This window comes from Pongo pygmaeus, chromosome 6 (assembly GCF_028885625.2).
Source record: "Pongo pygmaeus isolate AG05252 chromosome 6, NHGRI_mPonPyg2-v2.0_pri, whole genome shotgun sequence".
NCBI classification, from domain to species: Eukaryota; Metazoa; Chordata; class Mammalia; order Primates; family Hominidae; genus Pongo; species Pongo pygmaeus.
The window spans coordinates 142,060,758-142,202,461 of record NC_072379.2 but is presented as its reverse complement, the minus strand read 5'-3'; the positions used below and the strand labels follow the sequence as shown (position 1 = coordinate 142,202,461).

The window sequence follows — 141,704 nt, the reverse complement described above, 5'->3', positions numbered from 1 at the left end:
TCCGGCTTATTTTGGTTTTTAATGGATACATTTGCTTACTGAATCTTTACTGCTAGGTTGCTGTCTAATTTTAAATTTTTATTTACATTCTCTTAGTTGACCTCCTGGAGTACTTCTTTTTTAAATTTTACTTTAAGTTGTGTGAGACATGTCCAGAACGTGCAGGTTTGTTACATAGGTATACAATATGTGCCATGGTGGTTTGCTGCACCTATCAAACCATCATCTAGTTTTTAAGCCACACATGCATTAGGTATTTGTCCTAATGCTCTCCCTCCCCTTGCCCCCACCCCCGATAGGCTAGAGTGTATGATGTTCCCCTCCCTGTGTCCATGTGATCTCATTGTTCAACTCCCACTTATGAGTGAGAACATGCGATGTTTGGTTTTCTGTTCCTGTGTTAGTTTGCCAAGAATGATGGCTTCCAGCTTCATCCATGTCTCTACAAAGGACATGAACTCATTCTTTTCTATGGCTGCATAGTATTCCATGGTGTATATGTGCCACATTTTCTTTATCCAGTCTATCATTGATGGGCATTGGGATTGGTTCCAAGAATCCTTCCACATGCTCCTTTACCCTTGCAATGAATAACTATGCCAACTCAGATACGTGCTATTATAACATTCCTCCTCATTAATAACAATATCTTTGTACTGAATAATGTCACTAGCTCATCATTACAGGTGATTATTTTAGTCTTTATGTTAAACAATTGAAATTATTTTGATCAAAACATCTTTTTAAAGTGAGATTTAAGTTTTATTATTTATTTATTTTCCTTCCCACTTTTATTTTAGGTTCAGGGGGTACATGTGCAGGTTTTCTACATGAGTAAAATGCAGGTTATTTCACTACCCAAAACTGCAACTTTGAATTCTTGGTCAGAGAGCTCACATATTGCCATCTCATTAGGGTCAGTCACTGGATTTTTGTTTTGTTCTTTTAGGGAGGTCATGGTTCTCTGTTTGCAGTTGTTTCTTGTGGGTATATGTCTATATGTTTGCATTAAAGGATTGTTCATTTCTATCTTCTCTGTCCAGCTTGTTTTGGTATTTATTGGACATATGTGCTTAGTGAATCTTTACTGCTAGGTTGCTGCCCTTTTTTCAGCTCAAGATGGTGCCAGGTTCACCTCAGCTGTAGTAAATGATCAGAGCACTGCCTATCCTGAATGGGGGAGATCCCAAAGGGATTATCCAGGTGGTGTCAAGGCTGGCTAGGGCTTTGTGCTCAGGGGACCTGTGGAATGTACCTTCTAAAGCATGGTGCTGCTGAACAACCACTCTGATTTAGTGTCTTATTTGGCTAATAGATCAGTTTCCGTAGCTGTGGATGTTAGTCATGCCTACACACTTTGTCTCTGCCTCTCACTAGGGATATTTCTCCCTTTAGGCAGTCTTTATGCTTTCTCTGGGTTAAGGCAAGAAAAGATCTCCTGCCAGAGCACCCAAGATGATGGGGAAGCTGGTTAACTCCCTCAATCATATTTTTTCAAGTGTAGATTGTGTTGGGGGACGATTTTCCATGTACTTGGCGCTGGGCAGAATGGTGGGGGAGGAGCTTTGCAGATGTGTAAGTCTGATTCTCTTACCATCTGCTTAGTTTTTTTCACTTCTCTGTGGCCTTGGAAACTATTTCATTCTCGTATTTGACTTCTGGGTTGTTGCTGGTGAAAATTTTGGCACTGTATAACTGTTTTCAGTTTTTTTGCGGGGGAAAGTGAAACCATCTTGCTTCTATATTGCCATTTTGGAACTGGAAGTAAAAAATCTTTGTATTAGTTAACTTTGTAGAATTGAATTAAATAAAGCTATCTTCAACTCATTTTAGAACATGTAAATATTGTCTATGTATAAAAAGGCATAATTGTTAAAGCAGAACAGGATAAGAAGTATAGGAAGGGGACAAAACAATTTCGTTGAGTGGATTTCAACCATAATTACTATTTTGGAAAACAAAAACAAAAACAAAACCCATCTCTCAGAAAACTATCATTCTATATTGAAAAACAAAGTCAATTTATACAATTTTAAAAATTGAAGATGAGTTATGACATTTCAAATTAGAGGGAAATTATAAATAATATTCAAAATGGTAAAAATCATAGCGCGGCATAGTGGCTTAGGCCTGTAATCCCAGCACTGTGGGAGGCCAAGGTGGGCAGATTGGTTAAGACCAGGAGTTCGAGAACAGCCTGGCCAACATGGTGAAACCCCATCTCTACTAAAGAATTGTTTGAACCCGGGAGGTGGAGGTTGCAGTGAGCCAAGATTGTGCCACTGCACTCCAGCCTGGGTGACAGAGTGAGATTCTGTCTCAAAAAAAAAAAGTAGAAATCAATACATAAATTATTAAGCATAGTGGTAACTATATAATGTAATGAAAAGGCACAACAGAAAAGAACACTTAACAACTTTACATTCAATTAAACAATGTATCATTAAAACATTAATGCACAATTGTTTAACATGGAGGAGAATGTTGCAGCCATCAAAATTCTCTTTGCAAACCTCCAAGTATATGGAGCTAATTGAGGAGGGTTCCAGCTGCCAGCTTTGGAATCCATCCCTATGGGAGGCTATGCCACCTACATACTGCTCTCATGGGATTTAAGCCACAACCTATTCCTGGAGACAAGGATTATCTCTGACTGCAACTTTCGCTTGAGGACTCCCCATTAGTTTTCCCAACCTTCTTAGACAATGTGGATGTCTAGAAAGTTTCCACTCACCTTGTCTCTCTGCATCCTTCAGTCCAGGTCAGACTTGCTTTGTGGCTTGATGACTCTTCCCAATGTTCTCTGGTTCCTTCTCCATATTCCTTCACAGACATTTCCCCCTAATAAGCACCTGCATGGTTAATCTGGTTTTGACATCTGCTTCTCTGAGAACATGGAATAACACAAAAAGAATCACAAAATAATGCATTTGTGGAGAAGGATCTGAGTTGCACATCATTGAAGTTAGCAAGTTCAAGTAGCAGTCATACTAGAACCTCAATATTTCATGTGTGGCAGGAAAAGGAAGTCAGAATTGATCTTAGCAATATAATGACTTTCTAAGAGGGGTAGATACTAGTGGCAACGATTTCTTTTGGCAGAATTCAATGTTTTGAGAAGACCCCAAGTAGTAGTAAGTCTCTAGTGCAGGATGCATCAGCACCAGGAAGTAACTGAGAGTGCATAATTGTGGTTGACTCCTCTCTTCACCCAGCTACTGAGGGTTTAGGGAGCAAAATCAAGCTCCCCAGGGAACAACAATGGTCAAGGTGGAGCTGATATCCAGTCCTAGAGTTTTTACAACCAGAAATGGGGGCAGAATTTCTATTGCATCAGTCGATATATAGGTCATGGTAAGAAAACAATAACTCTGGAGGCTCACCCAGTCATCACAAATAACCTCTTAGGAAAAAGAGGACTCATCACAGACTCCTTGTGTGGGCCGTACTAATACCTTGTATGTAATTCTTCTTGGTCAGGATTATCTCAAAAAAGAATGGTGATTCTTAGGGATGGGAAAGGTAGGGACTGAAAATATCAAGATGATAAAACTAATTAATGAAAATATTGAATACTTGGTCAATCCAGTTACTCAGGCAACTTCAACCAATTGTAAACTTAGATGAGAAAATTAAAACTATATCGGTGTATAGCTGTTACCAAAAAAATCTTAAATAAGCCATAAGGATATATTTTAAAAAATTAACCACCAACCTCTTAATGGCAGAAATTCTGCCCAATACATGCTTTAACCATATTTTAAACAGAAGTAAATAACGAGAATATTAACAAATTGTTTAATTTTCTTAATATTAAAAATACTTTTTTGTAAGTAAAAATTGGCTTAGGAAACAAATTAAAAATGCAATAAAAATCTATTTTAAAGTAATAATAAACACAGCTCTGCATATTAAAATGTATTGGGATGTAGGCCAAAACAGTGTTTAGAAGAAAATGTACTCACTTAAAGGTCTTTAATAAGAAGAAATAAAAAAGAGATATTCATGGAAAAATGATTATACTGTAGAATTCTAGAACAGAATAAAGTATTAAAGCAAAATAGGGAAGCAATATAAAAGCATGAATTAATAACCTGGAAAATAACTGGCATAATTATATACAAAATTAAAAGCTAGTTATTTGATGAGAGGAAGAAAATTGATAAAACTGTGATAAAAAATAATTTTTAAAACAGAATAATTCTAGTGCATAAATATATCTGTATGGATACCCCAATGTGACATATCCAATTTTAAAACATCAGGCTGGGCGTGGTGGCTTACATCTGAAATCCCAGCACTTTGGGAGGCCGAGGTGGGTGGATCACTTGAGGTCCAGATTTGAGACCAACCTGGCCAACATGGTGAAGCCCGTCTATACTAAAAATACAAAAATTAGCTGGGCGTGGTGGTGCATGCCTGTAATCCCAGTTACTTGAGAGGCTGAGGCAGGAGAATTACTTGAACCTGGGAGGCAGAGGTTGCAGTGAGCAGAGATCGCCCCACTGCACTCCAGCCTGGGTGACAGAGGGAGACTCCATCTCAAAGAAAAATAATAAAAACATAAAAAATCAATATACACACCTAGAGGGAGAGAAAAAAAATCCTAACATTCCCTAAATTAATCTCCTTTCCTGGGCACCCTATTTGATAAATGGTGCTGTGAAAATTGGAGAGCCATATGCAGAAGAATGAAACTGGACCCCTACCTCTCACCACATACCAAAGTTAATTCAAGGTGGATGAAAGACTTAAATGTAAGACTTGAAGCTATAAAAATCCTAGAAGGAAATCTAGGAAAAATTCTTCTAGACATTGGCCTAGGCAAATAATTTATGATAAAGACCCCAAAAGCAAACACAACAAAATCAAAAATAGGCAAATTAGCTTCAACTAAACTAAAAGTCCTCTGCACAGCGAAAGAAATAATCAACAGAGTAAACAGAATCTATAAAAAACTCAACTAACTCAATTAGAAAAAAAAAAACCATTAAAAAGAGGGCAAAGGATATGAACAGACATTTCTCAAGAACACGTACAAGCAGCCAACCAACATAGGAAAAGAGGCTTAACACCACTAATCATCAGAGAAATGCAACTTAGAACCACAATGAGACACCATCTTACACCAGTCAGAATGGCTATTAATAAAAAGTCAAAAGACACCAGATGTTGGCAAAAGTGCAGAGAAACGGGAACACTTACATACTGTTGTTGGGAATGTAAACTAGTACAGCCTCCATGGAAAACAGTACGGAAATTTTTCAAAGAACTAAAAATAGAACTACTATTTGACCCAGCAATCCCATTACTGTGTATCTCCTTAGTGGTAAAGAAATTATTACATCAAAAAGACACCTGAACTTGTGTGTTTATTGCAGCATTATTCACAATAGCAATGATATGGAATCAACCCAAGTGTCTATCTACAGATGTTGGATAAAGAAAATGTGATATACACATTATATAAATATATGATGGAATACTATGCAGTCACTAAAAATAATGAAATTGTGTCTTTTGTAGCAACATACATGGAATTGGAGGCTATTATCCTAAGTGAAATAACTCAGAAATAGAAAATCAAATACCATGTGTTCTCACTTATAAGTGGAGGTAAACAATGAGTATACTTTGGACATAAAGATGGAAATAATAGACACTGAGGACTTCAAAGATGGGGAGAGTGTGACGGTTAAAAACTTATCTATTGGGTGCAATGATCACTATTTGGGTGATGGGTACACTTGAAGCCCAAATCTCACTATTACACAATATATCCATGTAACAAACCTGGACCCCCTGAATCTACAATAAACAAAGAAAATCTCCTTTCCTGGATTCTCTTTCTGTCTGTCCAATGTTAGAGAGGCCCATGCTCTGACTTCATCACTGGGTGATCTTCTATGGTCCCTTGGCTGTAATTATAATATATTTCAATTCAAACTTCCTAGTTGTTATCTCTGGCCTTGATTTCTCCCTTAAGCTCTAATCGCTGTTTAAAAATTTTTACTCAAAATCTCTTCTTCACAGTCTAATAAACATCCCTTAATTTAAACATCTAAAACCAGGCAAGCTCTCCACATGTACCCACTCACATATGGTTCCTTCGTCAATTGTCTTTCCCTCAGAAAATGGCGCCACCGTTCATCCAACTATTCAGGCATCAACCTCAGCATTATCATCTCACATGGAATTCATCAACTAGCCCTACTGGTGCTACCTTTGAGGAAAGTATGTATATATGTTGATTTCAGCTGCTTCTTGCCACCTTCATTCCTATCACTTTAATCCACGTCTTCATTTCTTGCCTGGATCTTGCAGTAATTCCATTTAACACCACCTCCCCCAGGAGCCTGGACAAGCCTTTAAAATCTGCCCAATGACATCCCACCACACATGAAGGAAAGTTTAACGTGTTCCTTCAGGCAACTCCTGAGTTCCCTCAGGCAACTCCAACATAGGCAACTCCTTTACTCCTTCTGCTCAAATGCTGGATCGCCTTATCAAAAATGACCTCATTACACCCTACCATTTCTCTCTGTCCCCTTTTTCTGCTTTATTTTTCTTCACAGCAGTTATCTTGACCTGAAATTATACTATTCATTTGTTTTCTTGTATGTTGTCTGCCTCTTTCTCCCTCTGGGTGTCAGAACACACATTCACCCTGGCCCTACCCAACTCCCAATACCTGTCTTTTTTCAGAAACAGCAACTCCCCAAACTCCCTAGGCCAGAAGACGAAGTGGAGACCTAGAGAAGGTAGTGCATTGCCTGAGGCAGTGGAACTCCCCCATCCCATGTTATGGTCAGAGACAGGTACAAAATACACAGAGGTTTTAAGACATACTAGAGATTAGAGTTTTCACACCCAATTGAGAAGAACTGACAACTGAGATGTCAGAAGTGAAGAGCCTGTCAGGAATGAAGACAAGACCTGCCATTTATAAATATGAGAATGGGAGTCAGTGGTCACTTTATACAGACTGTCTTTTGACCTACATAGAGGAACTAGAATGGATTATTTCCCCAAGTGAGTGAATCTCTAGGTATGAAGGAAGCATGCTAGCTTTGCCCCACCACTGCTCACAGAGGAGGATCTCAAATAAAATAAAGTATACAATATTACTGTAGGGCTTCTCACTACCCCAGGCACAGTGTGTTTGGAAATATTGAGAGAGAAGTTGTGGCGGAGGGTAAGGCGGGGTTCCTCATGACAGCCTGGAGACCCTCAAGGCAACTGGCTGTCCTCAGGTTTAGTCAGTGGAGGAACAACAGTTTTATGTGGGTTTCTGTAGGTTCCACAGTAGAAGCCAGGACAGGGTGCATGTCATGTAGCTTTAGACATTCACAGCCAGCCAGCTTCTGGGTCATCTCTTTTCTGAGTGAACAGAGTGTGCTTCTGACCCTTCTCAGAAGTTGTTAGGCATTCCAGGCTCAAGTAACCCACCAGTCTTTTAAATATAGATAGTACAAATCCAATAACACTCTTACATTTCAACATAGCATTGGCACCAAAACCCAGACTGCTGTAATAAAATCAAGTTACATCCGCCAGTTCTATATTTATGGACCACAGGCTTTAGAAAATTTAGAGGACAATCTGGAAAGCAAAGTAAGAAAATTTTATTTCAAAATAGGATTTGCTAGGGAGACTCCAGGTCCCCAAAAGAGAATTATTGTAGAGACCCCTTACCAAGACAGCCACACAAGTAGATCTAGAGTAGATTTAGAGCCAAAATATACATTTTGCTTTGTCAAATGATAAATCTGTATAAATCTTATCTTGTTCAACTAAGAAGTAAATGCAACAACCTGGGTCTAGACCTCTGAGATTATGATGCTAGAGAGTCTAATAATGGGATGAAGACATAGTTTCAGCCTATGGCTTCAATATGGTTTGTCTCTACCAAAACTCATGCCAAAATCTGATCCCCAATGTGGTGGTGTTGGGAGGCAGATCCTAATGAGAAGTGTGTGGGTCATGGGGATGGATTCCTCATTAATAACTTGGTGCTGTTCTCATGGTAGTGAGTGAGTTTTTGCTCTGCTGAGCATGGACTAGTTTTTTTGAGAATTGATTAGTTCCCTGAGAATGGGTTGTTACAAAGCCAGGGCTCTCCTTGATTTTGCTTCTTTGCACATATTTGCTTCCCTTTTGATTTTCCACCATGTTGTGAGGCAGCATGAAGACCTCACCAAAAGCAGAGTGGATAGCAGTGCCATGCCCCTTGAACTTCCTAGCCTGCAGAACTATGAGAAAAATAAATCTCTTTTCTTTATAAATTACCCAGTCTCAGATATTCTGTTACAGCAACACAACATGGACTAAGACAATTTTTTTTTAACTGCATCTCCTGAGTATAAGATGTATTTCCAGTTAGGTTTCGAGCAGCTCTGGAGCTACATGCTTTCTCCCTTGTGCTAGTCAGGCTTGGATGGTGGTCTTATCCTAACAAACATGTCTTGGGCTTCTTTAAAACTAGACCAACATAGGTCATGAGCCCACTCCTGAACCAATCACTATGACAAGGAGTGCCAGACACTGAATGGTTTAACTATGACTCTACCTGAACTAATCACATTGGACAGGGGAATAAAATCACTCTGGTTTGCTCAGATCAAATATGGTCCATCCCAGATATAATGGTAGAGTGAATCCCATCTAAACCTCATGTCTGTTTTACAATGGGGTATGGGTGGAGTGGATAATGGGGTGTTTATTACAGCTATTACTAGGTGTATTACAGCTATTTTTACTAAAATAAAAATGACTTTTTTCTTCTGTGTGCTTTTATTATTTTCAATTTTGCTATAATAAACATGTATTTTGTAATAAAAAGGAAATACAAAATAAAATAAAATTAGAAATAGGATATATAGCAATGGAGAACAATGTTAAAACTAAGAAGGGTTAGGCACAGTTATATGCTAATAAAATTAGAAAGATAAGTGAAATGTATGTGTTTCTATAAAAATACAATACATTAATATTGAATCAAGAAATAGAGAACACCAAGAACTGAAGAAGAAAGTGGGTAATTTACCAAAGAAATATACTCCCTTCTCCCTCCTACCTACTCTATCCAGCAGAACTTGAAAATTGTCTTCAGATCTTCAAAAAGCAAATATAGTCTCTTAGTTACAAAACATGGTATTCTATCTGTAGTGGACATTTGTTGTGTTTGTAACTCAAAAGTATCTTTTGAGTGTCTTTCTATGTTTGGAGAATTTCCCATATTATAAATCCCTCTTCTCCAAGACAGAAATCAGACCATGCTCTCCCAGACTCCCTTGCAGTCAGACACAGGCTTTTACCAGGGCTTTGCTAATGAGATGCATCTGCACCAGACTTCAATTGCCAAGTAAAAAATGGGAGAAAGAGTACATACTGTGGATCAGCTTTTGGCAAATATAGTGCCAGGGCCTCTGGCCACCTGATTTCACCACAGGCCTCTGGAACCTGGCAGGAGGAGACTCCTCAACCACCACGGACACTCGAGTTGGCACTGCTTAGAGAAGCGGTAGAGGCAGCAAGCCAGCTGACGTGGAGCCTGAGGGTTTGATGTGGGAGTGTCTGCAGCGGTGCACCTCCAGGGATGGCCATCCCCCAGGCCTGACTTGCTCCCATAGGAGACTTTAACCCTAGGGGAACTGTCGGACCTGATCTTTCAGGGTGGTCTTGCCCATCGGACCAGGCTGGTCCGACCTGAACACCCCTTGGTCTACTGGCCTCTCTTAGGGCCCTAGCCAGGCCACACCTGCTTGCAGGGCAATCTCCGGTGCCCTGGGTGCCCACCACGATAGCTTCTGTGCTGGTGGACTGTGCCTCATCAGTGGACAGCTCCAGCTGGGTGGCTCCATGGCCACACACCAGCCTACCATTCCCTCCCCATACTGAAGCTTCCTCCAGGCACATAGCAACTCCCCACATCACTTTGCTGGCACATGCCAACATGAGTGGGAGGGGTTTGCTTTCTTTGCCCTGTCAGTGGAGGGGAGTGCAGTCTGCTCCACTTCCCTTTGCAGGCTGCCATTGCAGATGGAACCTTGGTGGACACAGAGTCAGAAGCCCCACCCTTGCCAGTGCCTGGCCCTGAACTAACACTGTGCAGAGAACAGCACATCCTCCTCCACCCTGAACAATCACTCCTGCTTGTGGGGCATAGAGAAGGCACCCTGCACCAGCCAACACCCCACACCAGACCCAACACTACCTCCAGTGCAACCATACACAGTGTCCAGCATGGTGCCTCACCCCACTGTCCCCTACCCCAGCTGCATTGCCTCTGTCACTGTGGTGAACAACTGCAAGGAGGCAGGCACTTGGCACCCACTAGCACTCTGCCACAGCTGCTGCACCTCACTGCACTACCCCTACCACCAGCACACTGCATGCCATGCCTCAAAGAGCCAGAGAACAAAACTGGGGCCTAATGCAAGTCCTCCAGTTAGAGAACACAGTACAGGAGTTGGATCTAAGAATTGGCTTCCTAAAATCCTTCAGAAATGAAGCCAGTTCACTGAACCCACCTTATACCACAATCAAACCCTCAAGGTCATCAAATAGGTTTAAAAAAAAAAATCCAAAGGTCAACAACCTCAAAGATTGAAAGTAGATAAGCCCACAAAGATTAGAAAAAAAAAAAAACTAATGCAAGAACACTCAAAACTTGAATAAAAAGAAAAGAAAAACTGCAGTCCCTTCTTTCCTCCAAATGACCACATCACCTCTCCAGCAAGCATTCTGAACTGGGCTGCCATGGATGAAATGACAGAAATAGAATTCAGAATATGGATAGAAATGAAGATCATTGAGATACAGGAATATGTTGAAACCCAAAGCAAGAAAGCTGAAAATCATGATAAAACAATGCAGGAGCTGACAGACAAAATAGCCAGTATAGAAAAGAATATAACTAAGCTGATAGAGCTGAAAAACACACTATGAGAATTTCATAATGTAATCACAAGTATTAGTAGCAGAATAGACCATGTGGAAGAAAGAATCTCAGAGCTTGAAGACTGGCTTTCTGAAATAAGATAGTCAGACAAAAATGGAGAAAAAAGAATGAAAAGGAATGAACAAAACCTCTGAGAAATATAAGATTACGTAAAGAGACTGAGTCTTTAACTCATCATTGTCCCTGAAAGACACTGGGGAGAATGGAACCAACTTAGACAACATATTTCAGGATATAATCCATGAAAACTTCTCCAACCCAGCCAGAGAGGCCAACATTCAAATTCAGGAAATGCAGATAACCCCAGTAAGATACTATGCAAGAAGAACATCCCCAAGACACGTAATCATCAGATTCTCCAAGGTCAAAATGTTAAACGCAGCTATAGAGAAAGGTCAGGTCACCTACAAAGTGAATCCCATCAGACTAACAGTGGACCTCTTGGCTGGGTGCGGTGGCTCATGCCTGTAATCCCAGCACTTTGGGAGGCCGAGGCAGGTGGATTACCTGAGGTCCGGAGTTCAAGACCAGCCTGGCCAACATGGCAAAACCCCATCTCTACTAAAAATATAATATTTAGCTGGGCATGGTGGTGTGTGCCTGTAATCCTAGCTACTCAAGAGGCTGAGGCAGGAGAATCACTGGAACCTGGGGGGCAGAGGCTGCAGTGAGCCGAGATTGCACCACTGCACTCCAGCCTGGGCAACAGAGCAAGACTCCATCTCAAAAACAAAACAAAACAAAACAGTGAACCTCTCAGCAGAAACTCTACAAGCCAGAGGAGATTGGGGGCAAGAAATTCCAAACCAGAATGTTGTATCTGGCTAAACTAAGCTTCATAAGCAGAGAAATAAGATCCTTTTCAGACAAGCAAATGCTGAGGTAATTTGTTACCAACAGATGTGCCTTAGAAGAGCTCCTGAAGGAAGCACTAAATATGGAAAGGGAAGACTGTTGCCAGCCCCTGCAAAACACACTTAAGTACACAGACCAGTGACACTATAAAGCAACCACATAAACAAGTCTGCAAAATAATCAACTAACATCATGATGAAAGGATCAAATTCATACACATCAATATTAACATTAAAAGTAAATGGGCTAAATACCCTAGTTAAAAGACTGGATGCTGGATAAAAGAACTATGACCCATTGGTATGCTGTCTTCAAGAGACCCATTTTACATGCAATGACATACATAGGCTCAAAATAAAGGGATGGAGAAAAGTCTACCAAGACAATGGAAAACAGAAAATAACAGGGATTGCAATCCTTGTTTCTGACAAAACAGACTTTAAACCAACAAAGACAAAAAAAGACAAAGAAGGACATTATATAATGGTAAAGGGTTCAAGTCAACAGGAAAAGCTATCTATCTTAAATATATATGCACCCAATAAAGGAGCACCCACCTTCATAAAGCAAGTTCTTAGAGACCTACAAAGAGAGACTAAGACTCACACAATAGTAGAGGGAGATTTTAACACCCTGTTGTCTAACATATTGGCAATATCAGACAGATCATAGAGACAGAAAACTGACAAAGATTTTTAGGACCTGAACGCAGCACTGGATCAAATGGACCTGATAGGTATCTACAGAACTCTCCATCCAAAAGCAACACGATATATATTCTTCTCATAATCACCTGGCACATACTATAAAATTGATCACACAATTGGAAGTAAAACACTCCTCAGCAAATACTAAATAACTGAATTCATAAAAAACAATTTGTTTGACCACAGTGCAATCAAATTAGAAATCAAGACTAAGAAATTCCCTCAAAACCATACAATTACTTGGAAATTGAATAACTTGCTTCTGAATGACTTTTGGGTAAATAATGAAATTAAGGCAGAAATCAAGAAGTTCTCTGAAACTAATGAGAACAAAGATACAACATATCAGAATCTCTGAAACACAGCTAAGGAAGTGTTAAGAGGGAAATTTATAGCACTAAATGCCCACATCAAAAAGTTAGAAAGATTTCAAATTAACAACCTAACATCACAACTAAAAACACTAGAGAACTGAGAGCAAACAAATCTCAAAGCTACCAGAAGACAAGAAATAACCAAAATCAGAGCTGAACTGAAGGAGATTGACCAGGAGCTGTTTTTTTTGAAAAAATTAATAAAATAGACGACTAGCTAGACTAATAAGGAAGAAAAAAGAGAAGAGTCAAATAAACTCAATTAGAAATGACAAAGGGGATATTACACTGACCCCAGAGAAATACAAACACCATCAGAGAATATTATGAACACCATTATGCACATAAACTAGAAAATCTAGAAGAAATGGACAAATTCCTGGAGACATCCACCCTCCTAAGACTGAACCACGAAGAAATAGAATCCCTAAACAGACCAGTGATGAGCTCTGAAAATGAGTCAGTAATAAATAGCCTACTAACGAAACAAACAAACAAACAAAAAAGCCCAGGACCAGACAGATTCACAGCTGAATTCTACCAGATATACAAAAAAGAGCTGGTACCATTCTTGTTGAAACCATTTCAAAAAATTGAGAAGAAGGGACTCCTCCCTAACTCATCTACAAGGCTAGCATCATCCTGATACCAAAATCTAGAAGAGGCACAACCAAAAAAAGAAAACTTCAGGCCAATATTCTTGATGAACATCAATGCAAAAATCCTCAACAAAAAACTGGCAAACGAAACCCAGCAGCACATCAAAAAGCTTATTCACCATGATCAAATTGGCTTTATCCCTGGGATACAAGGTTGGTTCAACATATGCAAATCAATAAATGTGATTCATCACATAAACAGAACTAAAGACAAAAAACACATGATTATCTCAATAAAGGCAGAAAAGGCTTTTGATACAATTCAACATCCCTTCATGTTAGAAACTCTCAATAAAATAGACACTGAAGGAACATACTTCGAAATAATTAGAGTCATCTATGGAAAACCCACAGCCAACATCATACTGCATGGGCAAAAGCTGGAAGCAGTCCCCTTGAAAACCACCACAAGAAAAGGATGTCCTCTCTAACCACTCTTATTCAACATAGTATTGGATGTCCTGACCAGGAGAACAATCAGGCAAGAGAAAGAAGTGAAGAGCATCCAAATAGGAAGACAAGAAGTCAAACTATCTCTATTTGTAGATGACATGATCCTATATCCAGAAAAGCCTATAGTCCCAGTCCAAAAGCTTCTTAAGCTGATAAACAACTTCAGCAAAGCCTCAGGATGCAAAATCAATGTGCAAAAATCACTAACATTCCTTTCCACCAATAACAGTCAATCTGAGAGCCAAATCAGGAACACAATCCCATTTACAACTATCACAAAAAGAATAAAATACTTAGGACTACAGCTAACCAGGGAAGTGAAAGGTCTCTACAAGAAGAACTACAAAACACTGCTCAAAGAAGCCAGAGATGATACAAACAAATGAAAAATCATTCCATGCTCATGGATAGGAATAATCAATATCATGAAAATGGCCATACTGCCCAAAACAATTTATAGATTCAGTGCTATTCTTATTAAACTACCATTGAGATTCTTCACAAAACTGGAAAAACTATTTTAAAATTCATATGGAACCAAAAAAGAGATGAATCGCCAAGGCAATGCTAAACCAGCCAAAAGAGCAAAGCTGGAGGCATCATGCTACCTGACTTCAAACTATACTACGGGGCTACAATAACCAGAACAGCATGGCAATGGTACAAAAACGGACACATAGATCAACAGAACAGAATAGGGAGGCCAGAAATAAGGCTGCACACCTACAGCCATCTGATCTTCAACAAATATGACCATAACAAGCAATAGGGAAAGGATTCCCTATTCAATAAATGGTGCTGAGATAACTGGCTAGCAATATGCAGAAGATTGAAACTGAACCAGTTCCTTATGCCATATACAAAATTAACTCAAGATGGATTAAAGACATAAATGTAAAACTGAAAACTATAAAAACCCTGGAAGGCAACATAGACAATACCATTCAGGAGATATAAATGAGCAAAGATTTCATGTAAAAGACACCAAAAGCAATTGCAACAAAAGTAAAAATTGACAAATGGGATCTAATTAAACTAAAGAGCTTCTACACAGCAAAGGAAACTATCAACAGAGTGAACAGAGAACCCACAGAATGGGAGAAAGTTTTTGCAAACTATGCATCTGACAAAGGTCTAATATCTAGCATTTTCTATAGGAACTTGTAAACAAATTTACAAAAAAAACCAGCCCCATAAAAAAGTGGGCAAAGGACATGAACAGACATTTTTCAAAAGAAGACATACATGCGGCCAAGAATCAAATGACAAAAAGCTCAATATCACTGATCATTAGAGAAATGCAAATTAAAACCACAATGAGATAACATCTCACATCAGTCAGAATGGCTACTATTAAAAAGTCAAAAAATAACAGGCTGGCAAGGTTGCAGAGAAAAAGGAATGCTTATACATTGTTGGTGGGAGTGTAAATTAGTTCATCCATTATGGAAGACAGTAATTGGTAATTCCTTAAAGACCTAAGAACAGAAATGTCATTCACCAAGCAATCCCTTTCCTGATTACATACCCAAAGGAATATAAATCATTCTATTTTAAAGACACGTGCACACAAATGTTCATTGCAACACTATGTACAATAGCAAAGTCATGGAATCAAACTACATGCCAATCAATGATAGACTGGATACAGAAAATGTGGTACACAAACACCATGGAATACTATGCAGCCATGAAAAAGAATGATATCATGTCCTTTGCAGGAATATGTATGCAGCTGGTGGCTATTATCCTTAGCAAATTAATGCAGGAACAGAAAACCAAATAATGCACATTCTCACTTATAAGTGGTAGCTAAGTGATGAGAACACATGGACACATAGAGAGAACAACACACACTGGGGCCTATCAGAGGGTAGAGGGTGGGAGAAAGGAGAGGATTTGGAAAAATAACGAATGGGTACTAGGTTTAATACTTCAGTGATGAAATAATTTGTACAACACACCTTCATGACACAAGTTTACCTATATAACAAACCTGCACATATACTCCTGAACTTAAAATAAAAGTTTAAAAAAAGTTTACTCCTTTTTACTGCTGAGTAATAGTTCATGGTGTAAATTACTACAGTTTGTTTAACCATTCACTCATTGAAGGACATCAGAATGTGACCAGATTGTTTATTATGAATAAAGTTACCATAAACATTTGCATACAGATTTTATGTGAATATAACATTTTATGTCTCTACAAAACTATACCATTTTACTTACAGTTTCACCACCAATGTATGAGTGATCCAGTTTTTCCACATACTCTCTAGTATTTGGTTGTCATAATTTATTTTAGCCATTCTGATAGATATGCAGTGATATCTCACTGCCATTTAAATTGCATTTTCCTAATGGTTAATAATTTTAAACATTTTCAATGTGCTTACTTGTCATATTTATGTTATCTTTGATGAAATATCTCTTCATGTCTATTGCCCATTTCAAATTGAATTTTTTGTTTTTTTAATGTTGAATTGTGGAACGTTTTTACATATTCTAGATACCAGTCTTTTGTCAGATTCATGATTGCAAATATTTTCCCCCAGTCTGTAGTCTATCTTTTAATCCTCTTATTATGGTTGATTGCAGAGCAAAATTGCTAATTTTGATGAAGTCCTACTTATTCTTCTTTTTGTGGATTATGCTTTTGGTGTCAAGTCTCAGAAATCTTTGTCTAGCCCTGTGTTACAAAGATTTTCTCCTATGCTTTTTCCTGTCAATTTTATATTTTTATGTTTTACACTTAAGTCCATGATCTATTTGGGGTTATTTTCCGTGTAAGATGGGAGACTGAGGTCAAGGCTCATTTATTTGCCTATGAATGTCTAGTTGTTTTAGCAACATTTGTTGAAAAGGATTTCTTCCAATGAATTGCTTTTGCACTTCATCAAAAATCAGCTTGATATGTTTATGTGGGCCTATTTATGGGTTCTGTTTTCTGTTCTATTTCACTGATCTCTATGTCCCTCCAGCACTACCATTGTTAATTACTGTAACTATGTAATCACTGCTGATATCAGGTAAATGGATTTCTCCTACTTCATTCTTATTTTTCAAAATTGTTTTATATATTCTTTTTCCTTTTCATTTTCATATAAATTATAGAATAACTTTGTCTATACCAACAAATCTTACATACATGTACAGTCATGCACCATACAATGACGTTTTGGTCAATGACAGATCACATATATAACTGTGGTCTCATAAGATTATAATGGAGCTGAAAAAATCCTTTTCCATGTTTAGATATATATATACTTACCATTGTGTTACAACTGCCTACACCATTCAGTACAGTAAGATGCTGTACAGGTTTATAGCAGAGGAGCAATACACCATACCCCATAGCCTACGTGTATAGTAGGCTATAATATCTAGGTTTGTGTAAATGCATTCTATGATGTTCACATGATGAGATTGCATAGTCACATTTCTCAGCATATCCCCATTGTTAGGCCATGCATGACTATATATATACACATCCTGTTGGGTCTACTTCTTTGAAGAACCTTGACTGTTACACGCTTTGTTTGCTAAGTATTTTTTGAGTGACTGTAAACGTCATTATATTTTTAATTTGAATGTCTACGTGTTCATGGCTAGCAAATAAAAACACAACTGTTTTTTGTATGTTTATCTTGTATCCTGTGACCTTAATTAACTCACATTTGAGTTATAAAATTTTTTTCTATATTCTTTGGAATTTTCTATGTAGGCAATCATGTTATCTTCAAATAGAAACCATTTTAATTCTTTTTTTCTTATCTGTATTCCCTCTAGTTCTTTTTCTTACTTTGTTGTAGTTATTACAGCTTCTAGCACTACATTTAATAAGAGTGATTGGAGTGGATTAGGCATGCTTACCTTGTTCCTGATCTTATGGGGGAAACATTCAGTCCCTTATCACATATCATGTTAGCTATGGGATTTTTTTTTTTTTTTGAGACGGAGCCCAGGCTGGAGTTCAGTGGTGCGATCTTGGCTCACTGCAATCTCCACCTCCTGGGTTCAGTCAATTCTCCTGTCTCAGCCTCTTGAGTAGCCGGGACTACAGGCACATGCCACCACGCCAGGCTGATTTTTGTATTTTTAGTAGAGTTTTACCGTATTGGTCAGGCTGGTCTCAAACTCCTGACCTCAGGTGATCCACCTGCCTCAGCCTCCCAAAGTGCTGGGATTACATGCATGAGCCACTGTGCCTAGCCAGCTATGGGATTTTTGTAGGTGCACTGTGTCAAATCTATTCCTATTTTTCTGAGAGTTGTTATCATGGATAGGTGTTGAATTTTGACTAATGATTTTTTCTGAATTAACTGATATGATTATATGATTTTTCTTCTTTACCCCATTAATATGGTAGATTACATTGATTGATTTTCAAATGTTAAACCTATGTTGCATCCCTAGAATAAATCCTACTTGGCCATGGAGAATAATATTTACATATTACTGAATTCTATTTGATAATATTTTATTACAAAATTTTCAGCTATGTGAGGATTATTGGTCTGCAGAGTTTTTTGTGTGTTTTTTTGGTCTGGTTTTGGCATTAGGGTGAAAGTGGCTTCATGAAATGAATTGGAAAGTATTTCTTCCTCTCATATTTTCTGGAAGAGATTGTATATAGAATTGGTGTTAATTCTTCTGTAAATGTTTATTAGTTTTTCCCATAAAATCACTAGGGGCTGGCAATATCTCATTTGGGAGCTCTTAAATTACAAGTTAAATTTCCTTTTAAGGCTATTCAAATTATCTACTTTATCTTAAATACACTGTAAGAGTTTGTATTTTTTTAATAAATCATTTGATTTTTATCTAGGTTGTCAAATTATGCATGTAGAATTGTTCATGAAATTTTGATGTTTGCAGGGACTATAGTGTTATCCCCTGTTTCATTTCTGATATTGATGATGTGGTAATTTGTGTCTTCTCTTTCTCACTCTCATTTTGTCAGTCTTGCCAGAGATTTGTCAGTTTTAATCATTACCTTTTTAAAGATCCACCTCTTTTTCATTAGTTTTCTCTTCTGTTTTTTAATTGTATTGATTTCTATTCTTTATATTTATTATTTTCTTCTTTCTGATTGATTTGGGTTTATTTTATTCCTTTCTGGCTGGGTTCAGTTCTTTTTTCTTTTTTTTCCTTTGAGACAGAGTCTCGCTCTGTGGCCCAGGCTGGAGCACAGTGGCGTGATCTTGGCTCACGGGAACCTCCAATTCCTGGGTTCAAGTGATTCTCCTGCCTCAGCCTCCCAAGTAGCTAGGACTACAGGCATGTGCCACCTCACCCAACTAATTTTTCTATATTTTGTAGAGACAAGGTTTCGGCATGTTGGCCAGGCTGGTCTCAAACTCCTGACCTCGAGTGATCTGCCCACCTCAGCCCCATAAAGTACTGGGATTACAGGCGTGAGTCACTGCACCCAGCCTCTGACTTGGTTCTGAAAGTGGGAACTTACATTTTGTTGATCTGAGACTACTCTTCTTTTCTAATGTGTGCATTTGGCACTATAAGTTTCCCTCTCAATCCTTCTGTGTGGCACAAATTTTGATTGCTGTGTTTTCCTTTTCATTCAACTCACTGTATTGAAAAAAATCCCTTGAGACTTCCTTTTTGACCCACAGATTATTAAGAGGTCTGTTGCTTAGTTTACAAGTGTTCAGAAACTTTCCTGTTATCTTTCTGCTCTTTGATTTCCACTGACTGGAGAACACACTCTGTATGATTTCAATTCTCTTAAAATTTTTGAGCTTTAAAAAAAGATATCGTCTACTTTGGTACATGTTTCGTGGGCATGAAGAGAATGTCTACTCTGCTGTTAGGTGAAGAGTGCTATACGTGTTAATTAGAACATTGAGTTCTTTTATATCCTTGAGGATTTTTTGTCTACATAGTTTATAATACGTTGAGAAGGGGTGTTAAAATCTCCAACTGTAGGTGTGACTTTATCTATTTCTCCTCCCATTCTATCAGTTTTTGTTTCACATATTTTTCAGTTCTGTTGTTTGGTGCACACAATTTTAGGATTGCTATGTCTTTTCGGTGGATTAATCTTATATAATATCTCTGTCTTTGATGATTTTCTTTGCTGTGAAGTCTATTACATATGGTATTAATAAAACTACTCCTTTCTTTTTTTTTTTTTTTTTGAGACGGAGTCTTGCACTGTCACCCAGGCTGGAGTGCAGTGGCGCGATCTCGGCTCACTGCAAGCTCCGCCTCCCAGGTTCACGCCATTCTCCTGCCTCAGCCTCCCGAGTAGCTGGGACTACAGGCACCCGCCACCACGCCTGGCTAATTTTTATTGTATTTTTGGTAGAGATGGGGTTTCACCCTGTTAGCCAGGATGATCTCAATCTCCTGACCTCGTGATCTGCCTGCCTTGGCCTCCCAAAGTGCTGGGATTACAGGCGTCAGCCACCGTGCCTGGTCCCCTCCTTTCTTTTGATTAATGTTTGCTTGATATACCATTTTCCAATATTTTACTTTTAAGCTGTCTATATCATTATATTTTAAGTGAATTTTTTGTAGAGAGCATATAAGGGGGGGATGTAACCTACTCTGCCAGTCTCTCTGTCTTTAACTTGGTTTATCAGACTACTTACATTTAATGTAATTATTGGTGCATTAAAGTGTAACATTTATTTAATTTTTTGTTTTATGTTTATTCTGTCTTTTATTTCTGTATTTTTTTCATGGCTTTTTGTGGGCTACCTGAACATTTTTAAAACTATTTTGATTTATTTATAGTCTTTTTGGGTGTGTTTCTTGCATATATATATACACACATGCATATATACATATATATATATACACATGCATATATACATATATATATATACACATGCATATATACATATATATATATATTTTTTTTTTTTTTTTTGACACAGAGTCTTGCTGTGTCTCCCAGGCTGGAGTGTAGTGGCGTGATCTCAGCTCACTGCAACCTCTGCCTCCCGGGTTCATGCGATTCTCCTGCCTCAGCCTCCCAAGCAGCTGGAATTACAGGCACACACCACCACGCCTGGCTAATTTTGTATTTTTAGTAGAGGCAGGGTTTCACCATGTTGGCCAGGATGGACTCAAACTCCTGACCTCAAGTAATCCACCCACCTTGGCCTCTCAAAGTGCTGGGATTACAGGTGTGAGCCCCATGCCTGGCCCTTGCTCTAATAAATTTAGTGGTTGCTTTAATATTATGTTACATGCACATAATTAATCATAATCATCTTATTTTCTCCCATATTTATAATGTAATGGTCTTTCTCTACATTTATATCAGATACAGTATCATTTTTGCTTCAATCATCAAACACAATTTCAAAGTCTTCACAAAAAGGAAGGTCTATTGTATTTACCTATATACTGGTTTACTATGTTTTTTTCTGATGTTCCAAGTTTCCTTTCTTTTTTTTTTTGTCTTTTTTCCTTAAGATGGAGTTTCGCTCTTTTTGCCCAGGCTGGGGTACAATGACACAATCTCGGCTCACTGCAATCTCTGCCTCCTGGGTTCAAGCGATTCTCCTGCCTCAGCCTCCCGAGTAGCTGGGATTACAGGCATGCAACACCGCACCTGGCTAATTTTTGTATTTTTAGTAGATACGGAGTTTCACCACGTTGGCCAGGGTGGTCTTGAACTCCTGACCTCAGGTGATCTGCCCATCCCAGCCTCTTAGAGTGCTGGGATTACAGGCGTGAGCCACTGTGCCCAGCCCCAAATTTCCTTCTTTCTTTTGTAATTTCCTTCCTGTTTAGAGAACTTTCTTCAGTCATTCATTTAGGGTGGTTCTGCTAATGGTAACTTCTCTTAGTTTTCCCTCATCTGAGATGTCTTGACATCCTCTTCATTCCTGAAGTATGTTTTTTCTAAGTATAGGATTCTGGGCTGCAGTTGTCTTTTCTCAGCACTTGGAAAACATTATGTCACTTCCTTTTGGCCTCCATGGTTTCTGATGAGAAATCCACTGTCCTTTGAATTGTTTTTCCGATATAGACTTTATTTTTTTCTTGATGCTTTTAATATCTTTCTGTGTGTCTAGTTTTCAGAAGTTTAACTATGATGCGTCTCAGTGTGGATTTTTTTGGGTTGATCTTGTTTGGGATTTGCTCAGCTTCTTGAATCTGTAGGTGTTTCTCTCTTGCCAAATTTGGGAAGTTTTCAGTTATCGTTTATTTGAGCACATTTTTAGCCCTGCTTTTTCTGATGAAACGTACGTTAAATCTTTATTTATATATATTTTTTGAGACGGAGTCTCACTCTGTGGCCAGGATGGAGTGCAGTAGCCCAATCTTGGCTCACTGCAACCTCTGCTTCCCGGGTTCAAGCGATTCCCCTGCCTCAGCCTCCTGAGTAGCTGGGACTACAGGTGTGTGCCACCATATCCGGCTATTTTTTTTTTATTTTAGTAGAGATAGGGGTTTCACCATGTTGACCAGGATGGTCTCGATCTCCTGACCTCATGATCCACCCACCTCGGCCTCCCAAAGTGCTGGGATTACAGGTGTGAGCCACCGTGCCCAGTCTAGATCTTTTATTATAGTCTCACAGATCTCTGAGGCTCTGTTCAAATTTTTCCCAGTCCATTTTCTCTCTGTTATTCAGACTGGGTAATTTATGTTGTTTTATCTTCTAGTACATTGCTTTTTTCCCCCATCTGTTCCCTGTTGAGTCCATTCCCCGTTGAGTCCATCCACTGAGTTTTAAATTTGGGCTATTTCTTTATTTTGGGGTTCTAATTTTGCATTTTTGAGTTCCAAAATTTGTCTGTCTCTTCTTTACATCCTCTGTTTCTTTGCTGAAACTCCTTTTCTTTTATTTGTTGCAGCTCATTTAACCAATTGTATTATGATTGCTTTAAAATCATTATCACATAATTCTAACATTTCTATCATCCCTATGCTAATATATATATATATAATATATATATATATATATTTTTTGAGATGGAGTTTCTCTCTTGTTGCCCAGGCTGGAGTGCAATGGTGTGATCTCAGCTCACTGCAACCTCTACCTCCCAGGTTCAAGCGATTCTACTGCCTCCATCTCCCGAGTAGCTGGGATTACAGGTGCACACCACCAAGAGCGGCTAATTTTTATATTTTTAGTAGAGATGAAGTTTCACCATGTTGGCCAGGCTGGTCTCAAACTCCTGACCTCAGCTGATTCACCCACCTTGGCCTCCCAAAGTGCTGGGATTACAGGCGTGAGCCACCGTGCCTGGCCTCTATGCTAATATCTATTGATTATCTTTTTCTTTTTCTTTCAGTTTCAGATCTCCAGGGTTGTTGGTATAATGAGTGATTTTCATAGAAACCTGGGCATCTTTGTACTACGTTATGAGGACCTAGATCTTATTTAAACCTTCTATTTTCGCTGGCTTTTTCAGGCACTTCTCCAGCAGAGTGGTGGCAGTAACGAGCACCATTTTGGTGAGAGTAGAAATTTGGTTTCCTCAATTGACCTCTGTTGACAACCCAGTTTAAGACTCTTCATTATTGTTGGGCAAGGTTAGGATTTCAAGCCCTCATTTGGTGTCTATTGATACCTTTCTGTGTGAAGGGGTAGGACTTTCTGTCTGGAGGGATAGGAGCGACTCCCCACACGGCCTCCAGTGACACTATGGCTGGGGGGTGATTTGCTCTTCTTACTACTGACTGATGATGAAAGTCGTGACTCTCCCTCCACCAGCACCTCTGACAGGAGGGGATGGGGGCCTCTTTATTGTCCAGTGAGGATGAAATTTCTAGCTCCCTACTTGGCCTTCTCTGATACCACGTGTGTGTGTGTGTGTGCGTGCGTGTGTGTGTGTGTGTGTGTGTGTGTGTGGTGGGAGGTTGTTTGCATGCCTCACTATGCCTTTCAAAGGTGGAAATCTAGGCTTTCCTGTCAGCCTTTGCTGGCATGGATGGGAAAGGAGCCACCATTTTTTTCTGTGGTAATTGGCTCGAATAGAGTGACTATTGTAAGTTTTCTGTCTTGGTAGGCTGCCCTTTTCCTGCTTCTTTTGCTGGAGAGAGCAGGCTTTCCTTGGGGCTCTTATTGTCTGCATCCATTTCATTTCTGGGTTTCTGAATTATTCAGCTCCATGACTGGGATATATGAGGCTAAATGAAAACCCAGGGGAAGTCATCTCACTCTGCAAGTCACAAAGTCACTGCCTTCATAGCTCACCGCAGCCTTGAACTCTTGTGCCCAAGTTATCCTCTCACCTCAGCCTCAGCCTTTTGAGTAGCTAGGACTAATTTTTTAAATTTTTCATAGAGATGAGATCTCGTTATGTTGCCCAGGCTATAAAAATGACATTTTAAAAAGAAAAACCATAGACCAAGCTTGCTTATTAATACAGACTACACTCTTGAAGTAAATATTCATAGAATTCAAATGATGCCTGATCCATTCATCTGGGGATGCACATGACGTCATATGAACATCAGCAACTCAAATATCCTGTTCTTGCCTCTCCCAAAAAGTTCACTTCAAGTGTTTTTGGAATTCCCTGAGGGGTAGGTTTTCACAGGAAATAAATCATCCAGTCAGCTGTGGTTACTATGTAGCATCCACTGTGTTATTTTTCTTTTGCTCTTATTTCTCTGAGTTAATGTCTGTTATCTATAGAGGTATTTGAAGGAGGCTTACCTTTATTACTGCTGTTGCTGACTATCATAAGAATAGCAATGTCTATTTCAAGGATGCTGTTTCCAGATAATAAAAACATCTAATTTTCAAGATACTGAGGAGTTCTGCATAAAAGAAGCATTTTCTTTGAGCCACCCATGGTAACTTGGGCTATGAAGCAGTACTGCATGTTCCCAGTGCCTTTATGCACAAATCAAATACTCCTACAAATACTCTGTGCCAGTCATTTGCCTGTTTGCAGGTCAGTTTCCTGGCTTCCTCTGTCCTGCTCTGTATCACAAGGAATTATGTTTCCCAAGGCTCTTTTCTTTCTGACTTCTGCAAAGATTCAGCCAAGGGGAAGAGGGTGGAAGTAGAGATGAAACCAGGGTGTTTCTCCTTTTCTCTCTCTGCTTCAGGGGGCACCTCCAAGGGCAGGCATAAGTCCACAGTGGCTCCATCTCCCACCAAATAGTTCTTTCTTCTAAGGTCCCAGCTTGCTGAGAAGGTCCAGAATGGTCCATCTTCTGTAGGTGGTACAACTCCTGGACTCTGGTAATACCCCTTCTACTCTTTGTTACTCTAAACTAAAGATTTGTGGTAGTTTTCTTCTGTTGATAATTTTAGGACTGTCTCATTTTCCCTCCCCCACCCATTTAACTTCTCAATTCTTCTATTACCTATGTATCTAGTTAGATGTATTAAGTTTTCTCTGAAATACCTAGAGCTGTTTCTATTTTCTTGGGAGGATTCCAACTGTTATAGACTTCTAAAAGTGGCCAGGTTCAGGGGCTCATACCTGTAATCTCAGCAATTTGCGAAGCCTAGGTAGGTGGATCACTTGAGCCAAGGAGTTCAAGATCAGCCTGGGCAACATAGTGAGACCTCATCTCTACAAAGTAAACAAAAATTTAGCCGGGTGTGGTGGTATGTACCTGTAGTCTCAGCTGCTTGGTGGGTCTGAGGTGGAAGGATTGCTTGAGCCTGGGAGAGGATGCAGTGAGCTGTGATCATGCCACTGCACTGCAGCCTGAGTCACAGGGTGAGACCCCATCTCAAAAAGAGGTGTACAATTCAAGGTCATACAGCTGGGAGGTTGAGGCTGCAGTGAGTCAAGATTGCACCACTGCACTCCACCCTGAGTGACAGAGCGAGACCCTGTGTATAAAAGAAAGAAAAAAGAAAAAACACAAGTTGAACAACTTGAGCAAGAATATTGAGGTCTCTGAGTGAACCAACAAGAAGTATAGGAATAACACATATGTATGAGATGAACTTCCTCTTTCCACATCATACTAGTTGTTAGGTACAAGGTTGTTGTGTGGCTCAACCCTATAGAAAACCATGCACATTTTAGTTCATGTAATTGTCAATCCTTAAAATTGTGCAGTTCACAACATGGTCATCTGTATCTAACAACACTGAATAGGTAGACATTGTCAAACCTCATTTATCTTAGGTATTAATATTTATCTATTAGTAGGATTAAAGTTAGTCTTAAGTAATAGAAAGAAACTACGGTAGCCTAAAGAAAATAGTAATTTTCTCTCATGTAAAAGTTTGTAGAGATGCAGTCTAGAGCCGATATGGCCACTTTTCTCCACAACGTCCATAGCACCCAGATGCTGGGTTCCTTCTAGCTCAAGAGCTTAACAGTTCCCCCAAGTGTGAACCTCATTCCTGTCATCCTTATCTTCCTAGAAGGAAACATCTTCCTTCTAGGCAGCAGAATAGAAGAAGGGACAAACAAAACAGAACAACAACAACAACAAATCATGCCAAGGCAATGGAAAAATACCAAGTATCTCCTAAAGAAGAGTCCCAATAGCTGCTATATGACCCTCTACTTAATCTCCTTGGCCAGCACTTTCAGGACTGGGTTAGTGGGTTTAGATAGTTCCTTCTTTCATCTATGGTAATTTTTAAGGGGGAGAGAATCAGTTACCGTACATTGATCTAATGCTTTGACCTTAAACTTAAGAGACTTTAGAAGACTTGGGACCTTAAAGGCCCCCTCAAAAGAAATAGAGACCAGACTAGAAATCTAGAAACATAGGTTTTCAGTGCTAGATTTTATTGAGGTGAAAAAAAGTAGGTAAAAATTACCCAGCTACTTTAAAACTGATGTAGGACTGAAAACCAAGTTTTCCAACTCCCTGGTTCAGTGATCTCTTCATGATAGGTTGCTTCACAGGAAAACTGTGGCATATTAAACATGACTGCAAATTATTTGCAAATCCTCCCCTCAAGTGGTGGGGTTTATTTTAATCTCAGCTGGCGTTAGGACTTGAATTGACAAATAGAATATGACAGAAGTGATATTGTATAACTTCCAAGCCTAGGTCTCCAGAGCCTTGCAGCATTTACTCTTGCTGTCTTAGAATCTAGTTGCCATGGGAACTAGCCCAAGCTAGCCTGCTAGAGGGGCCTCATGGAGGAGATCTGAGGCACCTTGGCCAACAGCCCCAGCCAACCAAGAACCATGTGCATGAGACCATCCTGGACTAGGTAGCCCTGAAATGGCCTGCTACGTGAAACCAAAGATGCAAATGAGCACAGAGGATACTTCAGCTGTTCCTAATTTGCCAATCCATAGAATGGAGAGCCAATTATTTTTTTTAAGGCACCAAATAAGGGGTTGTTTATTATGGAGTAATAAGTAACTGGTACATTTGCTAAGAGGGAGCAAATGGGACAGCTTGTCCCATTCTTTTGTTTCTCATTGTTCCAAGTGATATTTAAACAAGAATAAATGCTTGCCGGGCGTGGTGGCTCACGCCTGTAATCCCAGCACTTTGGGAGGCCGAGGCGGGTGGATCACCTGAGGTCAGGAGTTCCAGACCAGCCTGACCAACATGGAGAAACCCCGTCTCTACTAAAAATACAAAATTAGCCAGGCACGGTGACACATGCCTGTAATCCCAGCTACTCGGGAGGCTGAGGCAGGAGAATCGCTTGAACCTGGGAGGCAGAGGTTGCAGTGAGCCGAGATTGTGCCATTGCATTCCAGCCTGGGCAACAACAGCAAATCTCCATCTCAAAAAAAAAAAAAAAAGAATAAATGCTTGTTCCTGTAACCACTGAGTTTCGGGTGGTTTGTAACAAAGCATTATTATGGTAGTAGTTGACTAAGACCTTGGTTTTAGCAAAAACTTATGTAAATTTTCTTGAGGAAACATATGTTGAATTGATACAACTTATTAGAGTCTCTGTGTTCAGAGTACTACCTTCAAAACCTGTTGGATTGGGAAGAAAAATGTGATGGCATCTAGAAAATACCAAAAAGAAAAGAAAAAAGGACAAAGATCCTCCTTTTGAGCTGTTTCTACCCGCACATGATTAAAACTCCATACTTCTGAGCATTTTCTTCAAGTTTTTGACATATTCAAGTACCAGTACAGCTATTATTTGTTTAATATATTTTAGTTGATTTAATAAAAATACAGAGGCTATGTATTTAGTCTTCTTAGAGTCATATATCTATAAAAGAAAAATGTATATAAAAATGAAAATATTGGGCCAGGTGCAGTGGCTCATGCCTGTAATCCCAGCACTTTGGGAGGCCGAGGCAGGTGTATCACAAGGTCAAGAGATCGAGACCATCCTAGCCAACATGGTGAAACCCTGTCTCTACTAAAAATACAAAAATTGGCTGGACATGGTGGCGTGCACCTGTAGTCCCAGCTACTTGGGAGGCTGAGGCAGGAGAACCGCTTGAACCCAGGAGGCGGAGGTTGCAGTGAGCTGAGATCACGCCACTGCACTCCAGCCTGCTGACAGGGTGAGACTCAGTCTCAAAAAATATATATGTAATATATATTATATATATATGTATACACACACATATTGAAAGAGGTCCATCTACTTATCACTTAAATTATTTCAAAAGCCACTTTGTGGTATACTGAACTTACAAGTTACTCTCTCCCAAAGGAGCTCCCCAATTCTCTAGTATTGCTTCCTTTGAAAGAGCAACCAGAACATCCCAAAACCTGCCCCCCATGATCTGTTTCTCCATCATCTTCTGGGCAAAGTCTGCAACGTTGCTTGTGACATCAAGGCTTACTTCGGTTCACTCAGAACTGGGTTTATTGTTCTTTAGGGAGTAGCTTCTTAGTTGCTATCACTGCAATCATGTGGTCTTAGAAGCAAGTTGCCAGTCATGTGCACACTTCAGAGTGTCACAATAGACAGATTAATGTCCTGTCCTTGATTTTGATACCATATCCACTGTAGACGGCAGCTGATTTTGGATAGAACATTGTGGCAAAGGCCATGATCTTAAGATGATGAAACTGGATGTTGGAGAGTTTGAGAATACCAGCCCCCAAAACTGTCACCTTCCAAGGCCAAGCAGTAAAACATAGTTTAAAAAGAAGAGTTTAGATAAAGGAAGATGTTTACTATGAAGACACTTCCAAAAAACAGAAACTTAGTGACTGAGAGGCTCAATGGTTAAGGCTTTGGTTCAATTCTCGGTTCTGATAATTATTAATTTTGTAACTTTGAGTAAGTTCACTGTACTTTCATATCTCTCTGGCCGCTCATCTATAAAATGGGGAAAATAAAAGCTGTTATTTCCCTCACAAAGTTGCTGTGAAGACTGAAGGAAAACATACAAGCAAAACATTTAGCACATTCCTAGCACAAAGAAGGTGCTCCGTAAAAAGTGGTTATTTTTATTATTACCAATATTTTATTTTGATTCTATTATGGCATCAAACAGAAGCTCCTGGAATTAGAATAAACAGATAGGACAATTAAGGCAAGCAGGAGGCAGCATCCGCAAAGATAAATGTGGTCCATGTGCCATAGCTGTTAACGCACCTCTTCTCGGGGCTTAGATCTGCTTAGATCTTCTCGGGGCTGCTGCACTCCCATGACTGGATATGGCTGTGCTGGTGATGACTCACCATGGAGTAGGATATGGGTGATAAGAGGAAGTCCTGCTCCTGAGACAGCTCCCAGGATGGAGGTTGCTTGGCCTTCAGGAGGCAGCTGAGTAGGAATGGTGGACCCGGCAGCTGTGCTGCCCTATCCCTGTGGCTGGCTCAGCTTCTCTGACAGGGAGAGAACCTAAGTCCAGGCTGTGGTGGCTGTCCATAGGGGAATGTCACAGAGCACTCTCCATCTTCAACTTTCTCTTATCTAATCTAAGTAGTTTCCATTATCATTTTCCTAGGGAAACATCAGCTCAGGGGCTTTGATTGATAGAAAAGGAGTGAGGAAGGGAATATGTGTGAAGGAAGCTAAAAGCCCATGGGGAGAGTATTGGACTTTCTGTGGAAGGGAAGTTTGAAGAGGAGGCACCATCAGGATGTACCCACACAGACCAAACACCTCTAGAATCCTGAGTCAGCTTTTCCCCCTCACTCTGATTCCTGCTCCCACCCTTAACCAAAATTCCATTGTTCGCTGGCATCACTATTCCCCTAGTCATGCAGAAATGCAACTTGGAGCTCCTCTGTGGCTCTATTATAAACCCTTCCTCCATTCAATCCATTACCATGACTTTATTCCATACAAGTTTTATTTCTATGCACTTCCCTCCCCTCTGCCATCCCCCTGGGCCGGGCCCTCCCTTCATCACTCCCGCAACACCAAACTAACCACTCTGTTTCTTGTCTTTTATCCAATCAGTCCAGATCCCCAATACCACAACGGCGTTTCTTAGATATTATTGTATCTTGCCACACCTTTCCTCAAAAGCCTTATTTTCCCCAATGCTTTCTTTTCTAATGTATGAAGTTCTGACTTTTCTTTATGACTTTCATGATACCCCACCAGCTGGCTCCAGGGGGCACAATGGCTTTACTCCACTTCTCCACACCCACCCTCATCCTGGCAAGTGCACCATGGCCCTAGCACAGTACTGATGGAATCTGGAAATATCGCCAGGGGATCATTTGCAAGACTAACCTAATAAATTACATTTTTTTTACCTGGGATGTGGAAACAAGGGACAGAGTTGAAACACCTTCCCCCAGAAATGTGCTTGCCTCACTCAGACCACAGGTAAGGGCTTAATATGATGTGAGAAAGAGGATTTCTGGCTTGGAATGCAATTCATTTCTATTAACATTTAGAAAGCATCTTGGGTGGGCAGGAATGAAAACCAGACACTGTACCTGCTATGACATAGTTTTCAATCAATAAGGAGATGAAGAGGCAAGCTATCAGTGTAACAGAAAGCAGAATGAAAGAAAGAGGGGCTCAGTAAAGCCTTATTCTTTCGTAGAAGGCATGAGATCCTATGAGGTAGGCATAGGCAAGTATTACCCTCATTTTCCAGATGACAAAACTTGCTTACCTGCCTCAGAGTTTAAGTAGCTTGTTTATTGTCACAGAGCTAATAATTAGCAGATTAGGGTCTCCTAGCTGGGTGATCTTTTGAATGCATGACTTTGCCAGCCGCCAGCAGAGCTATGAAACACCGAGAGAAACAATTAAGCATGCTTGGGAACAGTGTGAATGGGCATGGAGCTGGGAGGCCTCCTGGGAAAGGTGGCATTTGACCTGGGAATTGATGAATCCCAGAAAAGCCAATCAGAGAGGTGTGAAAACAAAATTAAAATGGAGACTGGGCCTGAAAAATTCCAAGGCAAACAAAGCCAAAGACCTTAAAAATAGCCATATTCTTGCTAAAACTACAAACATAAGTGAAACTTAACTTGGGTCAATTTCTGATAAATGCTTATGACAAATAAAACTTAACCCCAGCCAATGATAAGCAGCCAACTAACATATGATTATGTGACTAGGGACTTTCCAAAAAGTTACCTAAAAAAGGCAATTATGTAACTGCAAACTAAGCAAATAATGCTTTATTTTGCTTCTATAACTTCCCAATAAATGCTTGCCTCTGACATTTTGTCATTGCAACACTAAACCTTTGTCGGTCTGGTGCTCCCCAATTCATGAATTGCTTCTTACTTAAATAAACTCTTTAAAATTTTACTGGGCCTCGTATTTTTTTTTTATACCGAAGAAAGGAGAGAATGAAGAATATTTTAGAAATAAAGGAACTTCATGGGCAGAGTCACAGTACAAGACCAAAGGAGCAGACCAAGGGCAAGATTGCTTGGGGAGTGAAGACTCCCTCCCTCTTCTCCCCTGAGAAGCTGAGATAAAGGGGGAGGAGAAGGCTGGGTGCCCCCCACTGATAAGCAGGCTCCACCCAGAGGCCAGTCCTGTGTGTCTGGGGACAAGGGGAAAGAGCAGCAGAAGTGTCCCTTCTCCAGGATCAAGGAACTGGGACGGGTCAGAAGGGGGACCGTTTCCTGGACCCCAGTCCTCCGAATCAGCTCCTAGAGTGGAATCAGGAAGGATTCTGGAGCCACAGAGGATAGAAAGGTGGTAAGTCCCCTTTTGGAGTCAGAGGCCTAGGGTCGGGGGTGAGGGTGGCTGTGTGCAAATGTCCTGCCCTCACTGGAGGGGAGGAAATGTGAGGCTTACAGAGTAGAAAGTGGGGGAGAGAGGGAGGTAATGGGAGAGGGATTGAGAAATGGCACATTCAGGGGACGGGTTCATTCTGAAACCCATCTGGGAACACTGCTCCGAGATAAAAATATGTGTGTGGGGGCAGGGTAGGCAGCGAGGGTATCAAAATGGCCTGATAACACTCTCTTCAATGCACCATTTCCTGAACCAGCTTCTCTCTCCTCCTTCTCCCTCCACTCACTTCAGGAAGGTGGGAACCAAAGTGAGGAAGAGCCAGGGAACGCAGCCAGGCAGGTGGAATGGGAACTCTCTGGAGCCAAGAGGTAGGTGGCCTCCTCTCCTGGGGCTGGAATATACTGATGTTGTCACTCTGGGCTCTAAAATCCCACAAATACTCATCTCCTAACTGTCTGCTTCATCATCACCCAAAACAGTTGACATTCCTTGTTTTCTCATCTCCCGGGAGTTAAAGTAGGGCTGGGTTTAGGAAGAATTGGGATAATTATTTCTGTATAAAGGGACTGTAGCACTAACAGATTCATTCTCTCTCCCTTCTCCTCCTCTTCTTCCCAACCCTGTCTCTCAACACCCTCCACCTTGTATCTTTCACCTCTTGGTTCCTCCCACAGAGCACTCCAGAAGAGAGGCTGCCCGTGGAAGGGAGCAGGCCGTGGGCAGTGGCCAGGCGGGTGCTGACAGCTATCCTGATTTTGGGCCTACTCCTTTGTTTTTCTGTGCTTTTGTGCTACATCTTCCAGAGCTGTGGCCCTTGTAAGCAAGATCCCAGACCCCCTAACCTAGTCAGCCCTCCCCCAGCCCTGGGACCCGGGCCCAGTCCCTGCTCCTGGGGCTTCTGCCCACCCTGACCCTTGGGGTCCCCATGGTTCTTCCTCCTCCCTGCGTCCTAACCATTTCTTTTTCATCAGCTCCGCACTTAGTTACTCACCTGATGTTCTTTGCCTAGCCCCTTGGGGGAGCCCTGGTCTTTTTGCCTCTTCTTTCCCAGCTCTGAGCTTTTCCCCACAGGCCCCTGTGAGACATCTGTGTGTTTGGATCTCCGGGATCATTACCTGGCCTCTGGGAACACAAGTGTGGCCCCCTGCACCGACTTCTTCGGCTTTGCCTGTGGAAGGGCCAAAGAGACCAATAATTCTTTTCAGCAGCTTGCCACAAAGAACAAAAACCGACTTCGGAAAATATTGGGTGAGGAAAGCAGGGTGGAAGATGCTCTGTGCAAGTGGGTGACTCTGTGCCTAGAACGACCATGACTGCTCCAAACCTTGTGTAGTTGTGGAACAACTGGTTTGCGCTATCCCAGGTGGGATTATACGGATAGATGATTGGAGATGATGGGGGAGTAAAAGAGGCAGGATGGCGGGAGCTGCCTGGGTTTGCTCCTCTCTCACTGTTTCCTGTTGCCTTGCCTTGGGTACCCTTCTTCCATTTATCTTGGTCCCTTTCTGCATTTTTTTCTTTATCTAATTTCCATCTTCTTTGCTTCTCCATGTATCCATAATTACTCCATTCTCTCCAACTTGTCCCTTTTAGCAAGCTCCATCTTTGTTGCTTCCTCCAAATGTTCAGTTTCTATCCTATGCATGGTGTCTTCCTCCACAAGCATCTCCTCAGCACCTCCTGCATTTCAATTCTTTTGTCCGTCACTCTCATTCTCTGACCTCCAAAACCTCTAGTCTCCCAATGACTCCTTGTCAACATTACCCTCTCCCTCTCACCATGCTGGAGCTCCCCTCTCTCACAATGATCTCTTGCTTCTTGCTTCTCCATTGAAACCTTGGACCATGGCAAGCAAGTTGACCTGGAACAAGTGGGATGTTAGAGATGGATGATTGGAGATGATGGATGATGGTGGAATGAAAGGGGTAGGATGGTGGGGTGAGAAGTGAGAGAGGGCTTCATCACTGTGCATAAGAGAAAAACTGGGTAAGTACAAAGGATATGCTGGAAGAAGAGAAGAGCTGAGTTAATTGGCAGTGGAAGTAAAGTTCCTGCAGATGGAGGCTGGAGAGGAAAACTGCCAGGACTGAGAGGAAAACCAGAAGGATGAACTGAAACTGAGTAGGAGGTTGGAAGTGCGTCCCAGGAAGTTGGTGGATGGTGGTGAGGATTTGGGAATAAGAACATAAGATAGACATGCATTTCCAGTGCAAGGGAACCTAAAGAATGTGTTGACACTATCAATTAGAATCTGGGAAAAATAAATGCACCCCTCTGCCCTCCTTTTTTGATGGGGAAAGAGTGGAAGGGGGACTCTCTTTGGGTAAATGGATACTTTCAGTGAAGGCACAGAGGTAAAAAAGAAAAAATATGCTCAGGATAAATTATATTGCCTACAATGGGATGAATAGATATCAGGGGGACTGAGGGTGAAAAGAGTGTTAGATATTAGAGGGTGGATGATTCAGAGAGACTTGCATTTGATTATTGAAGTGTGTTTGTTTCCTGGGATCAATGGATGAGGAGTCTGGACTAGGAGAGTCCTCCCCTGTTTCTTCTCTTTGCTAAAACTTTCCTTATGAGTTTTCTTCTCTCCAAATCCTTTAAGTTCTCTAGTTCCCTGAATTTGTCTAATTTCTTCAATCATTTCTTTTGTCTTTCATTTCTCTTTTTTCTCCTTTGCCCATATCCCACTTATTGCTACCTTTCTCCTTTCTTCCCTGTCTTTTCCTTCTTGGTTTCTTCCCCACATTTCTTTTATTTTCCATATTGTCTTCTTCTCCTCATTCTCTTTCCCTGCTTTCATCATTTCATCAAGTAGATCCATTCCAAATTGGGCAGTCCTCTCATCTTTCTTATTTTCCTCATCTCTATTCCTCCCCCTCCTTCCATATTCTGTGGGAGTCTTTCTTTCCTGTAAGCTCCCTGTCTCCCACCCTCCCTCTTTGCCTCTATACCAGTTGCCACTCCTTTAATTCTCCTCCCGACAAAAAGAGTCAAACTCTGTAAAATATTTGAAAAGATTTATTTTGAGCCGAATATGAGTGACCATGGCCCATGATACAGCCCTCAGAAGATCCTGAGAACATGTGGCTGGGGCGCAGCTTGGTTTTATACATTTTAGAGAGTCATGAGACATCAATCAAATACATTTAAGAAATACATTGGTTTGGTCCAGAAAGGTGGAACAACTCAAAGGGACAGGGCTGGCTTCCAGGCTACAGGTGAATTTAAACATTTCCGGGTTGACAGTTGGTTGAGTTTGTCTAAAGATCTGGAATAGATAGAAAGGGAATGTTCAGGGTAAGATAAAGATTGTAGAGACCGAAGTCCTTTTGAAGTCTTATAGTGGCTGCCCTTAGAGACAATAGGTGACAAATGTTTCCTGTTTAGATCTTCATTAATCAAAAGATCTAGCTATGTTAATGGGATATGTTAATAGCTAATAGAGATTCTTTACAGATGCAAATTTTCCTCCACAAAGAAACAGCTTTGCAGGGCCATTTCAAAATATGGCAAAGAAACATGTTTTGGGGTAAAATATTTTTGTTTTCTTCTTTGTCTCATAATGTTATGCCAGAATCAGGTTAGAAAGTAAATCATGTTACATGGGTCAAATAAAACCCATCTGATGAGAACTTATGATATAGGGCATGACTCCCCAGACCCCTTTGATAGGAATTTGGGGCAAGATAAAAAAAATCAGAGTTTAGTCTTCACTCCCATTCTTCCTTCCTAGAGGCCCAGAATTTCTGGCACCCAGGCTCTGGGGAGGAGAAAGCCTTCCAGTTCTACAACTCCTGCATGGATACACGTGCCATTGAAGCTGCAGGGACTGGTCCCCTCAGACAAGTTATTGAGGAGGTGAGAAAAGTTGGGATATTAACTTTTCTGGATACATAACATATGGGACCAATGCATGCTTAGGGCTGCCATTTTTTTTTCTAGAGGGTGGGTCTTCTTCCTAGGGCCCCCCAGGTTCTAGGACGGAGATGGAGATGGAAATGGTTATGCCCTATGAAAGTATCAGGACCTTGGGAGAAGGCAGATAAAAAAGGATAGATGTGGCTCCCTAGAGGAATCGAAGGGCCCAGGGCAGAGGTCAGGCAATAGCAGCTGTGTAAGAGCCGATCCAGACAATGGGGGATGGGCTCCACAGATCCTTATGCTCAGCCCCCTCTCTCTCCTTTAAAGCTTGGAGGCTGGCGCATCTCTGGTAAATGGACTTCCTTAAACTTTAACCGAACGCTGAGACTTCTGATGAGTCAGTATGGCCATTTCCCTTTCTTCAGAGCCTACCTAGGACCTCATCCTGCCTCTCCACACACACCAGTCATCCAGGTGAGGGATGCACTGGCAAAGACACAGTTGGACCTGGCCTGCCTCCATCTCTAGCCAATCATCCCTTAGAGGAAGGTTGCAGGTTGGGAAGAGAGGACACCTGTGTGTTATAGGAAACAACCCTACCTTAAGGGAAAATTATTGATGTGAAAGTCAGGGACATTAGCTGGGGGTGGGAAATGGAGCAGCAGAGCCAGTGCTGGGAAGACAGAAGTAGGCCTGGTCTTTCTTACTGTTAATCTGTATTAGTCTCAGAGCCCCTTAACCAGTCCTCCTATCTCTAGGATTGCCCTCATTTTATTTACTGTTTATTTTTACTAGAGGGAACTTTTCTAAACCAAGGGCTAACTAACTATGCTACTGTCTGTATTTAAATGCTTGTCAGTGACCCAGTGGCTTGCCAGGTCATCAGAATCTAGTCCCTAATCTTTAGTAAAGCTTTGCAAGCACCTTGTGATCTGACCCCTACACACTTCTCCAGCCTTATCTCCTGTACATTCCTTCTCTCCCTTACCCCCAAGCCATGCTGACTCACTGCTGCTTCCAGGAATATTTCTCAGTTCTTTGCCTATGCTACTCCCTGTGCCTGCAACCATCCCCCACACTGAACCTGGAAAACTTACATGTTTTTCAAATGTTGGCTTTATTATCTCTTCCAGGAAGTCTTCACCGACACCCTAGTTATGAGTTAGGTGAAGCCCTTCTCTCCCTCCTTTCATTTCCTCATGCTCTCAGCATTTATCACTCTGTGTTGAAGATTGTGAGCCACTTAGAACAGGACCATGCTTTATTCACCTTTGTTTCTCAGGACCTATCACAGGGCCAGGTAGCTGGAGGTTTTGCTAGGTATTTGTTGAGTGAGTAACTAAATAAAAACACTGGAGCTATCACTATTGTGGTTAAACAATGTAATGCTATCTGCACATTTGGACCCTACTGTCAAAAGAGCCACAAAATTACCAGAGGATAAGTACAAAAGAAGAATTGATTATCATTATGAGGTGTTCTAAAATTTAGTTCTAAACAGTCTGCTCAGGAGTTTAACTGATGTGGCCTTTGGGGGCCAGTTAAGATCTGGTTAAGGAGAAGCTCAGAGAGGAGAGAATGAGAGAAGGTGAGCTAAGCCAGCCTTGAAACATGGTTAATTCACGCAAGTGGAGGTGAAGCTATGGGGCGTTGGAAATTCTGAGCCAGGGGGAGGACCTGGAATGGTGTGATTCCTCCGTGGAGTCAGTGAGGAGGCTGATCTATTTAGTTGAGGATTTGGGAGGCAAGGTGGGGTGCAGTGAGAGGTAAAAGTGAGACTGAAGACATAAGGTAGAGCCTGATTATTTCTAAGAAGCCAGGCAGAGGTGAAACATTTGACATAATAGAAAAAAAAAAAGAGCTACTGAGGCCATCCAACTGTTATGACAATTGTGTATAGAGCAAATATTTTGATGGTTGTGCATAGAGTCAGCAGTTTTGAAGGTCAGTCTGGGGGTGTTGAGGAAACTAAATGAGCATTTTTGAGGCCCTGAGATAGAGGTAGAAATGGAAAGAAAGAGCCAGGCACAAGGATTTAGGCAACTTCACCCTAGTGATGATAGTCCATGCTGTTTCTAGAGGATTTGGTGACTGATTGGATATAAAGAAAGAAAGTGGGGGATTGCACAGTGATCCCGTTGTTTTGATTTAGTGTGAATGGGAGGAGGGTGATTATCATCAGTGTGGGCCTGGATAGTCTCTTGGGTTAAAAGCAGATAGGAAGAATGGACTACAGAAGGAGAAGTCCAAAGACTGAGGGCAGAAGGGAGCCAGGGAAGAGTGAGTACTGTTGGAGAGATGGGAGCTAGACCAGTATGGTGGGCCACAAAGGAAAGAAAAGGAGCTTCAGGAAGGAGGGGTCAGCTCAGAGAAGAAGGAATGAGAAGACACCCTTGGATACCTAGAGATACTTTCCAAACAGTTATGGCAGTGGACACAGACTGTACGGAGCTTAGGAGGAAGATAAGAAAGTGCAAACAATGGGCATAGATGCTTTTTTGTTCTTTGAACTGTGGACATACAATGTAGCAAAAGGGTCAAGTGAAAGTTTTTTTCGAGACAGAAAGAAAAGTATATGGCTCAAGATAAGAGTGGGATATTGAAATTGGAGAAGAAAAGGGAAAGAGTAGAAGCAAAGATCTTCAGAATAGAATCAAGGGTTCATCAGGGCCAGACTAAGGTGAAATATACATGGTGCTTACCTGGGGTGCTAATTTAAGAAGGTCCCCAAAACTCAGTATCATGATAAATAGTATTTTAATAAATATTCCTAAAACATCAAAATCAATGCAACAATACATGATGAAACAAAATATCAAACTTTTCTTCATAATGAATTTTTTGAAATGAGATTATGCTTTTTTTCCCAAAAAATGGGACAAAATTCTATGTGAATCTTTTTGAAAATACTAATGATTTTTTTTTTTTCAAAATGAATCAAAAATACATTGAGGACTTTTCTTGAACACATCATGATTCTTTTCAAAATTGACTAAAAGTATGTTTTTTTGGGGAAAAAAAGTCCGTGACAAGCAAAGTTTTGAGATTTTATTTATCATACATTTTTGGTAGTAATTTTGATTTTTTAAAATGTTAATTATTGATCTTGATTACTGAGTTTTTTTAAAAAAGAGTTTATTTGAGCAAAGACTGATTTATGAATTGGGCAGCATCCTGAAGCAGTAGAGGTTCAGAGAGCTCCACCCAACAATGTAGGCAGGCAGTATTTACAGAAAGAGGAAGTGACACCCAGAAACAGCTTGATTGGTTACAGCTTAGCAATTGTCTTTAATGGGCATGGTCTGATCACTTGACAGCCTGTGGTTGCCTGAAGATCAGCTGGTATGGCTACTAAGTTAGGTTGCAGTTTGATTACTGAGTTTTTGGTACCTCTTAGATTTTGTACCTGGGACAGGTTCCTCACCTCACTCACTCTGGCCCTGTTCCTGAGACGAGGAATAACTCCTTTTAGGATGCTGATTATTATGCTTCTGCCTTGCTGGGCACACCCACACTGGTGTAATACTCACCATCTCTTCCCATTTTCACATCTAAACTCTTCTTCTCATGCCCCTCAACCCTTAATCCCTCCCTTTCTTTGTACTCTTGCTTCTCTTCTGTCCAATCTTTATGTCCATCTCCCAAGGCCATCTCCCATGGTATATTCCCCACCTCCCCACACCTGCCCTCTCCATCTGCCATGCTCCCTGCTTCTCTCCAGTCTCTCTTGTGTCCAGATAGACCAGCCAGAGTTTGATGTTCCCCTCAAACAAGATCAAGAACAGAAGATCTATGCCCAGGTAAGATGGCACATGGACAAAGGCCCTGCCCTCTGAGGCCAGGAGAAAGGCAGGGACCTCTGGCACCTGTGACTGACATTTCCTTCCTCCAGATCTTTCGGGAATACCTGACTTACCTGAATCAGCTGGGAACCTTGCTGGGAGGAGACACAAGCAAGGTGCAAGAACACTCTTCCTTGTCAATCTCCATCACTTCACGGCTGTTCCAGTTTCTGAGGCCCCTGGAGCAGCGGCGGGCACAGGGCAAGCTCTTCCAGATGGTCACTATCAACCAGCTCAAGGTGCCTGGAACTGGGGGCCAGAAGACTGTGGGCATGAGGACCTTCCTCCCAAACATTACCTCCTTTCCTTCTTCTTCCTAGTGCCCTTAATTCCTTTTCATTCTGTCTCTGGCTCCATCCCCTCCCCCAATTAGCCTCTTCTCTTCTTTTTCTCACACCCAAGGGGAAGCCCTTTCCCCTTCCTTCTCTTTTCCTTTTCCCCCTCAGCTTTGTGTCCCTCCTCTAAGGAAATGGCCCCTGCCATCGACTGGTTGTCCTGCTTGCAAGCGACATTCACACCGATGTCCCTGAGCCCCTCTCAGTCCCTCGTGGTCCATGACGTGGAATATTTGAAAAACATGTCTCAACTGGTGGAGGAGATGCTGCTAAAGCAGAGGTTCGCCCCAGGTGGGATTGGGGAGATCATGGAAATGGAGGAGAGCCTGAGCACCGTAGATCTTGGGGGCAAAGGAAACCTTGGGGAAGGCAGGCTGGTAAGGGCCTCCCAGGAGGATAAGAGGAACTTGCCACCTGTGGGGGCAGAGAAGCGTGGGGTGGGTGGCACAGAAAGGACGGAGGGATCAAGAAGGATGTGTCTTGGGAGCACGAGTAAGGGAGGATACACACGACATGAAGAACGCAGGGTCAGCCAAGACATGGGGTTTCCTGAGAGTAGAACACCAGCCAGTCAAGAGCCTCTGAGCTGTAGAAGATGCTGGAAGACCCAGACACAGAAGACAGTTAAGTGTATGTATGTCTTTTTAGCAGCTGAGGACTGTGGGCAGGAGAAGGAGGCACATGAGATGAGGAGATGAAGATGGTGAAGGCTGGGGATGCTTAGGGGAAGAAAGGAAGAGGAGGGGCCATTCCTCAGGTGTGGTGTGAAGATTCTGGAGCTCTTATGGGAAACAATGTCTAAGAACATTTCTGCTGGTATCAGGAAATCGAGGGGGTGTTGGGGTTGGGGACATGAAAGAGTGGCTCTTTGTTGGGCTCTCTGCCTCCCTTGATACCTGGGTGGTTACCACCTGAAAGCAGTGGCTTTCTTCCAGGGGCTTGGACCTAAGGGCCTTCTTCATGGTGGCAGCAGCATCTAGAAATCCTTTTTGAGGGAGGTAGCTGCCCATTTACATGGCAGTGAGCAGGCTTACAAAAGGGTGCAATGCAGCCCTGGCAAGAGCATTGCCAGTGGAGCACAGAGCAGTCACAGAGACCAGCTTACTTATGCTTATGAGATACATCTGAGGATAACCTGAGATATCTTGACTGTGGAAGCAGAATCTGTTTCATGACATGAGTCCAGACTCCATCTAGCCCAGAATTTTCTTTCCCTGTGACTTTGAAGGCTGCCTCTTCGTCTAGTTTCTTTTACTAAGGAGCTAGATCCCACCCCAACCTACATCATGAAAAGCTCTTTTTGACTTGGGTGCATGTTAAAACAGTTATTAATACAGAGGAGAAGGAGCTGCCTTCAGGAGTATCAAGGTGACTTACACAAGGAGAAGCTCTTCTTGAAGCATCCCCAGATTCCTGGGGTATATGTGTGGGTCTCTTTTGTCTCCATAGGGACTTTCTGCAGAGCCACATGATCTTAGGGCTGGTGGTGACCCTTTCTCCAGCCCTGGACAGTCAATTCCAGGAGGCACGCAGAAAGCTCAGCCAGAAACTGCGGGAACTGACAGAGCAACCACCCATGGTGAGGAGAGGAGCCGGTGTATTTGTCCAGATACTCGAAAGGAGTATCTACTCTTTTGAGGGGTAAATGTTGGCATCTCTCTCTCAGGGAGGGGGCCACGATGGTAGATGCCCCTTCATGTCTTGGCTTTCCATAGAAGCAGGCAAGTTGGACAGACAAAATTTAACTTGAAAACCAAGATGCCACGCACGTGCCAGACCTTCAGGCACATATCTCCCAGCCTGACTACCTCTCTGGCTTCTTGCTGGGTGTTTGAGCTCAAATATAAAACTCTGATATTATCAAAACTGCCCTTTCTTTGTCATGACACTTACACTATTTGGTCAGGACAACTTGGACTTAGAGCTTACAATTTATTGGGATGAGAGAGAGATATGTTACGCAGTGGCCTTCCTTATGTCTAGTTGATTCCGTGTTCAAACGTGCTTCACAAAGAGTTTATCTCTGACATCCAGTGGGATCCATTGGGCCACATGTAGACTTTGTGGCACAGATGTGGATATATCTAAGGAGGGGCCTGGGTAGAAAATGCACTTCACTAACCAGAGTCTATTTATTACATAAGATGCAGAGATGCTCCTTTGCTGAGAATCTTGAAATCCGAAGTTGGATATATCCAAATGCAAGCAGAAGAGTCTAGTACATTGGATACATCCCAACCTCAGTGAAGGCCTCAGTTTAGTCTTAAAAATCACTGGATTTTTTTTCTTAGTAATTTGTGGGCCATTTCCCTGCCTTGGAGAAACTCTCTGCTTTGGCAACCTAAAATTGCTGTGGAATTCAGAGAAGAAAAAGGTATTCACAGGGACTGGAATGTAGTTATTGCTTATCAAGAGCTAATGATGTGCAAGACCCTCTTTGAAATCCTTTAGATCTATTAGCTGATTTAATCTTTACAATTCCATGAGGTACCATGGATGCCATTTGGTTCCTATTTTAAAGAGGAGGAAACAGAGGCACGAAAGATAAGGAAGTTGCTCAGGTATGACAGTAAGTTAGTGGGGTGAGGATTTGAACCCTGGCAGTCTGGCTCCAGGATCTGTGTTGTTTACTCGTTGTGCTAAAAAAGCAGTCTTCCTGAGGAGCATCACTTGAGTTGGAGAGTCGCCAAGAAGCTTCTGCCCAGCTTTTCTCTTGATTCAGATGAAGCAGACCAGAGCCCCAAGTTATCTTAATTGGAGTTGCTACAAAATCCTGGCAACAAACAGCTACCTATAAATGCCAGCACCATGGCCTCATGGCACTTCTTGGAGGCTGTAAGAGTGCTAATGTCGAGGCTCAGGCTTAAAGAATGCAGAAGGCTTAGATGTCCTGAAGCCGTTTTCTTTTCCATTAGGGCACATAATTGTCCTTGGGCTTAAAAGCTGAACTAATCTCTGCCAACAAATAGTTGTGTGACCTTGGGAAAGCCACTTCCCCTTTCTGGAACAATAGTATAAAAGATGGCACTTAATAATAATGATAATAGCTGATATACATGGAGTAGTCACTGTCTGTCATCACTTAGGACAGGTTATTCATTTAAATCTTCCAGAAACACTTGGAGGTTTTTAATCCCCATTTCGCAGATGCAAAAATAGGTTCAGAAAGGTCAAGAAACTTTCCCAAGACCACACAGTTCACAAGTAAATGAACAGACTCCAAAACAGATGTTTTGGCTCATAAAGTCATGTTTTTAACCACACACTGTACAGGATTGAGAAACAAGTAGGTGCTACAAACAAAGGTTAGAAAACTTTTTTATAAAGGGCAAGATAGTAAATATTGACTTCATGATCCATAAGTGGTTGGTGTTACAAACTACTCAACTCTGTCCCTGTAGTGCAAAAACAACTGTACACTAAGTAAATGCTGTGTTCTCAGGGGATCCTGGTTTAGACAGCAGATATTCTTGGAATTCCCAAGAGGGAGAGATCAGGGAGCATTTGAAGGATCAGTGGCATCTCTGTGCAGGAGGCGGAACTGACAAAATGTCTAGAGAGAGGAAGGAGTTTTCTGGTGAAGAAAGGGGTATCAACTAATGGGGACAGGGCAGGAAGCAGGCTGGCTAAAACTTGGTGCAGGGTGAGAAATCCTCCTGGTGGCTCTGGCTGAGAGGAGAAGACTAGGCTTGCTGTGTCCACTGATGCCCCTGGAGCGTGCTCCAGGTGTTTGAGAATCAGCAAGGAAACCAGGGCACCTGGATCAGAGTGACTAGGAAAATAGTGGGGAGGGAATCAGAGCAGGAAGGAGAGTACCATACAAGGTCTAGTAGGTCTGGTAGGACTTTTGCTTCTCTCTGTATGAAATAAAGACATGCAGAGGGATTTATCTCATTTACGTTTTAAAATAACATATTTTAAGGTTAGCAATGGGATGTCCTGATGCTGAGTGATGTGAGAGGGAGAATGGAATCAAAGACATCACCTAGAGTTTGGCCTTGATATGATCGAAATGTTTGGTTCTATTCAGTGGCCATTAATCACCGACTTCTGATCATATTCTTTTGAATGAATTATAATTTACAGTGCCCTTATACAGAAAGATTTCTAAATCTCATTATTGGACCATCTTTGGATGATTAGTTTTGAATAGAGTTATAGTCAATGAAAATGGCTGTTAAGTCAGGTTTTCTTTTATGAAACTTGGGAAGGTGGGTTTTGAGAAGTAAAAGCAGAACTTCACATTTGTGATGATTAAATGTGAATGATTTATATTCAGCCCAACATCTCAATTTATTCAGGTCTTCCAGCTTTGGATCATTTGCAATTTTATTCAGTGTATCTTCGTCCAGACTACTGTTAAGATCCTGAAGGGAGAAGGGCATCGGGTCAGGTTATTGAAGACCTAGCTATGGATTTATGCATTCATTTATGTAACAAACATTTACTGAGAACCTAGTGTACTTCAGGTACTTCTCCAGGCACTTGGAATGCAGCAATGAACAAAACAGACAAATAAATAATCCTGCCTTCAGCCACATATCCTGGTGAAGGAAGAAAAACAATAAACAAACTAATAAAATAATAAAATATGTTAGGGGTGTTATGAAGAAAAGCAAAACAGGAAATGAGGAAAGGAAATGCTAAGTGAGTGGTAGTTAGGATTCTTAGCAGGAATGTCACTGGATGTCAAGTTAACTTGAAATCATTCACCATTGATGTTTACTTTTGATTCAGCCAGATGAGACTCCACTCAAATTGCACTATCATTCAACATCAGTTTCTCTATCTAATTCACTAGGACTCAATCTGTGTTTTTCAAACCTGGCTAAATCAAGATAATGCCAACAGAGTGGGGTAGTGCCTTAGAGTACTTGAAAGGTATTATTTCACCTGATCCCCAAACCTGTGAGGAAGGTAGACTAGATATTGTTTTCATTTTGACAACTGGTGTCACTGAACCACAGGGGTTTAAGTTAATAACTCAAACTTAGTAAAGTGCTAATACTCTGTTCAGTGGTAGGATGGTAGTGGTGCTTGAGGATGTATTTCATCTATAGATGTGTTTTGTTAGCCTGTAGAATCTTTTGCAAACTTTGAATTAATCATCAACATTCAAAAACTAGGATATGGCATGCCAGCATTCAGGCTTCCAGTGTGTGTGTGTGTGTGTGTGTGTGTGTGTATGTGTGTGTCTGTGTGTGTGTCTTTGAAGCTTGGGAAACACTGGGCTAGCCTTCTCCTGTGGCGACAACTGACTGTTGCTACATGGCACAGCTTGGGGCTGGGTGCGCTCTCTGTAGCCCCACCACGACCTGTAGCTCTGATGTTGCACTGCTGTTCTCTGTTATGCCTCTGCATGGCCCCTGTTGGAGTTTGCGGCTTCCGGTCTTTCATATGCCTCAGTTACATAAGCCTTTTAGCCAGAGGAATTTTTCTTATTTTGGCATTATTTTTCTTCAGTGATCCTATCGTAGCCCTTAGTAGTTACACATTATTTTCCAAGTGTTAAAAAACTGTTTAATGATTTGTTCTACAATTTTGTTTAGAAATTAACATTAAGGATTCCTGGTTGGCTTGTAATCCCTAAAATTTCCTTTCATCCTATAGAAGATTGGTCAAATTTTTGCTTCCCTCTGGACTCTTAGAATCTGTCCTGATTTCTATCGTTTCTCAAATACTATCTGTGGTTCTGAGGTTATATATGCAACTTTTTTTTTTTTGGTGCCCTAAAGTTAGTCCACTGAGTTTCATTATCTTGGGTTTGAAGTATTTCTTCTATCGTTTATATTTTGGAGACTTTTTTTCTCTAATTCTATTTCTCTCCCTCTCTTTCTAACTCTCCCTTTGCAGTCAACGTGGTATACACTACCATTCCACATCTTGAGAGAGAGCTGTAGTAGTGGTCTGAGGTGGTGATTGTATTCTCCAGTAGTCAGGTCCCACGGCAAAGCATGTTGGAGAAATGATCAGGCTCCAGCAAAGGGCATCAGGAAACAAATCAAGAATGAGAAGGGGTGAGAAGGGTAGGCAGATCCACACTTACAAGCTCAAGTGGGCACCCTGCTGATGCTGGTTGCTGCTGCAGGTGTAGCAACTGTCTGATAAGAGGTATTCCTGGAGCCAAGCTTGTCCAGCAGAATGTGGCTGGCAGATTCTCAACTTGGCCCATAATTGCTTTCAGACCCGGACATCCTTTTAGTTCCTGTTGTTTCAGAGCTCCAACTCATGCAGCATGAGAAGAATCTGAGCCTCTTCTCTTTATCAGAGACAAGGTTGGCTGGGTGCGGTGGCTCATGCCTGCAATCCCAGCACTTTGGGAGGCCAAGGCAGATGGACCACTTGAGCCCAGAAGTTTGAGACCAGCCTGGCCAACATGGCAAAACTCCATCTCTGGTGGTAGTCACCTGTCATCCCAGCTACTTGGGAGACCGAAGCAGAAGACTCACTTGAACCCGGGAGGTGAAGGTTGCAGTGAGCCGAGATCGCACCACTGCACTCCAGCCTGGGTCACAGAGTGAGACTCTGTTACAAAATAAAAATAAAAGTAAAACTGAAAATAAGAGACAAGGTTAGCAGACCTCAAGATGCAATAGAACACAGATGTGGGCAGCCAGGCCTGCAGCAACCTCCAAAATGATAACCTCTTTAACTGGTGGGTTTGGGAGTTTCTTCTTCATTGACTACCAGACTGGCCTCTTTGGTCTGTTTCCTCTAGTGGGATGCACATAAACCCCCTCCATTCCCAGGACCAGCCTAGCTCCTGCAGGGACAGTATTAGTGGCAGCCTTCCTACCTTTCCTGTGGGCAGGTCTTTGGGAAGTAAAAAAATCACAGGAATAAAGTTTTGAGGCTTCATCCTGCCTAACCCAAATTAGCATATTAACTGTTATTTATCAATTCCAGCTCAGCTTTCCCTCAGGCCAGCTACCTCCTCCTGTCCCTGGGTTCCTTGAGTGTGTGTCTCCATTTACCGTGTCATCTCCGGGTTTATGCCTTGGTCAAGTTTTTAAAGCCATGCAAGCCCACCGCCAAGACCTTCTCAGCGTCTGTCTCTTCTGTTTCTCATTCTTGAGGTCCTCAGCTGGCACTGCCCTCTTGGATGTTTGTCCATGGCCTCCTGCCTCTACAGTGAAAGCTTCCACCTTCCTGTTCTATTCTCTCCTCTCTGACTTGGCTGGAAGTCTTCCAGCTCTATGAATTTGTACACGGAGTCTTGTCTTGTGTCCTCTTTTCCTAGCAAACAATATGGCATCTAAAACCCAGTTCTACTCTGATAATTTTTTCTTTCTAAGATGCTACAGTACGCTACACCATGCCCACCTGGAGAGAGGATAAGGGTGATGGTGGTAGGACAGAATCTCCATCCGCAATCTCCGTTTTGAGCAAAGAAGCATGGAGGATGGGAGTCATTGCTGGGACCCCGGAGTAGAGTGGTGGTGGGGGAACAGGGGGAACATCAGACTGCTGAGGTATGAGGTTTGGGTTCTCATCTTCTTCCCAGGAGACTTTTGAAACCCCAGAATGATGCCTCCTAGAGACCTTGCTGTCAAATTCAATAGGCAATAACATGAAGGATTTACTCAGCCAGGCTCATGAGACCAGCTCTGAGGAAGATGTGCTTTTTTTGTACTGATTGGTGATATGTGTCACCCTAAGGGATAGTAAAAAGATGAAACCCAGAAAGTCCAGTCAAAAGAGCACCCTCTGGGAATGAAGATCTAGTGAAGACTGGGGAGACAGATGAGGAAGGAGTCCTGAACAGGAGCCACTCATTCCAGCTTTGTCTCCATAGCCTGCCCGCCCACGATGGATGAAGTGCGTGGAGGAGACAGGCACGTTCTTCGAGCCCACGCTGGCGGCTTTGTTTGTTCGTGAGGCCTTTGGCCCGAGCACCCGAAGTGCTGTATGTGAGAGCTTTTCCCAGCCCACATCCCTCCACCCCTTCCTACCCAACCCAGCCTTCCCTCTTCTATTAACTTTGACTTTCTCAATGGTGTGTGTGATTGGGGAATTGGGCAGTCAGAGAGAGAAGGGCCACTGAGAGAGGGAACCCAAAAGCCTGCTCCATCCCTGGTGTGGAAACAGTTCAGCTTCAGGCCACGAATTCTCCATGACATGCTCTCACTTGGACAAGTCACCCAACTTTCCTGGTCTTGTGTTTCTTCAACCATCAAATGAGAAAATCGAGCCAGGCTCGGTGGCTTATGCCTGTAATCCCAGCACTTTGGGAGGCTGAGATGGGCAGATCACCTGAGGTCAGGAGTTCAAGACCAGCCTGACCAACATGGAGAAACCCCATCTCTACTAAAAATACAAAATTAGCCGGGCATGGTGGCGCATGCCTGTAATCTCAGCTACTCGGGAGGCTGAGGCAGGAGAATCGCTTGAACCCGGGACGCAGAGGTTGCAGTGAGCCGAGATCATGCCATTGCACTCCAGCCTGGGCGACAAGAGTGAAACTCCATCTCCAAAAAAAAAAGGAAAATTGAACACTATCATCTCTAAGGCTCCTCCCTGTTATAGCTAAGATTTTTTTAACAACACATGACATGACATCAGAACAGATGACATAATCTTGAAGACAGCAAATACATCAAATAAATCACCACTGAGTACTTTCTGAGTACCTACCACATGCCTGGGACCCTTTCTAGAACTTTGCATGAACTGCGTCATTTAGTTCCTATTATTATCCTGATTTTATACAAGAGGGAACTGAAGCAAAGAGAGGTTAAGTGACTTGCCCAAGGTCACACAGTTACCAAAAAGCAGAGACAGGGTTTGAACTCAGGCATTCTGATGCCAGAGCCCAGGCTCTCGATATTGCCTTTCATTTCCCTCCAAGAAAGGAGTTACATGAGATGGCAGGTGGCCAGGGAAGCAGTGAGTACACACTCACGTTGTGAAGCCAGGGAGACTTGTGGGGGACTTGCTGGGAAGCTGAAGAGCTCAGGAGGATGAGGAGAGGGAGTGGACGGTTTAAAAAAGACAGTGTGAGAACAAGAGCCCTGAGCCAGAGGAGAAAATGACAGCCATCTCCTCCCTCTGATTTCTGAGAGGTGTTCCTGCCCCCAGGAGTGAGGACACTGTCTTTCTCCCGCATCAGGCTATTTCCCCATGGAAAGGAACTATATCTCCCTGATGGTCCTCACGGATGGCCAGGGCCCACCTTCCCTTTGTGGGCTTGGCACTGCCTTCCTTTCTCCACAGATCCTTTAGTTGCTTTAGTTGAGCTGCTCCTCTAGCAGCAGCTCCAGCCCAGGCAGCTCCTTGGGGCCAAGGCCTTTTCCAAGGGTCAGAAGCTGTGGGCAGGGCCAGGCTGAGGCCTCTCCTGATCCCGTCCCCCTGTTCCCGGACCTCACTCCCCCAGGCCATGGAATTATTCACTGCGATCCGGGATGCCCTCATCACTCGCCTCAGAAACCTTCCCTGGATGAACGAGGAGACCAAGAACATGGCCCAGGACAAGGTCAGGCCAGGCGTCCTGGCTGGTGTGGGAGCCTGTGCAGGGAATAGAGTATTGGACCAAGTGAGATGGGGACTGGAAGCAAATGCCAAAGGCCCCCCCAGGCACATGCTAAGTAGGGAAGCCATGGGCTGTATACTCACACTGGCAACAATGTGAGAGGCTGGGACAGGGCAACGAGTGGGAGAAATTCCCCCTGGTAGACTCGGAGAGTGTTCCTACCCCCTTCTGTGTCTCTCTCCAGGTTGCTCAACTGCAGGTGGAGATGGGGGCTTCAGAATGGGCCCTGAAGCCAGAGCTGGCCCGACAAGAATACAACGATGTGGGTCCCTGTATTTTCCAGCTCCTTCTCAGTCCTTGACTTCTCCTCACTTCTCTGACCCTCCTGTCTTTGTTGGACAATCAGATTTCCCTGGGTGACTCAGCTCTGTCCTTACCCTGGTGCTGGCTGGGGTTGATGGGGAAATATCCACACTGTACGTCTTGCTGGCAGAAGAACAGAATCTTTTCAGGTCCCAACGCGTGTGCCAACACACATACGTGCATCCTGTGACTTGTCTGGGCATGTTCATCTGTGTGCTGATATGTGTAAAGCCTGTGGGCTGTGTAGTGATGCCATTGGGCTGCTTTCTCCTAATCCCTGGATGCCTGCCTGTCAGGGCTTGCCTATTTGGGGTCAAATGGTCCCATTGGTGTTTGTCAGCATGCATCTATAGAAGTCTCTGTGTGCCCAAGTCACCTCCTGCCTCTTCCCCAGATACAACTTGGACCGAGCTTTCTGCAGTCTGTCCTGAGCTGTGTCCGGTCCCTCCGAGCTAGAATTGTCCAGAGCGTCTTGCAGCCTTGCCCCCAACACAGGTATGAGAGCAGGGGAGACACAGGCACTCCATCCCAGAGAGACCCATCCATGATTCATAGGAAAGGAAGCCAGGGCTCAGGGCAGGCAGCATGAACAGTAACGGTAGTTGGGAGGGACTGTGTAGGTCTCGGGGTGGCAGGGCAATACGTGGTGGGGGCTGGAGTTCACAAGTCCTCTTCCCACAGGTGGAAGGTGTCCCCTTGGGAGGTCAATGCTTACTATTCGGTATCTGACCATGTGGTAGTCTTTCCAGCTGGACTCCTCCAACCCCCATTCTTCCACCCTGGCTATCCCAGGTATGGGTCACTCTGTGAGGGTAGGTAGGGAGTTTCCCAAGAGGGGCCGACAGGTTTTATGATGGATGGGACTTACGGTTGGAGAATTGGGGTCACAAATGCTGAGAGATTCTGGGGGTCAAACAAGCCCTTGTCTCCCTAGAGCCGTGAACTTTGGCGCTGCTGGCAGCATCATGGCCCACGAGCTGTTGCACATCTTCTACCAGCTCTGTGGGTAACAGGGGCCACTGGGAGGTGGGATTATAGGGAACCTAAGGGAAGTCCACAAGGGAGGCCTGGAGGGGAAAGGGAGGTTATTTGAGGGTTTGAGATGGGGCAGTCCTGGGAACTTTGCCATGCTCCTGGGAGCTGGTTCAGTCTGCGGTACCACCCACATCCTCACCTCGGCAGCACCAACCCTGTGTTCTCTTACCGTATGTTCTTTTGTCCCATTTTCAACAGTACTGCCTGGGGGCTGCCCGGCCTGTGACACCCATGCCCTCCAGGAAGCTCGCCTGTGCCTGAAGCGCCATTATGCTGCCTTTCCATTACCCAGTGGAACCTCCTTCAATGACTCCCTCACATTCTTGGAGAACGCTGCAGACGTTGGGGGGCTAGCCATCGCGCTGCAGGTATGCAAGCATCAAGGGCCACAGTTTATGTGTACTGGCAGACTAGAAAACATGTCCTCAAGTTTTCCTTCCACCATTCCTGACGCAAGTACAGTTGCATGGCTTTCTGCCCTTCGCATCCCCACTGAACAGATGGCAACTTGGGGATCCCCCTCCTACCCCAGAGATCCTCCGTTTTAGGACATCTATAGGTCTTCTGGGAAGTACTCTTTCTTCTGGCTCAGATCAATTTGTCAGTGCAGAACCAGTGAGCAAGGGCCATGGGTTTTGGGTACTGTGTGGAGGGACTTTCAAATGGCCACAAGTCTAGAGCCTGAGGGCCCTTCTCCACCCACCCCTACCCAGGCATACAGCAAGAGGCTGTTACGGCACCGTGGGGAGACTGTCCTGCCCAGCCTGGACCTCAGCCCCCAGCAGATCTTCTTTCGAAGCTATGCCCAGGTAGGCAGCGGCCACCTCCCGCCACAGCTTGCTTTATGTCAGTTGAATGCCTTATTACTGAAGCTCATGGAACTCCCCTCCTCAGACACTCCATCAAATACCCCAAACCCTCTTCTGCAGATGTCCTCACTGTTACCTTTTCTCTTCCCTCCCTACCCCTTGGAATCACCCCTCAGATGACTACAGGTTCTTCTACCTAATTCAGCACCCCCACAACTCAAAAGGTAGAAAAAACTCTATTCCCAGGTTCCTCCAGGAGAGGAGGAGACCAACTTTTTTTTTCCTGTCATACCCCCAAAATACAGATGCCTTAAAAATGAGCCTGTGTTTGGGCGCAGTGGCCCACACCTGTAATCCTGGCACTTTGGGAGGCTGAGGTGGGCGGATCACTTGAGATCAGGAGTTTAAGACCAGCCTGGCCAATATGGTGAAACCCCGTCTCTACTAAAAATACAAAACTTAGCTGGGCTTGGTGGCGGGCGCCTGTTATCCCAGCTACTTGGGAGGCTGAGGCATGAGAATCGCTTGAATCTGGGAGGTGGAGGTTGCAGTGAGCCAGGATCATGCCACTGCACTCTAGGCTGGGTGGTAGAGCAAGACTCAGTCTCAAAAAAAAAAAAAAAAAAAAAAGCCTGCAACAGGCTGACTGTGTGCCACATTCCTCTTCAGACACCTGACCTTAGGCGTTGGTGCCCACTTGACATCACCTCCTTAAGTACTCTGTGCTCCCTCAACAGACTCAGGTGGCAGGTCTTCAACATGCTTAGATTAGACTTCACCCCAGAGCTCCTGCGCTAGACCCTGCCTCTCTGTCATTGATAAATGGTATCATTACACAGCCCAGGCCCTCCTCCTGGACTCCTATTGCCAGATTAAATGAACTATACATTTCAAATGCTCCATGTGGCCCTTGGAGCACTTGATCCCCTGTTCCCCTCTTTGTCTGCTGTCCCTGATCACCCCCTGTCACCAGGTCAGCTTTGTCCTGTGGACCCTCCGCCTTCAATGACCTCTCTTCCTGCTCAGGTGATGTGTAGGGAGCCCAGCCCCCAGGACTCTCACGACACTCACAGCCCTCCACACCTCCGAGTCCACGGGCCCCTCAGCAGCACCCCAGCCTTTGCCAGATATTTCCGCTGTGCACATGGTGCTCTCTTGAACCCCTCCAGCCGCTGCCAGCTCTGGTAACTTGGCTACCAAAGATGCCACAGCACAGAAATATCGACCAACACCTCCCTGGTCACATCCATGGAATCAGAGCAAGATTTCCTTTCCGCTTCTGTTCCAAAAATAAAAGCTGGCACTTGGCTTCCGCTTGTCTCTTAATGACTTGTTCCTGCTATGTTCTATGCCTAGAAGTCATTAACTGCACGGGAGAAAAATACCCTGAAGTTAGAAAAGATAAGAGGGAGAAATGCCAAAAATATTTCATGGACACAAGAAAAGGAAAGAATCAACAATTGGTGACCTGGTGGGTTTGAAGGCCACCCAGTGGACCAAAGATTAGACAATAAAGCAGTCTAGTTGGAGACGAGAAGGGCTTGGATTAAGTATTGGAAAGCTGCTCCCAATTGTTCTCAGGATTTTATCGTTATTTTATTGTCGTTGCCTCCTGCCTCTAATCTGCTGTCCTGAACAAAACCAGGAGAGATGTGGGAGATGAGGATGTGGGTCTGCTGTCTCTGGCCCTGGGAGATGAAACTCCGAACCTGGACAGGCAGTCAGTTAGCACTGATGGCAACTGGTATCTCTGCTGCTGAACCCTGAGGTACAGTGATGGTGAGCAGAGGCAGAGAGCCATGCCTGCATCTCCTTTGGGAGTTGTGACCTGGAGCCCATGAGGGAGGGAGGGTCAGTGAGTGAGCATGAAGCAGAGATGGATATTTAGGAATGTCTGCCTCAATGGCCCTCCTAAGAAAACCATGATGCTGGCCAGACTAAAGCAGAAGCTGAGGTGGAAAGAGTGCTTGTGAACAGCTGCCGTCTTGGACGACTGGTCTTCTTCTTGCTGGGCCATGTCCACCACCTGCCACATCTCACCCACTGAGGACGCCACAAAGTGCTCTTCGAACTGTTCTTGATTCTGGTCTGGAACAGGGGAAAAGGATGAGGACTGAGCCCTGACCCTGGCCTGAACCAGAAAGGAGAAGTTAGAATAGGAAAAACACATTGAAGCCTAGGGCTGCAGTCCCAATTGCCCATATCCTTGGCCTTCACCAGAGAGGGGATGCTCTTTCTAGAGGTTTTTTCTGGTCTGTGTTCAATCACAGCCCCAACTCAAACACACACACACACACACACACACACACACACCCCATTCCTAAGGTTAGCTGCCTCCTCTAGGGTTTCAACACTGGGGGAGTCAGGGGCCACCTTGAAGCATGACAAAAGCCAGCCAAATGCACCATGCTTACACACACAGAAGTTGCATGCAAGCTCAGCTGGCCCATGGTGAGCCCTGACACTATTATTTCACATAACTGTCAGTGGCTGGAGTTACCCCCCATAAACCAGACCTATGTCAGGTGTCACCCTAGCCTCATCAGTGACCTGGGGCCTGGCCTCACACAGACCTCACCCTGAGCCTCCAGACTCTGCCGTCTTTTTTTCTACCTACCTGAAGAGGGTGTTTTCTCTGTATGGCTCCTGTCTTTTTTTCCACCTACCTGCAGAGGGCGTTTTCTCTATCTGGCTCCCATCTTTGGGGCCTGGGCTCCCGTTCAGAGGCTTCACCTGCAGCAGCAGCAAGATAGGAACCAGGAACACTGCCCCGCAGAGCTGGGGGGCCAGGGGAGGCATGGACCAGCCCACCCACTGCCTTTGGCCGCCCCCTGCTCCCAGTGCGCAGCAGGATCCGTGCACCTCCTGCCCCATTCCTGTCCTGGCCCTTAACCCTTTCCAGGGGCATTTTCTCCCCTTCCCTTCCATAGGACCTCTGACTTCACATGTTCTGTGACGTCACAGCCATGGGCCTGACCTTCATTCCGGCTCACTAGAGCATTCCATGGTGAGGCACGAGAATGGAGCACAGCCAGCAGGGATGGCAGAGGCTTCCAAGATGACCACAGTGGGTCATCCTGTATCTAGCAACAGAAATGACTTAAGAGCTTGCAATGTACATTCATATCCATTACACCAGTAGATCCACGTAGCAACCAGGACTGCAAAATCATAGTGTTCTCATATCTATTACATTCATGAGGAAACTGAGGCTCACAGAAAAAATGACTCTCTCACTCAAAATCACTCAAATATTAAGGGGCAGAAAAGGACTCTTGATTAACTTTTACTTTTAAATATGATATCTTCCCACTATTCTATGTGGCCTTTCTGTAACAAGAGTGGTTTGCATAGGATGAGGCCTAGAACAGATGTGCCAGCCAGGATTCTCAAGTCGTGGGCATGAACATGCTACTCTACATGAAGCGCGGGTCTGCCAGAAAATAAAGATAGGGAGGAGCATCGGGCAAGGATGGGTAAAAGCACATGCTGTGTGTGTGCATAAAAGACACAGGGACAGAGACAGGCATAGACAGGCAGAGACAGACAGAGACATAGAAAAAGAGAGAAAGAAAGAGACCGAGACAGGCAGAAGCTGAGGGGGTAGAGACAGAGAGAGAGATAGAGATGCAGAGACAGAGAGACAGATGAAGGGAGAGTGAACAGAGAGAGAGAGAGACAAAGAGCAGGGTGTCTTGCAGCTGGTAGAGCCCGCTCACACCCTCTCTTCACTCTCCTCTGGTTTTCCCACTTTTCTAGCCTTCGCCCTCTTGTACCACCAGGTTGAAACACCCTCTTCTTTCATTTTACACCTTTCTGTACTCTTAGACAGAAAGAAAAGGTTGTTAGAGGCTCATCTCCAACCTCATTGCTTGGCGGAAGGAGTTAGAGTCTGCAGAGAAGCCGCAGTGCAGCAGGGAGTCTAGGATCCCAAATAACAGATCTGGGAGAATCCTGCCTCAGTACTTGGATGCGCCTCCTGCCCGTGAGCCTGGGGAGCACAGATCCGTTGGCAGTAACCGGCTGTGGGTAATCACCCCGAACTGCTTCTTGGGCAGAGATGGTTGGAGGGTTGTGAGTTAGGGAGAGAGAATGAAGGCCTTTTTTCCAAAACCAGCAACAGAGACATAGGCCATTAGACGCAGGATGGCTGCTAAGACAGGTAAGAGAAGACTTTAGTCGCTCCTGAACTCTCATAACCAGTTCACACCACTCCTGCTCATCCATGCATACCAGACCTGAATGAAATACCACATGCAGGTCCAAGGACACTGCGGAGACAGGCACCCTTTCTGCAAGAGGTAACTGCAGACAGAAACACACAAAGAGATGCTTTCCCACAGAGGTTACTTGTGTTAGCAGACATGCCCACATGGATGCTGTCTCACATACAGCAGACACCATCTCTTACACACTTCCTGATGGTCCAAGCCAGATGACAAGGGACTAGGGAGTGGTACAGCAGGTCGCTTGAAGGTGAGTAAGGAAAGATTCAAGTAGGCAGGTGACCCTGCTCACCCCTACCTTGAACCCATTGACGTGAGATCCAAAGAATGATGCTTGAATGGAAAAAACCATCACTAATCTCCTCCCTCCTGGCTATTTTGGGGGAGGAGCCTCTTGGTTTCCTGGCAAAAAGAGAAGCCATCTCCAGCTCTGTGGGAATGAATGGGGAGGGCGGCTAGGGTGAGAATTGCCTCCCGGGCAGGCTTGAGTGGAAATAACTGAGTTGTTTCCATTACTTCCATTTCCTTACCACCACCACCGGCCTGACCCCTGCAGTGCTAAAAGGGATAAATTCTTGCAGAAAACAGGGAATCCCTTAAATATTTTTTTCTTATTACAAAAGTATAAAATATAGAAAAATACAAAACCCCAAAAAGGCTAATAATTCCACCATCCAGTGATAATCACTTTTTTTTTTTTTTTTTTTTTTTGAGATGGAGTCTCACTCTTGTTGCCCAGACTGGAGTGCAATGGCATGATCCCAGCTCACCTACAACCTCCGCCTCCTGGGTTCAAGTGATTCTCCTGTCTCAGCCTCCCGAGTAGCTGGGATTACAGGCATGAGCCACCACACCCAGCTAATTTTGTATTTTTAATAGAGAAAGGGTTTCTTTCTGTTGTTCAGGCAGGTCTCAAACTCCCGACCTCAGGTGATCTGCCCTCCTCGGCCTCCCAAAGTGCTGGGATTACAGGTGTAAGCCACTGCACCTGGCCACAATTAGTTTTAAGGTATGGTATTTGAATCCTTTTCTTTCTTTCAATTTTTTTTTTTTTTGAGACAGAGTCTCTCATACTGTTGCCCGGGCTGGAGTGCAATGGCGTGATTTTGGCTCACTGCAACCTCCACCTCCCGGGTTCAAGTGATTCTCCTGCCTCAGCCTTCTGAGTAGCTGGGATTGCATGTGCCTGCCACCAGGCCTAGCTAATTTTTTTTGTAGAGACGGGGTTTCTCTATGTTGGCCAGGCTGGTCTCGAACTCCTGACCTCGTGATGCACCCGCCTCGGCCTCCCAAAGTGCTGGGATTACAGGCATGAGCCACCGTGTCCAGCCCTAAATCCTTTTCCTAGATGGCTGTGGCCACTTGGGGTGGGAGTGTAATTCTTAAAAATGGAAATCTAGGTATTATGTTTCCTCCTCCTCTTTATTATGTTAGAATAAGAGGTCAGGCTGCTTTGGTGTGAAGGGTTCTGGGACTTGATGGTGTAGTTTGGTGCCCCCAACCCAGTTCTCCCGGGTGCCTGGAGACATTACTAACCATTCATCAGTGGCAGGGAAGCTGCTCTCTGAAGGGGAGAGTTTGCAGGCGTCCTCACTTGGAGAAAGCTGAGAGAGGCATGAAAAGAAAGGAGAGAAAAGGAAACATAGAATGGTGATGTCGAATATCACAAGAGGAAGAAACAGTAGGGAGAGAAGGCAAGGAGAGAACAGGAGAGACTTCAAATCTCTGGTCTACCAGCTGGAACTGTGGGGGACACCATGGTCCTCACCCAGGTTACTTGTCCATGCCCTTCCCACTGGGGAGGACAAGGTCAGCAGAGAAGGGCAAGTGAGAGGGCGAAGGCCCAGGGATGGCGGGTGGGGGGGGCCTGAGCATTGGGCCTCCCCTTTCTCTTCCCCAGACCCCTGAACAATGCCCTTGGCGGCAAGTCCCTGCACACCTGCTCTGTGCAGCTCAGACTGGGCCAGCCTCCTCCCCTGCTGGCCCCCCATGTCCCAACCCCCCCGCCCCAGGACCAGCTTTATGGGTTGTAGTTTCCTTGGCAGGTGCTCCTTTCCTGACCTGCCTCGCTTATCAAGGCATCTACAACCCCCACCTCACCCTTATCGCTCCCTCCATCTCCTTAGACTGGAAGTCACTCCACAAGGGTGTCACCCCCAGCGAGGCGGAAAAATGTCCCACAAGTTGAGCCCTCCCCACTCCCAGTGAGAACATAATTCCACCATATCTTTTTTTTTTTTTTAACTTTTCCTTTTGGCTTTTAATAAGAAAAAGATCCAAATTTTCCCCCTTTTGAAACATCAATGAATACTAGCTCCTCTTAGTTTCCTTATTTATTTTCCTTTCAATTCTTGTCCTTCTCTAAAGGTTATTTTGTCCATCCCTCAATCTTGGGAGCAGATCTCTCTTTCTTACAACAAAAGAAGGGGGCAGTCCCCACTCCTCAAGACCCGCAGAGGGAGGGTCCCAGCGTATCCTCATGCTGGTCTCTCACATCTTTACAGCCAAAAGATTCCCAAGAAGCAACAAGGTCTGGAGAGTGGTTTGGAGCTGAGATCCCAAGTTCATGGCCAGTTACAGTCTCGCCACTAGCCATGGGACTTGGGGCCAGCACACTCAAGAATTCTCACAGACAGAATTCTTCCTTGTTCTCATTTACTTGATAGGTCTATTGAGTGAATGCAATTCAATAATATTGATGTACCTCTTTGAAAACAATGAGAACAGAATTGAACAATGAGAACACTTGGACACAGGAAGGGGAACATCACACACCAGGGCCTGTCGTGGGGTTGGGGGAGCGGGGAGGGATAGCATTAGGAGATATACCTAATGTGAATGACAGTTAACGGGTGCAACACACCAACATGGCACATGTATACATATGTAACAAACCTGCACGTTGTGCACATGTACCCTAGAACTTCTTAAAGTATAATAATAAAAAAAAGAGAACATAAATACAAGCTATCATATATAGTAGTCACCTTTTATCCTCAGGGGATACATTCCAGGACACCCTAGTGGATGCCAGGAACCTTAGATAGCACCAAACCCTGTATATACTATCTTTTTTCCTACACGTACATGCATACATACATACATGTCATGATGAAGTTTAATTTATAAATTAGGCACAGTGAAGAGTTTAGGCCGGGCATAGTGGCTCACGCCTGTAATCCCAGCACTTCAGGAGGCCGAGGCAAGCAGATCACCTGAGGTCAGGAGTTCGAGACTAGCCTGGCCAACATGGTGAAACCCTGTCTTTACTAAAAATACAAAAATTAGCTGAGCGTGGTGGTGGGCACCTGTAATCCCAGCTACTAGGGAGGCTGCGGCAGGAGAATAGCTTGAACCTGGAAGGTGGAGATTGCAGTGAGCCAAGATCACACCATTGCTCTCCAGCCTGGGTGACAAAAGTGAAACTCTGTCTCAAAAAAAAAAAAAAAAAAAAAAAAAAGAGTTTAACAACAATAAAATGAACATTATAATAATATAAAGTTATGTGAATGTTCTCTTTCTCTCTCTCTCTCAAAATATGTTATAGTACTGTACTCACCTATTTTCCAACTGTGGCTGACCTTAGGTAACTGAACCGCCAGAGAGTGAAACTGTGGATAAGGGAAACTACTTAATATATAAAATATAATATGAAATATATAAAATAATGCAACATTACTCATTCCTCCTGGTGTTTCATTCCTGGAAAGAGTCCCAAACATGGAATCACAGTTTATTTGTCGTCTACCTTTGCTCAGTTTCTGCTGTTCAACCTCCATAGTAACTCGGGGTCCCTGGGGGCTCCTCTGACTTGCCTCCCCAGGTACAAGAGAGCTTGCTCGATGACACTCTAGGAAGCTGGCCGGCCATGGTCATGAGGACTTCTCACAGAGAGGGGTTGGCCTGGGAAGTGGGGGCCAGAAACCCTCTTTTGAGATGTGGGGTTGAGGACAGAGATGACCACAAGACACATAAATGGGAAGTTCTGAGAAGCAGCCCAGGGGTCTCTTGAGCCCTCTTGTGGAAGGAGGATCAGCAGTGATTGGGTACTTGTGACACGTGCTTTACAGATGCTCCGGTGAGACAGCATAGCTGTTACCCCAGTTTCACAGGTTAGGAACTGAGGCTCAGAAAGCTCACCTAACTGTAAGGGATAAGAGTCACGATTTGAACCAGGCTCTGCCTGACTCTTGAGCTGGAGGTCTTTACTTCCTCCTCTCCCTCATCCAACTAACTGTGCACCTTGTTTGTGGACCCACCTTCCATCCCTTTTCTTTTTCCGAATTCCTCTGCCCCACCCCTCAGCTTCTCGGGTCTCAGCCATCCCAGCCCACAGTTAGGAACCTTCCTTCCCCTCCTCCTTTTCTTCTCCAGGGTGGTTCTGTGGCCGTGGGGCTCAGCTCTGCAAAGAGCTCCTCCCCCTCCAGGAAAAGCACTTCTCCCCAGGCAGGGCGGTCAGTCCCCTCAGCGCACCTGCATGCACACACACCACCTCACAACCACACACTGCATGCAGACACACCACCTCACTACCACACACTGCATGCACACACATACACCACAGCCACACACTGTGCATACACGCACACCTCACAACCCACATACTGCATGCACACACACACACACCCACAAGCTGCATGCTGCATACACAAGTCATACAGGAGATAAACTCAGAGTCCCAGCCCCAAACAGACCCCATCTCTTGCTCAGTTGCTGTCATCCTAGATCTGTTTCTTTCGCCACATTTCTATAATCCACCAGTACCTGCAAGGAGAACACATGGGGGGTTTTCTACCTAAGGCAGAAGGGCCTGGGAGCCAACTCCAGAAACTTCTACCCTCCTTTCTGGTCAGAGAACAAGACTGGGACCAGCACCTGGACAAGCTTCATATGCTGCAGCAGAAGAGGTAGGCTTCCTAGAACGATCCGTGGCCCTACCGCCGTGATCCTCAGACCCTCTGACCCACCTGGGCCTTTCCGAATAACAGCACCCTAGAATTCTGTGCCAGTCACTCAGACATACCCTTTCCTTCCAGCCCACCTAATTACAGAATCCCAGCTGGCCCCTTTTAGTGGTGGTGGAGGATGTGGCTTTAGGCCACACAGGAAAATCTTTAGGGTAGACCTAAGGACAGAGGCAGAATGACAGCCAAGGGGGAGTGAAAGGACCAAAAAGGACAAGAGGGAAGAAGCCAGGGTATGTGGGATGCGGAGGGAAGGCAGAAGCAGGCTGCTGGAGAAGGGATGCGCTCCTGTGGGTGGTGGAAGCACAATGAGGAAACGCCATTCATTTGAATGAAAGTATTGTGTGGGAAAGGGGAGGAGAGCTTTGTTTGGTATAACACTGGGTGCTGACCAGTGGAGGAGGGCAGCTCAGGTGACACTGGAGGGTTCTGAGTTCAGTCCATCTGCCTTTTATTGAGTCTACTGTGTGCAGAGGGGTGCTAGGTCCCAATGACACAAAGATTGAATGAGACTTGTGCCTGCTCCTGGAGAGCTCTCAGTTCGGGCAGGGCTAGCACACCTGCAGGTAAATCATTTCACGGCTTAGCCCTGAGGTCCAGTCCCAGGAAGAGCAGCTGGGGCAGGGGCGAATCCTGTGGGCTGCCTCTGCCTCCAAGTGTTTTGGGGCTTGCCTTCTGCCCAAGAGCTGCCTGAGGGGTGAGGTTGGTGAGCAGACATTAGCAGTCACAAAGGGCTCCCCTGTACTCCAGAAGATTCCTGTGCTTTGTTCAATGCCCTGCTGTCCTCGTCTTCAAATTCTTAATAATTTTGAACAAGGGGTCCTGCGTTTGCAGTTTACACTGGGCCTGGTCCCAAGTACTTTTGAGCCCTCATACTGGCAAGCCCTCTGCTTCCTCATCTCCCCACACAATACCTCCAGTGGAACCTTTCACCTTCCTGCTTTAGAGTGGGACCCCTGGGTCTCTGAGAAAGTGAGCTTCCAGCCCAAACTTGGACCCTCTGCAGAGGGGCAGTGGGGATAGAGGGCCAGGGAGGCAAGGACTTTATTTGTGCAGTGGCCTCAGGATGGGGGTGAATTTGCAATCTCAGCCCTGACCACTCTAGGCTGGTCAGGGACGCTGGGCTCCCTGGGACTGATTCCCTGGGTGAGACGGGGCAGGGAACTGACTCCTCACAAAGGCCCCTCCTAGGAGCACTGCCTTAACAGGTAAACCCAGGCCCCACCTTTAGATTAAAAGCTTCTTCTTTAAATGAAAACACTTTTGCTGGGCGTGGTGGCTCACACCTGTAATCCCAGCACTTTGGGAGGCCGAGGTGGGTGGATCACCTGAGGTCAGGAGTTCAAGAGCAGCCTGGCCAACGTGCTGAAACCCCATCTCTACCAAAAATTTAAAAAATTAGTCAGGCATGGTGGCGGGCGCCTGTAGTCCCAGCTACTCGGGAGGCTGAGGTAGGAGAATCGCTTGAACCCAGGAGGCGGAAGTTGCAGTGAGCCGAGATCGCACCACTGCACCCCAGTCTGGGTGATAGAGTGAGACTCCGTCTTAAAAATCAATAAATAAATAAAATAAAAACACTTTTTTGCCCTGGCTCCTGGGGCTATTGGAAGAGAGGGATTTGGAGGTGGGGACCTCAGAGGAGCCACTCATCGGCCTATCCTTTCTGTTCTTCCCCCGACTCCATGTGCTTGCCTTTGGTGCCAATACACATATGTCTAGTCGGAGAGGCTCCAGTTTTATCTCTTGCTGGGTTCAAATCTGGGTATGGTAGAAGCAAAGATTAACAGAGGTCCTGTAGAACGAATATCTCAACCTGTTTTGCCTTGAGACACCCAAATAAACAAGCTGTTTAGACCTTTGCATCTAAGGGTATAATGCAGAAGAAACAGATACCCCGTAACTCACCCCACAACTCTCCACCCCCTGCAGGGACCTGTATCTAAGTAACATGAGGATGCTGGGCGCAATGTAATCTCAGCACTTTGGGAGGCCGAGGCAGGAGGATTGCCTGAGCTCAGGAGATCGAGATCAGCCTGGCCAACATGGCAAAACCCCATCTCTACTAAAAATACAAAAAATTAGCTGGGCGTGGTGGTGCGTGCCTGTAATCCCAGGTACTCGGGAGACTGAGGCACGAGAATTGCTTGAACCTGGGAGGCGGAGGCTGCGGTGAGCTGAGATCTACCACTGCACTCCAGCCTGGGCAACAGAGCAAGACTCTGTCTCAAAAAAAAAAAACAAAACAATAGCCTGAGGGAGTAGTCAGAACTTTAGTGCCTCACAAATTTCACAAATTTCAAAGTGCCTAAGTAAGATCTAGCAGTCGGTCCATTCCTCCTCCCTCTCTGTTTTGGTCTCCCAAACTCCCCTTGGTTAAAGACAGTAGATTCAGCAGGCCCAGGAGCAGGGGGACTGCAGATGGAAGTGCCCTCTGTCCCGCTCTCCAACTATCCAGGATCTGAGACAGTTACTCAGGTTAGATGAATTCAGCCAAGCCTAGGGTCCTCTTCTTAGAAGACTCGCAGACCACTCTTTCCAGACTACAGGTTCTCTTCCTATTAACTCTTCCCCTCCAGCAGAGCTTCAAGGGCCATCCTCACAGGAGAATCACCTTGATGTGAATTGCAAGGAAGGCCCTGGGGCTGACCCTTGCCCAAGTCCACCCTCGGTCATTCAAGTCCAGTAGGCACTTCTTTCCAATTTGTCACCGCACACTGTGTGAGTCACGTTGGTCTTAAAGAATGTCTTAGATCCCCTTTGCTCTTGGCCTCATTCTGCTCTGACGGTCTCTTCCAAACTCACGTTCACCTTTCCCCAGGATTCTAGAATCTCCACTGCTTCGAGCAGCCAAGGAAAATGACCTGTCTGTTCTTAGGCAACTTCTACTGGACCGCACCTGTGACGTTCGACAAAGAGGTGGGATCTGGATTTAATGGGATGGAGGTGGGGGCAGAAGAACCTACTCCTCCTCCCCAAGACTTCGAGTTTGTGAAATAGGGCCTTGGAGGGTGTCTCTGGAGCCTGAGGCCCCTTTCTCAAGAGAATCTGAAAAGTGTCTAACATTTCTGTCTTACTCCAATCCAGGAGCCCTGGGGGAGACGGCGCTGCACATAGCAGCCCTCTATGACAACTTGGAGGCGGCCTTGGTGCTGATGGAGGCTGCCCCAGAGCTGGTCTTTGAGCCCACTACATGTGAGGCTTTTGCAGGTAAGGAGCCTACACGGTAATTCAAAGTGGAAACTGAGATGGAGGGTGAGCTGTTGTCTCTTAAAATTGGCCTCTGAAGGATGGGTTGGGGCGGGGTGATGGAGGGTCTGGAGGATGGGCTCCGTTGAGGTGGGAGAAATGCAAAGGTCCTGGTCTTGGCTTTTACCAGTCTGTGGCTTCCTTTAGCATTTCCTTTCAAACCTCCCATAGTCCCTGTAGGATCTATCTCAATTTCTTTCCCTCATAGCAACACGAGAATGATTATATTCATAGCAATCCCCTGCTGGCTCCCAATAAGTGAAGAGTAGGTCAGTGAGCAGGGCAGCCTGAGGGACGAATTGCTCTCAGTCCCAGGCCACCCTGCCAAGCCCAGGGCAGAAGTCTAGCAAAGATCTATCAGGAACCTCCTGAGAGAGATTGTGGGGGATGCTGTGTCCCTGAGAGAACCGGGGACAGAGGCAGACCCCGATGATGGCTGTCTCTGGGCCAGGTCAGACTGCACTGCACATCGCTGTTGTGAACCAGAACGTGAACCTGGTGCGTGCCCTGCTCACCCACAGGGCCAGTGTCTCTGCCAGAGCCACAGGCACTGCCTTCCGCCGTAGTCCCCGCAACCTCATCTACTTTGGTGAGAGCAGGGTTGGGCTTGGAGGATGGTTGACTGGAGAGGTGGCAAGGCAGAGGGAGGCCAGGGCAGGAGGGTCCTGCCTTCAGCTCCATCTGTCAGGCAGTTGAGAGGGGCAGCCCTTCTAGGGCTTAATTAAGCCAGAGGCCCATTCCCCTGATGGTTCCTTCCTCTGGTTCTGCTGGACGAGTGTCCCTCAGCCTAGAGCTGAGACGTGGGGGATGAGGAGGAGGCCATTATTTGGGGGAGACTGCCCACCTCATCCTGCCGTCCTGCGCTCTCCTGCCATGGATCTCTCTGTGTCCACAGGGGAGCACCCTTTGTCCTTTGCTGCCTGTGTGAACAGCGAGGAGATCGTGCGGCTGCTCATTGAGCATGGAGCTGACATCAGGGCCCAGGACTCCCTGGGTAAGAGCTGGGATGGGGAGGGGAGCTGGGATGCTGTGGAGAGTGAGGGACAGGGTAAGGAGTGGAGCTGGGACCTTTAGGAAGACCCGGAGTGGGGATGGGGACATCAGGGACTTTAGGCCAGTGGCCACATGATACCCTGCGTCCTCCCCAGGAAACACAGTGTTACACATCCTCATCCTCCAGCCCAACAAAACCTTTGCCTGCCAGATGTACAACCTGCTGCTGTCCTATGATGGACATGGGGACCACCTGCAGCCCCTGGACCTCATGCCCAATCACCAGGGTCTCACCCCCTTCAAGCTGGCTGGAGTGGAGGGTAACACTGTGGTGAGAGACGCTCCCCATCCCTGAGGTGTCTTTCTAATGACCCTCAACCTATCCCGCTGGCCCTGGGAGAAATAGAGGTGAAGGGCCCACCTTTCTCTAAAATCCCTTTTCCCCAAACTCCCCAAAGGGATGGTGATCCCTTGCTTCCTATTCCATCACTGAAATCTTCAGCTTCATGTTCCCTGACTCAAGAGGATTTGAGAACCTCACCTTAATGCATGTGCTATGGTAACCCAAAGCTCCAGCTTCCTTTGCCTATTTTCTTCTTTCTGCACTTTCTGGTGTTTTGGAGCAGGAAAGATGACAAAAAAGGGGAAGCTTGTAGATGCAGAGGTTTGCTGATTCCCACTGTCTGTCTGTCTCAAGGGGTGGGCAACTGGCTCCATCGAATGGAGTTGTTCTCCTCGACCACCTTCTCACACATTGGCCCCCTGACTCATCCTGGTGGTCTCTCAGGTGTTCCAGCACCTGATGCAGAAGCGGAGGCACATCCAGTGGACGTATGGACCCCTGACCTCCATTCTCTACGACCTCACGGAGATTGACTCCTGGGGAGAGGAGCTGTCCTTCCTAGAGCTTGTGGTCTCCTCTGATAAACGAGAGGTATGGATGCCAAGGAGGATCAGGGCTGTCATGTGAGGGAATTTAGTGTTTGTGCAGTCTGTCCACTTACTAAGATCCTGGGCCTGAGACACTTCCCAGCCTTATAATAGGTGGAGACGAGAATAGTCTCCTGGGACCTGGGGAAAAGTCCAGTGCACACTCCTCTCCTGAATCCCCTGTCTCTCTGCTTAGCTCCAGTCCCTTCTGTCTACCTTTCGCCTTCTAACATTTCAGATGAGAAACTCCAAATAAGAGCTGTTTCCTCATATTCATTCATTGGTTCAGCATTGATATGGTTTGCATTTGTGACCAAATGCAAAAATTTCATGTCAAATTGTAATCCACAGTGTTGGAGAAGGGGCCTGGTCGGAGGTGATTGGATCATGGGGGCAGACTTCCCTCTTGATGTTCTCGTGATAGTGAGTTTTCACAAGATCCGGTTATTTAAAAGTGTGTGGCACCTCCCCCTGCTCTGTCTTCCTCCTGCTCCAGCCATGTAGGATGTGCCTGCTTTCTCCTTGGCCTTTTGCCATGATTGTACATTTCCTCAGCCCTCTCCAGAACCTGTACAGCCTGCAGAACAATGAGCCAATTAAACCTTTTTATTTATAAATTACCCAGTGCCAGGTAGTTCTTTATAGTAATGCGAGAATGGACTAATACAAGCATATTGAACACCTGCTGTATGTCAGGCACTGCACAAGAAACAAACAGTACAGAAATAAATACAACACAGTTCCTGTTCATCAACTTCCTCAGTTCTCAGTCCCTGTCCTGAATAATTGCAACAGAGTATGACATATGCCATAATAGTTGTGTGTACCATGCATGCAGACAGCCACATTGAGGTAGAGTTAACTTGGCTTGAATAGACCAGAGAAGATGTCACAGAGGAAATGCTGGGGCTGGATCTTCAAGGAAGAATTGGGAGTCAACAGGAAGATGAGATGAAAAAAAGAGCTTTTTAGAGAGGGAGCAACATATAGACCATTCAACAATGCTGGGTTGAGTGATGTGAGGGAAAGGAAAATTTGTTGAAGACTGCAGTAGAGAGGAGAAAAGACTTCCAGGTTTCAGAACGCTCCATGAGAGTGCCAAGATATGGTTTCTGTTTTTTATCTGCCACATGACAATTTCCCGGGAACCCTTATAGAGCCAGAAAACATGAATGATTATTAATACTAACTAATAGGAGAAAAGTTGAGTGGCCAGTTTGTGAGATCTTCCTCAGAGAATATCCCTGGAAACAGATACACTTTGAGTAGATTTCTTAGGTATTAAAAGCACAGTCCCACTGTGTGGATTTCGCCACCACATATCCTTGGTCTTTGATTTAAGCTATTCTCAATATTCTCCAGCAGGTTTCATATGTGTCTTGGATCAGCTGCTTTTTTCCTCCATAAATCTTCCTTTCTAGCCCCCTTTCACATCCTTCACTACCTTCAGCTGCAGTTCAGAAGACCTAGACCCCCGACTTAGGACAATAATAGAGGCTTTCTGGCTGGGGATCCTTCAGCTTCCTGCCCTGCACTGCCAAGCATGTCTGGAAACTGCCCACTGTCTCTCTCCTCCCCTCCAGCTTCAATAGAAAAGATATTCGTGGTGTTAATGGCTAATCACTCTACTGTGCTTTGAATCTGCCTCTTTCTAATTTCTCAGATGCCTCCTCCCGTCCATCATCCCCTCTCCTGTGTATCTTTAACGTCTCACTGGCTGCTTATATCAGAGCACCATCCCACCCTGCCACATCCTACTGCCTGCAACCTCCATTGCTTCTTTCCAGCCCAATAATACTTCTAGAGCAAATCTGACCACTTCCTTGCTTGAACTCCCCAGTTGCTTTCTGTTATATTTAGAAAAAACAAAAAATGCAAACTTCCTACCTTGGCATTTATGATGCATGATGATCTGGCCCTGTTCTTCCTCAGTCATTATCATTTCTGACTACCACTCGGAACAGATTCTCCCCTCTCCCCAACCATATCTCAACTGCAAATGGGCAATGGCTTCTCAGACTATGGTACGATCTTTCCTAACTCTCCCTTTACTCATCTAACTACTACTCATCCTTTAAATCCTCTTTGGTGCTATGGTGCCTTGCGTTTACTGCTATAGTCATTTACCTGTATCACTAGCACAAGGCCCAGCCATATGCAAGAAGTATACTATTTGTCCATCAAAGAAGTGACTGACGAGCTGAATGAGTGATGGTTGCTGCCCTGCCTCTTCTGGCCCCCAGTGGGATAAACAACATTCTTCTGTGTTGGTCACTCCAAGTTTCACTCTACTTCCATGCCAGGCTCGCCAAATTCTGGAACAGACCCCGGTGAAGGAGCTGGTGAGCTTCAAGTGGAACAAGTATGGCCGGCCGTACTTCTGCATCCTGGCTGCCTTGTACCTGCTCTACATGATCTGCTTCACCACGTGCTGCGTCTACCGCCCCCTTAAGTTTCGTGGTGGCAACCGCACTCATTCTCGAGACATCACCATCCTCCAGCAAAAACTACTACAGGTGATTCTCCTCAGAAGGGGATGAGAGGGAATTGCGTCATGGGGTGATGGTGCTGGAAATGAAGCCATGCTACTTAGGGACGATGCCACGCTCTGGGTTCCAGCAGGTGTAGGCTCCTAAACACCCAGGTAGAAATTAGACATGAGACCAGGAGGCCACAGATGGGGTTTAATGAGCACAAGAGCATTTGTCCAGGGAGCTGTGGATTTTCTCACACAAACTTTGAAAGAGTGCTTGGCATGAGTAAGCCTGTGCTTTTGTGAAATTTTTTGGTAATTTATAAAAAGTATCGGGGTTTTTTAGTGGGATGTTCAAGGTAAACTCTGTTGCTCAAAAGGAGGAAAATTGTGCTCCAAGTCCATTTCTGAGTCCATTTTTGTTGTATTAGGGCAACACAGACAGCCCTGCTGGCCTGCACCCTCTTCTGTGTGCTGTCTATATGGGCCCATGGGAATAATGTGTCAGGTGTCTGACTGCCTGTCAGACACTCTGCAGAAGGATGTCTGGATTGGGTATCAGGCTGAAGTAAATACTCTCTGAGGCTGCATTTACTGTTGTGGGCCTGCCATTCTGTGTTGTGGTAGCCAAGGGAAAACTAGGGTTAGGAAGAGGACTGATTCGAGGTACAGAGTAAATATAGAAATCTGCTGTTGAAGAAAGTAAACCTCCTTTTTGTGCAACAGAAAGGGTAGACTCTAATGAGCACTTCTGAATATATATATTTAACAAATGTAGCTATATTTGAGGGGTTGACTCTTTGTGGATTACTAAAATTTTTGTCCTGGTGAGCTGAAAATACACAGAAGGTGATGTATGTATGTAGCAGAAAGCAAAAGACCAGGAAAAAGAATTTTGCAAAGCAAGTGAGAGCTGACTGATTGGAGATTTATCTCAATGCAGGAGACAGCAGCCATAGGTATAGCTCAGCCTGGACTAGGAAGCAGGGTAGTTTGGGTCAGAAAGAGAATATAAACTTTCTATAGCCAAGAAGCAAAAATCCTGAGTTGGTTTAGACCAAAGACAGCAGTATGCACAGAGAAAGAACAGGGCAAAGAGCCCCAATGAACCCCATGCTAGGTAGAGACACTCCATCTATCCTGTTTCTAGAATTGCCTTTATATACATACATATATATATATATATATATATACAGTGTGTCATGTGTCCAGATCCACTGCCTCTCACCAAGTAGGTCTTGCTGTCTGGGGAGGACAAGCCTGAATGTGTTAGAGACACTGGAAGCAGTTGTGCTCCATGCTTCTCAGTCTGGGCACAAAAGTTGTCCCTGGCATGGAGACATGAGGAAAATAAGGACAGTTAGGAGGTGGCAAGTGGAGAGAGGAGTGATTAGAAATTGAGAAAACACAAACAAGGTGGGGATGACTGGACTTTTCCAATGCTCCTGGCCCTATTTCCTCAGATATGTCTTCTCCAACCTTCCTTTGTCTCGAATTTACTTGGAGATTTTCTGCATTTTGAATGTAGACAGGACTCTGGGTTAAAAGGTGGGCAATGTTGAGCCACTGATAACCAAAACTCTCCTTCCTGTGTGTCTCTTTCTCTTTGGGACAGGGCTAGTTATGTACAAACACATTTCTTTGATCCAGATAGTTTGTGTTTAAAAGATCACCTCTGCTTCAGGACTCAGAAGCTTAATTATAGCTGAACACCTGACCCATCCTTCTTCCTTTCTCTCTTCTGCCTTCCTTCTTGTTCCTTGGCATTTTTACCCTTTTTGCCATCTGCTTCAGTGAAAGCCACTTCAGCTCAAAGAGAAGACTTTGGACTTTCAGATATTCTTTTCTAGGTGGAGAAGTGGGTGGGTAAGAGGATTGAGAATGCTGCTGGAAGGGGTTAGATAACAAAGAATGCTAGTGAAAAGTCCCTATGCTTTGAGCCCTGGCCCTGATTTATGGGGTGACTATGTTCTTCTTATTCAGTAGTAAGCCCATTTGGATTAGATCAGGGGCTCCTAAACTTATCATCGTGATTTGAAAGTGTCTGTTTTCACAGTGCACCAGATTTGTTAAATAATAGGAAATTCGTTTTTTTCCTACTGTTTTCTTACTTGGAAGTCTTAGAAAAAATGAAAACGCACAAATACAGTGTCTTGATTTGACGCATGCAATTGTTGACATACTAGTTAGCTGGTGGAGCTTTTTCTTAGATGAATGAATACTTTACTGTCCAATTATATTAATAACTCTGGGATCACAGGGATCTCAGTCACTTCAGGACTTCCTCTGCAGATCTCTTGGGATCTGTGGAAATCACTGGGCTCCACGACCCCTAAGATCCTTTCTAGTTTAGTATCTGGCATTTTATGAGAGTAGTGCAACGGCACCGTCTCAGAACAGATGAGAGAAAACAAATTCCTCTGTGTAAGCAACTGGCATCTCTCCTAAACCCCACCTCTCCTAAAAATACAAAAAATTAGCCAGGCATGGTGGTGAGCACCTGTAATCCCAGCTATTCGGGAGGCTGAGACAGGAGAAGGTAGCAAAAACTACACAAAAGCTGATGTTTGTAAAGCTGGAGTTAGTTTATTTCTATCCAATTTGGGGCCTATCTTAATGACTCTAAGACGCCTCATTGCTCAGCCATAGAAGTTCTGCTTTACTAGAGATTTCCCAGAACTCTTGATTTGAGTTAACTTCTTATCTCCATATATTTCTACTTGATTTAGGCAGAGCAGCATGCACTACAGTACTAGTTCTCTTAGGTTTCCAGGTGAGTAAAAAGCTCAAAATCCTGGAGTCCAGCAGCTCGGGTTTTAGCCCTAACTCTGAAATTTAATAGTTGTTTGACCTTAGGAAAATCCTACTTCCTGCTAGATCTGTGATTTTTAACCCAGACTGCACACTAGAAACCTAGGAAGCTAGTAAAATGACTAGCTCCTAGGCTACACCTTAGACCTAATAAGTTAGAATGTCTGAAGCTGAGGCTCTGACCTTGGTATTTTTAAGAAACTCTTTGAGTGAGCCAAATGTTCTGCCAAGGTCGAGAATCCCTGGCTTCCATCTTTGAGGTCAGTGCAGCTCTGTCTTTCCAGTCTTAGGCCCACCACTCTGGTCATTTAGATTCCCGGAGTACTATTCAGCAGGGGGTTCAAATTTCTTGTCACACCTCCTTTTTGACTTCTGAAAAAGATTCTCTTGAGCCCTCCTTTGATTTTCTCTTTCCCAGAAATATTTTGCTAATCCATTCATTAAATAAATTATTATTGAGAGCTTCATACAGGCTAAACAGCTGTTCCAGGTGTTGGAAATTCAACAGCCATGGTCTGAGCAAAACACACATGATGTCTGCTCTCTTGGAGTCTACAGACTGGTTTGTATTAATCAAACGATCATACAAATAGATACTTTATTATAATCTGTGACTGTTGGCATAAATGTTATTTTTTTCTTATGATGAGAAAAGCACAGAGTGGGGAAAAAAACTTATAACAGGGGCCTGGTCTCTCTGGGAGGCCAGAGACTGCTTCTGAGAAAGATGACTGAGCTGAGATCTAGGTATGAATTCAACATGAAAAGAGAGTTCTAGACAGAAAGAATGTATATTCAAAGGCCTCAAGGCAGGAATAACCTCACCAAAGTCTAGGAACTGAAAGAAGATTCACTAGAGCACAAAGAGCTGGGGTGGGTACCTCCAGGTGAGGTTGTCCAGACAGATCCTTCCCAAATTATAGAGTCTTAAAGGATTTTACGCTTTATCCCCAGGGTAATGGGAAGTCAGAAGGATTTTAAACAGGGAGACTTACAGAGTAATTTTTGCTTTAGAAAAATTACTCTGCTTGCATGGTGAATAACAGATTTGGAGGGTGGTAGGAAGGACGTGGGGAGACCAGTCAGGAGGCTATTACAGTTTAGCAAGCAAAAGATAATGGTGGCCGGGCACGGTGGCTCACGCCTGTAATCCCAGCACTTTGGGAGGCTGAGGCGGGAGGATCACGAGGTCAGGAGTTCAAGACCAGCCTGGTCAACATAGTGAAACCCCCATCTCTCCTAAAAATACAAAAAATTAGCTGGGCATGGTGGTGAGCACCTGTAATCCCAGCTACTCGGGAGGCTGAGGTAGGAGAATTACTTGAACCTGGGAGTTGGAGGTGGCAGTGAGCCTAGATCATGCATTGCACTCCAGCCCAGATGACAGTGTGAGACTCCGTCTCAAAATAAATAAATAAATAAATATATAAATATATAAATAAATAAAATAATGGTGGATTGGCCTAGGAAAGTAGTGGGGAGATAGAGGGAAGGGATTGGCATCAGGAGACTTATTGAAGGCAAAATCATCCCTACTGTGTTTCCGTCTTTTAAAAATCATCTTCTACCTATCACAGTCAGTGGGATTTATTTGTCTACACATCATCATCCCTCGTAAGTTCTAAACAACCCAGAGCACCACTGCCATTTGAAAAGCAACTGATTGCCAACTCTGTACAACTTTGTTCAGGGGTCCTAACCAACTCATGGTGGAAAAAGCACGGCACATTATAGACAGGGAAAGAGATGAGGAGAACCAGGGAGCCCGGTAGGTAAAAATAATATCCACTGAGCACTGATCATGTGCACTTCACATGCATTCATCAGTGTTTTTGAGGCCTTATTAAAATGTGGATTCTGACAGTAAGGCTGGGTGGGACCTGAGATTTGGCATTTCCAGCAAGCTGCCAGGGGAGGCCAATGTTGTGATTCTGTGCACCACGTTTTGAGTGACAAAGCATTATTCTTTCATTTGATCTTCGTAGAAATCCTAACTAGTAAATACAATCATCACCACTTTAAAGATGGTGAATCTGAGGTCAAGAGAGGTTGAATACTTTGGCAAAGACACTGAGCTAGCAAGGACAGCACTAGGATTGGGCTGCAAGTCTGCTTCCCTTCAGAATCCTCACCTTTAAACACCAGACAAAGCCATTTCTCCCTCCAGAGTGATGTGCTAGGTCCCAGTCTTCTCTACTGGCTAGCCAGGGCTTGCCACACTCACTTGTATCTACACATCTCATCTTTCCCTGTCAAGATGAGAGGCACTTGAGAAGTGCTGTGGGAGAGGATCAGATATAGAAGGATTCACACCCCCAGATACTGTACTGGCTCCTCTCCAGTTTTGATAATTGGCACTATTTTTTGATGGGGTTAACCTACTGGCATATAGGGCAAGTCATAATTCTGTGGGAATGGGTGAAGACTCTTCAGAAGAAACGGGTAATCTCCCAAGCCAATCCCCCTGAGAAAATCCAGAGACTGGGACATGAAATTAAACCTTAGAAGGCAGCTTGACTTACATGGGAACCAGATCTCTCTCTCTCTCTTTATGGCCCAGTGGTTCTCAACTTGGGATACATGTCCAAAACACCTATAGAACTTTTCAAGAAAATGCCAGGTTCTTGATCCAAATTAACCCAGGGTTGGCCTGGACATGTGTGTTGTGACAAAGACTTACCACTTGATTCTGATGGGCAGGCCTGGTTAGGAACTCATGCCCAGTTAGGGAATCGGAGAAGCTCTTCGTAAGAGCTAGCAGAGCTTTCTTTGAGAACTTCATTCCTTTGCAAGTCTGGGATCATGGGGAGGAAAAGGTCTAGAGCTGGGCTTGACAACTGGTTCTGGGGCCTTCCCACTTCCCACTGGGGTGGCCTATGTTCCCCATCCTTTCCACATAGTACATCCCTGTTCCTTACGACCCAGTAGTGCCCCAAGCACTGCTGTGCCCACTCCTTCTGGGCATTTCCTTCCAGGCAATGAACTCAGCTGGCTGGGAAGTGAGAGCAAATCTCATCAGGCCAATCCTCAGTGATGTATAAATGCCAGCCTGCATAAGGGATTTGGTTGTTGACAACTCGTTAAATTGCAAGCCATGTTGTGGAGTAAAAAATTCCAGTCATTGTTAGATGATATTTATTTTTAAAGGGATGTATTGGAGTACTTTCTCTGTGCATTTTAGCCAGGCCTGCTTAGGTGACCTTGATCTAGGAATCTGAAAATTTCAGAAAAGCACAATTAGTTGTCATTCTTTTCCTCTTAGGCCTCCAGATAGGTTTCTCCATCCCCGCTTCCTGTCCTCCTTACCACTCTTCTGCGTCTCTTAGGCAATGCTTAACTTGTACCTGCTGTCTCCTCTCTCCTTTTTCTCCTTCCTTCTTTCTTTTCTTACCAACTGAGTGCCTACCGCATTGTGTGCATTTGTGGATAAAAAGTAGGAGTGAGGCATCCCTGCCCTCAGGAAGCTCTAAGACTACTGATGAGACATGGGGTACCCAGACACTTTCAGTGTGCTGGGAGAGGGCTGTCAATACACAGCAGCCCCACGTGTCCCAGGAGAGACCCATGAGCTGGACATGGAGGGCCAGGAAAGAGGCCCAAGAGGAGTGTTGGCCTGACCTGAGTCTTGAGGCATCAGTGAGGGTGAGCCAGGTCAACGTGGTGGAGGAAGGCATTCTGACAAAGTGGCATAGCCTGGGCAGAGGCCCAGCTTAGCAACCCAGAACCCCAATAGCTCAATGTGGCCAGAGCTCACACAGGGTATGAGGACACAAGGCAGGGGCCATAGCAGCGAGGGTTTTGTACATCCCGTTTGGTACTCTGGTTTTATTTTTTAAATTCTTATCTCACAGTAAGCTTTCCTAATTAAAAGAAAATGATGTACATTGTGCTCATGACTTACCAATCAAGTGGAAGATCTGATAGAGAGCAACTGCGTCCTGGACAGCCCGTCCTTCTCACCCATGTCTTACTCACGAGGGACAACCAGTTTTTCTTTCTTTTAGCTCTTCCTTCTTGTCATCACCTCCACATCCCTGGAATCAAATGCTTCTATCTCTACTTGCTAATCAAATTTAGACATTATCTAGTGAATTTCTGTGATGATAAAGATTAAAGAGCACCCTCCACTGCCACCTCTCCTGCATTTCTATTCTGAAGGCATTGGGGAGCTAGGAATGATGTTAAACAAAGAAGTCTCAGGATGATATCTGTGTTTTAGAAAGGTCAATTCAGAAGCATTGTGCGGGGGTGGGTTGAATGAGCGGAAATAGATGTAGGGTAAACTAGATGGTAGATGGCATGGTTTTGCCCTAAGGCATAAGTTCTGTTAACCGGGGGAAAGGAGAACATGTCAGAGAGAATTGGGAACTGAATGAGTAAGACTGGAGAATGGGTGCCCTGATAATTACTTTGCCAAACATAACCAGGCAATAATATTTTCATAAGGGCCCTAAATCTAGAGAGTTGTGAATCAGCATCTCAATCTAGAAAAAAAATCTTGAATGCAATTCCCAAAGAATAAAATTTTAAAAATTAAAAGAAACATCCATTACCAGTTTGGGCTTAGGGTTTAATTCTAGGGGTGCAAGGGTGGTTAATTAAAAGGGAAGCCTATTATCACTTCAATTTAATACCCCTTTCCATTTCTGAAATACCGAAATCTTCCTTACCTTTGCAAAGAGTATCTATTCTAAAGCAAGAGCTAACATTATACATCAGTGTGAAACACGAGTTCCCCAGGAAATCTAAAGAAAATCAAAGTGCTTTAAAAGCCCAATGTTATCATTACTTTTACTGCAACTTTTACACACGTATATTATTTTTGTTTTCCAGAGAGGGTAGTTTATAAAACGAAGCAAACAAAACCCTATAGAAGGGTTTGTATTCTGGTCTTGTAGAGCAGCAAGGAAGGGGGCTCTCAGGAGTCTGTGGCACTTTGCAGCCTGGTTTAAGGGTAAGGACCCCGGAGACAGAGTGCTGGAGGCAGCTACTCTAGGTCAGTCAGATCCCAGGCAGTGCAGAGGCAAAAAACTGGGGTTTCTGAACACCTCCGTTACTCACTAGTGAATTTGTGCAGGGGAATGCGTACTTGTAAAGAAGTCAGTTGAATTGGTGAGAGGAAGCCCAGAATTTGGTGACCAAAACTGTCTCCAGCATTAGAGGGGTTTCACATTTTCATCTCCTGAAGGAATGGCTGCTGTGACTCCCTGGCTGGATTCTAGGGGCACCCTGATCTTCACAGCCGTCCTCACCAACTTATGTGTAGTCCTTTTCTTCTTGAGCCAAGAAAAGATTGGTAGCATTTTTTCACACATATTGAATCAAGACACAACATCTTTAAAATGAAAATATTTTTTACAGACATATATATGGCATAGATGCAGTTATTTCTATATTGAATGTTATTTTGTTTCTGAAGTAATGTATTTGTTATTTATCCTCCTACTCAGTACCTGACTCTGTGAAGGAGTCGGCATGTTTTACAATCAAAGACAGATGCTATAGAAACATTAAGATAAAGAAAAAGAACGCAGTCCATGAACTGAATTTCAGGAGAGAAGAAAAGGAATTCAAAGATAGTTGCTAGAGCAGAGGACAAAAAAAAACAAAAACAAAAACAGAACAAAACAAAACAAAAACTCTGCAATTCTTTGGAAGCAAGTAAAAAAAGAAATTTGCTATTATATGATAAAATTTACCAGTTTCTCAAGAGATATAAATATCAGAAAAGTTTACAGAGCATACCATTTTTTAAGCCAAAAAAAAAAAGTGTTGACTGATGTCTGGTCACAGGTTGTTAGACCACAGAGTTCTCCAGACACACAGACAGAAGCTTCTCTCCTAGTCTCTCTTGGTTCCCTATGTTAAAAGCACTGCCTCTCACTGGGCAGGTGAGTGTGCTGCTGCAGTAGCGTCTGGAGAGATGCTTACAGGTTCCAGCTGATTAGCAGAGCAGGGATAATTGCCGTTCCTTATGCTAACGAGGGATCACATTCTCCCCAGCTCAAATCATCAGCTTTCCTGCTGGCCCCAGGGGACTCTCAGCTCCTTTCTTGGGAGCACTATTTGGAGATGTGACCTTGGACAACAGAACTCCCAAAAGTCAAAAGGCTGCTTGCATGTGTTGAAATTATTTGTGCAATATCATGTGGGAATTGTCTGCATGTGAACACAGTTTTGTAGAAAGAAGATATACAGTTTTTATTACGTTTTCAAGTGAGCTCATAACTTCAAAAACATAAGGATAATTAATGTAGGATTCTAGAACTACATCTGTGATATTGCATAAGTTTCACCGTGAAGTAACATGCATTGAAGTAGGGTGGTCTTCACCCTACTTGACCCTTGGACTATACCTTCTACAACTACTGCTCAGGATAGGCAGGGACCCTTCCTCGTAGTGTCTCTAGCCCCTTCTCTGTTCTTTTCTGTAATGTCAAATCATAATAAACCACAGTGAATATATCTATATTGCTTTATGATTTATAAAGTTCATGCAAATATATCATTAATGTAAGCTTCACAATGACTCTGGGAGGTAAGTACTGTAGCCTCTGTTTTACAGATGAAAAACCTCAAGTTCAGAGATTTTCCATGAATAGTTCAAGGTCTCACTAGAGGTAGTAGATTCTGGGCCCGTGAGGGAACCTGAATTCTGTGATATGTTTACAGTGTATTCTTCCCACTAGGAGCCATGATGAAGTTGGAAAAGGTGGGCTTTCCACATAGCTGAAACCATCCCAAGCCACTAATACCTCTTCCTGTTGGCTCACTTGATGCTCTGAAATGTGTTCTCAGCTGCTCAGTATATACATCATAAATTTCTGCTTACAGCATCTATAAAGAGGCAATTTTACTAGAAGGTAGCTCAAGACATCAGCATATGTGACATCTATTAAACCTTAGATACACAGACTCCTGTCCTGGTCACAGAGTTACCCACAATGGCAAGTACAATGGGGGTGGGGTGATGCTGGTGGGAAGGGGAGCTTTCCTTTATTTTGGATGGACTTTAGCAGCTTTCCATCATTTGCACAAAAGGATTTGACTCTCTGCCCATCAGAAAGCACTTCTTCTTCTGAATTTCCCCACATAGGAGGCCTACGAGACACGTGAAGATATCATCAGGCTGGTGGGGGAGCTGGTGAGCATCGTTGGGGCTGTGATCATCCTGCTCCTAGAGGTGAGGTGCAGGCAGGGTCCAGGCTAATCCCATCCCATCTAAGGCCCAGACTGTACCACAGTCCACATTGTATTTTTGCTTTGCCGTCCTCTCCCCAGATCCCAGACATCTTCAGGGTTGGTGCCTCTCGCTATTTTGGAAAGACGATTCTTGGGGGGCCATTCCATGTCATCATGTGAGTATCCCCTCATTGCAGCCCCCTGCCTTTCCTCACCAGAATCTTTTCCTGTCTCCAGTTCACTCTCTGAGTTCTAGGCCTCAGGTCACTCTCACTCCAAGGACTTCTCTCCAGTGGGCTTGTAGGTGTAACTGTATGTGCATTTTAGGTGTAAAGACTAAGCCTGAGTGTGTGGGTACCACCCCGGTCACCACTGTGCTGTAGGGACCTAGAATAGTTCCAGCTTGTCTCTCACTCTCTGCTTTCTGCTCCCCTAGCATCACCTATGCCTCCCTGGTGCTGGTGACCATGGTGATGCGGCTCACCAACACCAATGGGGAGGTGGTGCCCATGTCCTTTGCCCTGGTGCTGGGCTGGTGCAGTGTCATGTATTTCACTCGAGGATTCCAGATGCTGGGTCCCTTCACCATCATGATACAGAAGGTCAGTGCTTTCCTGAAGCTTCCTCCGCCTCAGGCACAAGACCTTCCCAGAAAGAGGGATGGAGGTAGAGTGGAGCTGGTGGAACTATGGGGGCCTCCTGATCTGTTAGCGTTAGCTGCTCAAAGGCAGTGGAAAAGGAATCATCCCACCCTTTCTCCCTTCTGTTTCCTGCAGATGATTTTTGGAGACCTAATGCATTTCTGCTGGCTGATGGCTGTGGTCATCTTGGGATTTGCCTCCGGTAAGGCACCATTCCCTCCTCTACTAGATCAGCAGATCCAGTTCTCCAGAAAGTTCACTCTCATTCTTGCTCTCAGTTCTCATTTGCACTTCATTTTGCTTTGTTTTGTGTTTTTTTTTTGTTTTTGTTTTTGTTTTTTTTTTTTTTCTGTTGGAAGGTAAGTCTAAAAGCACACCCATATTTATAGGACCAGGGGACACTCAGGTTGGCCTAGAAGGTAAAGCCATGTGTTCAGGGCCAATCGCATTTATGTTCACTAACTGCCTTGCAAGATCTTTAAAGGAGAGACAGAAAAGACTTTTGGTGAGAACAGGGCATTAAACAGGAAAGACTGGCCAGTCATGGATCTCAGAAAACCGTGTGGACAAACAGAGATAGTGCCATGCTTAACTCTCATATGTTTACAATTCAGAAGAGGAAACAAAGCACTCAACAACATATAACTTGCTTTTTTTCTATATGTGGTCATTTAAAGCTGAGAAAAATATGAAAGAATTAGAAAAAGGAGGTGCAGAAAAACAGTTTGGACAGTTTGAAGATGACAGAGAAAACAAAAAAGAAGAGTTGTGAAGAGAGACTGGGAGAACAGGGACATACAAGCACCCAGTCAAGGCACAGCCAGTGAAAGAGCCAGGGAGCAAAAGAAAGGAACAGCACAGCAGGAAAACACAGGCAGGTGGAGAGAGCTAGAGGGAAGGAGAGGGTGGGTGGAGGAGCAGAAGAGAGTCCCTAGGGAGGGGAAGAAAGAGGAAGGCCCAGGTCTGAAAAGCAAAAGGCCAGTAGCTCAAATTCAGTCCTCAGTGTCCGCAACTGATCATCTATTAGACAAGAAGAGGCACTAGATGAACTTTAAGGATCCCCCCATCTCTAAAAAGCAATGACTCAGTGCAGAGGACTCTATTACTGTCCTCAGGGATTTCCCGTTCAATGGGGATTCCCACAAAATAACAGACCAAAACAAAAAACAAAAAACAAAAAACAAAACAAAACAACAACAACAAAAAAACCCCCACCAAAATCTGAAATGTGAAAGAGTAAAACCATGGCGTTCTGCCTGTTTGGAGTTTTCCACCCCAAGCCCTTATGTACCCTTTCCTCCCACTCCCTGGCCATCTACATCTATACATAACACAGATTACAAAATGAGGTGACGGTCGCAGAGTGGCTTTCTGTAGATGTCCTCTATCCAGAACTCTCTAAATGTTCACTTCTTGGCCATTGCACTTGCTTTTCTCTTAAATAAATAAGGAGGCAATGCTTTGTCATAGACCCTGTTTCTGCTCTCAGAATGTGCTTCAGCTCCCCATGCAGAGAAGAGGCTTTCAAGCAGTCTAGCCCTGTCCTGAAGTTCCATTACGCTCACTGCTATCCAGTAGGCTCCACCCTGAGCAGGAATCCGTTTCCTATGTTGGTTCAGGTTCACTCAGGGAAGGTCAGAGTGATGGAGGGTTATCTAGAGGCCATCAAGATTAAAAAGGGGCTCTTCTTTTAGCCTGTTCATGTGTTCTGTTCTTTAAAATTTGTTGAGGATTCCATGCATTCTTATAATAACTTGCCTTTTAAGTATTTGGTTTTCTAAAATGTAAAAACCAGTTAGGTGACCTATTATCCATTATCCATACAAACACACACGCTGCACACACATACAATTTTGTTGTTGTTAAATGACTGTTACCATGACCATTACCCAGAGTGGTGAACTTAATCACAGGACATCTGAGGGTTAGACAGTTCCACAGGAAACTACATTTATTAGTATGTAATTATCTGTGCATGTGTGCAAGTGTGTATACATATATATATATACAACAGAGATAGAATAAGTGCTAACCATGTCCATGCTTATTGTGATAACTCCATTATCCCATCTCCATGTCCTCTTCCTGGGCGGAGTAGCGTTCTATATCATTTTCCAGACAGAGGACCCAACCAGTCTGGGGCAATTCTATGACTACCCCATGGCATTGTTCAGCACCTTCGAGCTTTTTCTCACTGTTATTGATGCACCTGCCAACTACGATGTGGACTTGCCCTTCATGTTCAGCATTGTCAACTTCGCCTTCGCCATCATTGCCACACTGCTCATGCTCAACCTGTTCATCGCCATGATGGGCGACACCCACTGGAGGGTGGCCCAGGAGCGGGATGAGCTCTGGAGGGCCCAGGTGAGTTTATTTGTGTTAGTCTTGCTAAGAAGCAGGGGATGGAGAGAAAAATCAAAGTGGAAAATGTTATGGTGGATCATTCTTAAAAGAGTCACAGAAAAACCCAGTGAGGCTGTCACCTCAACAGAGGTTTGTGTAAACCTGAGGTACATGTGGATAAATGGAAGGGACAGAAGGAGGATTAAATGGATGATAGTGGCAAGAGGTGGGGTTGTTGCTCACAGGAGAAAAGTAGACCTAGGAGTGATCCTTGAGTCCAGTGGGAACTAGAAGTGACCTTGTTCTGGTATATTCCAGTTTTCAATTTGGATCTTATCTTCTATTTCCTTCTGTAAATCCCTGTTTCTCTATGATCTTTTCTTTATATCACCATAGACTGACAAATATTAGAATTAGAAGTGACCCTCAATGGCCGTCAAGTTGGCCTCCTGCTTAACATAATAATCATTTATTGGTCAGAAGGTCATTCAGTATCTTCTTTAATGCTGATTAGGACCTTATTATCTTGCAAATTCAGGTAGAGGTTGGGAGGAAGGGAGTTTTCCCATATTTTTAAAGGTTTTGTTATTAGACATTCACGTTGCATTGAGCTAAAACCTATCTTCTTAAAATTTCATTCTTTGGCGCCAGTCTTTCCCTCTCATATAACACAGAACACATTCTTCCATATAAGCACCATTCAAATATTTGAATATAGCCATCATTTTTCCCTTAGACTTTTCATTCATTTAATGATGATCATTTAGACCCTGCTATGTGTTGGCAAATGCCTAGGAGCTAGGGACATGAGCATAAACACAACAGACACTGTATGTGCCCTCATGGAGCTGACGGTTTAGTTGGAAAGACAGGCATGAAGTGAATGACTTCACAAAAAGCTGTAAAATTACAGCAGCAAAAATGCCATAGAGAATATAAGGTGCTAGGAAGAGGATACAACAGAGGAATCGGACTGGGAAGTGAAGACATGCTTTCCTGAGGGAGCAACATTTAAGATGAGAACTCAAAGGTTAGCAAGAACTAGGTAGTTAAGAGGAAGGAGGGAAAAGGATGAAGGTCAAGGTTGGTAGCAATTAGGACTCTTGGCTACAGGGACAGAAAACCAAACTCAAACAGACTTGCAGATTTTTAAACAGGGGGAAGAGGATGTGTTAGTCCTCGTAAATGGGAAGTTTAGAGAATTAAACTAACTTTGGAGGTATCTGGCCAGAATGCAGATCCACATCCTGTACACTACATCCATTCCTCTGTTCGGCTCTCTTTTGACCTCTCTTCTAAGGCAAGCTCTCCCATCGTGTTTGTGAGATCACTTCTAGAAGCTCCAAACTCCAAAAAGAATGAGGATGTGCAATGCAACATGCAGCTCCAAGGGCCCCACTCACGCTGTATTCTGTGAGGCTCCTGGTGCCAGGCAAAACTGCAGGCTCTAAAAGAACGTCTTTCCCCCTGCCAGTTCCTTCCATGTTCCATCTCATGGGAACACATTTGGGTCACAGGCACATCGTTGAATCTAAGGAAAGACCAAGGACTAGATAGTGGAGGTATTGGTGATGGTGGTGGAGGGGAGGTTTGGGGGAAAATAGATTAATGAAGCAGAACTGTGTGAAGCCCAGTCCACTCAAACCAATGCACTGAAAGTGATGAGGGAGCAATTCCCTAAATGAAAAATGGGTGCTGTTACCCGAGGAAGGATGGGGTTGCATGATGGCTCAGGAAGAACAATAAACATTCCTTTCAAGGCAAAGAAGAACAGCTATCCAGGGTAAGAGCACAGAATGACTAGAAGTCCTGAGCTAGGAGGGAACTTGGTGCAATTAAGAAACTGAAAGAAGTGTGGAGTAATGAGGAAGATAGGGAGTAGAAAAACATGAGGTGAAGAATTTGCTATTTTGAAGATTGCCACTCCTTCAATTAGGAAGCCTTCCTGGTTCTGATCTATTCTGATTGCACTCTTTTGTCCATGCTGTAATAGATCATGGTTTCTTTGAAACTAGAATAGTCCCCAATATGATTAGGACAATGCGGTACAAAGCGGGACCATGCCTTTCCTTACTTGGACATAATACTAAGGGTACCTAAAGCAGACTCAGGTCTTTTAGCAAATATACAAATGGCCCTTATTAAGCTTTGATCAGCTAGCACTCCCACATCTTTGTTCTATGACTCACTTATCTCAGCTTCCTAAATGTAAATATAGGACCTTAGATTTGGTTTACTTAAATTTCTTGTTAATGATTTTACACCAGCATTCCAATCTAGTGAGATAATTTTATATTGCTTCTGTTGCCCCACATATTACATATCCCTCCCAGTTTTGTGTCACAGGCATATTTGATAAGCTTGTTTTCCACGTTTCATCTAAGTAATTAATGAGGGCTGAGCAAAGGACAGAATGTGTGGTGGACTTGCTACCAGAAATTTCCCTGCCAACTTTGCAGTCATTAATCAACCCTTTTCCTTCTTAAGATATGGATATTTAATTTGCTGAAAATTCCCTGAACAGTAACAGTATCAATTAATCCCCAAGATCATAGAGATTCTTTTTAATCATTTTATTTAAATCAAGATAATTGGTCTGTGGCTTTTATATGAAAAAGAAATTGAGATTAGTTTGGAGTGAATCATTTGCCATGAGTGAATAGTAATGTAAGGGCGACTATTTTATTCAAAACACTCACAAAAAATCCTCTCTCATTTCTTGACGACTGAAGCTGGTTGCATGGTGCCTGGCACAGGCTGTGGGGTGAATAGGTGGCTGTTCTCACCACTGACCTCTAGTGTCCTATCTCACAGATTGCCTTTGGTTCCCTTTATCAGTGCCCTCAGTGCCTCTTTGAACCTCATGGCTCTTTCAGAGTTCTTCCTGTATCTCTTGCCTCCTTCCAGGTCGTGGCCACCACAGTGATGCTGGAGCGGAAGCTGCCTCGCTGCCTGTGGCCTCGCTCTGGGATCTGTGGGTGCGAGTACGGGCTGGGGGACCGCTGGTTCCTGCGGTGAGTGATGGTGTGCGCATGCAAAGCTGCAGATGCGTATAAGGCCACGGAAGCAAGGGTGACCGACAGGCGTCCTGGAGCCTGCATTAGCCTGTCTAGGGGAGGGGGCTGGAGCTGAAGTGGAGGGGTACGAAGAATGCTGTGTGTACCTCAGGGCAGCCATGTGTAAAAGGTTGTGTGCATGTGTCCATGCTCAGACGTCAGCATGGGTTACCAGACTTGCTGTAACCTTGTTCTGAGCTGACCTTCAGTTCCAGTGTGCTTTTGGCTTGGATCTAACTTCCTCCTTCATATTCTGCCCTCATCTCCCTGCGTGACTCTCCTCTCTCCTCAAATTTACTTCCTGAATTGCATCTCGTCATCCTTGTGACACACTTATCTATTAGTTGGCTCTGTTTTCTCTTTCACATTCCTACGTATTAGTAACACACAAACACACACACACCTGTGTGCGACCTACCACCCTGCAAGCCCTGATTGCTCAGCCTCCATTATCTCTATGCCAGGTTAGCCTGCCCTCCAATCACCTCCCTTCACTTGATCCCAGATACTCTTCCTGTTTCAGCTCTGCTCTCTTATTTCTGCTTCCCTCTTGACCCTGCTTTCTAAATGTTCACCTCTACTTCTCCCCTGCCCATCTCTCCCCACCCCTGCCCATCTCTCCCCACCTGGACTGAGTCCTTTCACCTTCCTCTCATCAGGGTTGAGAACCACAATGATCAGAATCCTCTGCGAGTGCTTCGCTATGTGGAAGTGTTCAAGAACTCAGACAAGGAGGATGACCAGGAGCATCCATCTGAGAAACAGCCCTCTGGGGCTGAGAGTGGGACTCTAGCCAGAGCCTCTTTGGCTCTTCCAACTTCCTCCCTGTCCCGGACCGCGTCCCAGAGCAGCAGTCACCGAGGCTGGGAGATCCTTCGTCAAAACACCCTGGGGCACTTGAATCTTGGAGTGAACCTTAGTGAGGGGGATGGAGAGGAGGTCTACCATTTTTGATTAGCATCGCTGTCACTCTTGACCTTACTCCCAGTTGGCCTGGGGGCGGGGACAGAGACGGAGACCTCTGCCTATGCAAGTGTCTAACTTCTGTGCCTGTTAATCATGGGAGGGTGAGGCAGAACAATCCCTAAAGGGTCATGCCTCACACTTCACATCAGAATTTCTGGCAATGGGCAATGGTCATCGATTGTCTCACATATTTTCTGGGCTCTTGCAAGTCCCACATCTCAGGAAAAAGGAGGTTGGCAACTAAAGACATGAGGTAGGGATGCTAGATTAATGTCAGGACCATTTCTCTTCTGCCCCACGCAGACCCTAGAAAGTAGTAAGCTGTGAGGCTTTTCTGGCTCGCCAGGGCTTATGTGGGAAGAGCCAGGCATGGCATAGAGGTTGTGGCCCTTCTTTTTTTCCCAACCTCCTGTAGGTCTCTCTTCCCACTTAGCAAGCAAACCCCAACTGCAATAAAAAAAACTCCTTATTCTTGCCTTCTTTAATTTTTTATTGGGGCCCAGTACATGTCACATAAAATTTACCATACTATCCATTTTTAGATGTGCCGTTCAGTAGCATTAAGTACATTCACATTGTTGTGTAACCATCACCATTATTCATTTATGGAACTTTTTCATCATTCCGAACTGAAACTCTAATCCCCACTGAACAATAACTCTCCAGCTATCTCTCTGCCCCGGTCCCTGATAACCAATATTCTGCTTTCTGTCTATGAATTTAACTATTCTAGGTATCTTATATAAGTGAGATTCTGCAATCTTAGTCCAAAATTTGACACGGTTTGTTTATTTATTCATCTACCAATGGACATTTGAGTTTTTTCTACCTTTTGGCTGTTGTGAATAATGCTGCTATCAATATGGTATACAAATATCTATTCAAGTTTCTATTTTCAGATACTTTGGGCATACATCTAAAAATGGAATTGCTAGACAATTCTTATGTTTAATTTTATGAAGAACTGCCATACTGGTTTTCACAATAGCTTTCACCATTTCACATTCCCTTCTAATGGGTGTGAACTGGCTTCACACTGTAGTTTGATTTGCCTTTCCCTAATGACTAATGATACTGAGCATGTTTTTATACACCTATTTATTGGACGTTTATATACCTTCTTTGGAGAAATGTCTTTTCGGTTTATTTGTCCATTTTCGAATTAGGTTTTTGTTGTTGTTGAATTGCCTTATCTTTGCTTTTTGAGGCTCACAGCCTGAAGTGTTTGCATCCTGGTGTGTTTTTAAGTATGTATGGCAAATTAGGCCTATATTTGAATGGCCTAATCATTTCTTTTCCAGGACCCTCCTGCTCTGTCCCTAGCAGCTAATCATCCTTGTGCCTGGAGGCAACAGGCTCCTGTTTGGTCTCCTGACATAGCCATCCTCCATTCCCATCTCCCTTTGCCCCACACTGAGTTGTGAAAGGAACAGCAGCAATAGAGGAAGGGTCATCCCTCTCCTGGAGGGAAATTAAGAATCATGTGTCCAGGGCACCCATTATAGGTGCTCATGGGGAGCCTCTCTTGTGTCTCCAGCACTATACTTCTAATCCCAGCCTCTATCATCACCCTTAGCAAAAAGCCATGTCAGCTTTTCAAAGGACTGTGGTCTGGGATAACAAAGGAGTAAGTGGATTTTTGAAACCACAGACAGTTAATTCAGATACACGAGCTCAGGACTGAGTGCCCAACAGTGAGGGATTGCACAATGTGTATACACATGCCTGCAGACACTGGGACACAGTGGTGGCAGGGTGTGTAAAACTGCTCAGTCACCATCATTTTTTTTTATTCTCTTCATAGTGGAAGCAATTTAAAACTTTGCTTCTGTAGTCCTTTTTTTTTTTTTTCCCTTGAGACAGGGTCTGGCTCTGTTGCCCATGCTGAAGTACAGTGGTGCGATCACTGCTTACTGCAGCTTCAACCTCCTGGGCTCAAGTAATCTTCCCCCATCAGCCTCCCAAGTAGGTGGCACTAGAGGTGTGCACCACCACACCCAACTAGTTTTTGTATTTTTTTTAGAGATGGGGTTTTGCCATGTTGCCCATGGCTAGTCTTGAGCTCCTGGTCTCAAGCAATCCACCTGCCTCGACCTCCCAAAGTGCTGGGATTACAGCATGAGCCACTGCACTAGCCCTGTAATCCTTTTAATACTTGCTTAACTTGTCTATAAACTTATATGTCTTTTGATTTGAGCCCTTGGCTTGCCCCCAGGTATTGTCCTTTGTCCTGGCTTGTGCACCTGGTATGTAATTAAAATTGCTTACTGCCTAGGTTTTTCACTAAAATAAGAATTACTAAGAGTTAACATTATAAATTAATGAATATAATTAAAACTACTAGGTACATACAATGTGTATTAAACAGGAAGGATGTGGTTTTTCTGGAGAACAAATGTTAAAATACGTCATGAGAGTGTGGTTCTTTTTTAAGAGGAAGTGTTGTTTTCTAGTTTAGAGGATTTTAAGGATTGTTTCAAGTTAACAGAAAGGACAAAACTGAAGGTTTAAGCAAGTTGTAGAAGGTTTGTGGAAGACTGATCTTGTAAAAGGAATTTTGTGTGTGATCAGGTTTGGCTAAAATTTTAAGGGGATTATTTAGATTTTATACAAATTGAACATTCATATAAATAGCACATTGATGCAGGGTCAGAATCTGAGCACCTGTGTGAGGCAGAATTTTCTTGGAATATTGATGTGTTCTTTAACACAAATTTGTAAAGTTTATAAAAGCCTCGTGGAAATCTTACCTTACAATCAAACTAATTAAGATTTGATAGATTTGCTTATAAGATTCTATTAAAGCTTTAGAATTAACAATACAGTAATACAAAAATAAAATTTGGTTTTCTCTTTTAAATAAGATTTTTGTATAAGATTAAGAGATAGTAAAAGATTTTCATTTGCCCTTTGAATAAACTGCCAAAAAAAATAAAGAAGGAGAGAGAGAGACAGATTCAGTTGGCTTCACACTGTCTCTATTAGGTCCTATTTTTTAGAAAACTAAGCTCTTCTTCATCAAGGAGTAAAGATTTCTGCTTTTTTTTTTTTAAATTGGTGAGTTATCACTTTAGCTAAATGATTTACTTTATAATGACCTGTAATCTCATTTTGCGATATCAAGTGCCTTAAACTTTTAATGTTGGACTAACTTTCCAAAATTAAATTCTAAATGCAGTCTTTTAACCTCAAACTGACTTTTAAAAGTCCAAGAGACGCATATTTGGCTTATTTGATATGTTAAAATCATACAGGAGGCATTGCCAAATATAAAATGGTGTGTAACTTTCTTTGAAATATATTTATATAAATGTGCTATTGTTATGTGTTCCAAAATTGTATAATATTCTTATAATTTTAATATGTCTTGGTATATGTGATCAGTAATAATTATAATTATGGTAAATTATTGTGTGCCACAGAAATAACCAGATTTCCTTGTCAATTATATCTTTGACCGTGGATATCTTTTGTCATTCACAATTATTATTTTACTTTGTTCCTTTTCAAAAAGTTGTTTATAATCAGTTATAGGACTCTGATGGTGTATTAGTTCATTCCCATGCTGCTATGAAGAGATACTTGAGACTGGGTAAATTATAAAGAAAAGTTTAATTGATTCACAGTTCCGCATGACTGGGGAAGCCTCAGGAAACTTAGAATCACTGCAGAATCGCCTCTTCACAGGGTGCCAGGAGAGAGAATAAGTGCCAAGCAAAGTGGGTAGCCCCATATAAAACCATCTGTTGCCCATGCTGGAGTACAGTGGGCAACTCACTGAATGAGTGAGTTCTCATTAAACTCACTAGCATGAGAACAACATGGGGGGAACTGCCCCCCATGATTCAATTACCTTTCACTGGGTCCCTCCCACCACATGTGGGGATTATGGGATTACAATTCAAGATGAGATTTGGGTGGGGACACAAAGCCAAACCATATCAGATGAATACTTTTAAATGCAGGTTTCTGACAGCTTTGGAGATTGTGCCATTAAAATAGAGGAAAAAAATCTTCCAGGACACTCCTGGAGATCTGATGTATTCATGAGGATTGTTGACCCAATATCAAATAGAACAGAGATTAATTGCATGAACTGAGCTAATAGAAGACTAAAATAATTTTTTGTGTGATCTTTTTGTCAGAAACATTGCTGATTCTTTTCATTTTTTGGGTTGTTTACAGCTTTTAACAATTGAGTAAAATATGCTCTTGTGAGCAAAATTTAAAGCATATTTCTTTCTCTCTACCTGATTTCTCCAGAATTTGAAAACTATTTTTGAGTATTCTTAATTTATAACAATATAGTTATTTGTATGAGCTCAGTAAGAATCTGCTTTCTTTTGTAACAGGACACAATTGGAGACTACTATTTTACTAAAGCTTTGACTAGAATGAAATATTTTAAGATATAAACAAAACAAACTGTTTTAAGGAACTGCCATTGACTTACAGAGCCAATAAAAGATCCTTAAAAAAAACTGGCCTTGTACCTTGCCTACACAATTCTTTTACAGGGTTCCCAACCTGTGATAAGTAAAGAATGTTACTTTCTGGCAGGCCCAGGAACCCCAAGTTATCTTGGGATTAAGAAGAGAGGCATTCACCCAATTCATACAGATATCTGCAGGCACAAATAAATTCTTGACTGGGCTTGGGGCCTTTAAAAAGTCTAAACTAAGATTCCTTAAATAAAAAAGTTTCCAGCAAAGTCAATTAAAAAAAGAGCCTGTGTAGAAAATAATTATTCTTGCTGTACTTTATACAAAGAATCAGGCGAAGTATAATACAACTAAAGCTTTTTTTTACAAATAAATTAGTTCTACTACGATTTGTCTTTGATAAAAATGGAGGACTAAGGAGATAAAAATTATGTGTTTTTTTAAAAAAAAAACATATAAAACACCTATTCTTAGACCCCACCTTATCAATTGTTTCTCAGTTTTATTCTTTGTTAAAATGTATTTGGACTGAATCCTAAGTTCTTTCCTGGCTACAAGTCTCCAAACTACTGTTCATTTTTTTTTTCCTTTTTCTTTCATTTGTTCTCATTTTTTTCTCATTTGGAATCTAGAAATTAAAACTAGAAATTTTAATTTAAAATTAAATTAAAATTAAAACTGTGCTTTTCTTAAAGTTCTGCCAAGTGAAACTTGAAACTTAAACTTTAGGAAAAGTAACAGCAAATTATTTATACATATAAACCACTTTTGTGCCTGCCTACTCATGCATGGACTTCAGAGTAATATAGTCTAAATCAGTTTTCCAGGATTACTTTCCCCTTTTGTTGTCATGATCTTTCCTCCTTTTTTACTGGTTTTCTTTCTCTCTTCTTTCCCCTATTTTTCTCTGTGGAACATGAAACTTCACAACCTGCTAAGAATGATCCTTTCTAAAATGAGGGACCTAACCCTCTAGAAATAAACTGTCCTAGTGACAAGGGATCAGACCAAACCTGAGATCAGACACTCGCTTTCTTCTACAATGCTTTCCTTGAAAGATTTGGAAGAACAGGGTGGGAGGATGTGAAAGGAAAATAACATCTTGGGACCTCAAATCAAACTCACTATGTGAAAGGGAAAAGTTAAGTTTGGAAACTGAGTCAAACTTTTGGAAGTTGCCTTTCTTCCAAAAAGTTTGGAAACTGCCTGCCTTTTTGTTCCTAAACAGCCTCAAGACAGAAGGCCACATTATCTCCCCAGATGGCCTCCCTCACCCTGACATTATAAATGAACAGTTTATCTTCACAGGTACAGGAGAAGAGAGGAATAGAAATCGTTCCTCCTCCTACCCTGGGATGAAGGCATATTTGACTTCTTCCTCTAATTTACTTTGTCTTGTGTAAAGTGCACATTTATTGAGCATGACACAAATACATAAATGACTGTTCCTCTGCCCCCTGCTTCTCACATGCAACATGTGGATTCAGTGAGCACTAATCAAAGCCTCAAAAGAATGTAACCACTTGTCTACTCTCCCCCACTTTTCTTTAACTTTTCTCCTTCCCCTCCTGCCCACTTTTACCTCTTTAAATATTGAAGCCTTCAAAACCCACTTTGGAAAAAGTGCAGGCCTCAGATCTTACTGTAGCCTGTGTCTCTTATTCCTGAGTGTGTCTTCAACCTTGCAAAATAAACCTCTAAATTGATCGAGACTTGTCTCAGACATCTTTTTCTCAGTTTACAACTTCCACTCCTGTGCAAAACTAAACTCCCATCTGTGTTCTAGATCCATTCCTCACTCTGTCTTTTCACACCCCATGTCCATCACTGTCTCTTCTGACTCCTCTCACATGTGTATCTTCAACTTCTCCTTCCCTGGTAGCTCTGTCAGCAAATAAGCATGCTCTATTCTTTTGCATTTTCAAAGAAACTGCAAACTCCCTCCCTCAACCCCACCTCTCCTTTCAGCTACTCCCTGTTCAGGGCCAAACTTCTTAAGAGTAAATCCCATTGTCTACTGGCCTCCCACTGACACCTCAACCCATTGTGATTTGACCCTGTCTTCTCCGTGATACTGATACCTGTAGTTACATCCACTGAACAGTCTTAGTTTTGCTTGAACACTCTGTAGCATTCAGATTACAGTTAACTATGCACCACTTCTCAACACGTCTTGTGCCACATATCACAGCTGCCCTGGCTGCTTCTCCTCCACTGAGCCATTAAAGATTTTCAGTCCACAGGCTGTTTTCCTTACCACCTGGGTAGTCCTGCCTAATTCAATAGATTACCATGCACAAGCTCAGAATCCCTAGCTCCTTATCTTCACCTTAGATCTGTCTCCGGAGCTCCAGGCATGAACAGCTTGGACGCCTATTGATTGGACTGCTCTACCTGGATGTTTTACAAACACCTCAAACTCAACATGTCCCAAACTGAACAGCTTTTCTTACTCACCAAACCTGCTCCTCCACCAGTGTTTCCAACCAACTATGTGGTAGCACAACAAAGTTGCCTAAGCCAGGATCCTAGGCGTCCCATTCTCCACACCTCTATCTCAACTCTCATATCCAGTTGATCTCACGTCTTGTGGATAGTCTAGTCCCTAAATTTCTCCTTTGAAAAATAACTAATTTTGATTAGATAACACATCACACGGTACAAAACCCAAAGAGCACACAAGGTATCTAGGAAAGTAAGCTCTCTTATCTCTGTCTCAGCCTCTTGCTTGTTATTCTCAGGGACATTCACTAATGAAAGTTTATTATTTATCCTTCCAAAAATACTCTAGGCATTTCCAAGTACATGTATGTACGTGTTTATCTTAAAATACATATAATAGCATAGTAGATTAGAAAAGGAGTTGTTGCTTTTGTTACTTAGGATATTTTAAAGTATCTCATTCTACACATAATTTTACCATGATGTATTATTTTTATTCCTGGGTAGTGCTATATTCTCCTTCCCCCTGGCCTTCATGATTTCTGGACCTTTCTACCCCTCTGCCTCCATTTCCTCTTTCATTGCTGTAACTTTTTATTTATTTATTTATTTTTTTGAGACGGAGTCTTGCTCTGTCGCCCGGGCTGGAGTGCAGTGGCATGATCTCTGCTCACTGCAAGCTCCACCTCCCGGGTTCACGCCATTCTTCTGCCTCAGCCTCCCCAGCAGCTGGGACTACAGGCACCCGCCACCACGCCTGGCTAATTTTTTGTATTTTTCGTAGAGACGGGGTTTCACCGTGTTAGCCAGGATGGTCTCGATCTCCTGAACTTGTGATCCGCCCGCCTCAGCCTCCCAAAGTGCTGGGATTACAGGCGTGAGCCACCTCGCCCGGTCCATCGCTGTAACTTTTATTCATCCTATTGGTCTCAGCTTAAAGATTATACATTTAGGGTGTGTGAATGTGCACATGTGTGGTAAAAGAGGGGGCTCCCTGACTCACTCCTAGACTAGGTTAGAGACTACCTGCTTTATGTTGCTAGACCACCTATATTTTCGTTTTATTACACACACTGGACTTTATTGCACTTCTTTGTTTAAATGACTGTTAGCTCCACAAATGTAAAGATGATGTCCATCTTATTCACCCTTGTATTCGCAGTACCTGGCATAATTCCTAGTACAATGTATTGTGAAATGAATATTTATTAACTGAATCTATGAATGATTGACCTATGTTTATTCTGACTTTTCTTACTGGCCATACATATTTCCACTTTTTTTCTACCTCTCAAAGGTGGTAAAAAAAAAATAGCTGCCTTTTGAGTGAGGTTGTAGTAATTAAAGATGACCACATAATATGAGTGGAAACACTTTGGAAAAAATAAAAACCAATGCAAATGTGATTACTAGAACATGTTTTTAGTCTAAATATATGTGTGTGTGAATATGTATTTGTGTGTGTGTCTGCATGTGTATATATGAGACACAGAGAGAGAGAGTGAGAAGAAGGAGGAGGAAGAGGAAAAAGGTGGTGGAGGAGAAGGGGCAGGAGGGGGGCTGACAGAGAAGAGAAGAAGGAAGAAGGGGAAAAGGATGAAGAATAAGAGGAGGAGGAGGAAAAGGGGGCCAGAAGTCCTTCAGCAAAGCTCTGGGACAGCAGTTACTCTCTGGTGTGTGGTACCCTCTGTAAGAGGCATTAAGATAATCTATGAGATTCCACATCTGCCCTCAGGAGCCCAAGTGAGAAGGGAAGAGAACACATACACACAGACATCAGCTCACTGTAGGGCGGATGTGGGAAGTGACCCATGTGCTAAACGAGACAGCAAATGTCCCTTCCTGCCTGGCAGCTGCAAGGCTTCTATACAGGACTTCAGAGACAGGGACAGGGAGTAGAAGAAATATCTACTGCTCTTTCTGCCTCAGGAATTCTTCAGGTACCCACAAATGGTTACTATTCTTCCCCTCTGTCTCCCCCGTCCCTGATTATTTCAGAATATAGAATGCAAAAAAAAATTCGTGCTTCTGTATGTCTCATAGGCCAGAGGCTGGAAACAATGAGAAAATGTTGTTCTCAGCTGGGCGCAGTGGCTCATGCCTATAATCCCAGCACTTTGGGAGGCCAAGGCGGGCAGATTACCTGAGGTCGGGAGTTCAAGCCCAGCCTGACCAATATGGAGAAACTCCATCTCTACTAAAAATACAAAAACTAACCAGACATGGTGGCACATGCCTGCAATCCCAGCTACTCGGGAGGCTGAGGCAGAAGAATTGCTTGAACCCTGGAAGTGGAGGTTGCAGTGAGCCAAGATCGTGCCATTTCACTCCAGCCTGCACAACAAGAGCGAAACCCCATCTCAAAAAAGAAGAAGAAAATGTTGTTCTCACAGGCACCACAGGACTTTTAAGATGCCTCCCTCCCTCAGACGTTTGCAAAGTATGTTATTGACAAGGTACTGGGTTCTGGTAAGAACAGCTGAGTTGCGCCTGAGGAATGGCTCTGCCGGAAGCCTCAGGAATGGGGGCCAGAGGTCAGCTTTCCTCTCCCTGTGTTGCATCTGAAGAAATGCAAGATAAGGTCTGGGCAGAGTTGAAGGAGGGGAAAAAAAGGAGGAGGGAGAGAGTAAGCCAGGGTAGGGCTGTCTTAGCAGGTCCTTAGAGCAGCATGGCTTTGCATGGCAGGGCAGAGAAGAGACATTGGAGAGAGAGAGAGGGGCCAACAATGGCATCCAGAAGGCCGCTCGGCACACCTGAGATCACTCCAGGAAAAGCTGAGAGAATGCCTTGACATGAGGTCAAGGATCATTTACCTCCTTGAGCCAAGCTCACTTGTTTCTTAAAGGTTAATGAGGAAAAGGTGAGAAATGGGCATGGTGAGAAATACTTTAACCAGGTAATGCTGAGTGATGTCATGCAGACAGGGAGAGGTTGGTGAAGTATGGCCCCCCTCTCTCTGCCCTGGGATGGCAGCGAGGTTGGAGCCACCTGGGGAAGGACTGGACACACCTTCTTCATTTTGCTTGCACCTCTTTGTTATCCCTGGGTTTGAGGAGGCGGCAATTAGGATCAATTGAGCCTGAGGGGGTAGGGGCTTGTGCAAGTCAGCTGCAGCCTGGCAAGCCTGAGTGTGTGCCTCCACACTTACCTGTGCAGTGCTTCCTGCACTTACCTGTGTGGAAGAGCTTCTCCTTCGTGATTCCTTTTTATTTATTTATTTTTTTTTTGAGACAGAGTCTCGCTCTGTTGCCAGGCTGGAGTGCAGTGGCGCGATCTCGGCTCACTGCAACCTCCACCTCCCAGGTTCAAGCGATTCACCTGCCTCAGCCTCCTGAGTAGCTAGGACTACAGGCACGTGCCACCATGCCCAGCTAATTTTTGTATTTTTTTTTAGAAGAGATGGGATTTCACCATGTTGGCCAGGATGGTCTCGATCTCCTGACCTAGTGATCTGCCCACCTCGGCCTCCCAAAGTGCTGGGATTACAGGTGTGAGCCACCGTGCCCGGCCTCCTTCATGATTCTTAAAGGCCATTCTCTTATCAACAAAGCTTTCTCTCTTTGGCCCTTTTACTTGAGCTGCTTTTGTTCTTCTTCCTGACCAAACTGTGGTGCCCACTGAGGGTTACAACGTGCCTCCAAGACACATCATCACTACCACCCCGCCCCAACCACCACCACGGCCCTCTTTGGTCGGTACTGTCTCAGGTGCTTGGTTAACCCAAGGCCACCTCAGCCGCTGCCTCTTTTCTCATCCCCATAAGCAGAGCTCCCTCGAGAACGGGGGCCCCTGACGGATGACGTGTGCATGTGAAAACCCAGTTTTACTCGCCAGCTCTGCCATGGTATTAGCTGAGGAAACCTGTACATCAGTCAGTGATGATGATAATTTCTGACTTGTGTACCTGACACGATTATGACAAGAAAATAGCATCAAGCATGTGAAAGCACACACGTTCTTAAAATTTTACCGCTGTAAGGAGTGATTGCAATACCTTGGGCTGCCCTGGTTCCCTTCTCTTGTGCTCTTGCTCCCTCTGCTTCTTCTCAGCCCCCTCTGGACACTGTCTTCCAATTCAGAAATAAGGATATAAGGGAAAGACATGTAGAAATAAAAGGCTATGGCTCCATGAAGGTGACACTGGTCAGGTCCTTAGAGCCTCTGTCATGCCCATGGGTCAGAGGGCGGGTAACCCCCCAATGATGGCGCTTTACTTCTTCAGGAACTCTCAGACTCCAGCCCTTCATCCTGTAGTCGCTCTCTTCTCCCTAAATAAACCACATCCAGAGAGGGTAGCTGCAAAGGGAGGGTTGCAACAACTTGTTCTTTCTTTTTTGGGGGGACAGGGTCTTACGCTGTCGCTCAGGCTGGAGTGCAGTGGTGTGATCATGGCTCACTGCAGTCTCAACTCAGCCCTCAGCCTCCCAGATAACTGGGACTACAGGTGCACCACCATGCCTGGCTAGTTTTTTGTTTGTTTGTTTTTTGGCAGAGACGGGGTTTAGCCATGTTGCCCAAGCAACTTGTTCTTTCTTTACCGAGGCAGAAGTCTGTGTCTCTTTCCCTTCTCTCTCTCCCTCCCTCCATGGGTGAACTTGGTGAACCTGAGGGGCAAGAAGGAGGCAATCCCAGGTTCCACAGCCTCTATGCCAACCCCCCAGGTCTCAGGTCAGTGATCACTCCTTCCCTCTGGGTCCCAGGCCAGCCCTGATGGGGAAATTCAGGGCGGGAGGGTGGGAATGGCTGGGGACACAGGTGTCTTTGCTACACACACCATGTCCTTTCCTCCATCCTAGCTGCTGCTCCCTTCCCACATTCTCCAGACCAATTAATCTTTCAAGAGCAGATGGCCATTTCTCTGTGTGTGGGCTGGGGATTGAAAACCCCCCTCCCCACCCCCTCCGGGCACACATACACACCTCCCTGCCATGTGGGCTGGGGATTGAAAAACCCCCTCCCCACCCCCACCGGGCACACACACCCCTCCCTCCCACCTTTCCTTGTTCTTCACCACCTTCTGAGCCCCTCTCTTGTACACGGGGCCACATTTACCCTTGGGGCCTAGGAAAGAAAATATACCTATTAAATAGCTTGCAATTTCCCAGGCACAGCTCGTTCCTCATAAAACGTAGTTCATCATAAACTCTACGCGGGGCACTCCAATGCAGAAAAAGAAGAATGTGATGTGATTTAGCCTCTTCCTTTGAGACTCTCCAAGTGGGAAAAATAGGCAAGCAAAGGGACAATGTTAATGCAGTAAGATCCTTTCCATGCAGGGCAGAAGGGAAGAGAGGTGGGGGCACAGAAGAGGCAGGGACTGGCCCTGACTGGGTAGACTTGGGTGCCTAGGGAAGAAAAGAGAGAGGTTGACATTCAAGTTGGGCTTCAGAGGATGAGCTGGAGTTTATGAACAGATCATCTGGGGCATCTTCCTGAACTGGGGCAGGATTGGCCTGGTTAGAGAGCCTGGTGTAGGGGAAATGCCATAACCCCTATTTCCTCACTATTCAAGTCAACAGTGAACAAGGGACTTAGATGTAAACAGTCTCTTTGGGAGAGCAGGGGGTGAGGTCTATGGAAGGGATGATACAGAATCCCACCCTGTGTAGGTGGTAACAGCCTGAGGCGGGATCTACTCTAGTCTCCTGGAGGGAGAGAGCAGATTTGCTCACCAGAGGGTAATGTGGTCTATCACTGAAAGGGCTCCAAGGCAGAATAACAGCCACAGCAGAGAAGAATGAGGGAATAAGAACAGAGGCTATTACTGTATATTTGCCATGGGCCAGCTGCCTCCCACACTCTCCTCTCTCATCTAATTCTCAGGAGCCTGCAAGTTAGCTGTTGTCATCCTTATTTTACAGACAGGCAACTAAGGCCCAGAGAGGGTGAGTTACTTGCCTAAGGTCAAGTGACTATTACTGTGCTCATTTTGTAGATAAGGAAACTGAGGCTGAGAGGGGTGTGCTAATTTGACTAATATCACTCAGCCAGTAATTAGCAGAGTCTGATTTTAAACCCAAATTTATCTGGCTCCAAGACCTCGTACTTCTACCTCACAATTCAGAGCCCCTGAGATAAGACAGTTCTAAAGTCTCTACCAGAAAGCTGTTTCCTAGATGGGTTGGATTTCAAATACTCCCCCCAAAGCAAAATGATAAAACAAGTGACTTGCATTCATATGACACTTTATGATGTATAAAGTCTTTTCACGGTCGTTATCTTCTTTAATCCTGAAAACAACCCCATAAAGTAAACACAGCAGTATTAAGCGTTCCTATTTTACAGACAAGGAAGCTGATTCTCAGAGAGATTGTCTGATTGAAGTCACAGATCTCACCAGAATGGAGCAGGGCAATGACCCAGGATTTCTGGGCTCCTGGAGAGATCTGTCTCCACAAGGGCTCCCTCATTGTATGGACAGATGGACAAATCCAGATCCTGGTGGGTGGAGCATGACCCTCTTCACAAAGTCTGTAGCAAGGGTGAACACAGATAATGGAACTAAGAGACACCTCTGAGTCTCTCAGCTAACAGGCACTTGCATACCTCTGACAGTGCGTTTAGTACATTGCAGCAGCCACCATCAATGCTGGGCATACAACTTCAGTCAGATCATCCACCAGCACCTTCAGTGTTGACTTGGATAGGCAGCCCTGTGCCGATAGTTTCCTTCTGCACTCTGGTCTGCGTGCAAAAATTTTAGGCCCAGTACTGCCTGCAAAACAGTTCCTGGACTTCCCAGCAGCTTGAAGACTCAGGGGTCCCTCAGACCCTCCAAAGTCAGCTCTTGTAGTTAGAAACCTTGGCAAAGCAAGGAGAAGGAGGAGGAGAAGATAAAGGAGGGCAAGTGGGAGCCCCAGGCAGGAGAACTGCACCCAGGGTACAGCACATAGCTCTGTGATGACAGGGGTGATGGGTAAACAGATTCCTATCGGGAGATCATTGTATACTCCAGCAGTCGCCCATTCCCACCTTGCCCCGTGCTTGTACCAGCACACACATGCTCAAACAAAGCCAAGTTGCACACTCCAGCATCCACACTCCCACGTGCACAGGGCACTATACACAGGAGGGAACCCTGCCTCATGCTCCAAGAATCATGTGTGATGGGGGCTGGGGAGGTGGGGAGTTGCAGAATAGCTAAAGTCTTTTTTTTTTTTTTTTTAATTTTCTAGTTCCTGTTACTGTAGTGACTGACGAGGGACCTCACGCTCCTGGTGCCCAGCTAGGTCCAGGATTGCCCAACAGCTATCTGGAGAACACACTGTTTGGCTTCCATCCCTCCCTGTACCCAGCTGGGACACCACCTCCTGGCCCCCTCAGCTCCTGCCACTCCACCTTCCTCTCAGCCTCCCAGCTCACATATCCGCCACAGAATCCGCCCAGTCCCTGTTGTCTCAGCTTAGCACTACCCTGTGGTCCAGGGGGAGGCTGGGCCACCACCTTCTCCCTACTGCAGTTCTATCCAGGGGCGAAGCTCCAGTTGTCAGAAAAGTTGGGGAAGGTTTGCACCCTGACTCGCTGGTGCCTCCCAGCCCCTAGGTTCTTGGGTGTTTCCCTACTCCACCTCCAGGGGATTTCCTCCCCCTCAGCTCTGCTCCTTCCCTGCTCCTGGGTCTCTCTGTCCTGGACCCCACAGACCCAGACCTTCCAGAAGAAGCAGCTTGCTTCCAGTGTGTCCGCCTCCCATGGTTTGGGCATGTCTGTACATGTTAAACCATCCTCCACTCTTAAACAAGTCTGGCATTTTGCTTTTTTTTTTTTTTTAAGGAGGTGGTGGGGTGTTTGGGTGAGTGCTTGCCTTAAATAGAATTCAATAGAGTTCTTCTCACTGTCTGCCCTTTCACTGAGTTTGTTGGTTGAAGAGAGAATAAGAAGTGCAGGTGGGGACAACCAGGGGAAGACTGGCAATCAAATGCCACCCCTGCAGAGCTGCTGCCCAGAAGGCTATGGTGAGCAGACTGCATGCGTCTGGAAAAGAATTTTGCTTTGGGTTTGGATTTTTAACAGCCATGATGGGCTTTGGGATAAAGGCTTGTTCCTGTCTTCTGAGCCCCAAATAATGCTGTTTACTATGGGCTTAGTGGTCCCCACATACCCTCCTTTCCCCACTCTCTGGCTAAGAGGCAACAGCCAGGTTCTCACGGAGTAAAAACAGTTGGTAACCTAGAGTCCAGAGTCTGGGGACACTGCCCTGGATTGGGGAGCCAGCCCACTCCCACCTTGTCAGAGGGAACATGCACCTTGTCCCCTCCATATCTGTGGCTTTCCAGAGCTCTGAGAATCACCATGGTTCAGGAGCTTCACCCTCTCTTCAGCCAGAGCTATTTGGACCACAGAATCCTGTCATTCGGAAGGTCAGAGGAGAATCAGAGGCTTTGTGTCTTCATGTTCTGCCTGCAGCCTGCTCCCTCCTTCCTGTGTAACTCAGAGACAAAGACAGTCAGGCTTAACCTGAGAGATGAGCCCTTTCTGACACAATGAAGCTTTGAGCTCCATCCTGCCTATAGCTGGAAGCTGAGAGGGGGCTGCCTGGGAGAATAGAGAATGGAAAAGGGAACAGGGGCACTCAATATCTGGAGTCCTTATTTTTGTAGATCAGGAAATGAAAATATAAGTGACTTGGCCAAGGACACCAAGTGATTTCTGGTCAGCTGGGGTTAGAATGCAGCTGTCTTTATTACAGATCAATCGCTCTTTCCATTTTACCTCTCCCAGAAAGCCGATCCGCTGCAAGGCACACTTTGCCTACTTGTAAAGCTTCCCGAGGGGCTGCAGCCTCTCTTCTTGGTTGTCTTTTGTGCCTGCAAGGGAAGAGATGGGGCCAGGTATGGTAGAGCGAAGAGGATTGGGGTCCAGTTTTCACAGGGAGGAGAACTTGGGGTCCCATGAGGAGGAGAGAAAAAGATGAGGGGCAGAAAAAAGAGGCTTGGGGAAAACATGGCCAGAAGGCCCAGAGGCTGGGCCCAGGGCAAGACTGAGGAGCTTGGCATCCTCCTGCGGGTACCAGATGTCAGGGGACCCATGCAGGGGGCAGAGGGACTCCAGCTGCAGCTGGATGGGGCAGGTGGGGCATATGGGCTTCCTCCAAAGCTTCAGGCCTCCTCTCACAAACCCAAGAGGGTCAGTACCCATTCTCCCCAGATCAGCACTCAGCCCTTCCCCTGACATCTTCTGTCTGGGGGACTCAAACTCATTGAGAGGGTGATGGAGGGGCTGTAAACTACATGAGCGCTCCCAAGGTTGGACCCACCTTCCACTGAGGAGGGGAGTGGGAGAGGAGAGGGGAGAGAACTGGCAGACAGTGGGGAGAAATGGACAAGAGGGGAGGGTGGCCATACAGATGCCCACGTATGCCCTTTGGGTTCATTCTACACAGGGGTAGGGGCCCAGGAGGACTGAATGCCTGTGGATCTTGAAATCTATAGGCTGCTGGGAAGATGCTGGAAAACAGACACCTGCGTGCACACACACACAATTGCTCTTGAACATCGCTGTCATGTATTGATTCATTTTGACACAAAATACACCATACATACATTTATGTCAAATAACTTGCACATGCATATCTAGACGGTGAAACTGGCTGTGTGGTGTGGCTGCTCATCACCTCTGCCTCCCTGTGCCCTATTTTCATCTCCAACTCAGCCCTTCAAACCACCCCCCTCTTGGGTCTTGCCCCCAGATCTTGCCAAGGAAGCATGTGGAGTGTGAAGCTCCTTAGGTGCGGAGGCTCCGTGGGGCCAAGGACTGGGAGGTGGGAAATGAGGGCGTGAAGCCCCAGGGATGGAGCTACAACGAGTGACTGGGATGAGAAAAGGGATCCGGGACTAAAGTCACTTTCTAGGGAAAGGTGCATGGCAGTTCTGCAATAAATTAGACCTCTTGACCTATGAAAGTTGAAGTGACTTCATGTGCATTGGAACCGTGGGTGAAGCATATTTCTTCAGATGCACTGGATGTTTGAGTACAAAAGGAAATTGGAGAGTTTCAGAACAAAGTGCTTCCCAGGGAACCACAGAGCCAGCGCGACAGTCAGATACCTCCAGTCAGGCACCGCAGCAGCGTACTGCGCCCCCATCCCTGGGGTGGGAGGTGTGGAAGGTAGGGTGTGTGTGTGTGTGTGTGTGTGTGCGGTGTCTGTAGTGTGTATGTGTGCATGATGTGTGTGGTATGTGGTGTGTGTGATGTGTGTGGTGTGTGACGCATATGTGTGTGTGTGTGGTATGTAGTATGTGTGGTATGTGGTGTGTATGTGGTAGGTGTGTGCTGCATGTGTGTGGTTTGTGTGGGGGTTGTGTGGTGTCTGCTGTACGTGTGTGTTTGGTGGTGGTGTGTGCGTGTGGTATGTATGTGGTGTGTATGTGTGGTATTGGTGGTGTGTGCTGCCTGTGTGTGTGCTGCATGTGGGTGTGGTGTGTGTGGGCTGTGTGATGTGTGGTGTGCATGTGTGTGTGGTGTGAGGCGTGTGTGTGTGGTATGGGGTATATGTGTGTATGTTGATGTGTGTATATGTGGTGTGTACATGTGCATGTGTGTGTGTCTGCAGGTATGTGTGTGTGTGTGCATGTGTGTGTGTCTGCAGGTGTGTGTGTGTCTGCAGGTGTGTGTGTCTGCAGGTGTGTGCGTGTGTGCAGGTGTGTGTGTGTTTCTGCAGGTGTGTGTCTGCAGGTGTGTGTGTGTGTGTCTGCAGGTGGCAGGTGTGTGTGTCTGCAGGTGTGTGTGTGTGTCTGCAGGTGTGTGTGTGCATGTGTGTGTGTCTGCAGATGTGTGTCTGCAGGTGTTTGTGTGTGTGTCTGTAAGTGTGTGTGTGTCTGCAGGTGTGTGTGTGTGTGTGTGTCTGTAGGTGTGTGTGTGTCTGCAGGTGTGTGTGTGTGCATGCACTAACTGTCATGGGCTCCTTTGCAAGCTTTATGAGTTGGCGCATGGCTGGTGAACCCAGTGACTGGAACAAACTCCAAGCTCAGTGAGTAAGCAATGCTTTTGACCTCACTGCCCCTTGCCGGTTCCATCCCTCATGAGCAGAGAGCAAGGACACGCCCTCCAAGAGCCCAGGGGACCACTGACACAGGCCACACACTGACACTTGACATACCACAGCACATATACCACACACACCATACAAATACACCAATACATCCCCAAAATACCACACACACTATACAAATACACCAGTACATCCCCAAAATACCACACACACTATACAAATACACCAGTACACCCCCAAAATACCACCCACATGCAATGCATGTACATACACACTACACACGCACACACACACCCCTCACCACAGAGACTAAGACCAAGGGAGCAGAGATACTATTGTACAGTGACAGAGCAGTAAGACAGGAAAAACTGAGCAAAACATAGAAAGACATAGGACAAATAAAAAGTGACAAAGCCAGAAAAAGACTATCTATATCTATATCTATATCTATCTATCTATATATATACACACACACACACTTTTCTGGCTCTAAATCAGTGGTTCTCAATGGAGAATGATTTTGCCAATGTCCGGAGACACTGAGCAGCCTGTAAAGACATTCCTTGGTGGTCACGATGGAGGGGAGGGACATGCTACTGTCACCCAGTGAGTGGAGGCTCGGATGCTGCTAAACTTCCTACAATGCCTAGGACAGCCCCTGCAGAAAAGAAGTATTTGTTCTGAAATATCAATAATGCCGGGGTCAAGAAATTGTGCCCCAAATGCGGATACATCGGAGGCACAGGAGCTCCAAACAGCTCTTATGCCCCCAGCTCAGGGCTGTGTACTTGTGACCTCTCTGCCCCTCTCGGGGGCCCTCAGAGGAGGCTCTGACACTGTCCTGGGGCCCCCAGGGAAGCCTGAGGACCTCACTTTCACTTAGCATTTGAGGCTCAGCCCCAGGCAGGGAGGACTGGTTTAACCGCCTGGTCCCCGGGTTGCCTGCTCCAGTCCTGTCCTCCCTGCCTCTTGGCTCCTGACCCCTTCAGTTCTCTTCAGGGCTTGGTCAGAAGCCACCACGAGGGCAGACAAGAGGTCAGGCCACGCACTCGTCATTATGGATAAAACCATTGAGAGGAAGAGCGACTCACTCGGAGTCACAAAAGTCTTATTATTTTTGGAGTCTGGGCAAGGGAACCGGGAGAGGCCAGCCCATGAGTGCTCTCCCAGGATCTCCAGTCTTCCCCTCACCTCCTTCACCCCAAAACCCACAGCCTCCTGGGCATGCCCACTCCTTGACTGTGGGTTACAGAACCAATTCCTCCCGTGTCAGGAGGTGCTGCCCTGGGGTAGAGTGGCACAGAGGGGGCTGTGCTAGTCTCAAGGGAGAAGGAGGTCCACGGCATCCTTCCTGTCCCCTGGAAACCAGCAATGTGGGATGCAGGTTTAAGATGCGAGACTGAGGCTGGACGCGGTGGCTCACACCTGTAATCCCAGAACTTTGGGAGGCCGAGGCAGGCGGATCACAAGGTCAGGAGATTGAAACCATCCTGGCTAACATGGTGAAACCCCATCTCTACTAAAAATACAAAAAATTAGCTGGGCGTGGTGGCAGGCGCCTGTAGTCTCAGCTACCCTGGAGGCTGAGGCAGGAGAATGGCGCGAACCCAGGAGGCAGAGCTTGCAGTAAGCTGAGATCACGCCACTGCACTCCAGCCTGGACGACAGAGCAAGACTCCGTCTAAAAAAAAAAAAAAAAAAAAAAATGCGAGACTGAAAGTGATTGGTGGGGGTGCTTTCAGGAGCTTCTGGGGGTAGTGCCACCTACCCTAGGCCCACCTTCCCTTACTGATACGATGTTAGGTCCAAAGACCAAGAGAACATTGCAGCCAGAAGCTTATATCCTGCAAACTTGTCCCCCCTCCCATCCGGACACCCCTATTTTGAGTCTGTTGGCTGATCCATGCACAACACCAGGTGGAGGAGGCTGAGGAAGAGGAAGAACGTTGGAAAACAATTTTGTCCTCCTCCTATCCTCCTCCCTCCCTAAGTCTCCCTCCCAAAGCCTCCCTCCCCCAGCCTCCCTCCCCAGCATAACGAAGGCCTCATTGCTTTATCCCCTTCCTCACCAGACACTAAACTGGGGTCTTTGAAGCTAAATAGGTCTTTGAAGCTAAATGGATCAGCAAGCGACAAACCACTGGCTTAATGGGCACAAAGGTCTTGGGGTTCAAGGTTTGGGTTCTAGCACCTTCCCCCAACCCAGCCCGAACCCACTGACCCAGGTGGGTGGGGACAAAGCTAATCCAATTGAACTGTTTGCTCAGGACTGCGTGGCCTGGCCTCTGCCCAGCGGCAGGAACACAAATAGCTTTCCACTTGAAGGGGTCCTTCTCTCCCCTGCCCTACTTCAGCATCCACCTCCCTCCACACACCGACTCCCCCCACACACAGCACATACGACACACACCCCATGATATACATACACACACAACACACACCATACATACACACATACTAAACCCATCATACACTACACAAACCATGCATACTATACACCACACACACACACATCATGTACACGCACACATACCTTAAATGTACCATATACATCACCCACTACACACCATACACACAACACACATGCAACAATCTTTCCACAATACGTATATACACAACACACACGTCACCCATACCACCACAGACATTAAATCCACACACTCCACAGGCCATACATACACATACCACATATATCATACACACATAGACACATACCAAACACACCACAGGCACATCATATACATACAGCATACCACACACAAAACACTCCACCGATGCACATCATGAACACACGCACAAACACCACACACAAATGCACATGGGCACACACGCCACACACACGCCACACACACACTCCCCTGGCTGGGTCTTCCAACTCTGAGTCAGAGAAAGTTAGGACAAAACAGACTCTGAAGCTAGGAAGTGATCCACACACCTATGACTCTGAACACCCAGACACCTGCCCCTAGGCTATTGGCACCTGGCTGGCACCAGGAGGTTGGATAAGCCTGGGCTTCTGCCTCTTTCCAGTGGAAAAGTTGAACTACATGACCTTTCCAACAGCTTCCAGCAAGCTCATGATGGAGCTCTTTGTTGTGGGAAGACGATGGGCCATGCTTAATGCCATTATTCTTCTGTATGACTGTGCGAGTCACTTAACCTCTCTGAAGCTCTGTTGGCCAGTTAGAATGAGGAGGTGTGCTAGGGAGAAAGAAGTGGGCTTGGAATGAGGGATGGGTGTGAATCTTGCCTCTGCCACCTCTATGGCCTTGGGAGAGTTCCTTTACCACGGTGAGCTTTGGTTTCTCCCATCAGTACAATGTAGATAATAATACCTGCCTTGCAGGTTTGTTATGAGTTTACCTGGGAACGCTCAGTTAAAAGGCCCAGCACACAGTAGCAGCTGAATAAATGTCACCTCCACGGGAAGGCTGGCAGATATAATACTTGCAAAACGTGGGGTATATTTATACTAAAAAATTCTTTGTTGTTTATCTAAAATTCAAATTTGACCACGTGTCCTGTATTTTATCGGGCACCCACCCCATGCACGGGGCATTGTGGACAGTCTGTGGAGCTCCCGAGCAGGGGGTCTGCCCAGAGCTAGATTTTGTGCCCTGGCTGGTGAGCGAAGAATGCATTTTACATCTTCGGGGGTGGTTAGAAAACAACCACCAAAACAAAACCAAAGAATAACGTACATTAGAGAATGTACATGGCTTGCAAAACCTAACATCTTTACATTTCCTATCAGCCCTTCCAGAAAGAGTTTGCTGACCCAAAGGTGATGGGGACTGAGAGGAAAGTCTGGGAGAACTGAGAATCTTCGCAATGTATATACCTATTTCAGGCCTGGCAAGAATGAAACTGGAAGAGTCCAGAAAATGGAATTCTCCAGGACATAAGCAGGGGGAGGCAGAGAGTGAGGCAGGTGGCCGGCAGAAGAGGCACTGTGGGAAAGTGGGGCGCTCCCTCCTGGTAGCCCTCAACATTGGGAATGGGCCTGCCCTGACTCCTCCCCTCCTTTCTCACTGCCTGGAGTCTCTTAGGGTAGGTCACTGGGTGTTCTGATGTCCAAGGGAGGCCTCACCAGTCTTTCTGAAGGCCTCCCCTGTTGTGACTGGCCTCGGGGCAGGGAGAGAGCCCTGGGTGGAGAAAGAATTGGAGTTGGCACAAGGCCTCCTTGGTAGGCAGGTCTGTGGCTGGCCTGTGTCTTTAAATCTCAGGTAATTTGGGAGGAGGGAGGGCGTGTCCATGCAGCTTTGGCTCCTCCTGCTCACTCCCAGCAGGAGCTCCCGACAGGCCAGCCCTGCAGAGTCCTGGCTGGCTCTGCCAAGTGTAACAAACTCACAGCCCTCTCCAGACTGGCTGGGGCTGCTGGGAGACTCCCAAGGAACTCGTCAGGAAGGCAGGAGACAGGAGACGGGACCTCTACAGGGAGAGGGCGGGCCGGCCCTTGGGGGGGCTGATGTGGCCCCAAGGCTGAGTCCCGTCAGGGTCTGGCCTCGGCCTCAGGCCCCCAAGGAGCCGGCCCTACACCCCATGGGGTTGTCACTGCCCAAGGAGAAAGGGCTAATTCTCTGCCTATGGAGCAAGTTCTGCAGATGGTTCCAGAGACGGGAGTCCTGGGCCCAGAGCCGAGATGAGCAGAACCTGCTGCAGCAGAAGAGGTAAGGCCCCCTTGGTCTGCTCCCTTCCCCACCTCCCCAGGCCTGCACCTCTACCCCTCACCCCTCCCTCACCTCCCATCTTTGTTTGGCACCTCTGGCTGGACAGATGGTGCTCCCAGGCCTGGACTGGCTCCTTGGGAGCATACTGTCTCAAGAGCCTCAGCTTGTAGGGCTGGTGAAAGAGGATGGGGCTGAGATGGGCACAGGTGTTCACTGTCTTAAGATCTAATTCGATTCTGCGAGCCTCTTGTGAGTACTTCTCTAAGGGCCAGGCGCCTTGCTGGGGCTTGTAAGGATAGAGCATCATAGCCCCTCCACCCAAGAGGGGACGGCAGGTGAGGACAATGCCTTCTGTATCTCCACTGCTTGCTTCTAGAACAGTCTTTCTGGCAGGAACACATAGTATACATATGTTCACATGGAAGAATGAGTGAGTGATTGAATGAATGAAGCAGAGAGAATTGCAGACACCAGGAACCAGAAAATAAGACGAAATGTGAAAAAAGTTACCATTCCCATGTATTTGTCTCATCAGACATTGACCAAGGCCTTACTATTTGCCCAGCACTGGGGGGATAATATGAAGACCCACAACGCTCAAACCCAACCTTGAGGTTTATTTCTCTCTCAGTGCGGGTGGGGATTGGGGGGAAGCGGGTCAAAATAACAGATGTTCCGAGAACCTGTGCTCTTCCGCATTCAGGTGGTGGAAATCGAGACGCTAGAGTTTAAGCCCTAGGGACATTCACTGGCAGCTTCCAGCCCCTGAAAACTTCCTAAACCCATGTCCTGCTTTCTTCAAACCATGACAGCTTAGAATACAGAGCAGGAGAGGAGCGGAGAATCGTAACTAGGGGCTATCCCTGCATGTGGTCTCTTCTTCAAGGTCTCTAATAGAGTTCTCTACTCAGTTGGTGGCATGCTAGAAGGAAGTCCTGCCTGTTAGGGCTTTCCCTGGGTCACGAAGGCGGCAGATACTATGTCTGTTCATAGAGGAAAGCCTGAAGTCTTTGTGTCTTAGGGTTTTTCTCTGTCCCCAAGAGTAGGAGCCTGCTTTAGCCTGACTGGGGAGGCTGCCTGGAGGCCCCTGTGTTTTCTTTTGCTGAAGGATTCTGGGCTGGGGATGGTCTCTTTCTGTGAATTATGGCTTCCCATCTCTCCAGCCGCCCACCTCTCCCCCAAGGCCTGGGAGAGTGGGGACTGGAGCACATGTTTGGCTGATGACATCTTGGGGCAACAGAATGGCATTGTTGTTAGAGAGTAGGTCGTCCTCACTGGCTTCACTCATCCTCTTCCCACACTTAGGACCCCAGGGCCAGGGGATCCAGGCACAGATGCAAAAAGGCCTGGGGGATTGGAAGGGGTGGTGGAGATTCCCTGTGTGCGATATCAGGGGAGAGCAGAGTGGAGGCCCTGAGCTGAGTCTGGCTGAGAATAGGCTGCTTCCGCATGTCCTGTCTGCCCCCACTTTTCCTCAGATCATATGGGGGCTGCCTCTGCAGCCTTTGGCTATAAAGGCTTGATGTCACCCTTGGGAGGGATCCCCCCTCCCTGCCCTGATCTCCTTACTGGCCTCCGCACTTTCTTGGACTTCTTCTTCCTGGATATCAGGTGTCCAGAGCAATGACTCTCCTTTGGGTGGGCACTTCCCAGAAGGATGCTGAAATTGCCTGCAAGGGGAGTTTCCTAATCTGTGCCGTCAACCAAAGAGAAGGCATGAGGGCAGTGAGATAAACATGGGATGACTAAGTAAATAGGAACAATATTGACAAGTGAGGGGTGAGCTAATGGAAGAAAGGAGCACACAATGATTGAGAACCCAGTGCTGTACTAGGTACTACCACCTGCCTTATCTCCATCATCCCGGTAACAATAACGGAAGATGGGTCCTGTTATCCCCCTGTGAATGGGGCAGGCCCAGAACCCCAGAGCAAGTAAATGGTGAAGTTGAATTTGTTCCAAAGGGGACTCAGAGGGAGAACTGTGGGGTGGGATTGGGTGGGATTCCATGGGGTACAGGATGGTCTAGTGAGAAAGGAAGGCTTTGAGTCTCTCCAGGATGATTGGGAACCCAACACTCCTCTTTCTACAGTGGACGTTTCTTGGGGCTTAGCATGCAGCCCCCTCTGCTTAAATCTACATTGTTGGGATCCAAGTCGAGCTCTCAACTTTCTCCCATGTCTTCCAGGTCATCTCTTCCTTGGGCTTGGATTTTCTCACTTCCTGATATTTAATGCATTACACATTTATTGAACATAAGGCACTCCACCTTTCTGCAGAAAATGAATATGACACCGTTCCTGCTCTCAGAGAGTTCTCATTCCTATGAGCAAAGTTTACCGACAGGCATGTACAGGGCTAAAGATGGGCTTAGTAGACATCACTAGAAGGGTGTAAATGAGTGTTCTGGAAGCATAGAGGAGGAAGTGTGAGATCTGATTTCGGCTGCTGTGGGGTGTCCTGGGCAGCTTCATAGAGGCTGCTTAACCTGAACCCCACTCCCGCCCATATGCTGGCACTTTGTCATCTAAGGAGCAATTTGGAGGGAAGGTCATGCTTGCTGGAGCTTTTTTTAGGGTTAAATACCTGTATGAAATGTGTGAATTGAGTGTCTGAAAAGTCATCCCTGGGCTTCTCTGGTATATTGTGCACGCCTGCCTTGGTAAATACTTACACACACGCCTACTTGCAAACCCACAAATAGACATGTGCACAAAAGGAGCTGTGGCACTTAGGATGGCAGCCGATTCCAAATCTCTAAACAACAACTTTGGCTTCCTCATCCCCATTGCCAGGAACATGAGCTGGAGGGAGGTGGCCCACAAGTGCCCAATGTATGCCTCCGCCCCACACATTACCGCTCTTCCCTTCATCTGTGGTCACTGCTCAGGCTTGCCCCCCAACCTCCAAGAAAAATCAGGAGGAGCTATAAAACTAGAAGAACCACATAATTTAGTGGTCAGAGCCTGGGGCTGGATTCTTGGCCAAGCATCCTGCCTTTAACTCCATGTGATCTTCTGGCAATGATTTGGTTATGCCGCTTCAGTTTCCTTTTCTGAAGCATGGGAGAACTATTCAGCTGGTGTTAGAGGGTTGTAAAGAGCAAAAGTGATAATGAGTGAGATGCTGCAGGAATGAGAGGGGCCATGAACTTCCCCCGCACAGCACTGTATCCACCCAGGAATGCGAGAAGCCATGCACTCCGAACAACCCTGTTGTGTACCAGCCCCAGCCCTGCCCAGAGGGCACACTCACTGGTGGGAAAGGTATTTGTGGAGAGACCGGTGGGACACATGCCTGTCTTCTCTAACTCGTCTTCCAGCCCTGATTAACACTGAGAATCGTGACCAAGAAATGGCCAGTGGGGCACGCGTCGTGGCTCTGTCTCTGACTTGCTTCCTCTATCTGTTACATGAGCAGATTTGACTCAATTTCTGAGGGGCTTTCTAGCTCTAAAAATCTTATTTGAACTTTTTTCAAGATTCTTGTGATCCTGCCTTGTTTCCCAGCACCTAAAAACCAAACTGGACCCATGCACACAGTGCACACATCTACAAGGACGGAGGAGCAGATGAGGGCGTGGGGTGGAGGAGACGGAGAGAGGAAGTCAGGAATCCTTCCCTGGTGGCCCAGAGGCAGCCCTGAGAAGGAGGTCATTGATCTGTTTGCTCAAGAAATAATGTGCTAGATTTTGTGCCAGGAACCCCTTAGTTGGGTTTTCACCAGTCTAATGTTGAACTAGACTGTTCAATTTTATTATAATTAATTGCCTGGTAAAAGAAAACATTCTAGAACCTGAAAATACCTTTCATATTGTTACAATTTCAGATTTGCTCTGTAATCTCTTTTGACTACTTCATCAGTGGGAGCTTAAAAGGCTTCATCTTTCTTTTTTTTGTTTCTCCCTTAGTTGAGTATTTAGTGATCCATAAGAAAACATTTTTATGAATAGGATATTTCTGATTCCTTTTCGAGTGAAGAATCCTCATTCTAAAATGGATTATGAATAATTGTACCTCTGAATCAGGGTTTCTCCACCTTGGACTATCTACATTTTGGACAGGATAATTCTTTGCGGTGAGGGCTGTCCTGTGCAGGGTGCTTAGCCGTGTCCCTGCCTTTGATCCCCGTGTTGTGATCTAAACTCCCGTGATGAGTTGCTACTGAAAAATCTATTTGTCCCCCAAGCACAGGAATCTTTGAGTAGGTCAGCTCTGTGCACCTCTTTCAGGGACCCAAGGAGAGTCAGGTGTTTTGGGGTCAGCCTTACTCCCAAGCAGGTGAGGTAGGGCTTTCTGTGCTGTCCCCTTGTGGGCATATGAGGTTATTGCAAGTAATGGCTGGGCCGGATACCTTCAAAACCCATCCACAGGCTGGGCCCCCCTTTTTGCTGGATTCTGGAGTTCACAGTCAAAGGAGGCTAGTTCTCTACAAACCGTGCTGGGTTGGGTCATAAGCTGGTTCTTCATGCAGGATGTGGTCTGGCTAGGTTGCCAGATAAAATGCAGGACACTCATTCAGTTCAATTTAAATTTGAGATAACGAATAGGCTGCTAGTATAAGTGTATCCCCAATATTGCACGTGACATACTTATACTAAAAAAAAATTGTGCATCTAACATTCAAATCTAACTGAGCATCCTGTATTTTTATTTGGTAACTCTAGCAACTCTGGGTCTGACAGTAGCTTTTTGTTTTCCCCAGGCCACTAGAGTGTGAGAATTCATAGGGAATGGAGGTTTATGGGGGACACTTTCAGCTTCAGAGATGTGTAGGGACCAAAGGGGAATCTTTGAGCCTGCCACTGACTATACCACCACTAACATCTACGATACAGCAAGTAGAACTCTGGACTTGGAAAAGGTGCTCTCTCGGACCCATTTCTAGATTTGCCATCAATCTTTCACACATTTGGTCAAAATGGGACACAAACGTGGAAGCATATTGGAGGAGGGCAGAGAAGAGTTAGTGGCTGGTCTCTTCCCTCGAGTACCCTTAGCATAGAGGAAGGGACACAGATACACAGCAATTACAGCACCCAGTGAAAGATGCTGAAATAAAAGGCCACAGGAGGGAGTGAAGAACTTCTGTGCGTCTGTGTGTCTGTGTGTGTGGTGCTAGCGATTGTTTTTCCCCCAATCTAGGGTATCTAGAGAGGAGGGCTTTGTGCAAATGGTTGATGTGGTGGTGGTGATGAAGGGAATGTAGAAAACTTGTTTTGAAGCTGTGTTTGCATGCCAAGTGTACTATTTTTCACTTATATGCTTGCTGAAGGTTGGCTTAGGGGGCAGCTGACGAAAATAATAATGAGTAACAGTTAAGTCAAACCACCTTTTGGCGTTGCTGCTGATTCATTCACTCTACAGATGGTGTCAGTGAGCATCTACACCATTCTAGGCGTATTTCTAGGCATAGGCAGTGGAGAAGACACAACGAAAAATTGGTGGGCTGGGGGAGTTGGATTCTAGAAGGAAAGAGCTTCATGGGCACAGACATAGGGAGAATGGTGTGCTCTGCAGTGCTGAGACAGGATGAGACCAAAATGCCAGGTCTAAGGAGTGGGGTGGGACGTGCAGAGGGTGGAAAAGTAGTTGCACAAAGACCTTAAAGAGCTTCTGTGTTCCTTATCCTTAGCATTTAAGGACCCATTGGACTTTTGCATTTGCCATTTAGAAAGATTATCTCAACAGCATCAAGAAGGATAGATGGGGGTAGAGTGGAGGGAAACTGGTTAAAAGAATATTTTGCTAATCTGGGCTAGAGAACGAAGACTTGAATTAATGAAGGTTAGCAGGAGCAAGGAGGTAGGGACTGAATGAAGAGAGAGCTTTCCATGTTGAACTGACAGGACCTGGTGGCTGCTGCTGTGCATACGGGCAAGGCAGAGGAGATGAGTGAGCTGATGTCTCCTCTCTGATTGCCCTCCCACCTCCAGCTCTGGAGTCAATTTCTTGCCACTGCCAGCCCTTTAGAATGTGAGCTCCTGTCTATGTCTTTTTGTATGTCACATAATTGTCAAACTATGGATAAATAGAGTTATTTCATTTACTCCCATAGAAAGACCAAATGGCTCCAGGCCAAGAGAGAAAATTGAATCAAAGGGACCCATGTGTCTTAGTTGGGGTAAGTTCTAATTTTAAAAGAGATTTTTAGCACACAGTAGGAATAAGAATAAAGAGATGATCTGGAGATTCAGAGAAGATAATTTTGCCTAAAACAAGCGAGAAGTGGATAATAAGGAGAGACTAATCTGACTTAGTGAAATAAACGGATCCATGAATCCCAAATTGGGTAAATCCAAGAAGGGTCAGAAGAAGGCAAAATGGGAACATTCAGATGCACATGAAATTCGATGAATGAATCCTCTAGATTGGATTCTCTTTTTTCTCTGCATCTGTCATTGTTGGCCATAGTTTGTGTCTTAGGGGTCAATAGCCGAAACAAAGTAGCACCTAAAGCCCTCTAGACAGCTGGTCTGAAAATGATGGAGAACACTGCTTCGCAAACTTTAATGTGAGCTGTTGGGAAACTGAGACTCCTGAGCTTGTCTCTGATTTATCGCCACCGGTTTTTGCATGCAAGGACCGCTTAAGCAATGCTTCTCAAACTTTCATATGCCCAGGAATCGGCTGGAAATCTTAAACTGCAGATTTGGATTCGCTAGGTGGAAGGGTCCACCTGAGCATTTCCATTTCTTATAAGGGCTCATGTGCTGCTGCTGATCCAGGGGTCCACTTTAAGAAGGAAGGAAGGCTGTTGAGATGATGTGAGAAGAAAGACGAGAGGCAGAAAGGCAGAGACAGAGATAATGAATGCATGAATGAATGAATGAATGAATGAACACCTATGAAGAAGGACAGCCTGGAGCCAGGCTTATTCTTATGGTCCACTGTTCTTTTGTGTTAAGCCCTGAAGATGCTATAGTTGGGAGGGAAATGCCAGGATCAAAGGGTTCTGCTGAGAAGGTTGAGTAGGCAGAGGATGGTGCAACAGGAGAAATCCTGCTAGCCTCTGCATACGACTCCCTCCACAAATATGAGACAGGAATTCCTTGCACCCCTCGGTCCGTGCAAAACAAGGCTTATCCTGGAGGGCAATCTCAGGGCACCTGGTGAGGCTCAAACAGGACCACTCCAGGGGTAAACTGGTTAGCAGGTAAGCACATGTCTAAATAGAACTCCTCCCCTCCGTACCTGAAATGCACTGATAATACATTCACACATGATACGTTCTGGTCCCAGGACCCGGTGGGGGGCCAGGGGTGGCAGGGAAGGAAACCAGTCACGGACAATCTCAAAACGCATGCTAAATGGGCAAAAAGTTGATCTGTATTTACTGACTATAAAGAGAAAATACATCAATGGCCCCACCTGCCTTGATTGAAGACCCTGAGGTTCCTGCTGCTGAAGCACACACATCTGTGTATAATGGAGTCAAGTCAGGGCCTCTCCCTCCACAACTAGGTATGCTCACTGTTTCCAGCTTTCCTATTCCATCCCTTCGTAGGATCTGGGAGTCTCCTCTCCTTCTAGCTGCCAAAGAGAATGATGTCCAGGCCCTGAACAAGTTGCTCAAGTATGAGGATTGCAAGGTGCACCAGAGAGGTAAGAAGCAGAAACGCAGCATGATCTCCTAGGTGAGCCCCACACATGGGGCCTCCCAGGAGTGCCCAGGACCTTGTGCTGTTGGCCTCTGAATCTATTGTCTCCAATCCCCTGTCCCACGGAAGCCATATAACCCACCTCTCTGTAAATGCCAGGAGCCATGGGGGAAACAGCACTACACATAGCAGCCCTCTATGACAACCTGGAAGCCGCCATGGTGCTGATGGAGGCTGCCCCGGAGCTGGTCTTTGAGCCCATGACATCTGAGCTGTATGAGGGTGAGGGCCCACGGGCCTGGGGTGAAGAGCAGGAGTGACTGGTTGGGTATCTCAAGACAGTCTCTGTGGTGGATAATTTGGGAAAGACAAAGGGGATCTGAGCCTCCTACTCTTTTTTTCTCTTCTCTGCCTCCCTTCCGTGTCAGTCCTGACTGCCCATCACTAGAATGCCTGCCCCCTGAAATGCCAGGGGCCTAGAGAAGAGGAAGAGATGGGCAGCAGCTGGATTCCCTGGGAATCCTGAACACCCGAGGGCTCCCTGTTCCCCATCCCAGGCTACCCCTGAGGGAAAGAGACCAGGGGTGCATATGGGAGGGACCCCCTGCAGGATCCTGGGGACAGACCCGTGACTGACAGCTGTCTCTGGGCCAGGTCAGACTGCACTGCACATCGCTGTTGTGAACCAGAACGTGAACCTGGTGCGAGCCCTGCTCGCCTGCAGGGCCAGTGTCTCTGCCAGAGCCACAGGCACTGCCTTCCGCCGTAGTCCCCACAACCTCATCTACTTTGGTGAGAGCAGGGCTGGGCTTGGAGGACGGGCAGTTGGAAAGATGGGCAAGGCAGGGCAGGGCCAGGCAGAGGAGGATCCTGCCTTCAGCTGTATCTGTTGGGCAGCTGGGAGGAGTAATCCTTCTAGGGCTTAATTAGACTAGAGGCCAATTTACCCCACGCCCCTTCCTCTGGTTCTGCAGGAAAAGTGTCCTCAAGCCCTGAGCTGAGATGTGGGGGAAGATAAGGCTGTCACTTGGGGCAGACTGCCTACCCCATCCTGCCATCCTGCACTCTCCTACCATGGATCTCTCTGTGTCCACAGGGGAGCACCCTTTGTCGTTTGCTGCTTGTGTGAACAGCGAGGAGATTGTGCGGCTGCTCATTGAGCATGGAGCTGACATCAGGGCCCAGGACTCCCTGGGTAAGAGCTGGGATGGGAAGGGGAGCTGGGATGCTGCAGGGAGTGAGGGAGAGGGTGAGGAGAGGGGCTGGGACCTTCAGGAAGACCCCAGGGTGGGGATGGGGACATCAGGGACTTTAGGCCAGTGGCCACATGATATCCTGTGTCCTCCCCAGGAAACACAGTGTTACACATCCTCATCCTCCAGCCCAACAAAACCTTTGCCTGCCAGATGTACAACCTGCTGCTGTCCTACGACAGACATGGGGACCATCTGCAGCCCCTGGACCTTGTGCCCAATCATCAGGGTCTCACCCCCTTCAAGCTGGCTGGAGTGGAGGGTAACACTGTGGTGAGAGATGCTCCCCATCCCTGAGGTGTCTTTCTAATGACCCTCAACCTATCCCGCTGGCCCTGGGAGAAACAGAGGTGAACATGATCCCTGATGCTTAGATCTCATTCTCAACTCAGAAATTTTTCAACCCCTCTCACTCTTGTTACCTGTTCCCTTTCTTGCCCACTCCTTTTTCCCTGAGGCATTGGGGGTTACAGAGTCTAGATCCCATGCTGGGATTGTCTGTAATGCCCCAGCCCACCTTCCCTTTCAGCCCCCAGAGCAGGACCCTCCAGCCTCTCGTCTCCCCTTTCCAAGCTCTGGAGGGAGTCATAGGAGATGACGAGGAACCTATGAATGTCACTGTGAATGTGGGTTATTCTGCCCTCTAAAGGCTGTCATCAAAATGAAAGGGCAGTCACCTTCTCCAGGGGTGCTGTCCTCCTGCACATGCATCCTATCCACACTCTGTGACTGTCCCCTTTGCTTACTGCTCCTGAGTCATCTTCACTTTCCCTTAGATGTTTCAGCACCTGATGCAGAAGCGGAAGCACACCCAGTGGACATATGGACCACTGACCTCGACTCTCTATGACCTCACGGAGATCGACTCCTCGGGGGATGAGCAGTCCCTGCTGGAACTTATCATCACCACCAAGAAGCGGGAGGTACGGCTCATGACAGCAGGCTGTGGCTGGGGAGGGGTGTCAGGGTCTCTGAGCCGCCTGTTCTCTTTCTGTTGCAGGCTCGCCAGATCCTGGACCAGACGCCGGTGAAGGAGCTGGTGAGCCTCAAGTGGAAGCGGTACGGGCGGCCGTACTTCTGCATGCTGGGTGCCATATATCTGCTGTACATCATCTGCTTCACCATGTGCTGCATCTACCGCCCCCTCAAGCCCAGGACCAATAACCGCACGAGCCCCCGGGACAACACCCTCTTACAGCAGAAGCTACTTCAGGTGACACCCTCGTAGGAGCAGATCAGCAGGGCAGGACTTGGCTCTCTGTCCTCAGAGACCGGTGTCCCTTTCCTTCCTCACACCATTTCTCCCCTTGCTCTAATCTCAAATATATGGGTACAAACTCCAAATGCATGCCCACAAAAACACACATACGCTCTTATTCTGAGAGCAGAGTTTGAGAAGAGCCAAACCTAACAGATTAAAAAGAATCTGCTGAGGCTGGTGACCCTGGGCACCATGGAAATGCAGGGCAGAGGCCTGAAAGCCCTGAGCATTTTGACTGTTCTTCTCCCCCATTAGGAAGCCTACGTGACCCCTAAGGACGATATCCGGCTGGTGGGGGAGCTGGTGACTGTCATTGGGGCTATCATCATCCTGCTGGTAGAGGTGAGGTGTGGATGGACTCTGGGTGAGGCTGTCTGCCCCAGGAATCCAGCCCAAGTTTCGGTATCTGAGTGCCTTTGTGTCTCCCTGACTTCTCTTCAGATTCCAGACATCTTCAGAATGGGGATCACTCGCTTCTTTGGACAGACCATCCTTGGGGGCCCATTCCATGTCCTCATGTGAGTTTCCTTCCTCTCACTCCCATCCCTTCCCTCAACAGGGCTCCAGTTCCACTCCCTGGATTCCTGACCTCTCAAGAACCTTAGCTCCAGAGCCCCCTCTCTAGTGCTGTGTGTATGACCCTGTGCATTGAGTGTGGGGAGGCTGAATCTGCATGAGTGGGTACTTTCCCAGCTACATTCCTGCTGTCAGGTCCCCAGGCTCATCCCAGCCCTCCCCTCATCACCCTCCTCCCTGCTCCCCCAGCATCACCTATGCCTTCATGGTGCTGGTGACCATGGTGATGCGGCTCATCAGTGCCAGCGGGGAGGTGGTACCCATGTCCTTTGCACTCGTGCTGGGCTGGTGCAACGTCATGTACTTCGCCCGAGGATTCCAGATGCTAGGTCCCTTCACCATCATGATTCAGAAGGTCAGTCCTCCCCCCAAGCTCCCTAGAGAAAGGCCCCAGAGCCACAGTCAGCAGACAGTCCCATAAAGGGCCGAACAGTAGACATTGCAGGTTCTGCAAGCCACACGTGGCCTCACTGCATGTTTTTCTTCTTTTTTAACAATCCTTTAAAAATGTAGAAACCCTTTTCAGTTCAAAGGCCACACCAAAACAGGTCAGGTAGATCCTGTCCACAGGCCATAGATAACCAATCCCTGTCCCAGAGGGTGGAGCTGTGAGACTTGTCGGGGTTAGACCTGTTAGAGGCTGGATGGGGCAATTGCTTGGGGAATGTGTGCAGATGTTCTCTGCCTCCTGCTCCCTCTAGATGATTTTTGGCGACCTGATGCGATTCTGCTGGCTGATGGCTGTGGTCATCCTGGGCTTTGCTTCAGGTAATCATCTGTCCAGGACCAGGGGCCATGGCAGGGAGGAGATGAGAAAATCTAGGGGGCACTGGCTCTGGCTAAACTTGGGGAGGAGGAGTAATGCAGAGATCAGAGGAGACCTATGGTATCAGAGGATGGGAGGTCCTCCAGAGGTGAGAAAAATCGGGAGTGTTAGGGAGAGGTGGCTCTTAGGATCAAGAAGATGAGGCTCATAGAAAACTAGGGACCGTAAAAACCCAAAGTTTGGAGCACTGCAGAGCTGGTGATATTGAGATGAAGGGATCAGGATGGACATGCACGCAGAGCCCGGGGTGGGCTGGTCGTCTGCATGGTTGCTATGGTAACCCTCACCCCCTTGGGTGGAGCAGCCTTCTATATCATCTTCCAGACAGAGGACCCTGAGGAGCTAGGCCACTTCTACGACTACCCCATGGCCCTGTTCAGCACCTTTGAGCTGTTCCTTACCATCATCGATGGCCCAGCCAACTACAACGTAGACCTGCCCTTCATGTACAGCATCACCTATGCTGCCTTTGCCATCATCGCCACACTGCTCATGCTCAACCTCCTCATTGCCATGATGGGCGACACTCACTGGCGAGTGGCACATGAGCGGGATGAGCTGTGGAGGGCCCAGGTGAGCCCCCTGGTGGCAGGGAGGATTAGGGCAAGTCATCCCCTTCCTACCAAGGAACCTGCCAAGCTGAGAGGCAGGATATCTCGACCCCACTTATGTTTGGACAGTTGTGGCAAAGCTAGCAAAATCATGCAAAATGTACAGAAGCACTGATTAGCAATTCAACCAGGCAATACTGGAATCGCTGAGAAGAATGCCTCACAGTTTTCTCAACAGTTAAAAGCTCAGTGTTTTCTAGAGGAATCAACAAGAAATAAATCAAAAGAAAATTAACGGTGGCTAAAATTGCACTCAGTACATTTTGTTCCCAAATAAAAACTGGAGTATCAAGTCTTCTTGATAATATTTAAGTCTGCAAAATTTGATGTGGAAAGCTGGATGTGTTAAAAAAGTAATGCCACCAAAACTTCCTATAGTAGCAGAAGCTATCTTCAGCCAGATCTTCAAGATAGGGAGAGAAGACCATGAGATGAATCAAATCCTCATTTAAAAAACACCTAGAAAATAATTTATCTAAAAAAAAATCATTTCAGCAAAATAATGGAAATTTCCCAAACTGGAAGGCATTTAACTATGCTATGTAGAAAACGGAGTGGAAAAACTAAGCTGGGAAATAAGGTTCGCTCAGAAAAATATTTTCTCCAGGAATATATATTGATATTCTAAGTGGGATATTTATATTTATAAGTGGCCTTTGTTTGTAGGGTCAAAATATCTGGGAGCCCTTAAAAGCCCTTTCTATTTGCTTTCTCTGGTGCCTGTGCTCCTGGGAATGGGGCTTCTGCCTCCTGTCTTTCTCCTGCCTCTGGCCTGGCTGCGTCATGGATGTCGGGTCATTGGGTAAAGAATTGTTGGTCTCAAGCTCTATCAACTCTCTCCCACTGAAGAAGGTCAACAAAGGCTGCCCCACCTCCCAGATCCAGGGGTGTTGTTCATCACCCCCGGGGAAACCACAAGCTCCCAAGTTTCCTTGCCCTTGCTAGACTGTTAACCTTTGCCCCGCATCCTCTCCTGCTCTTGCCTTCTTCTCCGTCTGCAGTTCTCTTTCCTCTGTCTGCACCCAGCCTCATCTCTGACTTTCCCTTTTGTTCCCGTACGCAGATTGTGGCCACCACAGTGATGCTGGAGCGGAAGCTGCCTCGCTGCCTGTGGCCTCGCTCTGGGATCTGCGGACGGGAGTATGGCCTGGGGGACCGCTGGTTCCTGCGGTGAGTGATAGGCAGGGGTAGGTGTCCCCTGAGAAGCCTTATCGGCAGAGTGTCCCTCTGCTCAGACAGCTTCCTGCTCCTGGGGTCCCTGTGGAGGCCTGTGTGCTCCCTAGGCTCTATGCTTGTTGATTGAGCCTATGCTTGTTGATTGGTGAGGAAGGGGCCCCGTTTGGAGCTCGGACTTCTGAAAGCATCCAGGGAGCCTGTGGCAGAGCCTGCTGCTTCCTGAGGCCTAGCTGCCAAGGGGCCAGTGACCCAGGCATCCACCATGGCTGAAGAGAAGGGAAAAGGCCAGCAATGGCGGGGATGGGGGGACCAGGGGATAAGAGACAAGCATCCTTCTTGGATCTGCTCTTCAAGTCCTGGCTGTGTCTCAAGCCCTCCTGCATTCCACAGGGTGGAAGACAGGCAAGATCTCAACCGGCAGCGGATCCGACGCTACGCACAGGCCTTCCACACCCGGGGCTCTGAGGATTTGGACAAAGACTCGGTGGAAAAATTAGAGCTGGGCTGTCCCTTCAGCCCCCACCTGTCCCTTCCTACGCCCTCATTGTCTCGAAATACCTCCCGCAGCAGTGCCAATTGGGAAAGGCTTCGGCAAGGGACCCTAAGGAGAGACCTGCGTGGGATAATCAACAGGGGTCTGGAGGACGGGGAGAGCTGGGAATACCAGATCTGATTGCGTGCTCTCGTTTTGCTTCCCGGAACTTGCTCTCATTTTCCTGGGAGCATCAAACAAAACAAAAACCAAACACCCAGAGGTCTCATCTGCCAGGTCCCAGGGGAGAAAGAGGAGTAGCATGAACTCCAAGGAATGTACGTCGAGAATCACTGCTCCAGGCCTGCGTTACTCCTTCAGCTCTGGGGCTTCGACGAAGCCCAGCCCAAGCATGGGGCTGGCAGGGCGTGAGGAGCTCTCCTGCGGCCTGCTCATCACCCCTTCCGACAGGAGCACTGCACATCAGAGCACTTTAAAAACAGGCCAGCCTACTCGGGCGCTCGGTCTCCACCCCAGGGTCATAAGTGGGGAGAGAGAAGGCCCTTCCCAGGGCACCCAGGCAGGTGCAGGGAAGTGCAGAGCTTGTGGAAAGCGTGTGAGTGAGGGAGACAGGAACGGCTCCGGGGGTGGGAAGTGGGGCTAGGTCTTGCCAACTCCATCTTCAATAAAGTCGTTTTCGGATCCCTGCCCAGCTGCCCTTCTGCATCTCTGCGGTGCCATCTGCCAGCCCCACCCCTCTCTCCTACATAGAGGCCTCCCTCACCCTTCCTTGCAGACTGAGGCCTCACCACACCGAACTTGCAAATTCCCTTCTTTCCATTTAATGAGGAGGAGGCTGGTGGAGAGGCGGAGGACCAGAGAATGCAGCCATCGGGAGGGTTGAGTTTGGTGTGGGGCATCTCTCACAGAGGCTGTTGGAGCCCGGCTCACATCCCACATGTCCCTTCTCAGACCAGTGTCCAGGGCTGAGTCACGGGCATCGTCATTCTCAGACCTCCACTGAGCCCTGCTGCCTCAGGTGTTGCTGAAGGAGCTGGATGTGGTGCAGCAGCTTCTTCTGGTGGCCAGCCAGGGTGATGCCCAGGGCAGGCAGGTCTCTGGTGGGGAGGGAGGGGATCAAATCCGGGCCAGCTTCTCCGAGATCCCCAATACGATCCCCAGCCAGGGGCCCGGAGCATTCGCCCCCACCCTACCACTCCCTGCTTACTCCAGGCTGAGCTGAGCCACATCACTGAAGGTACAGAGGCCAAACTTGGAGAAGTTGTCCTGGTAGCACTCCAGTCCAATGGCTGAAAGCCAGGCCTGGGGTGAGTCCAGACAAGGAAAGTCCAGGGCCACAGGGGTCAGAAGGGCCTGGGAAGGCCTAAGAGGGGAGAGGCAAGCAGGGTCAAGGTCTCCTCTTCATCTTAGCCCCTCTCCTCAGTTTTCTTTAGGTTTACATCTACCCTCCCTGGCTTTCCCAGGCTCTAGCCCCAAGCTCCAGACCTTTCCCCTGGGTCCCTGCCAGCCTGCAGGGTATCTGGCTTGCGGATCATCTTGTCAAATGCAGCCACCAGCTGGTCAAAATGAGGCCGCCGGGCACGGTCCTTCTGCCAAGTGTCCAACATAAGTAGATGTAATCCAGGAGGACAGCCTGGAGGCGGGGGCAGCCGGAACTCCTGCTCTATTGCATTTAGTACCTGGGGGTCGGAGGAAGACTATGACGATGGGAAGTTTTGTTAGTAGAGGGGAGTACTTTGTTTGTTGGGTAAGAGGGTGGGCTGGAATCTGGTGGAGCATGAGGTTGGAGTAGAGAAGGAACTCAAAGATATGGCAATCCAAGAGCCATGAGATCTTAGAATACAAACGGAGTAGAGAATGGAGGTCCTAGAATGTTCCAACCTGGGAGGGATCGGGGTGGGAAATCAGCAGTGTCTAGGTCGGTGCTCACCTCCTGCTCACTCATGTCCCAGTAAGGCCGTTCTCCATAACTCATCACTTCCCACATGAGTATCCCAAAGCTCCAGACATCACTGGATGTTGTATGCTTTCCATGTGCAATGACCTCTGGGGCTGCCCAGCGAAGCAAACAACTTGGACCCTGAGGGGTAAAGTCAAAAGCAAATAGTCATAATCATAGTAATAGTCACGCTTATTGAGCAACTACTATGTGCTCAGATATGTCAAGGGTTTTACATCAAGCATCTCATTTAATCCTCATAACAACCCTCTAAGGTGGATGATATCATCTCCATTTCACAGAAGCAGAAGCAATAGTCACGTTTATTGAGCAACTACTATGTGCTCAGATATGTTAAGCGTTTTACATCAAGCATCTCATTTAATCCTCATAACAACCCTCCAAGGTGGATGATATTATCTCCATTTCACAGAAGCAGAAGGTGACGCTTAGACAAAGTGAACTTGTCCAAGGTCACAGAGCTGGAGAGCAGAGTGTTAAGAATTTGTACCCAGCTGTGCTGACTCTGGAGTCTGTGTAATCTCCACAATGGGGGAAGGGCAGGAGGTAGTTCTAGATTGTTGCAGGTCTCCTCCCCTCCCTCATCCCCTTTGTCTCGGTCCCTGAAATCCCTCAAACCCCGTCGCCTAGGCTTTCATCTCCCCATCACACAGGAGAGCCTCCCTCCTTTCAGAGACTATGACATCCCAGCTGAGGTACCTACCCCAGATTCCAGCTCACCCCCGACCCCAGCACCTGCTGGGGTATGCCACAAGGCCCCAGGCTGTGCCTCCAAGGCTGTGCTCTCACCTGAGGACTGTGGCCAAGACGGGCCACCTTGCACACCAAGTGGCTATTCACCAGCACGCTGTGGGCAGATAGCGAGCGATGGACAAAGGCAAAGCTGGACAGGTACTGCATGGCAGCAGCCACTCCCCGCTGCATGGCCACCAGCTGCAGGCTGCTGAACTGGCCCTCCCGCTGCTGAGGGGCAGGGGCAGGGGGCAGAGGTCAGAGATCGGAGACAGGGGGAGACCTCAACATACTGCACAGCAGACAACAGCATGAGGGGGAGGGTGTGGAATCAGAAAATGGCTAGGAAGGAAGGACGGAGACCGTGGAAGGTGGGGTGGTAAGAAGCAAAGATACAGGACCCTGTCTCCTGGAAGCTTTCCTGGACCCAAGACCCTCCTCCTTCACCCAGGCTGGACTGACCCTGAGGAAGCTGTCCAGGGGGCCAAGCTCCATGAACTCCGTCAGCACCATGAGGGGTCGGCTCTTGGTGACCACGCCCTCCAGCCGCAGGATGTTGGGGTGCTGGAACTGACCCAGCACCGCGGCCCGGCCCAGGAAGGTCATCTGCAGGCTTTCGGCGCCCCCGGCCCACAGGGCCTGGATGGCCACGGTCTGCTCCCTCCGTCCCCGCGGCTGCAGGCGGCCCCGGCGCACTTCTCCAAAACAGCCTGGGAGAATAGGTATAGGTTGGGGTGGGGATCAAGGCTCACAGCGTCCTGCTGTGTTTGGATGGGACTCTGGCCAGCGGAGGCCACAAGGGAGCCCCGTCCCTCTGATCCCTGCCTTGCCCCTGCTGTACCTGTCCCAATGACCTCCTCAATCTTGATATAAGCAGGATCGACCTCCCGGGCAAGTTCTCGGATGGCCTGGTAGGGGTCCTCGTAGGTGGAGGGGTCGATGTAATACTTCACCCCGAGTCCTGGAGGGGTGTGGAGTATGTTATGAGCGTGTTGTGAAAGGCAGGGCTGCCCGCGCACCCCAGACATGCCCACTTACCTCCAGAAGATTGTGCCAAGGAGCTCCCCCAATCTTGGGGGGGATCCAGCCTTGCCTGCCATGTGATCCAGCCTTGCCTGCCATGTGCCCCACCCGTGTGTTCCCCAGCCCCACCCATTTCCTCTCCTCATCCCCACCTGGGCTGCTGTATTGCTGCAGCTGCTCCGTGTAGCCAGTCCCACGCCGCTTCCTGAGGAACAAAACGGTGACCAGGGATGACGCTCCCATTTCCACCCCCTTGCTATCCCCTTGTCACCCTCGCAAACTGCTCTTTAGTCGGTCTGTGGAGGGGGGACGCCAGCCTGGGCCTCCTGCCCACCTCCACGTGGGGCCCAGGGCAGGGGCTGGCTGACGGGAGGAGCACCAGTGTGAGGTTTCTGCAGGGGTCTCCAGACTTGGCAGGACTTGAGGTTTGGCTGTGGAGTTAATGGTGCTGGGCAGAGTTGGGCAGGGGTGGGGACTCACCGCTGGAAGACGACCGCCAGCACGGTGATGGCTGCCAACAGGAGGAAGGCCAAAGCCCCCAGGATGGAGCCGATCACCAAGGAGAGTCTTTCCGGAAGCTGGGAGGACAGCTCCCCTGGGGGACCAGCCAACAGGGTCACAGGTGGGCCAGGTCTCTCACAGGTGCTTGTTCATGTGCCCAGGCACCCACACACACCACAGGCACACACAACATGCACGCGCATGCCGCAAACCTCCCACATCCATGCACAGGGACACACAACACATACACACACCCACAGCCCTCCCACATCCACACACAGGGACACACAACACATGCACACGCCCACAGCCCTCCCACATCCACACACAGGGACACACAACACACACACACATCCCCACAGCCCTCCCACATCCACACACAGGGACACACAACACACACACACATCCCCACAGCCCTCCCACATCCACACACAGGGACACACAACACACACACACATCCCCACAGCCCTCCCACATCCACACACAGGGACACACAACACACACACACACATCACCACAGCCCTCCACATCCACACCCAGGGACACACAACACACACACACATCCCCACAGCCCTCCCATATCCACACTCAACATGCATACATATCCCTACAACTCCCCACCTCCCCGAGGAGCCCCTAGGTCAGCTGCTGAGCAAAAGGCACTCTCCTTTCCCACAGAACTTCTGGTTGGAAAGCACGGGGCCAGGGTTCAAGGCCGGACAGTCCCTGGGCCTTTCCTCACTACCCACTTGGGCCTTCACCTGCCCATCTGGCCCCGACCCCCACTCACCTTGAGGAAGCGTCTGGAAATAGACTTTGCCCCCGTAGGGGCCGTGGCCGGCAGCAGTCCGGGCCCGCACCTGGAAACCATAGATGTGGCCAGGGCTCAGCTGTGTCACGGTGGCAGTGTTGGTCTCGCTGGTCAGGGTGAAGGAGTGGGATTCGTCTTCTGCCTGGGGGTAACAGCCACTCACTCCCTGCCTGGCCCCCTCCTGCCCCTGCTTCTGCCCCTAAGGCCCCCAGCCACCCTCCCTGGTTAACAGAGCTCTCAGACACATGCCCAGTGCTGCAGGCTTCTGGGCACCTCTCCTTGCCCATTCAGCCTCTGGCCCCCACTGTGGGGACTGTGAGCTCCTGCCAGCCCTGTTGCGGACCCCTCGTTCCTCCTGCGCACCTGCTCACCTCTGGGCCCCACTGTGGGGACTGTGAGCTCCTACCAGCCCTGCTGCGGACCCCCCCCACTCCTCCTGCACACCTGGTCATAGTAGCGGAGCTGATAGTCCAGGATGTTCCCATTGGTCTGGTCGGGCTGCGGCCAGGACACCGTGATGCTGTTGGATGCCCGGCTCACCTGGTGCACCACAGGGACAGCAGAGGGCACTAGAGTGCAAAAGGAAAATTATTATGGGGATAGGAGTCCCTGGGAGCAGGGTCAGCCTTGAGGGGAGGGTGGCAGGGGTGGACCAGGCTGGAGATCAGGAGTAGGGAGGGGGGCTCAAAGGAGCAGAGGCAGGGGATCCTGAAGGCCAAGGAAAAGGGCTCACCTTCATGGCTGGTGCTGACATTGATGGCTGCAGCCTGAGGAGGGTCAGGGCTGAGCTCAGACACCCCATTGACAGCCTGCACCTCTAAGATGTAGGGTACATGTGCCCGGAGTCCCCCCACTAACACTCGGCTCTCAGTCAGGCCTCTCTGACGAGGGTCGAAGTGGACCTCATCCCTGCAGCGGCGACAAGTGCCCCCACCACCGCTGGCAGGCTCCTGGTGGCCTTCACACTCCTTGCACACGACATTGAAGAGCAGGTCTCCTCGACCCCCCAGCTCCCGAGGCAGGCGCCAGTGTAGCATGAGTGCTGAGCCTTGCACCTCAAACCAAAGCTCCTGGGGAGCTGATGGAGGACCTGGGGGGCCAGAGGATATGGCAGTCCAAGGGCCAAAAGGGCAGGAGTCGTGGGGGTGATTGAGGAAGGAAGGAGCCAGGAGAGGGTGGGCGGCCCAGAGGGGAGGAGATAGAAGAGCATGGGGTAGGGGTAGCCCAGAGAGGCAGGATGTGGGCCCAGGGAAGGATGGGTCAGGGAGAGAAGCGGGTGGGGACAAGGAGGGGAGGAAGCCAAGAAAATAGGGGAAAAACAAGTCACTCCAAATGCAAAGAGCCCCCAGTGTTGCCTGCTCCCACTTCTGGCCCCTCTCCCAGTCTCTTTCCCATTGCAGGGCTGGGTGAGGAACTCACCAGTGCAGGGGGCCTCTGGTGGGTCGGAACTGGCCCGGTAGAAGCCCTCCAGGCAGGGGCAAACAGGGGCTGCTGGGTTGGGAGCGTGGCTGCGGGCAGGGCATGGTGAGCAGGGAGCATTCCCAGCAGAAGCCTTATAGAGCCCCCGTGGGCAGGCTGAGGAGGCAGAGAGGAGAGTGGGGGCGTCACACTCGCTCTGTCCACCCACCCTGAGCTCCCAACACACAGCAGGCAGGTATCCTCGCAGCCTTCTCTTCTCCAGAGCTGGTTCTCCTTTTCTTCCAAGACTGAACCCCACCCTCTCTTCCCTCAGGCAGAGATTTCTTCTGCCAATTGCTGGGACAGAATTGCATTTCCATGGATGGAGAAAGTGAGGTACAGTGGGGGCTACAGACAGGCCCAGTGCCAGATGTGGGTGTTCCCGGCTTATTGCATAAGCTCCCTCTGCGGAGGCCTGCTGCTGCAGTCATTCTCCCTAGCTGCCATCCACTGCCTTCCTCTACCTGCGTCCCTGTCACCTGGCCCAGCGAGGCAGGGACCCTCCCAACAGAAGGGCGAATGGGAACCAAAGGACTCTATTCCATAGTAACCCTGGAGCTGGAGCTAAACTCCTTTTGGTCTCCATCACTTCTCAGGCCTGAAGACTTAGGAGAAGGCAATTGCTGTGAAAGGCTCCAGAAGATTCCAGAAATTTCAGATGAGTGGGTGATAGCAAGTTTGAGTGCTTTAAGAAATAAAATTAGGGAAAATCGGGGTTCTTTCCTAAGATGGCTTATTCCTGACCTTTTGCAGATAAAATGAATTTTGGGGTGTTCAGAAGAGGAGCCCAAAGGCTGGGGGTGGGTGGGAGGTGTCGGGCAAGTGCAAGACGAGTGGGCTCTCACCTTGGCAGGCCTTGTCTCCTCGTGCTGGTTGGTATCCAGGCTGGCAGCGGCAGCCCCCGACAGCTACCATCCACTTGCCCTCCCCGTTGCAGTGCAGCCTGGGGGCGCTGCCTCCTGCCTGGCCCCCTACTCCATCCTCCTCTGGCTCTGCATGAGCCACACAGGTGCCCACAGCTGCTACCAGGGAGGCCCCCCCAGCCCCACTGGCCTGCGTCTCTGGAAAGGAGGCAAATGATCGGAGCACAGCAGGGCAGGTGTAGGAGAAGAGCCTGACAGCGACCAGGGCCAGGCAGGCCCCCGTGTCCTGGAAGGCCACGTAGAAGCCGCGTTGGGTGAGAGGCCCAAAGCTCCGCTCTTTGACGTTCAGTTGCAGTCCAGCCCGCTGCCCAGCCCCGTGGGGTCCCACAGCCCACGCTGCAGAGGAAGAAGAGGAGGAGGAGGAGGAGGGAAAGCTCTCGTCTGCTGCAATTGTGTCCACCTTGGTCCAGCGTTTGAGGTGCCAGGAGGAAACGCTGTCAGGGCTGTCGGGCTCCTCAGCCTGACGGTAGTAAAGGGTGAAGGTCTCCCGGCAGGTGCCGCCGCTCACACCCAGGCTGGAGCATGCCCGCACGGAGAAGTGAAGTCGAATATGCGCCCTCTGGGCCCCGCGCCGCTCCACGAAGTGTGTCTGCAACCAATTGTCCTGCCCGGTGCCTGGAGGGGCCCCTGCCACATGACATGCTTCAAAGGTCCGAGTCAGGCGTCGCTGGTCATCCAGAACACTCACCTCGTCCCACTGCAGGAAGGGCCAGGAGAAGCTTTAGGGGCTCCGGGCTTAAGCAAGGTGAGGTAGAGGGTAAAGGGAAGGGGACATATCTCTTCCACTGAGACTTAAAATTAATGACAAGCAAAGCAGATAGAGGATACCTTGAAATCTTGGTGCTCTAGAGGGAGGGATCCTTTTCCCATAATCCTCACCCAGGGTTTCCTTCATGAATTCCACTCTCCAGGGAACAGGGAGGGGCAGGGCCAAGGGATTCAGGTTCAGAATTAGAGTGGCACTCACCCCCCCTGGTGGGTAGGTGAGCCAGCCAATCTCAGATGTCTCTCCGGTGGTGTCCAGCAATACCTCTGCCCAGAAATAAGAGGGGTACACAGTGGCCAAGCCTCCAGCCAGCACTGCCAGCCCCTACTCTGTTCCCACCGGGAACAAAAGAATGCCCCACCCGGGCCCATGACTTTGCCAGCACGAGCACAGCTGTCCGTCAGTGTCCTTTCTCTGACAAATCTGATGTGGGTCTTCATTATCCTCACCATGCCTTTCCCTTTATTGATGTCTTCACTCTTATCTACCTTTTCTAAATCTTTCCCACTTCCGCCTTGCACTGGGTCTCTATGGCAGGTCAGGGTTCTCCTGTCTCCCCTCCTTCTTACCTTCCAGAGCCAGAACTGAAGACACCAGGAGCAGCACCCATAAGCTACACACCATGCCCGCCACTCTGTTCCCTAACTGGGCAGCCCCTTCAGTAGCCATGGGACATCTTCAGGGCGTCCACCATCGCCCCAGCCACCACCCTGCTCCTGGGTGGGGCTGCAGCTTTTGCAAGACTCAGGGTGTACAGCTAAGCTTGCTTCCTGAGGAGACACACAAGACCAGAAGACGCAGGTGGGAAGAAAGTGTTTCTTCATATACAGCCCAGGCTCCAAAAGCTGACCCCGTGTCTTTGTCTCCTCCTACAGCTCTCAAATCCCCCCAGCACCCACCATGGGACAGAAGCCAGGTTGCATACTGCCTCTCCTGAGCCTGTGCACATTTGACCATCTTGGAGTGTTCATGCCTACTCCCTGTGTGACCCTGTCTCTGTGTTCATTTCTCACAGCTCTCCCTCCTAGAAGTGGGGCAGAGGGTGTTTCTGGGTCAATCTTACCCTTTTTTTTTTTTTTCTGCAAGGGGTTATTCCAGTTCTTTCTCTTCATTTACTCTCCTCCCTTCCTCCAACAGCCACCCTGTATTGGAAGTTAGAAGATTTTCATTAAAGGCAGCTGGTTAAGAAGCTGCTGCATCCTACCGACACATCAATTGGATCCTCACAACACCGCCCCACCCCCGATGGACCTGGATGCTCTAGAAATTTCAGAGGGGCAGTGAAGCAGTGAAGCGGGAGGGACACAGGAAGATGGCTGTGGGGTATGATGGGAGGGAAGGGACCAGAATAAATGCAGAAAGAATACAAGCATGAAGATTCAGTCTGATAAATTAGACAGTGCAGGGAGGGGGCAGAGCTATGGAGCTCTGGCATACACTTTGTGAACAAAGATCCTGGTGCCCCAAGGGGTGTGTGTTTTCCTAGAGCTTACAGAAGAATAACCCTATGGCTTTAACATATGAAAAGATGCTTCTTGATGCTCACATTGAAAGGAAACCATGTTAAAACCACAGCAACAGGCCATTTGTTATAGAAGGAATATTTGTGCCCGCCCCCCACCGCCCCCACCATTCATATGTTGAAATCCTAACTCCCAAGGTGATGGTGTTAGGAGGTGGGGCCTTTGGGAGGAAATTAGGTCATGAGGGTGGAGCCCTCACTAATCATGAGATTCGTGCCCACATGAAAGAGACCCCAAAGGGCTTTCTCACCCTTTTTCTGCCATTCGAGGACACAACAAAGAGGAAGGCAGTCTGAAACCTAGAAGAGAGGCTTCACCAGGAACTGACCATGCCGGCACCCTGATTTTGGACTTCCCAGCATCTAGACTGTGAGAAAGATATTTCTATTGTGTATAAGTTACTAGGTCTATTGCACTTTGTTATGGCAGCCACAGTTGCCTAAGACACCATTTTTACCACATTGGAGAAGGTATGGGAAATAGGTTCTCTGTACATACTCTGCTTGAGTCCAAATTGGAATATTCTCTTGGGAGGATAATTGGGTAATATTTTTCCAGCAGCTACATTGTAAGAATGTGTCCTTCAGGTACTGTATACTCGTATGGGTTTGCACAGATGTTTGAACAAAGACATTAATTACAAATTGTTTATAAGAGAAAAGGCTGTAAACTAACTGTCCATCAATTGGAAGATGGTAAAATTATGGTACATCCTTAGAAAGAAATATGGGCAACTGTTTATGCACTGATATGAAAATCATTTCCAAGTGAAAGTGGGACAATGGAGAACAGTGTAAAGTAAGCTCCCCTTTGTTAAGAAGGATATATACACATACATATGTATGGAAGGATATCTATGGAAGAGCATCCAAAACCTGTGAAAAAGGCAAAGGAAGTGGACTGAGACCCAGTGCAAGGGAGACTTACTTTCATTGTATTCTCATTAATTGTATCCGTTTAAATTTTTGCATTCTTAAACTCTTGCATGTGTATTATTCTTTCAACTAAATCATTAATTAAAATTTTCTTTAAAACTATAGGATAATAACTGTTTAGTAAAGTTAATCAAAACAGTGTTCATATCCTTATAATGCCTTCTCAGAACTATGTAGTAAGCTACCTCTTATATAAAACCTTCCTGTACCTTCAGAAGGCACACCACAAAGCTCATGAGCAAATGAACAGAAGGAATAACTACCTCCAGTGTCACAATGAAGACAAACAGGCTTGGCACCTCCTTTGCTTGTTGATCTAGAGATTGGTGGTTCTCTATCTCTCCTTGTGTCTGAGTCTCAGAAGTCTGTGAATTGGGTGGACTATAATCCCTTTATTTCTGTGAAGAAAAAAAAAGAGACATGTTGCCCAGATTGCTCAAAAGACATAGAACTGAGAGAGAGAAAAAAAAAAAAAAAAGCCAATTAGAAGAGAAGCTGTGATTTGTTTTTCCTGGATATATATGGCCTTGGGATTGTTGAAAACTATCATAAAACAAAAATCAAACTATGAAACTTTAATTGTGACAAATATGAAAATCATAATTTGATTCCTACTAATTTTTTTCTGGTACTGCGGGCTGTGCTCTCCATGAAGTTATCATGGAAAGACACCATTTCTACATACGTGTGGGCTGACATAGAGTGGGCACCTGCCAACTAGCCCCTGAAACTCACCTTTTATACATCTTTAATCCGATTTGTGAAATAGAGAATTCAATTTACAGCCTATGGAGACAAGTAAGGAGCATTTCCATATGGCAAATTGCTCTTAAGTAATGTTCTTTGCAAAAATGTCTGAAATGCTACTAGGATCCTTCACAGATGGAATAAATGCTTTGGAGAGGAACGGGAAGATCAAGAAGTAAAAAGCAGGCATAGCTATTAAATTCTGTAACCTTGGCACCATCACCAATGGCTGTTTAATAAATATCCTAAAGTAATTCATGTCGTAAGTGCATCCCCCCCAAACTCTCAATGGCTTAATTTGGAGACATGCTTGACACACTGAAGCAAACCAGAGTCACGGAGTCCTTAGAAATACTGTTATCAGGGAAAGAAAATGCCAGCAGCAGGTTTTTAAACAATGAAGGCTATTTTACCATTTGCCTAGAAGTTATTCTTTAAAATAGTCTCTTTCTTTCACTCAGAACATGGATGGATTCTGTAATCTGTACAAAGAAGAAACAGTAAGCCCTGTGTCTTCTCAAGCTTACAACTAGACAAATAATCATGAAGAAGGAACAATAAATATTTTGGAAATATTTCAATGAATTATTTTGAAAGACAGCCAAGCAAGATAGAAAAGATGTGCTGCAGATAATATCAGCTGTCCGATATGGAACACTCTGGAAGATGAATAGCAAGATATTTGCTTTGATGACCTGAACTACAAGGAACACAGTCACTTGTGGTTGCAATAGGGCGTGCTTGCACAGCCTTAGCATGCCTCGTAATGACAACACGAAGCTGGCCTCCCTCCAGAAGATCCAGAAAAGAGCAAAAGCAATTATGAAACATGGATGTTAAGGCCACTCAGCTTCTGCCATCAAGAAAAAGCATAAAGAAAAGAAGAAAATGGAGACACTGCCTGTGGATGGCCACTTCAGCAATTTTTTGAAATTTTACTAAGAACAAAGATATTCATTAAAAAGAAATGGTTGAGGATCTTAAAGTACCCAGAAGGATACTTCTAATGTTTGATGAGGACCTCTTTTAGATTCAGATCCAGAAGATTGAAGGTTATAAGTACATTTTTTCAGAAAAAAGAAATTGTTGCTGAGTCAGACTAGGAAGTTAGGTGAGTTCTTACTTATCAAACCAGATAAATTCAAGACTTTCAACTTTAATATATAAAAAGAATATGGGTGTACCCCTGTTGCAGGAATCCAAATAAAGAAAAAGGAAGCTTTATTAAGATATGGAATAAATTGCTGTCAGCAAATTCATACCACTGCAGATTCTTTTGAAGCCAATTTCAAAGGCAGAAACATAAGTGACAAGAACACGGCTGCTCCACATGCCTGGAATGCTAAGTAAGCAGGACTCAGAACTTGATTTTTCAAAGGTGTCTTCAATGGTTGTGGGCATGGAGCATCCTCTGCATTTGGTCCAGGAGAGCATCCCAGGAACAGGCCAGTACATGTCTCCTGCCACAGAGGTGGGAAGCAGCCTCTGCAAGGCCAGGCCCCTTGCTCCTCTCTCACAGCCTGTTTGAGAGTCCTCTCTCCTCCGACTTACAAAAGGAACTGGTCAGTATTCAAAAATTCTCTAACACAAGAATGTGCAAAAGAACTTATCTCCTTTAGAAAAACATTCACATTTCAGATGTGTATAAGGTTTTAAAAACATAAAACCAGAAGCAGCAGTAATGTGAATGTAAAATAATGGTGGAGAAAATGAGACTGATTAGACAAAGTTTTAGGTAACGAAAATTGCAGTCTATGACTTTATAATATTTTCTCAATTTCTTTTATAGATATATCACTCAATATATTTTTGATACAGTAGAGACAATAGATCCACAAGCCTGCTACATCTCTTTGGTTTACAAAAATAAGACTGTTTCTTAGGTATCAAGGTTGTGTTTTGTTTTCAGAAACTGGCAAAAATTAAAGATCGAGACCATCCTGGCTAACATGGTGAAACCCCGTCTCTACTAAAAATACAAAAAAAAAAAAAAAAAAAAAATTAGCCGGGTGTGGCGGCGTGTGCCTGTAGTCCCAGCTGCTGGGGAGGCTGAGGCAGGAGAATGGCGTGAACCCGGGAGGCGGAGCTTGCAGTGAGCCAAGATTGTGCCACTGCACTCCAGCCTGGGCAACAGAGTGAGACTCCGTCTCAAAAAAATTTAAAAAAAAAAAGAATGATTTCAAAGAAATTAAATTGGTAAATCGGTAAGAATTTAAAAAATTAACTGTGCTCCAATTAAATGCTAAATATGATACTTCCATGAGCAAATCAAGCCTACTTAATATAGTTTATGCACCTCAATCCACAAAGTGAATTTTTAAAGATTAAATAACGTAAGCCAAATAAGCTTGGAGGAAGGTAGGCAGAAGACATATTAGGCCATTAAAATGGGTTACTGTGGGAGGTAGAAATGAAGGATTGTAGGTGGGGGCATTAATTTTGTCTTATACATAAGTCAATTATTTTTCTTGTTACAGTAAGCATACCTTATTTTTATAATTAACGTAAAATCTCATAATTAAAATCTAAACAAAAAAGAAAAATATTTGTAAAACCTAGACAAATAAGCATACGTTTACATTTTATTCACTCCCCACACCCTTTTCCTTCTATGTTTCAAAATATCCAAAAATGTTCACCTATAACAAGAAGGTAGAGGTGGAGATACAATAGGAGCTGAGAATGAATGAGTGAAATAATGCCAACAAGAAAAGCAAAATAATTGTTATCTCTGGCTAGTCTTTAAGCTTCTCTCCCAAGAAGTTCAAACTGTCCCGCTGCTGACATCGTGCACGCTTCTCTTCGACAATGTCAAGCAAAGGGATGAGGCTATGAAGGGACAGAGGGGAACCCAGGGGACTGTCCACTGGGAACACATAGTAAAGGGCATGGCCCCAAAGCGAGCCCAGACAGGAACAATTTAGTGAGACAAAGCAGGCTGCAGAGTCCAGCAGGGACAGAACAGTCCTGAGGGCAAAGGGGCTCGAGGTTTTATGTCTGGTGTGGCTGCTGGGCTGGTCCTTACACCTGTGAGCCACACAGGTCAGTGTGGGAGGGGTCAGTACCACAGGCCCTGTCCCCCAACCTGTTCCACAGCTGTTAAACACCCAGGAAATTCCAGTATAATCCTTGCTCAGTTTAATGCCGAAGCCTCTATCCTTTAATCTCCACCTTGGAGATCTCTTCGTGCTCTGGCCTCCTGCCTTGAGAAGGATCCCATCATCAGGCTTTATGGAGGCATCCAGGGCGGACAGTGAGGAGGTGGCTGTCCTCCGGCTCTTCTATTCCCTGCTTCCTTGGCTGGAGAAGCCAATTTGTAGATTACCTAGCAGAGGACAGTCCTGTGTCCCTGGAGGCCTCCAGCCCCTGAGAATGTCCCCCAGAGCACTGTGACTCAGACAAATGTGCCTCCCACTCCCAGGCTGTGGAGCTGGGGGAGGCTTTTAAGATGCAGGCAGTGTCTAGGTCTAGCCAGACAGCCACTTAGAATGAGCCACTCTGTGCACTGATGGGGGACATGCGTGGCTCTGGAAAAGAGCATAAGGGAGGGTGTTAAGGCAGGAGGCAAATGTGCCTGAGAGATGAGTAAGTGGAAGGTTGTGGAAGAAAGCCCCTGAGTGCCACGAGTAGCACCTGCGTCAGCAGTGCCTGAGGATGTGTCTACCTGGCGGAGTGTGTAAGGGAATGTGTATGAGGTGAGGTGGGCGGGAGCAGATGCTGTCTGTGTAGGGGGGAGCTGTTGCTTTCCTGTGGCAGAAGATGCATATCAGTGCTGGTTCCGGAATGGTTCCATGGGCCCTTCTTCCTCACCTTCGGCCCCTGCTCTACCCCCAGTCTGGCTGTGAGTTGCTCTTGGCCCCAGGAGGTACTTCTGCAGAAACACCTGGGCTGGCAGAGGGAGCCAAGCGGGGGGCGTGGAGGAGTGGGTAAAGAAAGGGAAACCTGAGGCTTCCCAAACCCTCCAGAACCTGCCATCCTCCTTCTACCTAGAGTGGGGAGTGGGGTGGGAACTCAGGGTCTAGGGCCCCGGCTCAGGACAGGGTGATAGCAGAACAGCCGTCCCAGAAGGAGGATCCTGCCTTTCCCATGCTCAGCCCACCACAGCCTGTTGCTCCCCAGCATTCTGATAACTCAGAGTCATTGCCAACCATCTTCTTGCACCCTGAATGGAGTAATAGACTCCAAACAAGTCCTCCTTCTGAGGCCACCAGGTAAGTACATAGGCACCCCCACCCTAATCTTCCTTTGAGAAAAAAGGCCCACTGCCCTGAAAAAGGCAAGTGGCCCCACTGAGCAGCACTCAGAAGCCTCAATACTCCAATGCCCCATTACTTGGGCAGCTTCTGTGGTCTACTAACAGCCCCACACAACTCCCTCCCACTGGTCTCTCAGCTCAGGACCAGCATCTCCCCTCCTAGAGCCTCCGTCAAGTTCCCCTGGCGGGTGGAGGGCCTGGGTTAACTGGGAACAGGTCCAGCCGCTCCGCTCCATGGGCGCTGCCAGGGACATTACAACATTGCTATGCTGGGTCCATGCCAGCTCCCCCAGGGATGGGAGGAGAGAGGGTGCCAGACGGCCAAGATCGGTGGGTGGGGGTGTGGGGCAAGCAGGGCCAAGCACCCAGATGGAGGGAGCAGAGCGAGGGTGGAGCTGGGGCAGGAGCACGCAATAGCCTTTGGTTGCACGTTGTGGGTGATGGCTGGGCAGCAGGAACCAAGCGTTCCTTCCACCTCCAAGGCTTAACTGTGGTCATGGGGCTGGGGGGGACAGTGCCTTGTGGGGAGCAGGGAACAGATGTGTGGTCAGCCTCCTGACTCCTCCCAGCTCCAAGGGGATTGGAGTGATGCCACTGGAGTCAGAGGGGTGGCAATCCCGTTCCAAGCGTGGAGCTCCGTCTCTGCGAGGACCCTCCCAGATTAGGACTCCTAAGCCAGAGCCAGAGGAGAATGTCTGGGAACGCAACTGGGGGATCCTAACAGCAAGGGTAATGGGGTGTCAATAATGCCAGGTCAGAGTGGAGTGACAAGGGGGTAGCCAGGTTGACCGTTTCCTCACCCTTCATGAACCCCACTCTGGCCTTGAGGAAGGATCCTCAGTACTCCCCCAGGAAGCCACCTAGGGGCTGGGCAGCCCCACTACTCTTGCAAACCTTAATTCCTCTGTCCCCAAGCATACTGTCCCCGATCCTCACAACGCCGCCTGCTAACCCCGCGGGCTCACCTTCCCATTGGCCGCAGTCTCCGCAGGTCTGCGCCCCCCGAGGCCTCGCAGTGGACCCGGGGCTCCTGGAGCTCGCACGGTGCCACCCGCGTCTTCTCCAGTCCGGGGACCCCGTTGCACCCGGCCGGGGTCCGTTCGGCGCCGCAAGTCCCTGATTCCGGGTGGACCTGACGCTGGCGGCAGGAGCTGCTCCAGAGGTGGGGCGCCGGGAGATCCTGGGGGCCCGCGTCGCGATTGCCGTCGCCAACCTGGGTCCCGGGTCCCGCCGCCGGCTGCTCTAGAGCCGCGGCTGGAGCGAGCGCAGCCCGGCCCGCCCCCTCCGCGTCCCCTCCCAGGCCAGCCCGGCCCGCCCCTTCAGCCCCTTTGGCCGCCTTCCCACTCCCTTCTTCCGGGGAGCCGAGCCCGCCCTCCCGGCCTAGGCGATGAGTGCGCGGCGCCCGCTCCTCCGCCCCGGCGCGCGGGGGAGACGCGGGGCGCGCCCGGGGCCCCGCCTGTGCGCCGGGAAGGGGGCGGCCTCCTCCCGCCGGTCTCGGCCGGGAGGATCGCACGCGTGGGGCGCCTGCAGGAATGGGAAGGGAAAAGGCTGTCTGTAAAGCCCCTGGGCTCGGGCTTGGCTTGGGTCGGACACCCGCGGAGCGAAGCACAACTGGCGGACCGTGGCAGTCCAGGGCAGGGCAGAGCCCCGCACACACCCCCTCGCACCTCCCTCCTTTTCGGCTTTAACTCTAGGAACTAAAACAGTGGGGCTCCTACTCAGCTTTGAACTAAGGTGGGCGTGAGCTGAGCAAGAGAGAAGGAAGGAAAAGCAGGGGGTGGAGGGAAAGACAAACTGAGAAATCTGGGAGAGTACGGGCGGTGGTGGGGGGAGCCCAGGCAGCGGGAGAGGGGGGCGTCTGGGTATGAACGCGTCGCCGTGCTAGCCGGGAACTCTTCTCTCTTTTCGTGTCTGAATCTTGGTCAACGTTGGGGCTTCTGAGTCGAACCTCCCACCATCTACCCTCCCCAAGGGGCAGGGCAGTTGGGTTGAAAAGGGGAAGCGCTGCTGTGCGCCTGGCTCTGACATGGCTTGGGCAAGTCGCCGCACCTCTGGGTGCCTCCTCCCTCGGCCGCGCTCCGGAGAGAACCTCCATGCGGCGAGGAGGGGCGGTGCAAGGTGCTCTCAGCTGGCGCCTGGAGGCAGGGTTGAGGAACCGAGGGGGCGCCGCGAGGAAAAGTGTTTCCGCCCACCTCTAACCCCTTCTCTAGCCGAGGACGGGGATTTGGGGTCTATTGTTTGGGTCCTACAGAGCTGGGCTGGGGCCTTGCCACGAAGTGTTGCTACCACCTGCTGGTTTTTCCAGGGAACACAAGCACGCGGTGCAATTCCCTTTGCCCCCTTTTCTTCCTGTATCTGCCTGTCCCATCTTGCTCCCCTGTTTATTAAAGCAAATGGGCTGATCAAAACTGGTACTTAAAGAGCATTCAGAAGCCGAAGAAAATTGTGAAAGAGATCTATGAGCCAACAAACACAATAAACAAAACAATGAAACTCAGTAAGAGTCACCTGGGAGAGACAAACAGGCTTTAATGAATTGACTGAATGAGTGATAGAAAGATAAAGGCTACCGAACAAGTTCCCACTTGGCCAGGGGTTTGTTCACTCTTAATATCAGGAGTCAGTAAATAAGTCTGATAGTATTTAATGATTCTGCATTGGACGTCATTAATAATTCCACTTGTACTGACGGTTCTACTTTATCTTGTTTCTTCCCTTTGCCCTGAAACTCAGTGGTGGAGGGCTTCCTTCATTTTCTGGTTATCTCCAAGGCTTTCAAAGACTTCTGCAAAGAAACAGAATTTGCATTGTATGTGGAATTATGTAACTCATACATTAACATGCCTGATTGCTAGACATCTATGGTTATATTGAAAACTTAAAAAAAAGACACATAACTAGATTATGTTAAAATAAAAATATGGACAAAACCAAACCGTAGTTGTTACTTTATAAAACCCAGAAATTCCTGTAGTAATTTGCAACATATCCTGTACTGACATAACAGTAAAAATACCTGCATTCTTTTCTATTGCATGATATACCTCATATTAGGTGACTATAATATGAAATGAAGTTTTTGCTGCTCAAGGCTTATGTAATTAGTTATATTTGTCTTGTTAATAAAATTTGAGAGGCATCTAGTTTTCAAAGGAAGTGTCGTACTCAGGATGCAAAGAGGTTTAAATTTGTGATTAGTCGGCTTTGCATCCTAATTACCTATGTCTTATCAAACCAAGTTTTAATGGTAGGTGGACAGCATAGAATGCATTGTTAAAGTATACTGCAACTTGCAGCTATTAAAAAGCAAAGTAATGAATTCCTTTTTAAAGTTTAAGGTAAATTTTTTGCTATAATTTGTTTGGTGCCTGGGACACTCCAGGTGCTTAGAAGTGTTATAGAATGAATCAATAAAAAATAATATTTAAACTTTTTTATGTGGGTGGGCACGGTGGCTTATGCCTGTAATCCCAGCACTTTGGGAGGCTGAGGCGAGAGGATCACCTGAGGTCAGGAGTTTGAGACCAGCCTGGCCAACGTGGTGAAACCTCATCTCTACCAAACAATACAAAAATTAGCAAAGCGTAGTGATGCATGCCTATAGTCCCAGACACTCAGGAGGCCAAGGTGGGAGAATCGCTTGAACCCGGGAGGCGGAGGTTGCAGTGAGCCAAGATTGTCCTACTGCACTCCAGCCTGGGCGACAGAGTGAGACCCTGTTTCTTTCTATATATATGTATATATATATATATTTTTGACTTGCTCAAAAAAAACCCTGGAGTATTGCTAATGGGCAGGACCTAATAAAGTTTATGGCTCATAGAATTAATCATTTCTGGCACACAACAATCTATTATGTAAATTTGGAGCCAAAAGGAACTGCTGACTAGAAAACTCCAGGTGAGATAGGAAGGCTCCTAGATTGGCTCTGCCTCATTTTTTTCTGAGTTTTTGCCTCCTTCTTGGGCCTTGCTCACTCCCCTAGGATGTGCAATTTTCTTCTTTATTTCCCCTTAGAACAGCTAATGTAAGCTGATGTTGTCATAAACAAAGGGCTTTACAAATAATTTCACTGATAAGAATTCTGGTAAAAAGCCATAAAGGAGTCTTCTGAGTCCCCGATCTCTTATTCCAAAACAT

General features: G+C 46.2%; 5 protein-coding genes across 13 annotated transcripts; 3 read left to right on the top strand and 2 right to left on the bottom strand.

Annotated features, from left to right (window-relative positions):
• The first annotated feature begins 31,830 nt into the window (after positions 1-31,830).
• Positions 31,831-53,072, top strand: KEL (Kell metallo-endopeptidase (Kell blood group)). 2 transcript variants are annotated; one of them, XM_054493670.2, is made up of 19 exons: positions 31,831-32,000; positions 32,331-32,407; positions 32,714-32,855; positions 33,111-33,287; positions 35,779-35,903; positions 36,234-36,380; positions 39,644-39,706; positions 39,799-39,987; positions 40,215-40,363; positions 41,533-41,662; positions 47,879-47,989; positions 49,457-49,555; positions 49,797-49,874; positions 50,310-50,410; positions 50,597-50,707; positions 50,850-50,917; positions 51,149-51,318; positions 51,664-51,759; positions 52,786-53,072. In XM_054493670.2, the coding sequence occupies exons 2-19, from the start codon at positions 32,384-32,386 to the stop codon at positions 52,945-52,947; spliced, it is 2,142 nt and encodes a 713-aa protein (XP_054349645.1). In that variant the 5' UTR covers positions 31,831-32,000; positions 32,331-32,383; the 3' UTR covers positions 52,948-53,072. The 2 variants fall into 2 exon arrangements, with proteins under 2 accessions (XP_054349645.1, XP_054349646.1); XM_054493671.2 differs by lacking the exon at positions 50,597-50,707 and having other exon boundaries at positions 31,850-32,000.
• Positions 53,073-53,330: 258 nt separating this feature from the next.
• On the bottom strand, positions 53,331-55,655 carry LLCFC1 (LLLL and CFNLAS motif containing 1). Of its 2 annotated transcripts, none has more exons than XM_054493668.1 (2): positions 54,426-55,655; positions 53,331-53,847 (listed from the first exon to the last, which is right to left on the bottom strand). In XM_054493668.1, the coding sequence occupies exons 1-2, from the start codon at positions 54,685-54,687 to the stop codon at positions 53,612-53,614; spliced, it is 498 nt and encodes a 165-aa protein (XP_054349643.1). In that variant the 5' UTR covers positions 54,688-55,655; the 3' UTR covers positions 53,331-53,611. The 2 variants fall into 2 exon arrangements, with proteins under 2 accessions (XP_054349643.1, XP_054349644.1); XM_054493669.2 differs by having other exon boundaries at positions 53,331-53,890; positions 54,426-54,668.
• A 4,502-nt stretch (positions 55,656-60,157) lies between these two features.
• Positions 60,158-90,013, top strand: TRPV5 (transient receptor potential cation channel subfamily V member 5). The gene is made up of 15 exons (XM_054493667.1): positions 60,158-60,892; positions 63,768-63,865; positions 64,034-64,156; positions 64,647-64,784; positions 65,091-65,189; positions 65,344-65,519; positions 65,976-66,122; positions 68,422-68,634; positions 78,499-78,585; positions 78,684-78,760; positions 79,021-79,186; positions 79,361-79,427; positions 81,324-81,592; positions 84,479-84,585; positions 85,287-90,013. The coding sequence occupies exons 1-15, from the start codon at positions 60,765-60,767 to the stop codon at positions 85,579-85,581; spliced, it is 2,190 nt and encodes a 729-aa protein (XP_054349642.1). The 5' UTR covers positions 60,158-60,764; the 3' UTR covers positions 85,582-90,013.
• A 17,764-nt stretch (positions 90,014-107,777) lies between these two features.
• On the top strand, positions 107,778-122,619 carry TRPV6 (transient receptor potential cation channel subfamily V member 6). 2 transcript variants are annotated; one of them, XM_054493666.1, is made up of 15 exons: positions 107,778-108,134; positions 115,641-115,738; positions 115,894-116,016; positions 116,389-116,526; positions 116,831-116,929; positions 117,085-117,260; positions 117,764-117,910; positions 117,988-118,200; positions 118,504-118,590; positions 118,690-118,766; positions 119,014-119,179; positions 119,526-119,592; positions 119,955-120,223; positions 121,325-121,431; positions 121,828-122,619. In XM_054493666.1, exons 1-15 carry the CDS (start codon positions 108,007-108,009, stop codon positions 122,108-122,110), a joined length of 2,178 nt encoding a protein of 725 aa, XP_054349641.1. In that variant the 5' UTR covers positions 107,778-108,006; the 3' UTR covers positions 122,111-122,619. The 2 variants fall into 2 exon arrangements, with proteins under 2 accessions (XP_054349641.1, XP_054349640.1); XM_054493665.1 differs by lacking the exon at positions 107,778-108,134 and having other exon boundaries at positions 115,408-115,738.
• A 109-nt stretch (positions 122,620-122,728) lies between these two features.
• EPHB6 (EPH receptor B6) lies at positions 122,729-138,871 on the bottom strand. 6 transcript variants are annotated; one of them, XM_054493660.2, is made up of 21 exons: positions 138,530-138,871; positions 132,826-132,960; positions 132,464-132,502; positions 131,878-131,994; positions 131,168-131,246; positions 130,674-130,874; positions 130,306-130,370; positions 129,261-130,035; positions 128,377-128,532; positions 127,691-128,047; positions 127,402-127,526; positions 126,937-127,099; positions 126,126-126,240; positions 125,798-125,850; positions 125,464-125,583; positions 125,085-125,332; positions 124,680-124,853; positions 123,861-124,010; positions 123,416-123,609; positions 123,138-123,293; positions 122,729-123,027 (listed from the first exon to the last, which is right to left on the bottom strand). In XM_054493660.2, exons 6-21 carry the CDS (start codon positions 130,771-130,773, stop codon positions 122,919-122,921), a joined length of 3,060 nt encoding a protein of 1,019 aa, XP_054349635.1. In that variant the 5' UTR covers positions 130,774-130,874; positions 131,168-131,246; positions 131,878-131,994; positions 132,464-132,502; positions 132,826-132,960; positions 138,530-138,871; the 3' UTR covers positions 122,729-122,918. The 6 variants fall into 6 exon arrangements, with proteins under 6 accessions (XP_054349635.1, XP_063523989.1, XP_054349638.1 ...); XM_063667919.1 differs by having other exon boundaries at positions 131,878-131,926; XM_054493663.2 differs by lacking the exon at positions 132,464-132,502.
• Between the last annotated feature and the right edge of the window lie 2,833 nt (positions 138,872-141,704).

Bases quoted from the DNA above. Each gene is read 5' to 3' on its own strand.
- KEL (XM_054493670.2), top strand. From the start codon at position 32,384: ATGGGAACTCTCTGGAGCCAAGAG. The intron at 32,856-33,110 runs GTAAGCAAGATC...TTTTCCCCACAG, and splicing joins CTTCCAGAGCTGTGGCCCTT to GCCCCTGTGAGACATCTGTG. The intron at 49,556-49,796 runs GTCAGGCCAGGC...GTCTCTCTCCAG, and splicing joins AGAACATGGCCCAGGACAAG to GTTGCTCAACTGCAGGTGGA.
- LLCFC1 (XM_054493668.1), bottom strand. From the start codon at position 54,687: ATGGAAGGGAAGGGGAGAAAATGCCCCTGGAAAGGGTTAAGGGCCAGG. The intron at 53,848-54,425 runs GTAGGTGGAAAA...CCCCTGTTCCAG, and splicing joins AGAGAAAACGCCCTCTGCAG to ACCAGAATCAAGAACAGTTC.
- TRPV5 (XM_054493667.1), top strand. From the start codon at position 60,765: ATGGGGGGTTTTCTACCTAAGGCAGAAGGGCCTGGGAGCCAACTCCAG. The intron at 64,157-64,646 runs GTAAGGAGCCTA...TCTCTGGGCCAG, and splicing joins TACATGTGAGGCTTTTGCAG to GTCAGACTGCACTGCACATC. The intron at 78,761-79,020 runs GTGAGTATCCCC...CTGCTCCCCTAG, and splicing joins GGGCCATTCCATGTCATCAT to CATCACCTATGCCTCCCTGG.
- TRPV6 (XM_054493665.1), top strand. From the start codon at position 115,495: ATGGCCCCACCTGCCTTGATTGAAGACCCTGAGGTTCCTGCTGCTGAA. The intron at 118,591-118,689 runs GTGAGGTGTGGA...ACTTCTCTTCAG, and splicing joins TCATCATCCTGCTGGTAGAG to ATTCCAGACATCTTCAGAAT. The intron at 121,432-121,827 runs GTGAGTGATAGG...TGCATTCCACAG, and splicing joins GGGGACCGCTGGTTCCTGCG to GGTGGAAGACAGGCAAGATC.
- EPHB6 (XM_054493660.2), bottom strand. From the start codon at position 130,773: ATGGCTACTGAAGGGGCTGCCCAGTTAGGGAACAGAGTGGCGGGCATG. The intron at 130,371-130,673 runs GTAAGAAGGAGG...ATTTCTGGGCAG, and splicing joins TTCAGTTCTGGCTCTGGAAG to AGGTATTGCTGGACACCACC. The intron at 123,028-123,137 runs GTAAGCAGGGAG...CCTCCCCACCAG, and splicing joins GTGGCTCAGCTCAGCCTGGA to AGACCTGCCTGCCCTGGGCA.